At 37.9% G+C, this 144179-nt stretch overlaps 1 protein-coding gene across 5 annotated transcripts; it reads left to right on the top strand.

Moving 5' to 3' along the window:
• The first annotated feature begins 44973 nt into the window (after window positions 1-44973).
• Window positions 44974-113506, top strand: KCNN2 (potassium calcium-activated channel subfamily N member 2). Of its 5 annotated transcripts, none has more exons than XM_085043202.1 (10): window positions 45022-46140; window positions 46322-46417; window positions 66468-66886; window positions 80723-80761; window positions 90874-91015; window positions 103837-103947; window positions 106369-106496; window positions 111005-111074; window positions 111295-111350; window positions 112899-113033. In XM_085043202.1, exons 1-9 carry the CDS (start codon window positions 45037-45039, stop codon window positions 111313-111315), a joined length of 2130 nt encoding a protein of 709 aa, XP_084899328.1. In that variant the 5' UTR covers window positions 45022-45036; the 3' UTR covers window positions 111316-111350; window positions 112899-113033. The 5 variants fall into 5 exon arrangements, with proteins under 5 accessions (XP_084899325.1, XP_084899328.1, XP_084899329.1 ...); XM_085043203.1 differs by having other exon boundaries at window positions 111295-111364; window positions 112899-112995; XM_085043200.1 differs by lacking the exon at window positions 111295-111350 and having other exon boundaries at window positions 112899-113506.
• Window positions 113507-144179: the final 30673 nt, after the last annotated feature.

Raw genomic sequence — 144179 nt, 5'->3', positions numbered from 1 at the left:
TGAGTGATCATCAATGTTCTGTTTATTTCTAGCTTGCCAACTTTCACATCTGTCAGCTGAATATCAAGCCTCTTACATGTACTTCTTTTCCTCTATCTCAATAAGCTATTAATTTTCCAAGTCTCCTTTTGACAAAAAATTCTTACATTGTAAGCATGATTTCCTCTAAGTTTCTATTTTGCTCAGCAATGACAAAGGTTTCCCATAGGCTCAGAGTGTTATTTTATCTAATGTGTTGGTTGAATTGTTGTGTCAGATTTGGCAGAAAATTTGAAATTTTTATTTAAAGTTGAGGTGTAGGTGAAGCACAGTTGGAAGGGGAACAATCTGAGTTGTGCAAAACAAAATGTAGGGGAAAGTAACAAACTTTACTGAGGCACTTGGCAGATCTTTTGACTTTAGGTCTTGGCATGTAGGGGGCACCACTGTCACAGATAAAAATCCTCAGCTCTTTATACTATCATCTTTGAATGAAACGCAGATAAAAATATGTATTATCACACTGATAGACATTGCATAAAACAATCATCACTGCGGCTGACAAATGCTTTTCAGAAAGGAGTATCAACAGCAATTTTCTGACTTCTCACTGCCTGTACATTGGGAGTATTTTAAGATCCATTTTTATACATTCCTCAGATCAATAGGCTACTGGTTTCAGTAAGTCTTCTGCAGCAACTTCCATAACTCCAGCACCCTATGCCTAGTATTTATCATAACACTTAAGCTTATTTCATAAAAGCCTCAGTTGCAGAAAAGGACAAAGGACAACATCTCTCCCTCTGTCCTTAAATTTGAAAAGTTTTCTTTGAGAAAACGCCATTGGAGATCTAACAATTAACTCTGAATGGTTAAACTAAAGGTGAGTCTGAAATTATTTTTATAGTCTCCTTAATAATGATGAATTTGAATATAAGTAGGAAGCTTTATCTGCTCCCTTGAACTCTGTTCCTCAAACACCTGATGTCAAAAATGAAATAAAGTGTTTATCTATACACTTTTTTGTTATTGTGGGTACTGAGGGGTTTTCTCTGGATGGAAAAAGGATCGCCTCTGTGGCAACTCTCAACAGTGTGAGCCTCTCAAAATAGAATCTGTGGGCACCCTGAAACCAAAGTCACTCAATATTCCTCTGGATTTGCACTGACAGATAAGATAAAATTTCCATTGATTTTTGTTTTGCAGCTTGTCTTCCCAGTTTATTTCCAGGTGTAAATGATGAACATGGTCCCAGGCCATAAGCTGGCTTCAATTAAATGGATGGAGTCATTACCAGAATTCAGTGTTGAATTTGCTAAAGTCTGGAGCCATTTTTTCTCCCTTCTCAGCCATTTCTCATTTTCTTTCCATTTGCAGTGACTGTGTATGTTTGTCAGTTAAATAGTTTGTGTTAAAGTGCCTAGTATCTGAATAGGAAGTCTGATAGGCATTTATACAAATTAGGTTTACTTCTCATCACATTCATGTCGTGCTAACAGATTGATTTTTGGGTTTGTTTTTAAGAACATTTGCCTTTTTGAACCAAAAAAAAAACAAAAAGGAAGAGAGAGATGTCTTAGAGAAAATTGAAAAACCAGAAACTTGTACTTGTTCAGGATGAATCCAAGTACACATAATTTTCATCATTAGAGCTTACAGAACAAAGATGACAGAATGTACAAGACAATTTAAATGTGTTCTTTTCCCAGTGATGATAAATGTGCAACCTTTTGATTTTTGTTTACTTAAGGATAGTCCACCTGCACCACTTGTCCTGCTTGACATCACCCAGAACTATTTCCTGTGCAGCACTAGCCAAGCTGAATGCCTGACACTGCCAAAGAAAAACCCCTGATAAAGGGTTGGTGGTAAGTAATAAGAGATGAGCTATGAGGGAATCACCTGCAGGGAAGGAAAAACTGTGTGGAAATGTGTAGAAAGTTGTGCTACTTGTGGATGGCAGTGAGGTTTCTTACTTCATCAGTTTTGTGACTTCGGCCAGGACAGTGTTGGGCTGTGCTGTACCCCAGGGAAACCACACTCCCATCTCCAGAATTAGCACACTAATAATTCTGCAGTAAGGGTGAGGGAGCATGACCCTCTCTCACTTGTCTTTGTATTTCAAACAAGGAAGTGGCATAGGCTATCCTTTTTGTGAAACACTTACCAGCCCTTTGAGTAGAGTGGGAAATTGTGAATTTCAACCAGCTACATCTATCTTCACAAGCCTTGACTACCAGCAGGTAAATACATTTCTGGCTGCATGCACAGTATTTCTTGCCACATTCACTAGAAGTGTTTTTACGTAAAAACTAGTATCTTATTATGTTAGGATGGATAACTATGTAATCTTATATATATATATGCTGCAAAAATAACATGATTTTGTTTGCCAATCTTTTATAAAAACTAGATAAGCATCTACTGCTGTGTTGGCAGGTAGTGAAAAGAGCTACATGACAAAGAGTGGGGACTTTTCGGTTTGCTTGACTGTCTCATCCTTCCCTTCCAGGCCTCAAGGGAGTCTTTGATGAGAAGGAACTGTGCTGATCCTCACCTACTAAGGTATTGATACCACAGGATCTAGGTGGGAGCAAATCTTCATCCTTCATGATATTCACACTAACCTGTAGTACACATTTTTGGGTAGCTTAGGAGAAAATAAGAGTTAAAGAGATTGACTGGGACACATAGTCCAATTTGCTGCATTTACAGACAGTCATTTCTGTAATGCTTTTAAATATATAATCATGCTCCACCTTTGAACTGGCTAGAAACTGTGATAACTGCAACCTCTGGGATGCTTTCAAATTCTGACTCCTTTTTGAATTACATATCTTTTTCTTATTTGCAATCTAAATGTATTCACAGTCAATTTATCCTGCTTTTCTCCCCTCTCCCTCTGTGGTTTAGGCAAAACAGTGCTCTGAGTTGTTCAGTGATAGTTTCCTGTAATCTTTCAATCTTTCACTGTTTTTGCTAACTGCGTAGTTGCAAGGAGAACTGTTCTTTCTGTTAGGAAGCTCTGTTCATGAGTTGATTTTTAAAATTTATTCGTGCTTCTCAGAGGAACAGAAAAGCTGCTTAAGGTCAAGGAAAACCTTCTCAGTGCAGTAGTTATGCCGTCAGAATTGCAGTTGTTTGCGGTCGTGTTACAGTTCAGCTCAGTCTGTGCTCGTAAGCAGCATGACTTAGGAGCTAACAAGGTTGTTGCCATGGTGCTGGTGTTGGCACACTGACATTTTTTGGAGGCAGTGGTGAAGTTGTTTCAAAGACGCACTAGTCTCATCCTCTGACCTGAGTGTTGGTTGGAGAGCACTAGGTAAGTCTGTGGAAAGCATTTAACTTCCCAGTGTCATCCAGAAGGAATATAGCTGTTCTGGCCTGAGCCTGCTTTATGGCATGAACCAAAGTATGTGAAGCCAATCGATAAATCCTCTTCAAAAACACACTCCCCATCTGGCCTATAATGCTAGCGTGTCAGTGTTCTCGTTCCTCCTCACTGCGGAAGACTGACAGGGACTCAGTGCAGAAGACTAGAACTCCTGTGCTGCAGGTTTGAGGTGATGGCACTGTATTTCTGCAAGTGAAACCCCCAGGCATGCAAGGTTTAAATCTAATAAGTCTAGGGACATATTAGTATTTCTTTCAGCATAAAATAAAACTAAAACTGTGCCTGGTGGTTCTTCCCTCAGCCTTGAGTTTGTACTTGATATTTTAATTGGGACTATTGATAAACTTGGTTCTCTGTGGATTTTTCCTTATTCATTTTGGTTTGGTTGTTTTGTCAGATGGGTTTTTTGTTGGTTTTTTTTGGGGGGTGGGGGGGGGCTCCCCTCAGGCTGTGTTGTGACCTACTGAGTTTATAATTAGAGGCAAACTGAAATAGCAGCACCAGAGAGTGCAGCAATGATCTCATTAAAAAGTCAACATTTGCTAATAGAGAAAAGCTGATGTTGAAAATGCCTTTAGGTAGAAGTTCTTAACAGGTTGGCTCACTATAATGAAGACTTACATACCTATTAAGGCTGTATTTCTTTGTGAGAATTCACCAGTTTTTTGTAGAAGCTCTGGATAAAGATGCAATTTCTTTTCCTCTGTGTTGTTTAGAAGTTGGCTAAGATGCCATTATCTGCCCATGGAAGCAGAAAACAAAAGGTGTGTCAGTTCTGAGCTCTTTTTGAAATGATTAGTACTGCTACAGTTTAACCATTAACTAAGATGCCATGACTTCCTACTGAAAAAGAATAATGAAGGGCTTGTAAGTTCTGAACTTTTCCTCATACCACAGCTAAAATTCCTGTAGATTAACTGTCTAATACCCACTTTATGTTGGTTATTGGGAATCCTGTTTTAAATAAATGAAAAAAAACCCACACCTCACACACCTCCCCCCAAAAAAAAACAACAACAAAAAAAAAACAGGGAAAAATAACCACAGGGCAAGTGAGAAGACTCACTGTATTTTGAGTATTTATGATAAAAGGGAAAAGAGTTTTTCTTGTCTTCATGCTGGGCTGCAGATTTCAAGGCACCTAAAATCCTTTAGGTGAGGATGACAAGCTGTAATGCCCAGCCTCCTCGGGTAGCTGGTTCAAGGGGTTGTTCTTAGCTGCAAGTCTGCATGAGCAGAATGATTGATGAACTTTGGAACCAACTCAGAGTTTCCGATTAGGTTTATTAAAAGTGAAGAAACTCCTCTGAGTTGTTTGTGGTTTCCATGAAATATGGGTATAAGTCTCCATGGGACTGACTCTGGCTGCCCAACCCAGCAAGGCATTTCACTTTGAGCATTTGAGCAGTATATATATTCCTATAGGCTGAACTGCACTGTGCTGATTATGCCCCAAGCTGGACATCTGAGTTGAGCATTTCGTGGGACAGAGCTTTAATGGATCAGGGGAGAAGCATTGCAGTGGTCAAGGTAACCAGGAAAAGGCAATGAATTAAGGCTGGAATGAAAGACCAATAAAAGGACAGGATTGCAGAAAAGAAACAACATTTGGCACAGCCTTAGAATAAAAGGTCTTTTGAAGCATCACAAAATAACTGGAAGCACCAGGGGAGAGGAGGTATGGTTGCAGAGCAAAAGAATGTGGAATGAGATACACAAACCTGGCTCTTACCCCTTTGATTCCTCTTGCAGAGTGGTCTGTGTAAAAAATCAATATCCTGTTGTAAGAATTATATCTATCAGTAAGAACTTATAGAATCACAGGACAATTTAGCTTGGTAGGGACCTTTAAAGGGTATCTTATCCAAACTTTCTGCCATGGGCAGGCACACATTCCACTAGATGAGGTAGGTCCAAGCCCTGTCCAACCTGGCCTTGAACACATCCAGGAATGGGACATCCGCAGCTTCTCTGTGCATCCTGTTCCAGTGCCTCACCACCCTCATCATAAAAATGTACCAAAATAAAAAAAAATATATCCACTCTAAATCTACCCTCTTTCAGCTGAAAATCACTGCTCCTTGTCCTGTATCTACAGGATTTGTAAAAGGTTTATTTTCACCTTTCCTTTAAGAACTCTTTATACATTGATAGGCAGCAACACAAGGTGATCCCAGAGCCTTGTCTTTTCCAGGACAATTCCAACACTCTCAGCCTAGAAAGGGTGTTCCAGCCCTCTGATCATTTTCATGACCCCCTCCAGACCTAACCCAACAGGTCCATGTCTTTCCTGTCTCTCCTAAATGGAGGCCTTCTAGGTATCAAGGGTGAGGAAAGATTTTCCTTGTAGGAAGAGATGACCAAAACCTTTAGTTACAATAACATTGGGCCTGAGTGAGTGGAAAAAAGCAAGGTGAAATTTTAGAAAATAAAAACAAATTTCTGCAATAGAAATTCTGTGAAAGTATGTGCCATATTACAGTAGAAGAAAGCAAGTAAAAATATCAGGTAAAATTTGTTTATCCAAAATAGGTTTATTCATTCTTTGTGTCAAAGAATAGCCTCTATAATTCATTAAGTAGCAATAATAGAAATTCTAGACTTTTCTTTCTAATTAAGAATATGTTTTCTGTATAGTGCATAAATGACTCAAATAGACAGGAAAACAGTCTTAAGAACATGAAGAAAGAGTTTTGGATGACTGAAGAAGTGAAATAGTGACATGCAGATATGAAACACATTCCCTTTCTTTGATTAATGTACACTAAACTCTCCATCTTGAATTTTTCACAGACTGACAAGTTCAGTGTGGATGCAAGCCAATAATCAGTCATTTTTTTCTGAATATACAATCGACATTTAGTCACAAGTTGTTTAGAAGTGTTTTTTGTTTTGTTTTAAAGCTATTGTAGCACTTTTATCAGTTATTTAAGATGTATGAGTTATTTGACTTTTTTGAAGTATCAGGTACATGTAGTACCTATTCAAAAAGTCTGAATTTTGGTAGGGTTTTTTTCATTGTGGGTTAATTTTTGTTGGTGGCTTTTTAAAAAAAATTTTTTCATTGTTTCTTTCTTTCATTGTTTCTTTCTTTCTTTCTTTGTCTTTCTTTCTTTCTTTCTTTCTTTCTTTCTTTCTTTCTTTCTTTCTTTCTTTCTTTCTTTTTTAATACTTTTTTGCTTACTCTGGGTGATGTGGGGGGTTGGGGAGTTTCTGCACTACTTCCATCTTGCTTTCTGTAACCACTGACTAGCAGTAGCACCTTCCTCTAGGCAGGAGACAGCAGAGGACCCTCTGACATGTTAAGCAGTTGGTTACATATTCCATTTGACCAAATTGACCTTGAGGCACAGACAGGACGCATACCAGAACTCCCTCACTTTAGGATGAAAATGAATCTGTTTCATCTGATTTGTACCAATTCAAACTGGGGAGTTCAGCACCAGAAATACACAATTCAGAAGTTTGGGTAAGAAAATAAGGATTTTTTAGGAGGGTACTGCTGTAAAGTTTCACTGTGTCCCTTATATCACTTGTGCTTCTGGACCACAGAAGATTTCATTGAGAAATTTCCAAGTTGTAGAATTTTGCCATAATATGGTTTTAGGGTGATTGTTTTAGCAGATCAATATAAATTGCTGAAAAGGTTATTTCTGTGCAATTTTCAGTCTCTAAGAACCATTTTGAGACACTTTAACAATAAATCCAGGTCACACTAGTATCATTTTGTAAGAAAAGTGATAATATTACAAAGTCTGACAGTGATCTGAAAAAGAAACAGTTTTTTACAAGCCATTTCTTCCTTCTTTTCTCCAACTAATCCACCTTAATTTATAGGTGTCTGAAATCCTGAAATGCTAGCATAATCTGGAATCTCCAAAAATTTACAGGAACTTTAGCAAACTTGTTTTACTGCTTAGAATTTTGAGAAATCAAAATCCAAAGAACAATAAAGGTAGGGTTTTTTTACTGTTTACTGCAGAAGCAATACCTCTGTATCACCTACATATTCTTTCAAAGTCATTAATTTTTCATACTGAATAAATTGCCAACCTTAGCCTGCACTGACATACTTGAAAAGGGAAATAGGGGAAGACAAAATCTGTTGGACATGCTATAGAAATAAAAATCTATTTTAGATGCTTGTGTGCATCAGCATTTCAAAAACGATTTCCATGATGCACCATCACATTCTGTGAATCAACTGTTATCACTGATAATCTTTTATTAGGCAATTTACATTTCAAAGAGTTGGTGATAATTTTTAATCTTCCTCTTATCCCAACCTTATATCCTTCACAGAAAAAAATTAAAAGACATTTATTTTGAAACAAAAAATGAAGTGACTCAGTTCTACTTTGGATACTTTGACCATGTACAAGTAGTCAGATGGATAAAAACTTACTCTAGAAATCCATAAAGAACATTGTTTCATCTTTCAAAAAGAAGGACTCTGTTTTCATAATGTTTAGAGTCTTGGAAACAACTGAATGTTTTCTGCAACGTGTTACATAATGTGTCAAAGAACATTCAATCTCCACGGGAATTTCTGGTTGTGGGGCAGATTTTGGTCTCATTTATTTTTACACTAGAGCAGTCTGCTCTTTTTTGTGGAGTTTTCTCTGACTTAAATTTTGTAACACACACCAGAAGTAAACACTAAAACTTTCAAAAAACCTGATGACGTCCTATAGTGATGATTTTTTTTTTTTTTTTTTTACAAGGAGGTCTGTGTTTAAAAAAGGATTTATGTGCATTGCTTTCTCTAGAAGTGTTGAAGCCCAAAATTAGATATTCAGAAGATCTCTGCTCAGTTTTGTCTTAGTCCACAGGCTCTGAAACCATTATCATTCTTCAGCCACTGAACTTCTGTGCAGACAGCATTCAGCAGTGTGTATCTCTCCTTTGCTTAAACACTTTTGGGCACTTCTTCCATCGGTCTCTTCGAAAATAATGGAAGTTGGTGGCCTTCTCTCATCAACTACTCAGTGTGAATAGTCTTTCACCTACTCACAAAGTAATTTGACCCCACACCTCATACCATGTTGATTTGCTTCCTAAGTTACAAAGCACTCTCTGGCAGAACTGCTGTGGTTCACTACTCTGAAGCTGCTCCCTTTAGTCCCCAGCCTACAGCAGATGCTCCATTTGCTATAGAGCGTCTTGGAGGAACTCTTGTGACAGCAGTTTTGTGCATGTGACTGCACAAACACAGACTCCTTGGGCTTGGACAGGTCTCTGAGATCCTTCTAAAGGGTGTGGTCAAATTCCAACTAATTGCTGGTATTCCTGCTTGTACTCTAGTTGTTATTCCTTCTGTTTTGATCACAGTTATTTCAGCCTTCCCTGCCTGAAGCTTCATTAGTAACTTATTCTATACAATTTTTGCTAGTTTTCACTTAGCAGGGTTACTTAGCAATAAGTTCTTTGTCACTCTTCTTGTTGCTGTTAGACATATCTGCAAGAAACTGAAGGTGAGGCTTTGTTATGCTAGCTCTGGACAATAAACAACCAAAATACCCAAATGCCCCAAAAAGTGGGGAAAGAGCTCTCAAGCAGAGTTTGTGTGTTGACTGCTGACAGCTTGGGTAGCTTTTGCAGTGTTTTCTCCTGGCTGGATTTGCCATCTGCCATGTCCCTCCATTTTCCATCCTCTGAGTGCTTGTGCACTTGTGTCAGGTGGCAACTTCTAATCTCGTCTCTGACTGGGTGGGAGAGCAGTGCTGACATGTGCTCTGCCTTACAACAGCAGCCCTTTACTTTGCTCCTCATGGGGTAGCTGTTGCTGCTCTGGTGGCTTCTATCATTTGTCACCCACCAGACTGTTGGGCTGCCACTCCAAAACAGGATGGATATTTCTCTTTGACTTGTTCCTTGTAAAGGGGCAATGTGAGAACACACTGCCAGGTCAGATATGTGGATGTGACAATCTCCAGGCTGCAGTGTCAGGGAACTGAGGCATTTTGTAGTCCATTCATGGAGTAGTAATGCCACAGCAAGGACCTCAGCAGACACAGGGTAAGTCCACCTACAAATTCAGCTCATTTCATCCAGCAATTTCCAAAATATTTACATTTTAAATAACACCTCAGAAGTGTTCCTTTTCTTTATTTAGAATGTACAAGTGGAATAGCTGATCCCTAGGGCAGCAATTCATCATGATAGTGTGATGTAGCTGATACACAGATCATACAGCAGAAAATGAGGACCTACAGACTGAGTCTAGTGGGAGAGTGTAGTGCAAATGTTGATCAAAGCTGATCTGTTGGGGGAGTTGTTTACTTGTTTGTTTGTTTATGAGTAAATAAGTTAAGACTAATCAAAAGGAAGCATCTGTTCTGTGTCTGTATACCAATTCTTAAATGGTGTTGGAAAGTAATGGGAAAACAGAGCTGAATAATAAAAAAGGGACATTTAAAAAATTATGGTTTGGTTTCCCAGGAATAATTTGCTTAGGAAAAACTATTTAAACCAGAAATTATATACTTGTTCCTACAATTTGGAAGCTGAACTGTGGTGTTATTACCTAGTACTCTTCCCTTATTTTCTGTGAATGGGCCAATTCAAATCAAAACAATTTCTGTACTCAAAGGCTTCAATTGGCCCTGCATAGGTAACTGGAATGAGTTTCTCTGTTCATTTGAACATATTTTCACAGCAAGCCACAGCATTTTCATTACCACAACAGAGATGAGGTTTAGAGGACTCATATCATCTCTTGGTTTACAGAGAATCAAACACTGAAGCACATGCATGGGGCTCCTTGGTACCACTTCTTACTGCTTGCACCATTGAGAGGACTGTCAAGAGTTTCCCTTGCTTTGCCCATGTCCTTTCACCTTTTTCTTTCTATGTGGACTACCTTTCAGTCTGTTCCTGCTGCTCCTTAGGCACCTTGTCCTGAAATTCACCAAGGGAAATGCACTCTTCTGTCTATTGGGTCTCATAACTGGGAAGAATTTACAGTGGTTAAAAACTTGAATCTACACCTCAAGTGACTGAAAACAGCCCATGGCACCAAAACAATGTTTAGTTTCTAACTTCTCCCTGCACTAGGGGGGCAGCCACCCTGTGCTGGGCACCATCCACACCTAATACAGAAATTTTCCCTGCCCTGGAAAATTACTACAGAATAACCTCAGGAAATGAGCAGATGCAACAAGCAGGGGAAAGGATATAAATCAACAGTGAAATAAAATTGGCTGGTAAAATAAGCAATGGTCAAAGCACACCATCTGCTTTTTTGCAGAGCCTACAAATCACTGAACAATGGCTGGAGTGAGTTTAAAAGCATTTCAGGGAAAAAATTACTCTGGCTGCGGTTTGTGACCACATGTGAAAGAATGGATTCCAATTGTATCTGCACCTTTTCCAATAACTCACAAGGTATTATAATTCAAAATTATCTTATTCAAAAGTATTTATATTTCTTAACCAAATTTCTGATGGCCAAAGCAGCAGCTATGTTTACAATTCAGAGGCAGAGCTTTGCTGTCAAAGCTCCAGGAAAGGCATCTGTATTTGAAAACTTTCTATGAGACAACAGCAATTTCTTTCTTTTCTGAAGAAGCATAACTCAAAACTGCTGTGAGTTGTGATTTTGCTGTGCTTTCTCAAAACACATGGAAAAATTGCTACTTTCAAAAAGGTGGCCATATGTTAAATCAAAATGTTCGCTGAGAGCCACATCTCCAGAAATTTGTCCCCACGAGAGTAATGTGCCTCTGCTTCTTCTGGCAGCTTCACTGAAAGTGGACTTTGGACGGGATAAAGAATCAGTACTGCCCCTCACTAAAGAAATAATGCCTTTTTTTTTTTCTATAACAAGAGATTTGATAAAATGAGAGGTGCTATGAAGCACATCCCAAATACGCTAATGACCCAGGACTTGGATGCAAAATACAGCTCTCTACATCCATGTCACATACTTCAATGAAATTTTCACTCTCTTTATTGAGATCTGCCACATTATCAAAAGGATGCCAAAATCTACAGCATAACATTTCCATTTCATGTAATCAGTTTTTTCTGAACTGTGAGGCTAGTGGCACATACAATTCCTTCTCCCAACACCCACTTTTCATTGAAGTTTTTTACCATGAACAGTAGAAAATTGTAGTCCTGCCAATTTGTTATCATGACTAGGGGCAAAACAATAGTACTGGTCCTATAGTTTTTAAATCGCACTGGTTTTGATCACCAGTAAAGTGCTTTTCTTTCTTCATGTATTACTCCAAGCTGCAAACAGTAGAAACTAGAATTCAAAATAACAGTATGATTTCCTGCTGCTTCCCTCTGACGCTTCAGGTACCTCTGAGATTAAGAGATTCTGTTCTTAATCTCCACCACTTCTCTCATACAATCTTTTAGGTGCCTTTCATCAGTTATGTGAGGAAAAAAACCCATTAGCATATTTCCTAGGTTTTTCTAAATGTAAAATTGACATAGTCAAAATACTTGGAAGCTACTAAATATCCCATGGACAGAATTATAACAGAGGAAAGCAGAAGTATGCAGAAATGCAAATAATTTAGGGCTTTCAGCCCGGAAGGTCAAGTTTTGTTATCTAAGCTCTGTCAAGCCCTAAATCTTCAAACCAGAATATACTTGGTATTGCAGCTGATAATCATCAAGAGACCAGTTTAAATTCTGCCCCACATGCTTTAGCAGTGTATGAACAAATATTTCGGCATTCAGTAATCTTTTGTGGGTTTTCTTGTTGTTTGGTAAGTTTTACTGTTGACTTAGATCTCAAGGGATTATCTGCTTATCAGTTTCCATGAAGCAAGCAGGTGTAGTGTGTGGATGAGTTGCTATTATGCTATGAAGAACCCTGTATTTTGTTGTTTCTGGTGTAGTCTACTGAACACAAGAGTCTTACTTTTCTGTTACAACTGTTCATCATTCATCAGAGAGCATGTAACTCAAACAAATGCATATTATGTATTTCTTACTTGCATACCTCACGAGGGCCACATTCTCATGCTTAACCAGCATGTTTTATTGCAGTGTACCTCAGATGATAGTTTGAGAATTGCAGAGAGAGTAAAAAAAGGTCATTTATATGGGGGATGTGGCAGATATTATAACAATTTTGGAGGAATAAAAGCTGAATAAAAATTCCAGTGATTGCTTTCCTCTATGATTTCTAAGATCTATGACATAAGTGAGATTTAAACATAGTAGTGTTCTGATTTTATATAGAATAGAATATAAATATATATAATATCATATTATATCATGTAATGCAATACAATACAATATAATATAATGTACTGTAATGTAATATAATATATAGACATATATATTTAACATTTATTTATTTTTGTGAATTTTATGAAAGAGGAGAAACCTTTTGTAAGGGAGAATGGGTTCTTCAAAATTATTAAACAGTTGCAATCTTTTTCTTAGTAAATTGGAAAAATCAAGAAAAAAAATGCCCGAGTGGTGGCTCATTTTCTTCCTTCTGGAAATAAATGGGACAATTCACCCTCTGAGCTCTTTGGAGAAAACAATTATTTAATACATAGAAGTGGGCTTGGACTGGGAAGAAATGAAAGCCTTTTTGCCACACCGCCCTGCTTCCACCACAGTTGTCTGGCATAGCTCAGCAGGGTAGGTAATGTGAGAGAAAGAAACTCATAATAATGAAATTTGACCCTGGTTGAAGTGCAGTCTCTATGAACTACCACTGAGTCCTGGACAGTTTCCACTGCCTACAAATGGAAGTTAAGATGAATGCATATGTGATCTGACATAAAATTAATCCTGGATCTACAGGAGTTTTCATTGTTGTCTGCTGCAATTTGTGTGGGGATTTTAATTTAACTTACTTTGGAAAGGAAACTTCGAGTTCTTGGTTAGTAAGAAGAGAGAAACTTTGTTCTTTCTATAGGAATTAATTACCATCAGAAATTTTCCACCTGTGAAGGCTCGTTAGGCAGCACTCTAAGCACTACAATTTCTTGCAGGGGCTGACACAATTTGCTGACTTAATTGCTCTGTTACTGTTTAAAGCTGCTGGAATTACAAGTGCATTCAGCTTTCTTCAGAAAATACTGAAGCCTGATTTAATGTGGCTTAGACAGGGAAGGGAAGGGAAGGGAAGGGAAGGGAAGGGAAGGGAAGGGAAGGGAAGGGAAGGGAAGGGAAGGGAAGGGAAGGGAAGGGAAGGGAAGGGAAGGGAGTATGATGAGCAATAGGAGGGCTTCTTAGCTAGCAATGTGCACAAGGTTATGAGCATTTATCTTAACTAGGGTTTTTTCCCCTCTCTGTCAAGTCATAACTCCCTGTGCTCTTAGACTGTCTTTCAGCTCCCACTGTGGCAGCAAGGAATTTACTTGTAAATTTTGACTCTTTTCCTCTCATCTGTTTGGCTACTTAAATGGTGACTTCTAAAAGACAAACAAAAATCTGGAGATTTGTCTCACAATTGTTTTGGAAAAAGGCTTATTTCTACAGTGTGCCTTCAAGCACCTTTCTGTTCACCTTTGGTTGCTGCCTGACAAGCTGTGGCAGCCCTTGGGCTGTACCACAGCTTTACCATCTGGGAAATAAAACTAGGTAGCAAAAACAACCTCTACAAATGAACAGACAGGAAACCTACCAGGATTTTTGCATAGGCTACACATGAGTGTTATTTGTTGCCTGATGTCATATCATTTTGGATTCTGACCTGTTTAAAGGAAAAAATCAAAGACAATTCAGCAGACTTTTGCTAGCTATTGAATACACATATTGCTATTATTTTTAGTCATCTAGTGATTATTAGAGGGGTTTTTTTTAATCACTTAACTCTCACAGTAAAAGAAGTTTATGTTTTAGTATCCTCTGGGAATGAAAACTGTAACAAAAAAAATTGAATTGACAAAAATAACGCATGTTTAGTTACTACATGAGAATAGATATATATTGAAAATTGCTCAACAGCCATGCAGCTTGCCTCTAATATTTGATCGTTTTCTTCTTCTTAGGGATTTAAAAAGAAGAGGCAAGATTCTTTCTAAGGACAGCATAACTTGGAATTTTTGGCTTTGATTAGCTAGTTGATTTTTTTACCAGTATTTTTGCAAGAACTTCATATGGACATTCCTGAGGGGTTTTTTTTGTATGTGCATTTATTTCCAATGACCTGACTGCTAATAAAACACAAACGAAACTTGAGGATTTAGTTTTACTTTCTCACTTGTGTGCCTGGTCAAGTTTTTACCTCTAGCATAACATATTTCTCTCATCATTAAGAATCACCTGTATTTTTCCATGACGTTTATGCAATGAAACACTAGCATTTCTCCATTTCCAAAGACACAGTTTTTGAATAAACCTGGCATTCAGTGGCCACCATTTAAACTAGCCTTGCTTTAGAATTGTGATGTGGCAATGTGACAACAGTCAGGTTTCACCACTTCCAGCTGGATACTCAGCAGTAAGATATGCCCAAAAGATTTTCAGCAGGTGGTCACAGCTCTAGAAGGACATTGGGAAACACCTCATCTGCAGGGTCGTGTACAGCCAGACACTAGTGCTGTGCTATGTGTCCATTTGTTGTCCTGTCTTGTTGGGATTTTTTATCCATGACCAGTTCAATTATGTCTGATACTTAGCAGTAATTATATATAAATATAGCTTAGCATTGGTGACAAATTAGGATTTAAGATTTGGTTTCCTTGTATGCAGTGTGTTCTCTATAAACATTTCACACTCTACAAAGTGTTCCTTGGGGCACTATAGGAATTGGATGTTTGTACCCTGTTCTGCTGTATTACCTAAACACTATAAGTAAAGAGGACAAAACCTTCTTGTTCCCATTCTCTGGTACGCTGCTGGAGAGCAGCATCTGAGAGGTGGGTTTGGCTCCCTGGTTCTCCATTTTTGTAATGTAAAGTAGCATGGGGCTACGGGTACTAGCTTAGAATAAAATAAGTCATGGGATACAAGCCATGAAGCTCATTGCCATGTAATGCTAGAAAATTTGAAACGTCCTCTTTCCCTTCAGGAGCAGGAGTGCAACAATCACAGAAGGTGGCTGGGTAGTTTATCAGCTTCAGGCTGCCATGGACTGCTGCTGCTTGTTCAATTAATCTCCAAGACCAGATTTTTGGCTATCTCAAACCCACTCTTTCATGTTCCCTAAAGAAAGGAGTTTGTATGCTGCAAAGTTTGGTCCAGTACATCTCATTTTTTGTTAGTGCAACATCTTTCACCATTTGTGCTAAGTTAAGCTTAGGATGGGTTGGCAAAGATAAAAGGGACCCACAACACTGTGTGTATCCACATGGCTTCACAGCAGACTGTGGGATAAAAGGAAAAGCAAAAGGTTTAGTCGGCAATGTTTCACTAGTATCGTGTTGAAAGTTCGTCTGTGTTTTTGTGTTTTCATTATTAAGGTGGTAGAATTAAAAGAGTTAAAAATTTATCAAGTCTCACTTAGATGTTCACTTCAGAAATGCAGGGGATTAAAAGGCTATTTTCCTTGGATTGTTTGCTACAATCTCCTTGCCAGAATTTAAAACAAAGGGATGGAGAGGATCTTGTCAGTGCTCATTATTACCCTCAGGACAATGAGAACCATATTGACATTACCAAGTTGCCAAGGTCACTCTGACAAGGAGGCTGAGCGTGATGCCCAGTTGTTCTGGATTAGGAACTGCCCTCTCACTTTGTGCAATAAGATTTTAACCATTGCAGCAATGGACTTAGTAAGCATCTCTCTGTCTATCATCTTGCTTTGACAGCAAGACGAGAAAACGCTGAAAGATTTTTCCAACTTGTTTTTCAGATATGGTTTTTCATAAACTGGTAAATGATTTTGAGGTCTACAAGCTTTATTTTCTCTCTGAATGCAATAATAGCAAACATATAAATAAAAAAGTAAGTTTATTTTGCTTGGACTTGGACTGTGCTAGCAGTCTTTAATTCGCATGTTTTGAGTATTTCCCCTCTGAAATTTTAGAGGGCACTTCCCTCTCTGAGGGAAACATCAACATTTTGTGGTCTGATTTATAAAAGACATTAATTTGAAAATGTCAGTAATATGGAGTGATTTCGTCCTATTTCTGCTGATCACACAGTCATCATGAAATTATGGAATGATTGGGTAAAACCCCCATTCATCCTGGCCTAGAATATGTCCAGGGAAAAGGCATCTACAACTCTGGACAACCAGAGCCAGTGCCTCACCACCCTCACAGTAAAGAAATTCTTCCTAATAACTAAACTTTTCCCTGATATTTTGTTCTCCATTCTTTAAGCGTCTTTGAATTAGATGAAGTTGCAGATGCAGGCCAGATTTAGAACAAAAATATTTGTGATATGAAAGTAGATTCTTGCCCATAAGATTTAGAAATTGCTATTTGGGTTTGATGTAATAAGAAAATTTTCATGTTTTAAAACTGTCAAAAGGAAAAAACAAAATAGAGAGTCCCTAAGTAAATCCTTTTCCTATAGCTCCTAGAAATAAATACCTGTCCTTTGACTTTATTCCTCCTCTCATTTAATTTTCTATGTGCATCCCTTTTTTATTGCTGTTATTGTCTTCACTTTGCACTGGCTCTCTTTTAAGTACCTGCAGTACACCATGCTCAGACTGCATGTGACCATGACATTGCTTGAGATTCATGTTTTATATTAAATTGCAAAGTGATGGGGAAGTATCTTGTGACTGTTGGCAATAATGAAGAGATATAACTTTGTAGACAATTGGACGGAAGGCTAATCTGGTGCAAACTCTAACATGGATCTGCTCAAATATTCTCCTTACAGTGAACTCCCAGTGGAAGACCAAAACATTTTTATAACCTAAAAATCCCGTTTTTCATTGAAAACACTAGAAATGTCATTCTTTTGAAATAAAGAAAGCACAAACCAATAAATTAGGGCAGGGCAGAAATAAAAAGGGTTTGCACAAGATTTGCAGTCCACCTCTGTCAGCCAAATGATGCTGTTGCTGGCACAGCTTCCCCCTGAGATGACACATGAGTTTGAGAAAGTCCAGGTAGAAGAACAAAGCCCTCTCTTTTTTCTACCTCCAGGGATCTCTGTCTGCCTTTGTCTTCTTAAAAGAATATGTAGATCTAAGGCAAGAGCACAGGAGATATGCTCTGTGATGTGCAAAAAGATCACAGTTTTCTTGGGCACTGCCTCTAATTTTTGGTGTGGAGAGGGTCTGTGGATGAATGTGTTTTTTCCACAACAGTAGTAACAGATCAAGCACTTAGCTTTCATACAGAAAAGCTGCAAATGCTATTTGTTCCAGTGCCTCACCACGCTCGTAATGAAGAATTTCTTCCTAATAGCTAACCTAAATTACTCTTGGTTTGAAATCATTCCCCTTTTTCCTGCCACTACATGCTCTTGTAGAAAGTCTCTCTCCATCTTTCTTGTAGGCTCCCTTCAGGCTTTGGTAAAAAATTAAGAAAAAAATGGAAGAGAGGAATTATGATCTAAAATAATCAGTGCCCCCTGCTCATTACAAAAAGGAATTATTTCCAAGGCAGCTAACATGTCACTCAGGGGTGTAGAAAATTTATGTAGAAAAGTTTTGGCAGAAAGATTTCAATTTTTGCTTTAAACTGCTCAAATAAGACATCAGTATACAGAAACCCCAACTGTGAACAAATTAATGCTTTGCCACTATGCAAGTTTTTAACATGCATAGGAGGATAGTAATATGATAGAGTAGTTACTCTGCATTGTAATATTGCCAGTAACTGTTGGATCAAAGACAATGAAAAAATGTGATGATGTGTATCACACTGTGATAAACATCTATTAATTAGCACACACTTTTGCATGCCAACGTATTCAAAGAGTATGCAGCTCACAAGAGAGTAACAATGGGTCTGGAACAATGGAATATGTTCAGGATTTGGTTTTGAATTACTGAATAAATGGTAGCCCAGAGTGTTAATCTGCATTAGAAACTTTCAAAACAATTCTCACCTAGGCAATACCCTAGCAAAGTGGATTTGCAGGTCAAGTAGGTCTGGTGGATTGCAAGAAAGTTTAATGTTTTCTTCCATGCTTGTACAGAGCAACCTACCTGAGAGACAGTGCATAGCACATGTCTTTATTTTCCCCTTATGTGGTTATGGTCAGAAGACCTTCTACAGGGAAAATTCTGCAATGTGGCAAGAATGAACTGACATATTCTAGAAATGTAACCTATGAAGGCCTCAAAGAGAAGTACTTTTCTCTCTGCTTCTCACTTGCTTCACCTGTGGGCTTTGCTTCGCTCCAGAAGAATGTGGTGGTCTTGTTTACCAAAAATCAGTGAAGTAAAACTCTTTAACACCAAGGTAATATTAAGAAGAAGGCATTATTTATTCAGCCAGATAAACAAGGGGATATTTGCTCCTAAATTCTGTGCATGCTGAGTACAGAAAAGGCTCCTGTTCATATATTATATTTCACATGCATTTTCATTTGTTTTCCTGGAATGAACATACATATGATAATAATTTCCTCAAAATTATTAATGTATGCTCACTCCCCTTTGTGCACATGTTTTTCTGTCCTGGGGATCGCCTCCGTGGTCCCTGGTGGTTGGTGACCCCAAAGCCATACCTGACAGCATGATGAGCTACTACTTTCAAAGTTAGGAGAGAAGCTGGCACAGCTATGCTGGTTACTCTTCCATTCTTCTTCTTGGCTAATGTTTAACCTGATCCTACAGAATAAGCATTGTGTGGTTCCATGGGTCAATGGTTTTTGAAGAATAAGCATTGTGTTAACCCACCAGGTGTGCAAACCATTCATCATCTGGTAACAGTCTTAGAGGACCCCTGGAGATGGATGTGCCTCTGGAGCGTGAAAACCTGCAGTGAAAACAATCTAGAGCCTCACAAGGACAAATTGAAACAAGTTTTTACATGCCACATGATAACTAAACTACTTCTACATTTTTACTAACTCACAGATGTGTGCGCTTTTCGCATACAAGATTTACCACAGTCCTGGTTGAAGAAGATACTTAGCAAGATTGCTGCAGCCAGTTTGTCCTCTTTGGGCAGTTGCAGTTTTTAGGGAGTTGGAGATATAAAAGGGAAGCTGTCTTGATTTAGTGGTCTGTTAAGTTTCATTCATTTTTAGAAATTAAGACAATTTGAGGTGTGTGTAAGATCAGGGTCTGTTAAGTTTTTTTAATATAATCTATCCTCTGATACATATTATTTCAGACTTGCCTGGCCCCTTCATGCTGAAGGCTGATTTCTGGTATCTCAGTTTAGGTTCTTTTAATTTTTTAATGCTTTTCTGAAGATGTAAGGTGTTAGATTAAGCAGTAACTGAAGAAACTTCTGTTACTGAGTATTGCAATGAAAGTCAGAGAGAATGACAAGCCTGAAATTGAAAGAAGTAATGAGCAGTGTCATTCCTTCAGCCAAACTATGGATCATTCCTGTATATCTTATTGTTCCCAGCAATGTTATGCATTTTCCAATGGAGGAGGGGGAAAAATGTATGAAGATAATTTTGTAATGATAGCTGGGAAAGAGGAGAATTTTAGTGGGTTTTAATGAGATAGATTACCTATGCCATATTTAAAATATTTTCAACTTAAAGCTTTTCTATGGGAATAGCAGAGAAGAAAGGGTGAACACACAGCTTTGTTTTCTGTGGGTATCAGTCCAACTCTATTACCAGACCTCACTATAGTTGAAATAAATAAAAACCATTTGTTACTCTAAATTAGAAACATCAAAAAGAAAGAAATCTATTGTTCTGAGACACTGATGAATTTGGCTCAAGGGGTCATTGCCATCAGCAGACAAAAGCTGACACATGTTGCATTGTGCTGCACTGCACGTTGTGCTCCAATAGGCACGCAAACACAATGTTGTTCACTTTGCATCATATGCCATTGGCAAAACACCATAATCCTGAAACACTGAGTACGAAGAACTATCTGTCCTCGTGTGCCTGTAAATAGAACTCAAAATTGTGTCACATGTGCCATTAAATAGACCTTTCAATTATGTCACTCCCACAGAGCAGCTGATAAAAAAGACAAAGGCAGGAACACTATTTGATTTTTTTTTTTTAAGGAATCTTAATTAAAAGTGAAACCACTATGAGTTTGGAAACGGAGTTTTCCCTCCAGTAATGTGCCAGGGAGAAAAACACAAGGTAGCCCAGGAAACATAGATTTTTCTATAAAATCTATGTTGTGCCAGAGAGGCAAGTGAGAGACAGCAGTACTGACTATAATAAGAATGACATGAATTGTGTAGATTAGGTCCACAGCAGAAAATTAATGACCTAAACCAGAGAGCCATTATATATATTGGTTAAGAATATGTCATGAATTTTCTAAAACTAGTTCAGCACAGGAGATGCATATCCTGCTCTCCTAGACCAAACAAGGAAGAATACAGCTAGAAGGGACCTCTTAAGATTATCTAGATCATTCCCAATCTCAGGAAATCTTTCAGAAATTTTCCTGTCAAAATGTTTTTTTTCTAGAAGATACTACATTTTTTCTTACATTATACACTCTCACTGTTAACCATGCACACCATCATAGAGATCATATCTATATGCAATTCAGGATTATTGCTCTTGTCATACATCCAGGAGACACAGGGAAATATTTATTAATTTTCTCATTGAAATGTAGTGTCTTGACTAAATAAAGATCCTTATCATTTCTGATTTCCCCAACACCCCGAACTTTTTGTTACCAGCTCTTCTTACTCTCCTCTGAAGTCTTTCCCCTAATACAGTAGTTTCTAAACTGTGGTGCCTAGAGAAGAGTATTCCCATTAGTAAGGTTTTTACTCATGTGGGTCCTTGGTCAGTTTGACTGCTGATAGTCCTGTTCATAACTCAGATGATGCCATATTGGAAAAATATGAGTTGTTAAAGCCTCTTTGATCTATGAGTTATTCTATCCCCTGCTCCTTTCCTGCAGACCTGCTGCATGGATACTTTTCCAGTTGAACTTCTGCAATTTATTATTCCCACAGAAACATTGTGCACAGATTATTTCTTTGACTGGTCAAGGCAATTTTACATGCTTTCTTTCTGCCAAAGTGGGTGCAATCTTTTCCACTTCATACACACACAAACAAACATATTAAGTTCACGGTCTACTTAAGGGTTCAGAATCATTAATGTAAAGACCCATTTGATATATTTTTACAGTTTGACGGTGAAGCATTAAGGACTACTCTGACTATGATTTTTTAATCAATTCTATATTTTGTTCATGGTACCTCCCACCTGAACTGTATTTCTGCAGTACGTTTATGGAAAGGTCATGAGAGACAGCTAAAACCCTCCCTTAAGAAAGAGATATTGCATCTACTCTCTTTTGCCTATTTACAAAGCTTTCAAAGACTTTTTTTGCCCTTGAGGAGATTGTCTTAGAGGGCAATGTATTTTCCCTCTACTTGTAGCTTTTAGGTTAGAGAAACTGGTGTCAGGAATGCCAGAAGGGAATTGCCTAGGAGAATTGAGTGTATGATATCTTGAGGTCTATTTCATCCCAATTTTCTGTGATAGAAAGACTCTGCTGGCTAGATTGTTCTTTGTCACTCTGCTAGCTTTATATAAGCCTGATGAATACAGCCTCCAGAGACTTATCACATAAAACTCAATTATATGGGCTCCAAGAAAGTGCTGGAACAAAGATATACTGGCTTGTTAGGGAAAAATATATTTTGGGAAATGGAGAGATATTATTCAGGTATACATCTCATTTTTAATTAAGGATTGAGCCTACAGTAAAATCTTAGTGGAGTTTCTGCTTGCATGTCTTCTTGGTAGTTGTATATTTTGTGCTTCACCAATATTAATAACCTGTCAGTTTGTACTGGACTCCTCTCTGCTCTGCTGTGATTTCCTACTTGCAAAGCCACCAACAAGATTCAAGCACTTAGACACTGAGGTTTTGAAACCTGTGCAGTTTAAAGCAGAGTCCAGGGAGTTGGAGGAGCCATTGGCATATCCTTGCCTCAGGACCAAGCTTGTGTCCACCTGTCTCTTTGCAGAGCAGTGCTGTGACATAACTCTGCACCCCTGTTTCAGAAGAAACCATGGACGGAAAGGAGACTTGTGAACCATGCTTTAAACAGAAATGCCTCAAGACACATTGAAAAGCAATATAAGAAATGCTTTTCTTTGTGACTGTCAGGGTAAGGAGTACAAAGGGGATAAACAGATTTTGTTTTCTATTTTAACTTCATATGATTACTTTTTCTTTATGTCAGAGTTATTTCCAGCTTCAGTAATGGTTTGTAGCCACCTAGCCTTGTTGTTATTACCCTGTCAGTGCAAGGGCTTAATACTATTTAATGCACACAGTTTAGAAGCTGGACTTTTGTCTTTACCAAAATTCATTTTTCATCGGGCAGTAGTTATATAACAATGCATTTTTTTTTTTTTGTTTTAATCCAGCTCTGGCATAATACAGGTAGTGAAGTTTGACACTTTATTTCCTTGTTTTCCACTACACAAACACATCAGACCAGTGCATATAAAAACTACATGAAAATTATCTTAATACTCCCAGGAGCTGTAGATGGAAAGACTGGATTGCACAGAAAATAGGCAGAGGAAGAAACTGTAGTTCTGGGTCTTCAGCCACTTCTGAAAGCTGAGTATTCTCTAAGCCATGTACTTGTCAAACCTGGTTTCTTCTTTTAGTGAGAAACATATTTTGTCTCTTCTGGGCACAAAATGGCAATTCTTATGTCTCAGTAAATGTGAATTGTAGAATATGTTATTTCCTGATGTTATTAACAAATTACATAGTGAGCCATTTTGTTTTGACTTAGTGGGTATTCTGGCACTGTCTTAAGAAGCTATTTTTTTCTTGGTTTTGGTAATATCTCTATAGTCCAAACAGTCTGTTAAGTTTGTCTAACTACCTCAGTGAATGGTCTTAAGAGAAAGGCTGTCTCTTGTTCTAAAACAGGTAAAGATTTAATTTGTAAAACAATTTGTAAGCTCTCATCCCTGAACATGTACATGTTTGCATCTCTGCAAACACATGTACAGAAAACATTTGGGCTACAGATGTGAGCATTTGAATACTCCTGATTAACAACAAGTACTGACAAATAAGTGAACTCATTGTGGATAACCTTACATTGATTTTTTTATAATAGGTTGCATATTTCTGCCCTGTTCTCCTTGTTTTCTTTTGCTCACTCTTCCCAAATATAGAAATATGTCAAGTTCTTTTTGTAACTAAATGAAAATGTTTCTTTTATGAGCTAAAGGATAACATGATCTTATTATTAACTTTTCAATAAATATATTAGGCTTTTCACCACTCACGCAGACAGGTCTGCTCGATTGCTGGGAAGATATAAGACAGTTTACTCCAAAAGTGAGTGATGCCTTTCTTGCTACTATTGACAGATATAGTGTGCTATAAATCTACCTTGACATGTGACCACAAGGAATGTAACTTTCAAGAGCAACATAAGATATTGTACCAATAAAAATATTCAGGGTTAGACCTCGGCTTGATTCTATTCCTACTTATGGCTTTAATTAAATCTTAATATAATATGATATTCTTATATCCAGCTGACTGTAACTCTTATTCACTGAAATATTTCCAAAGTGTTCTGTACTTAAGCTAGAGATACAGACTTTATTCCAGCCTTTTTCTCATTTTAATTAATATATTGCATCCCTAAGAAGGGCATTAGAGAATGCCACATACCTTTTGTTCACTGAGCACAAAGTCATTGTGAAGGCTAGGAACTGCTATGAGTTATCACCTCTGGATAGATTGCACTATCTGACTATAACTACACCTGTAACTATAGGCAAAATATCCCAGGGCTTTACTTGGTTTCTAAAATATTTGGGAGCCACTGGGAAATTCTTAAAACTGAATAACCATCTTCAGGAATCTTGTATGAAATGAGAACCCTTTTCTGTTATCAAACTTGTATTAAATTAGGTAATTTCAGAGAAGATGCAGAAATATTAGTGAGTAAATGTATTGTATTAGACTCTATAGCTTACAGTTTTGTGAATACCAAATCAATCCAGGACTACATCACATCCATTCTAGTAAATAATGTAAGCCTAAGGATATCAGAAAAAGCTTTAGGTGTGAAATCCCTCTCAAGCCCAGTGCCAACCAGAATTATCTTCTTTAAAAGGAGCGGGAGAGTAAGGGGGGGGCGTGTGTGTACACAAAAATATTCAGTCTGGACCAATACTAAATGCAAACTCCAATCCACTTTTGTAATCATATGGTGAGACATGTGACCATTCCTCCAGAATACAGTGGGCTGTCCTGTCTGGATGAGGAGCTCTAGTATGATGCACTATGACAAGCTTGACTTTGATGTAAAACAGCTGTGTTTTGGGGGAATTTGTTTTACTTTTTATTTTATTTTTTTGTTTGGGTTTTTTTTAAGAAAAAGAAACAGATGTATTACCTTCTACACTTTTTAAAGTGTACCTACTTGAAAAAATTCTCAAAATATCATTAAAGGGAAGTGCATGTATAATGATTTTAATTCTCCTGCTAGGATGGCTACCATGCAATCATATAATAAGGCTGTTGATTATGTTTACAGTTCCACCCCAGGATAAATATTTATTTCCGTTGTTTGTCAACAGGTAATAAAAAGACTTTCCTAGCTTCCTTCACGTGCATTTGCATGCAATCCATTAGATGGCTGAATAGAAGGCAAATGATTGTAGAGCAATAAATAATGAAATCTGAGATCCATGCAATAGAAATGCAGTAGCAACACATATCTGAAAAAACAGAATGCTATGGCTGAAAAGGTGAAGTCTTTAATTGTAAAAAATGCACCCAGCAGCTCAGGGATGTTATGAAATCTTGGTATGTGTCTATCTGCTTGCAGAAGGGATCTTGCTATCTGAGGAAGTTCTGATTTTTGCTTCTCATCAGGAACACTCTGATTATGTTGGAACGATGGTGGTTGAGCCCTGTGTTTATCTGTTTATAGAGATATTTATTCTTTTCACAATATTGTCAAATTAAATTCCAACATGTTTTATTTTACTTCTTAGAAGGATTAACTGAGGGGCAAAATTATTTCTTTTTTATCACATCACAATGGTTTAGGGTAATGGCAGAACACAATTACAATTCATACCTTTAAATATTTGTCTATCTTGGGCTCTGCAGCTTGGATGTTGCTTATTTTAATCTGTTTGCATTTGATTTTATTTTTATGAGCAAATATCTAGGGCCAAATACCGGCTTTATTCATGAAAAGTACTGAACGCTATCATTTAAATCAATGAATACTGTAAACACTGATTTTAACAAGATGTAATTAATCATACTGTCAAGTTCTCAACCCGTCTCAGGGTTTAGCTCATGTTGTGATTAATCACATTGGCTTGACAAGCAGGATTTGAACCATAGCATTCTTGTTAACATATGCCCTAATGGTGGTTAAAATAAAACCAGAATCTTTTCAGGCTGAAAAGTGTCTTCCTGACCCCCAACAACTTTGTTCTTGTAGTAATCTTACTGTAGATGAAGAAGACTGTTCACATACCGGTGTAGCCAAGCTCTGCTTTGTGATGTGCTAAGGCTGTATGTTGCACAAGGGACAAGCCAGCCAAATCCTGACAAACCATGTAACTGCACTGCTTTTGTACCTTACAGCCTGCAAACTATAAATAGTGTCACCAGAAGGTGGGCTAGGACTGCCTCACAGACAGAAAAATGTCTGGCTGTGCTAATGCAGCTAAAGAAAAATGGAAATTACAACTTCCTTACAGCATGATGTAAAAACACTTCAATTTTTATGAATTGAGGGGCAACATGGCTGAGAATAAAGTGGAATCTCTGTGTGAAATACCAGTTGAGGGTCCATGGTTAGAGCACACCTAGAGCACATCTCGTGTTCTGGGTGTGTGCTGAGGCCAGAGTTTCTCTATGAGATTTTTCACAGAGAGGAGTGCTGAGATATCACAGGATAAAGACGCATAATTTCACCTCATCAGTGTCTGTCCCAAAGTCTACCACATTTTTCTAGCTGAATCACTTCAATGATGTGCAAGTCTTTGCTGTAACAACCATTTCCATGCATTGTGTCTACATTTCTAGCCTCTGTTATGCATTTCTATTAACCTGTACAGCAACTTGTTTCTTCCAAAGCACCACACAAACAAAATATTCAGATGATACTACAATTTTTTACGTACTTCTCTCTGTTCATAAAGCTTCATTAAGTAAATGATTTCTTTGGCTTTCACATATTTATAGTTGTTCCTATCTGTCTGTACTAGTGGCACACCTGTGACTAAACATCAGAAGACACCAAACCTCTTCAGAAGAGAATACAGGAAACATACTTTATCAATTTGGTGATGATAATAAGGTTCAATTATTTTACCAAAATGAAAAAAGTAATTTCTACAGCTGATAATATAATGTATATGTATAGTCAATTTCAATAACTGCTAATATATGTATTCAAGCTGGTATTATTTATCTATTGAAAATTTTAAATACATTTGCTGTAATTGCCTATTAAAAAAAAAGAAAAATAACCCAACACTCCCCTTCTCCCCCTTGCCTCTCCCTAAATTCTCAACTTATTGTGGGTCCAGTGAATTTAGTTTTCTTTAGAAATTGTGGCCTAACTATTGTGGCTGGAAGACAATGCTTGACTGAGACAGAAGCCTTGGAGAGCAGCGAGACTCTGGACATTTTAGCACTAGTGGGGTCAGACAGCTTTGGGATTGTTTTTTTCTGCCACGCACCTTGAGACTGTAAGTACAGGAAATAAGACTATGGGACATTCCTGAACAGACTAGACAAAAAATTTGTACTTCCTGGGTTATATTAATGTGCTCTCAACGATTACACTTATTTCATTTGTATCTATCACATTAACAAATTCTCAACTATTGTGAGAAAAACAAAAAAGGCAGTTAGAAGGATGAATAAAGCCCAACACATATAAATAATTAAAATTCAACCCAGAGAATATTATATTAACAAAGACAGAATCATTTCTGCTGTTAGCCATCTTCCCTGAGTCCAGTAAACACATTTTTACAAAATTCTAAAGCTTTTGTTAATGAATTACACATAAGAGACCTCAAATGAACCATGGATGTTTTGTGTTTTCTTTCTTATGAGGGACCAATCACAAGGGAAATGTAGGCAGACTCTGAATCACTGGAACAACGTGGGCATGCCAAAGAATGGCAACACAAGGGAGCTCAAGATTGCAGCTGTGCTTCGCTGCTGTGTTGATATGCAGGATACACAGACACACAAGAGGAGAGAGATTTTTATATCCTCTCTTCTCCTTGTCCACCTGAAAGCAATCAGGAAAATATAAGTATTCGGAAACATTTGCTTTCATCTGGGAGGCATTCCAGGGTCTGTTCAATGCTATTCTACAGGACCTAATCCACAATTACTTTAGCTTCTTCCTCTAAAGGTTTCCTGCACCAGGAAACACTCTCTTATCTTCCTTGTACAGTTAACACATAATCTCACTTCAACACAGAAATTAGATGTTACCATATCAACCTCTTTGTGGCAGTGGTCTGGTAGGCTTTGTGCAGCACATGTTGTGCAAAGTCCAGAGAACTGCAGTTTTCATTAAATTTAATAACCACAGATATTGCTGTCTTCCAAGCACAGCTGGAAGAGGAGATGGAAGTGATGCTCTGGACTGGTACAGGAGAAATATCAGAGTCTTGGACAGCAGGAATCCCTGTCCTATTGAATATTGAATAGGCTGTACAGTCATGCTCTTTGCCCGATTTTTACTTAAAGACTTTATTCAATGTTTTGGCAGGAGAGAGAGAGTAAAATGTTATTCTGGGAGGGTTTCTGAAAGGCAGGAGATAAATTTGTAATTCCAGGACTACAATGCAGGAGGTAAGATGCTTTTTCAGTTTCTGGCTGTCTTCTATGCTGACATGTTCAGGAGAGTTTTCACGTTCTGAACTGAAGAGAGATGTTTACTCTGCTTAGTAACCTGGGAAACAGGACATATATATTGGCTTTTTTTTAAACTTTTGTTTACCTATTGGCTAGCCCTTGTGGATCCTGTTTGGGAAACAGTATGTTCCCAGGAAACCTAGGTGTTTAAGGCTGATTCCCTACATGAAAGCAAGGTTTTTGCAATAGTTAGAACTGTGACACCAGAGTCACTCCATGATGTCACATGCTAAACGTGACAGAGAGAGTGGAGCAGCTGATATCACTTTACATAGAGGTTTGATTCAGCATCTGTTGAAATTAATATCCTTTTACTTACTCTTATGGCAACTTGATCCTACTGAATATTTGCTTTTCAAGTGAGGAATTTGTTTTACATGCTTCAGAATATAGAAAATTAAAAAGTAGGCTCCAACACAACTCTGATAGTGATTTTATGCAGGGATTGGTACTTCTAGAATCAGCAGCAGTAACACGGAACAGGTAAAAGTCCAAGACTATCACAGGCCTGCAGTGACTTTGGAACCACTGGTTTTGGTGATTTTGTGTATTTTCAAGTTTTGATACTTGAGACTGGATTTTCAGCAACTTCTGAAGATAAACTCCTATTTAAAGTGGCATGTCTATCTGTCAAGAATTAATAGAACCATATTTTACACTCATTTCTGGAAAAAAATTAATTGCTTCAGGAGATATAGAAAAATCAGGTTCTTTAGAAAAGCGCTTATAAGGAAGCATACTGATGCATTAAGCAAATGAACATAAGGTATGCATATACATATTATGGGATTAAACCCCCCCACCATACTGTAATATGCAGGTCCCACTTTAATTTATGAAGGAGAGCTGTAAGAATTATTAAATTCTCTGGTGCTTCAGTATTTTTCAATCCCTTTCCCCCAAGTTAAAATCAAAGCCCTTGTAGCTCATCTGCAAAGTACAAATATTGTGGGAAGCAGTTTTGAAGTAGAAAGACACCTTTTTCACAATACTGCATGATGCAAAAACAGTATAGTAAGTATAAAATAGATATTTTTCTTTTCTTTTTTTTTTTCTTTGGCTTAGCCATGTGAGGAAGTACAATAAAACAAAGAGAGTACAAAACAATGTCCTATGTATTTATAGACTGGCTATATATAGTCCAGCTGCAAATGTTGAAGTTCAGTTTCTACAGTTCTCCTTTACTTTTCTTACATTTTTTAGGCTATGAGATAAGCAAAACTATTTTTATGTAGATTGCTAATGCTACTCCTGTTAGATGAAAGACAGAGAATTCAAAGGAGAAATTAATATACAAAAAGGATTTGACTTCTTTCATTCACTGAATATCTTTTCTAAAAAGGTGCTTCTCTTTTTGTAAGATCAGCATTTCTCAACACTGTTCTTTCTCTTTCAATAATCTGTCTATATCTTTCCCCTTCATATAACTGAAATCAATATTGTCAGGTAAAACTGCTTCCTAAATTCATTTCAATGAAGAAGAGAGATAGAGTGCAATGGAAGAGTATTTAAATCCTTAAATTTGAAACTTTTTTTTCTCCCCATGACAAACAAATATTAAGCACAGGATTCCTTTTGAAATGGTGAAGAAAAATGTTGCATGAAAATTAATTGACCAGCTGTCAGTTAAAAAGGGATTCAAGGACCCTATTTCCTCCCACTGCCATCACCTTGGATTTTTTAAATTAAATCACTCTGCAACTACATATAGTTAGGTGTAAAACTCAGTCTACTATTATAGGCATGCAGGACTGCAGGAAAAGGAAGTAAAAATACAGTGCACTAAAGAGGAGGAGAAACCCTTGTGTATCATCCTTGATGAAACTTTCACTTTTCATAAAAAGCTATTTTTGTTTCACTTTAAAATCAAATTGCTCCATTATCCAGCTAACTCAGTCATGTGAAAATTCTTCCTCTAAAATCCAAGAAACAAAAAGCTTTTTCCATAATTAGTTGCATGGGTGTTTTGCTGGAGCAATCTTCCTCTTTGCCCACTGACTATTCACCTAGCCATCTTAGCAGGGGATAATCCTGCCACATGACTCACACCCTAACAGGCAAAATAAAAACATGCTGAATTTTGCTGCAAATTTTTTCACATTCAGCCACCATTTTCCTTCCTTTTATTATTTACAGTAAAGTCTTGATGGAACAGCAGTAAGATTGTCTGGGGTGCTATGCATTCTCTTAGTACTTACAGAGAAGATTTGAAAGTGTACATACAGAGGTGAAAAAAACCCTGAATTGTTAAAATCAGTGGGTTTGAAATGCTTTGATGAAATGACTTGTTATTTGGCTTCACTAAATGGTTTAGTGTTGTGCTCTTGCTAAACAAAAGTCCATTTTAATATTAAATAATAATTTTATGATTGGGTAATAATTGTAATGATTATTTACTGGAGACATAATTTTATTTCAGGGTCCTCTACAATGCCTTTCGAAAATCCAAGTGTATTAAATGGTTCTCCCTTGTTAACACCATTGTTGACTTCATCAAGGAAATCCACTGAATTTTTACATAGAACCTCTGCTGAAGGTGAAGAAAAAAAGATTTTATTCTTTCCCAAACTCATATCAATCCAAGTATGTATTACTGATGTCTTTTAATATTGTTCTTACTAATTTTTGCACTCCTGACATCAGATTTACTGGTCTGCAACATGACTTATCTTCCCAGGAACCTTCACACTGTATTAGCCATTTGCCATCTTGTCTGGTATCAATGCAGTCTTTAGCATGAAATTATGTATTCTGCAGGTAGCAATTCAGCTACTTCATCTTGAAATGCATTTATAAATACTGGCAGATATTTCTGCTTTTATTTGTTTTTACCATATTCTCTTATACTGCAAAAACAATATAGGATAGGTATTCAAAATGTCCATCTTTTTCTCTTCTTTATGGGGTACTTGGTGAAAGATGGGACATCAGGACTCAAGACTTAGAGGTCTTCATCACATCTGATTATATAGGTGCTTTCCTTTCTATCAGACAAAGTCTCATGTCATTTGATTTTGGGAATCCCAGGACTAAAATCTTAAATGTAATGAACAGCTAAGCATCCAGGTCATGCCTATATATGCCCAGAACTGATTTTAAGTATTTTTTTCTACCTCTGTCTCACCATCACATCCAGCTTTGCTGGCCATTTTTGCAACTTGCTATAAAACTTCACTGCTTCCCTTACTGCTCTTTTTAAAACAGAGGTGTTGCTACCTGTTCCCACATACTCACTTATTTAATAATCTTAGGAGCTAGAAGTGTCCCCTAGCATGTGAGAGACATGCTGTAGATCTCTTCTGTGTGATAAAACTTTAAATCCTTCTGAGCAGGATCTCTAATTGCCAGAATATAGGGTAAGGTTTTTTCAATTACTCTAACTGTTGAATAGAATAATTAAATTGCCATTGCAAAGCTCTTCAGACTAATGGCTGAGGAAGTCATTTGGGACATGGAAACCTGGATTCCAGTCCCTGTACTAATGAGTGTTTAAAGTTCATTCTATTAAGAGTTTTATTTCAGAAAACCCTTTAGGTTAGTGGCTAAAGCACAGCTCTAGGAGATGTATATTAAAACTCATCAAGCAGAAGAAGATATTGACCCTATTTGTTCTGCAACTTGTGCATGTGCTGAGCAGGTGAAACATTGCATAGGCAGTGCTCCATCCTGTTCTTCCTTTTTCCATCTCCTCTCCATTTTTGCAGGGAGTGAAAATTCTGTGCCCCAGGAAACAGTCTGGATGTGGGAGCTATCTTGGGTACTGCATCTTACTTCCCTGAAGTGTTATCATCCCTCACATGGCACTTGCCTGCTGGCTATATCAGGTTCAGGTGTTGCTTCTCTATTTTACAGTTAGATGATTAACTCTTCCAGTGTATTAGGTAAAATTTCAATCTGTAATCAGCAGGCAAAGATTCTCTATTATATAAGTAGCTAGATACTCCAGAACAAATACAAAAGGATTTTTTATTAAGTTATAAAAATGCTGATAAAGAAATCCTGCCAAAGAAGAATAATTTTACTTAGATTATTGCAAAACATGAATCTTTACATCCATGATTGACTGGAAAAAGTATTGCAATAAATATTATTCCTACATGAAGGAGCCATGAAGAAAAAAATGCAAGCAGGTAATTAAGGTTTATGCATTATTAGTAACTACTTATTTAGAGTTAAATGTCTGTTGTTTTTCATCTTAAAAAATTAATCAGTGATTTAATCTCATTCCTTCATATTCTTTCAGTTAGTCAAAAAAAGCAGGATTCTCTTTAGTGAAATAGATGTAAAGGGGTGACTTTAGCTTAGGAAGTTTCTAGAATTATACAAAATTGTTACCATGTAATTCTATACCCAGAGATTCCTAGAAGGCTATATTGTGTCAGCCAGCTATACAAACCTCAACTAAGGATTTGCTTTCTGTATGAAGCAGACACAGTCTTATGCTTTGAATCTCCTTGCCTGTTTCATTTGTGAACATGTTCATGCAATAAATATATTTATTCAATCTCTTTACACAGAAATACAAGAGTACTGCAGCAGCTGAACAAACTCAGTAATATTGTGCACAGTTCTTCAAATTTCTCCTTGAAAGTTCTTCTCATCTAGCATGTCTTATTTGTGTGCACAGTTATATTGTTACTGAGAAAGGGCTCTCCAGTTTTCCAGGGCATCTGATTTCATTATTAAATGTCCGTTTTCATATATTTTCTTTCTTTCTGAATTAGTATCATTCCAGTAATCTATTTTTAATGTATTTTATTGACAGTATTTTAGAAAAAGTTTTTACACCCAGGTGAATCCCCTGAACTTGCACTGGCACTGTGATACTATTTTCTTTAGGCCTGGAATAATTTTCTTCTGCCTTGTATTGAAAAATAAAATCTTGTACTAGAAATAGGAAAGGGCAACAAATCTGCTAGCACAATAATAATTGGCTAAGTTTTCAGAATTCCTAAGCCTCTGATATAATTGTCAGTTTGGCAAAATATATCAGTCAAGAAGTTCCAAAGGATCTGTCACACCACCTCCAAGAGTTCAACAAAATTTGCAGAGTGCCTGAATCATATTCTTCACAGATACAACAGAATCAAATCTATCCTCCGGATTGCACTGCTCTGTGACAAGCACATTTAAAAAAACTTGAACATTCATAAGCCTCCTGAAAACTAAACTGGGTTAATCTTTGCTCATGCCTTAACAGGATATAGGATGTTAAGAGTGAGCTCATAATTACTAATTCTGTGTTTGCTTGGACTTTGGAGATAAGCTTGGTTTCAAACAAATTACATAAACCCAGGGAACTTAGGAAACTACTACTTTAGTGTTGCAGTAAATGAGGGATCTTAAATGTTCTTTTACAAAGTCACCTGAAGTAGGAATATTACATATCACTGCAGGTAGCTCAGTGAACAGCTTTAGTATGCTGTCACAGATAAAGATGCATGTAAAAGTAATAGGATGAAGAGTAACAAAAAATGCTTAATAACTTTGAAGACACTGCAGTAGTCTTCTGCTCTGAAATGCTGTGTTAGCTATTCCTTTTCAAGAAGGATGCTTCAGTTCTAAAGGCAGCTAAGAAATGGCTAATTTCCATTGGCCCGACAGAGAAAACAATTGTGAAAGAAAAAACTATACGGATTCTCACTTAACTTTTTTGAGTGGCCTTCTCCTGTAAAACACAATAAGAATAGCTTTTTTAAAACAAAAGGGCCTAAAAATAAAATGCAACAGGAACAAAAAGAAGAAGACCTTTGTCTTCTTTCTCTTATCAAAAAAGTTAGAGCAAGTAAATGAAATATTAGAAAGAGGATTATTCAAAATTCATAATGGGATTTTTGTCCCCCTAAAATATGGACCTTTATAAATTACTGTCTCTGTAAGTCTTATCTCTAAACACAAAGAGATTAGAAGGTGGATGAGGTATCAACTTAGATTTATAACTAGTGTTTCAAATAAGAAACCTTGGAAGAGGAATCCAACTTATCATCTCATAGCCATCACTGCCAAAACTGCTACAGGGCACAGCTGAGATCAGACAGGTCTGCACACCCTGTCAGCCTGCTGCATACTGGAGATACACAGGAAAAGACTCCTATGAGCAGCAGAGCTGCTTTCCTGCTCCACATGGACTGATCCAGCCACTCCAGTCACCAGGCTTCTGCCATCCACAGCATTTAAAGTCAGGGTGAACACATCCCCTAGCAAAGGGAATAGATTGTCCCCGTGTCTACTGCCAAATCCTGAGCACTGTCCATATACCAAATCTCTGATTAACTCTCACCAGGGACAGGATGCTCTCCTAAACTTGGGGTCTGGGCACTGCCTTCTCCTCACTGGTTACAAAAAAGAGGGGAAGTCCTGGTGCTCAGAGGCCTTATCTGCTTTCCGCAGCTGAGAGGAAGGACCTGCCAGCCATCTCCAGCATATGCTGAGGACCCACACCAAACTTGTAAAAATGACAAGATCTTTTCATTAGTAGGACTATTCTTAAAAGACCAAGTACTTTACACCAGTAAGACACTTTCCACTGCTCAGGAGTTAGGCTAAATGGTATTTGTATTCTACATAGATAAAATCTGTTCCCAGAACTTATCACTGGCATTTAATTATTGATATTCTTGCATTTTAAGAAATTCAGTGATGGTGACACTCTCATTGAGACAATTTTTTTTGTACACATATTGTATTTTTGGCCAAAACACCACCTTTCCTTCTTTAAACTACATTTTTCAATCCCTTGCCTCAGATTTATATTTTTTAAACATCTGCAGTCACATCGATTTGGGAATTGCAGCTTTTTTATCCCTCAATACCATTTTTTCCACCTTACATAGTTAATCTCTGTAGTTCTAGTATTACTTCACAGCAACTGCTGTCTTGTTTTCATTTCTAGCTCTGCTGCCATGAGTTACTTTCATATTACTGATCAGAAATCAGTAAGCAATACTGATCCACTCAAATGGCTTTCAGTTGCTTACAAAGAAATTTTTACTAGCATACTAGGGGGCATTTTCATGCAAGTTCACACTTTCCATGATAATAAACAGAAATGACATTCTTACCTCCAGTGTGAGACTGTGCAAACACTTCCAGTGCTTTAGCACCCAGCTTCCCAGCCTGCTTGCAGCCCTGATACTACATGAGCACCCAGGCAGATATAGATACATTGGCAGAATTTGTGCCTACCATACAGCAGACACCCTTCTGCAAATGTAAATCGCTACATTTCATTAGAAAATGACACCTATCATTGTATGTCTTTTCATTAATGTCTTCTGTATTTCACTTGCTGCAGATTCACCATTCTTGCTTACAATCTGCAATTACCTCTGCCACTGTCTTCTAGGACAGTTTTCAAAAGCAAGCCTATGGACTATGTCTACAAAATGTATGTTTACATATGCAAAGAGATACTTTTTTAGAAAGACATGAGCAAACATTAGCTGGCATATACATTTGATCTGTGCAAACACTTGCCTATAGAAATTAAAGCATTATACTTGACCCATTTGAACAGGACTAGAAGGAGTAAAACTGTGAGTAGTTTACTTCTCACAGAGTAATTATGGAATTTAGGTTCACATCAAATTAGGCTCAGGAATTCTTTTTTATCCCTGATGAAATTAGAAACTGAAAATGGTTTTGTGGTTGCCAATAGAAGGAAAATAGATAAACAAATAATTTCATAGCAGGTGCCATTATTATTCTCTTCTTTATTCCGTAATCCTACTGCTAGACTAAGCCACCCAGTACATTGAAAACTTTCAATCTTTTTCTGCATTTGTTGGGGAGATCCAGCCCCACAGGACAGCACAAAGTGGTCTGAGCAGAGACATTCTTGTGTCACCCTTTCGGTATTTTTCTGCATTGGGTAGATAGTTATTCATCAGCACAAAAGCAGAAAGGACAGTGTTCACCTTCAAGTCTTAGCTGCCAGACCTCAAAGGCATGAATGCACTCTGTGATTTTTCTTGTTTAACATTAAATTTACAGCCTCATAAGGACATATGCAAAACCTTCTGTTCTAATTCCTTCATGCACAGAAGGGAACATGAAAAGGGCATGAAATGAAAGCACTGATTAACAGCTGCTTGCTTGAGAAAGCAGAGATGGGTTTATAGATTTATTTGTGTGAATAAATATAGAGAAATCTTTTATAATATGGTTTTTTTTCATTAATGTCATATTTCACATTGTAAATAGAATTGTGGATATTTGTGTCAAATATAAAGAACTCTTTTCTTTTTCTGTTATGCAAACATGCCCATAAAGCACAAATCATAAAAATCATGGTGCAGCTGAAAAAGAAATTGCCAAAGCTGAAGTGGCTCGTCAGAGTTAGTAAAGAGTACATACAGAAACTTAAAATAATTTTAAACTAGCAGCCACATAGCAGCTTCACTTCTTGGAATAACAGTCCTGTCAATCCTGTAGCATGTGATGGGAAGGGCAGCTGGGCAAAACCTCATCAAAACCAACAAATGTATATTAGCTGAATGACAAATTAATATGATGGCATTGGCCTGTAGTGAATCCTGCTTCTCCTACATACCTAACAGGAGCCATGAAATGCTGAATTTAACGTGCAAGAATAACAGTGACTGCAGGTTGGCACGTTTTAAAATATGAGCAATCTTTGAATGCCAGATTAAATGCCCAGAGATTGCCAGAAATTTCTAGTAAATACCATCAAGCCTCAACACTTCAGGGCAATTCTGAAACTAGCTTTAGGATCTGGGGTTCAAAGTGCTGTGTGCTTCCCTGAGCATTCAAATTCTGCTGCTGCACTGAAGCAGACATAGAAGCCTGATCATGAGAAAGTCTGGAGATGGCCAGCTGGCTCCTGTGTCTCCTCTAATGGGGAAAGCAGTAGAATTTGCTGGCTTTGGTGAGTGTATGTATGCTGCTCTTGGAGAGGTGTCTGTTAAGAGCTTCTCTGCCCCCCTTAGGGGGCAATATTCCTGTTCCTATTCTGATGAGAGTGACTGATTTTTGGCTGGACCCATGTGTCTTGTGTACTTGCATGCTGAGTGACCCAATGTATCATCTCAAACTTCATGAGTAGACAATTGTAAGGGGAGGAAATTTGCTGTTTCTTCCCTCAGCTACAATACAGCTCAATTTTTAAGACCTGTTCTCTGAGATGGAGTTCACTTTTTCTTCCCCACTTTGTTTATGTGAAGAACACCCATATATATATACCTTACATTTAAGAACCAAACACAATGGCTGATGGTATTTAAAAGAAAATATTTATGCTCTTATCCCATCTGGAGAGAGTTCTGAATAGAACCTTTGGTTAAGTGTTGTGATTGTGTCCCTGTCCTCTGTTCACACTTCTCACTAGCTGAAGCTCCACACACTGGGCTGCTAAACCCTGTAATCCATGTCCTTGAATTCCAGAGTGGGAATCAAGCGTCTAGAAATGAGGTACATGGAGGTCCAGGTAGAAGCTGCCTCTCCACCCTTCAGAGAACGTGGCTTGCTGAATACTGGAATTCTGTCCTTGAAAAGAATTTTCATTGCCAAATAGCGTGTAACAATCTGACGATTTGTTGCTCTCAACACTGTCACTTGCACTGCTGTTTCCTGAGACAGTGCAGGAAGATCTCTTACCTAAGTGCCTTGATCATTCTGCAGTAATGATCACAAAGGGGAAAATGGATTCCTACCAGGAGGGGCTTTCTTCTCCAGAGGATAGGCTTCTGTGAGATGGAAGAGCTAGTTTTATTTAGACCAGCTTCAACATTAGTAAAATTATTCTGAGAAAGAACACTCAGGTCATACTTTGTAACTGTAACAGCAGAGATTTCATAATTAAAGCAAGAAGATATTTTCCATTTTAAACTTGGTTTTGATCTTCTGAAAAGATAAAGAATCTAAAATACTGGCCAAGGTGAAGAAACCACACGGTCCATATATTTCCCATGTTTGCATCAGACTTCACTAATGTAGAATATATTCTGAATGTGCAAAGATACAGAGAATAATAATTTTTTACAAGTAGTTTTTCTGTTGAGAAATGGTCTGGTTATCCAAACTTTTTAAAGGAGTCTACAGAGTGATACATACTTTTAAATGTCACTTTGCTAATACAAGAGCTACTAATCTCATATATGTGGTTGCAGAGATATCTTTTACCCGTCTGGAAGGAAAGAAGTTTGAGTCTATAGAAAGGTTTTCTGAGTAGGGCAAGATTTTATGCGAAAAGTTGTTGTTTAGCCCCAGCCAAGCACCAAGCCCCAGGCAACTGCTCGCTCACTCCCCCACCAGAGAAACTGGGAAGTGCAAGGGAAGGGTAAAAGCCAGAAAACTCATTGGTTGAGATACAGGCAGTTTAATAGGGGAAAAAAGCGCTATGCACTCAAGCAAAGCAATACAAGGAATTGATTCCCTGCTTCCCATGGCAGGCAGGTGTTCAGCCATCCCCAGGAGAGCAGGGCCCATCATGTGTAACACTTACTTTGGAAGACAAACACCATCACTCCATAATTTTTTCCCTCCCTCTTTCTTCCCTCCATCTTAGTACATCCTGAGCACAATGTCATATGTTCTGGAATATGCCTTTGGTCAGATGGGGTCACCTGTCCCATCTGTGCCTCCTCTCAACCTCCCATGCACTCCCAGCTTCCTCACCAGCAGAAGTACAAGTACAAACAGCCGAAAAGGCCTTGGCTCTGTGTAAGCCCTGCTCAGCAATAACAAAAACATCTCTATATTATCAACCCTGTATTCAGCACAAATCCAAAACACAGCCACTGTGAAGGAAATTAACTCTACCCCTGCTGAAACCAGCACAGAAGTCTTAAGCCATTTCACTTTAAAATTAGTTTTGATAATTAAAATGATCTAGCCTTTTTCTAAAAAACATAGCAAATTTTGGGTTGAATAATATGAAAATAAGGGATAAAATAGAGCAGTGAGAAGAATTATATTTCTGGGAATGAACATTTTATAAAACTTCCCTTCAGGTTCTGGAATATCACTTCAAATAGTTGTTTAGTTACACAGCTTACCCAGCCAGAGCCAGCTTGAAGCAGAGGTGATTTGAATAACTCCCTACTTTGATAAATGCTTCCCTGTCTTCTTACAGGGAAGCACCTGACCCAGAGGTGCTCTCAAGTAATGTAAGTATCCTGTTTCCTCTGCAGCAGAGAAGTGTAAGAAGAAGGGGTAATGTGAAAAGTAGAGGAGGGCAGAAAATAAGGTGCTGCAGACATATGTAGCTAGGAAGAAGGGAGATGCTCCTCTCAACAACTGCCCTGCTCCTCTTCCTAAATTCACTTCTGAAACTAGCCATCTCAGAAATTAGAAATACCACACAAATACAACTAAGCATAAATTAAGTAGGAAGTGTGACTGCAGGTAACATAAAACTGAATATTTGGTTTTGTCTTTTCTCTGCTCTCATTAGTTCTGCAAGTGCATAAACTTGAAAAGAGATGATCTCTGTGAGCAGGACCACAACATACATTGACATTTGTGTCCACTTTGAGCACATCCAAAAAGCTTTAGGTGTGATGATGACAGCAACAAACAAACAAACTTCTGTGACAAGAGACTCGAATGTGCTGTGGAAATTGCAGAGTCTTTCAGGGCATCAAAATTGCAGAAACATAAAAAATCTCCCAGTAAACACAACCAAAGAAGTAACCTTACATTTCATGTATGTTTTTTGAATTTGGAGGGCTACTGACTGGAAGAATCTACCATTAAAGATTTGAAAGAACTCGTACACATCTGATAAAAGCAACATCCATCTTTCACATTTTACAGCCTAATAAGGGAACCTTTTACTAAGTAACCTTGAAGGAATTTTCCAAATACAACAAAGCTAGTGCAAATCTATAGCAACTCTGATCTCACAATGAAACAGAAGCACTGATGATAAAGTACCTATGAAGAAAAACCCCTTATTTTTAAAACAGGGACAAACTTAATTTAATTATTTAGAATCAATTGCTATATGAATCACATATGACATATTTTATTGAGAAAAAAAACACTAACATCCACCTCTGCAAGGTATAATCTTATATTTAGATATAAATGCTGTCTCACTAGATTTGACAGATCAATATACTTCAAAAACTGCATTCTGCACAGTTAAAAGTACATTCTCACATTTGATAATCTCATACACACTAAAAATCACTCTGTGCTCTTGCATAGACCAATATATAAAAAACTGTGTAAAGTTAGCATTTTAGAAATTGTACTGAGTTATCTGAGTTCTGTTACAACATTGCACCAATTTGTGAAAATAACAAAAAGCAGCCTGATTAAGCATAATGTAAGAGTCACCTGCTGAGCACCTGCATCAGCTGGATAAAACAGTATTAATGTTCATGCAATTAGCTAGCTCAGAAATTCTTTGAAGGTGGCCGTATTGCTTGATAATGACAAAAAGTAGAGGCAAGAAAGGAAGTCATTAGATTTGTGTGTCCTTCAAGCACTATAAAAATATCCAGAAAAGATGGGAAAGTGAAGAAATATTTTTACCAGGTATTTTTGGACCACATCCAATATTTTCAATATGTATGGTAAAAAGTGTTTTTAGCAAGAAAAAACCAAAACTCTCATCCCTTAACATCTCTTGACTGGAGGAAAGGCATGCAGCAATTCTAGATATTTCTTAAACTACATCCCTACGAATGAAGACACCCCCACTTTTGAAAACTTTCATTACTATTTTAGAGCTGTTGTCAATCCAATGTCCCTATGTGTCATATCCTACATATTCTAGATTACAAATGAAGGTTTTGAACTGGAGTGAACCTGCATTTTCATTGGTGATGTTGGTGGAGAAGCAGAAGAAAATGCAGATTAGTCAAATTGTATAAAATCAAAAGTAGAAACAGTAAATCATGCATCCTCCTAATACATAATTGCATTATCTGTATGGAGTAATGGTATTTCCTTTCTCACCCCCTTACTGTGGAACATTATCAAAAGGTCTTTGAAATAAGCATAGGTCCAGCAGAAGTGGGATTCCAGTTAAGGAATATAATTACATGACACCAGAAGTTTTTGGGGTGAATGTTAGATGTGTCTGGTGGGTAAAAGCCCAGCCAGATGGTATGGAAAAGGTAATTTACACATGTGATTCATATGGTTAGTTTCCATGCCCATCATCTCAGCAGCTATACTGCAGTCATTTGGTGTGGTCTCACAAAGCATTTTTATTGCTGTATAGATACCCTTGAATGATTTTATGTTACCCTATTGCTGCTGGTGTTACCTGTGTTTTGATTAATGTGACTCTGCTTTCACTGAATGCCATCTTTCAATGCACATACTGAGCTCTGCAATGCTTGCCTTTTTTTTGGAACTGGATAAAGCTTTTTCCTTTAGGGCCTTCCAAAAACCCCTAGATCTTGAGCAGAATATGCTTTGAGAATGGAATGTCTTAGGCTTGCTTTCCCCTCTATTTTGTTTCCTTTTTATTACCATGTTTCTATATTTTTGACCTTTTTATGAGGGCAGAATTCGCAGTTATTTTAACAGTTTGTAGTTTTGCATTAGTAGGGGCAATAGGGTAACAACCCAAGAATCTTTCTAATATCTGTTATTGTAGTCTGTAGGCATTGTATCTCTGTTGCATGTTGCTATGTGAGCTATGCGAGCTTTTCAAATGATCAGCCAATATATGTCACTTCAAATATTTCATAGTGGTTTTTCTCCTCTCAAGAATCTAATTTTTCTTGTGTCTGTTGTGTTTCCTGTCCTGTTGTTAATACAGTTTTGCTCAATACTGTGTGGCACTATTTATCTTGTTCTTGCAATTAGAGAGGTTAGGGGAAAAAAAATCTGTTTTTTGAATATCTCCATTAATCATAATTATCAAGTGGGATCTGCAGTAAGTGCTTCTCTCTCACGTTACACCAAGGTGTGTGTGCACATGTATGTAGATGCACACACTCGTGTAAAATCAGCCTTTTTGGCACAGCAGAATCAAGACCTATGACAATCAGTAAGAGCAGTTCCATCCAGTATACAATGAAAAGGTAGGAGAAAAACCAAAGCTTTATTCCAAACAGATAATGTTTCTTTCATAGGGGTTCACTGTTATCATGTTAGCATGATTTAACAGTTCTGAGCTGCCACACTAATTGGTAGTGCAAAAGAATGTAACAATTCAGTTTGCATGAAGAATAGATTTTATTTCTGAAAACAAATACACTCATTTTTAAAAGTGAACTTCAAAATTTTTTAGCAAGGGAAGACAGAGTAAATAGCATCTTTCTGTTCTTTCTCATTAATCAGTGCACAGAGGGGAAGATTCCCCTGTTTAGCTCTGAAAATGCAAACTCTCCACAATTCTTAGCTTATACCTTGAAAATGTGATGAGATATCCCAGACCGCACAATGAAACTAAAATGAAACCATAGCTGATCAGTTTTCTAACAAGCTGTGTGATGAGTATGACCTCTTGTGTTAGACATAGGAATATTCATTTTTTTATTCACACAATGAAACAGCCAAGCAAGTAGACTAAATATCTAAAAGCTAGTAACAGCACCGGCCTTGCATTTCTACAAATAAACAGGATAGCAGGAGTAGATGTATAAAAATTGAGACTTGTGAATTCTATATATTAATTAGAAAAATAAATGCAATGATTTCCCCACACAGAGCAAAGATATCAGATATTTTAGAATAAAAAGGCTTTAAAAAGACTTTTTTTTTCCTTCTTCACAATTCTAATATAAGCTTCCATGTTCAGAGTAGATGAAGTTACAGGACAGAGTCTTGGTGATTTCTAAATAAAACATGGACTTACAAATTTCTTAAAAGGCTTTTCAAGGTAAACTAGGTCATGAGGACTTTATCTTGTGGTAAAATGAAAGCTTGAAAGTAAGTACCTTCAAGCAAAATTAAGGACACATCATGCACAGAAAAGGAAAGATGAAACCTTGCCTATCTAATCTTTAACTAGTTCACAAAACACACATTTTGAAAGCATGCTTCAGCATGACTTTTATTTATAGAATAATAAATGCCCAGGTTCCCTGGGATTTTAATTTTCAAAGATCCCTGAGATTCATGTGCATTTGAAAACAGAGGTAAAATAGGATCAATGAGAGAATTATAGCACTGTGTTTTTTTCAAACAAAATGGAATATCTGAAGGGGTGTAAAACAGCCTATTCATTCTTTAAAAAAAAATTCTTAAAAATAAAAGTGCCTTTTTTCTTGGCCACTGGTGTTTTGGGAAGCTGAGTGCAATATTGGGTATCCAGATACACTTTGCTGTAATTTAAAAACTAAAGTGTTTCATCATTCATGCAATGAAGTGTGTGTGGATTTTTATTAAAAAATTTGTCAAGACAAATTTTGATTTATCACAAGGCATTATGATGTTGTGTATCATATATATGCCTATTTATGAGTGCTTTTTCAAAACAACATGCTATGTAAACATAATTAAATTTTGGTCTGTCTGTAAATTATATTGTAATACACGGTATTTGCTACATTAGTAAGGGTTGTTTCATTGTGAGGGTGATACGTGTGCTTGTTTTTAAAGGTACACCTTGATTAGGCATTAAGTATTTCAAGTTTTATAACACAACATATTTTAAAACTTTATTGATGACATTAAGCCTCACTCATCTTTCTAAACTACAACCCACCTAAGGGTTTTCAAAGGGAATTGAATGTCACGGGGGACACAGAAATTGCAAGGACACAGGCTTTTATCCTAGGAAGGCTTGGTCGATTTTGTCTTTAACATTGCTGAGAAATTAAAGATGTAAGGAAACCTTTGACGCTATCAAATACTGACTAGGGGGGAAAAAAAGACGAAACCCCCCTTATAGTCTTGCCTAGTTGACAGGAACGACACAGCTTTAACAAGGTAAATGACTTTTCATTTTCACCATTCCTCCCTTAAAGAATCGTCCCTTAAATAAAGGCAGAAAGGAGACTTTACCTGGCGCAGACATTGCTCTGCCTAATGGAGCTGCCAGAGCGCATTACTCAGTGGGGGCTTGGGAGGTAAAGAAAGAAAGGAAAGGGAAAAGGCAAAATGGTAGCAGACACCCAGCTTCAGGACTGTGCCGGCAGTGCACGCCAGGGAACGGGAGCCGGAGCGGAACGACTCGGTGTCACCGGTCCCGTTTCACAGCTCCTGCCGATCCGCCGGAGCAGGTCCCCAGCCCCCGAACCACCCCCGCTGCCGCCGGCCGCAGCCCCGGCCGCGCCTCTCCCTCCTCCGGCAGCAGCCGCGCGTCCCCGCGCTCCGTGACGGGCCCGGCATGTGCGGGGACGGCTCCACGCTGCCCGCCGCGGCCCCGGCGCCTTCCAGCCGCCCGCGGCCCGGGGCGGCGGCAGGGCAGCGAGCCCGACGCTGTGTTTTGCAGGGCGGCGGCGGCGGCGGCGGCGCTGCTGGACAGCTCCGGAGCGCGACGCGGCGCCCATGTTCCGGAGACGGCGCAGATGTGAGTGGGGAGCCGGGGAGAGCCCCGGGGAGAGCCCCGGCGGAGCCCCTCCGCCGGCAGGCGGGGGCGATCCCGGCAGCGAGGGCGCTCCCCGCCCTCGGGAAGCCCCGGGTTTCCGCGGCGCGGGCGGGGCGGGCGGGGGGCGAGGGCAGCCCCGAGCGGCGGGGGGCGGGAGGCGGGATCCCCGCGCGGAGCCCCGACCCCCCCGTGACGGCCGGCCGCTCCGCCCCGCCAGGTGACGTGATGCCCGTTGTTTTGGTGCGCCCGACCAATCGCACGCGGCGGCTGGATTCTACGGGAGCCGGGATGGGTCCGTCGTGGCGGCAGCAGGACGCTCCCCTGCCGACCGTCACGCATTGCGCAGGGTGCACCACCGCCCGGTCCTCCTGCGGCTTTAACGGCCCCGGCATGGACCCGCCGCGCCACTTCCCGGCGGGCTTCGGCCCCGAGCAGCAGCAGCAGCAGCAGCAGCAACAGCAACAGCAGCGCCCGCCGGCGCCGCCGCACTGCCAGCAGCACGGACAAGACAAGCAGAGCCTCCTACAGCAACAGCAGCAGCAACAGCAGCAGCAGAGCCCGTGCCTCCAGTGCAACAACTGCGCCTACTACGGGGCTGCTGCGGCAGCCGCGGGGGATAACCTGCCCCTGCTGCTCCGCGCCTCCTCGCCGCTTTCGGGCGCCTTTCGGACGCACTCCTCGCCGCTGTCTTCCGCCGCCTCCTCCCGGCACGGCAGCCAGCTGAACGTCAGCGAGTTCACCCCGTCCAGCCATGCTGGTGCGTCCAGACAGCCTCACCAATATTCCCAGTACCACCAGTGCCATAGCCTGCAGCAGCAGCAGGCAGCCAGCCCCAGCAGCAGTGTCAGCAGCAGCAGCACTCACCATCACCACCACCATCACCATCACCACCACCATCACCAGCAGCAGCAGCGCCGGGAGAGCAACCCCTTCACCGAAATAGCCATGAGCAGCTGCAGGTACAACGGCGGCGTCATGCGGCCGCTCAGCAACCTGAGCTCGTCCCGCAGGAACCTGCACGACCTGGACTCCGAGTCCCAGCCGCTCCAGGCGCCGCTCGCCAGCCCCGCCGCCGCCGCCGCCACCGGCTCTGCCCCCGCCGCCGGCAGCCCCGCCGCCCCGGAGATCGTGGTCTCCAAGCCCGAACACAACAACTCCAACAACCTGGCTCTCTACAGCTCCGCCGGCCCCGGCCCCGGCACGGGCAGCACCAACAATGGTGGGGGCAAGTCCAGCAAGAAGAAGAACCAGAACATCGGCTACAAGCTGGGACACCGCCGGGCTCTCTTCGAGAAGCGCAAACGCCTCAGCGACTACGCGCTCATCTTCGGCATGTTCGGCATCGTCGTCATGGTCATCGAGACCGAACTCTCCTGGGGCGCCTACACCAAGGTACCAGCTCGGGCGGCAGCCGGTCCCTCCGCCCGCGGCCCCTTCCCCGTCCCCGTCCCGCGGTGTCCCCAGTGTCCGGTGGCGCGGTGCCGCTGGCCCCGTCCTCGGGCCGGGGTGGCGGTGGGGCGGAGCGGCCCCCGCGCAGGGGTCTCTGAGGAACGGCGGTGTCTTTCTCTTGCAGGAGTCTCTGTATTCTCTCGCTCTGAAATGCCTTATTAGCCTCTCCACAATCATCCTGCTCGGGCTCATCATCGTGTACCACGCAAGAGAAATCCAGGTAACATTTCTTTGTGCGGGTCAGGGAGCATTGCTGGCTTGAGTGGGGGTGCGAGGCGGTTTGTCCCGGGGAGCAGTGGTGGTAAGCACTGGGCACGTCCCAATGGTTCAGAAAGCGAACGTGGTGTCTGCAAGCCTGCCGAAGCTGGTGAATGGACCTCAGCCCTGGAGACGGGCACCATGCAGGGGGCAGAGAGGAGCCAGGAAACTCTGCCTGCTGGGGAGTTCTGCCGGCTAGGGACTGTCGCCTGCAGTTATGCTATAGGATTGCATAGCCCTGAGGTTATAATATGCTTTCTAGGTGATGTGCCTGTCATCTACTGTAGCAGATGCGTAGCAATACTCTTTTATTTCCCAATGACAAAATTTGATGCTGTTCATTTTCTCTTGACGGCAAGGTTAATGGTCTTCACTATGCAAGGTATGTAATCTTCACTGCGCTGTCTCAGTTAGGAGTATACTCTAGGAGAGTGTTTAAGAGGAGTGGGAAGATTTATGTTTGGCTTGTTTTATTTTAATGCTTCACAGTGTCTAGGAATGTGACCAGAGAAAAGAGTCAGGAAGGGTAGGGCTAAAGGTACAAAGGATGTAATGGTCAAAGCTATACAAGAAATCTCACAAATGCTGTCACAGGTTCTGTCCAAGTGACTTAGTTGTAATTTTTTTGACTAAGTAATTAAAATGTGGCATTTCAGCTCAACTGAACTGTACAACAGCCAGAATTCAAAGTTTTGAAGGGAAAAATACTTTACTCATAGATATAGTGCTTTTATTTTTTCAGATTAAAGACTTCTTGAGCTGAAGACTGAAATATCAGATTTCAAGGGCAAAGAAGACTTTTCCACTGGTACCAGTCATAAAAAAAAATTAAGAATTGTGTAGTACCCTGATTCTGTGTAAATGAATGCTGTAGTTTCAACATGAAATGGTTCACAGACTCCCACTTAGGGTAATGTTAGAGAAGATTTATTTCACTGAAGATTTTTTGCCAAATTGAATCCTGTTGTACTGTCCTTGGACATTCAAAACTTCTCTAGCTGGCTCAGAACCCAGTTTCTTTGCGTTAATGTCAAATATATTGAAAGCTGTTTAATGATATTGTACTAAATAAGTGTTCTGGAGAGAGAGCAAATTTATAAACTATAGGAGTACTGATGAACAGGCTTCTTTATCTGTATAAAAATAAGTAGCACTCCTGCAGTGTGGAAGCCTTCTCTGGTGTATGTTGCTTCAGGCGTGAAGAGCAAAGCTGAAAACAAGCCCTCTCTAAATGTTTAAAATACTCTTATATATTTTCCAGAAACTTTAAATGGAAAATCCTGTGGAAGATAATGAAATAATTGTAGGTCCGTGTAGGTCCCCCAGCTTATACTAAGTAGCTCCTCGAAGATTCGATTGTTTGTTGGGTTTTTGCAGGTAAAGAGTTAGAAATTTTCATTGACTTAGGAATCAGATCCCTCACATATCAGAAAAAAATATTTTAAAAAAATTGTCATTCCCTTTTGGTTGTTTTTTTTTAACTGATTGTTTTAAAGAACTTCCTCATATATGCAACTACATGGAAGGAGTTACACAATCATATGACTTAATCATGGTTAATGTAGTTTTCAGTGCTGCCTGACAGTACAGAACACAAGTATACCTGTCCTTAAAACAGCAATTCTCTGTGTTTTAGAATGAGAGACACCAGAAACTGCTGTAGTCATGGCAGGGCCTGGAGCGAGCTGTAGCTTCAAGGGGTTCTGTCATTCACATCAAAAATTAAAGGAAGTTTTCTGTTTCAAGTGGTTTGTTAGAAAGAAAGGGCATAGCATCCTCCATAGCTGCTAGATATCTGCTCACTTTTGAATTTAAGCGTAGTATGTTTTTCTTCACACAGTTGACTTGTGAAAAATAAGATCATGAGAGTGCAGGGCAAGTGCTATGTTAATTCTATGCTCATAAAATTTATGTTGCACTAGACACCTGAAAAGTACCTTTAAAATCCCTTGGTTTAGTGATGTACATAATCTTCTCCACACAAGAGAAAATGCTGTGTAACCCTGACAATGTAATGTTTTGCAAATAGCCTTTAAAGCTATTTTCTGAAGGCAGATGTGTCTTTCATTCAAGCAGATGTCCTGATCTATGCAGAGGAATGAGTAAGGTCTGTAGAGCAGAGCCCACAGATGGTTGGTTGTATCCTGGAGGACTTGCATCAGCTATTTCCCAATCCTGTTCCCATCAGAACATTCCTTTCTGATTATTGTCTGAAACATGCTTAAATATTTGTTATTGTGTAAATAAGCAGGAATTCATTGAGAGAGGAAAATTTGTTCCGTAGAGCAGAAGAAGCTCCTTTCAGCTTGGGGCTGTCATGTCTTTCACACTCTGGTGAGAGCAAATCAACCTAAGCATAAGTAGATTTTTCTACAAAGCATGAGGCAAACAAAAAATGTTGCAAAATAGGGAGCTGACAGTTTTGTAATTATTAGTGATTGCAGGATGAATACTGAGAAACTCCCAGTGACCTAAAATGCTGGCAAGTGGAAATCAGCTTTTTCATTATTTTCAGTAGTCTTCGACCTTGATTTATTGGTAGGAAGATCAAACAACCATGCTGCAAGCATGTCCGTGGGACAGTGCCTAGGAGCATAGCAGGTGGCTTTAGTCTTCTTATTGAAATGACATTGTTCATCTGTTTTTTTTTTAAAAAAGCCAGTTAAACCAGTCTCTGGAGTTTGCCTGTCCCAGACCTGCTGCACTTTTTAAGGGAGTTGGAAGGGAAGTTTATAAAGGTTTGCCAAGATTCCTCCCAAGCCGAAAAGCGATAGAGCAACGTAGGACAATCGAGTTTTCTTTTGGTCTTTCCCCGCGGTCAGAGCGCGGTGGGTGTGCGGTGGGGAGGCGGAGAACCTCGGGTGAGGCTGGCGCGGTGTCGCGGCCACCTGTTCAGCACCGCAGACAGCTCCGCGCGGAGCGCCCGGCCCGGGCGGTGCATCCCGCCGGGCATCGCATCCCGCCGGGCATCCATCCCGCCGGGCATCCATCCCGCCGGGCGGTGCATCCCGCCGGGCGGTGCATCCCGCCGGGCGGTGCATCCCGCCGGGCATCGCATCCCGCCGGGCATCCATCCCGCCGGGCATCCATCCCGCCGGGCATCGCATCCCGCCGGGCGTCGCATCCCGCCGGGCATCCATCCCGCCGGGCATCCATCCCGCCGGGCATCCGTCCCGCCGGGCATCCATCCCGCCGGGCATCCATCCCGCCGGGCATCCGTCCCGCCGGGCATCCATCCCGCCGGGCATCCATCCTGCCGGGCATCCCGCTCTCTCAGCCTCGCCATCGAAACCTGCCACCTGCACGGCTTTGTCCAGAGCTTTGCAGTAACTTGCACAGAGCTCTGCATCTGGCAGACCAAAGTCTACACAAAGGTGTAACTGCAGTATTTAGACAGGGCTAGCTGTAGGGATGCTGCATAGTTTTGTGAGATAGTGGAAATGCTAAAATATTTCCATCAAATGGGTTTTCAGTGATGGCTCTGTATTAGTTATTCTGTATAACTCTAAAAATAAAAATGTGAGCTGTTATGAATTTTAATAAATGTGAGTTAGCGTTAAGAATGCAACGAAAGTCAGTTGAAAACAGTTGGGTTCGAATGTTAATTCATAGCTTACATTATTATTTCCAGAAAAGAAGATAAAAATTATGAGGAAGTTTGCTTCACATCCTTCCCCCTTCTAGAAAAAATAATTCTAATGAACAACAGTAACAGAGTTGGAGTTGAGGATAGTGACAGCCTCAAAATATGTGTTCACTTTTGGTTCCATTTTTGTCCCATTTTTATCATTCCTATAATGCTGCTGAAAACATTACACTTGGGAGATAATGAAATATGCACTGCTCTCTCTCCAGGCCTGTGTGGTCGTTGATTCAGTTCTTCAGAACAAGTGCTATGTCTTTGAAAGATCAATGGGAAAAATGTTATTATCCCAGCCTAGAACAGGTATTTCTTTGACTGTTACTCCAGCTGAGAGTTTGAAGAGGTGAAGGAGGGAAGAGCTAAAAAGACAGCATGATCCAATTATCATAATAATTTTTGATGTGTTAATTATCCACTTCATGCATAAACAGTTTGTTACTTAATACTATTTTACATAATTAAAGCAGAGGCAGCATGTAACATAATTAAAATTGTATTCCTTAGAAATAGGTGTTCCATTCCACATCTCTCTAGTGGAATTCAACCCATAAATAAAATGGAATTTAAGAAAGTTTTGGGTGGCATTTCACATGGTAAAGCCGCACTTTTTCTAATTTTATTAAAAACTGGACCTCTCTGCCTATTTCTACTACTGTTGGAGATAGAAATGCTTTTTAACTATGCACCCCTGAAGTTCTACTGGCACTGTCTTGTATTACTCAGAGCAAAGGATTAGAATAAAAATTCTGTGAGGCTGCCAATAGGAGATCTTTAATATCTTTTGGTGGGCATTCCACCATAGCCTAGTATTTCTTGAGAGATGGTGGTCAGTGGAATAATATATCCACTGGAACTCTTTTTTAATGCTGGACTGCTTAGTGTATCCCTTCTGTAAATAAACATACTGCCTGTCCTGAATAATTGTAACCTGAGTATTGCTTACCTGTGCTGTCCTAGACAGCACCTGAGCTGTCTTCCTTCTTTCCTTTTTTCCTTTCTTTTTCCTTCCTTCCTTTTCCTTCTCCCTGATGCAGATGCTGTCACTCATGCAGAAACATGAAAGTTGTTGGTATTTTTTAAAGCAAATAGAAAGCTTTTGTGTGTGTGTGTATCAGTTGAGGTTTCTAACTACTTCTGAAATGTGTTGCTAGTTCATATTTCGTAGAACACCCATGGAAAGGCTTGCAAACTCCAAGGTTAAGGTTAAGCTCTTGCTTTTAGAGCAGAGCCTCCCAGGGCTACAGGGAAAAAGTGCCATCAGTCCCTAAATGCTTCTGAAGTGGTGGGAAAATAACATGCTACTGATAGATTTGGAGTGAAACATTTTCAGTCTTCATTAACTTTCTGTAAAGTTACCACAGCTGAAAGCCCAAAGGTCTTGCTGAAGAATCAAGAATCTCCTTTTCCCTATGCCTGAAAACTTGAAAAAATGGAACAAGCAGTATCAGGTAACAGAAAAGAATGGTAGTAAATACATAATGCTTGTTTTTTGTGCAAATACATCCCATAATACATAACACAGTTTATGGGAGTTTCATTATCTTACTGGCATTAGTGGAAAATTTTACAGTAAAAATTTTGCACTTTTGATTTGTTAAGCTCCTTTACAGTTTGTTGTCATAAGAAGTAATTCTTATTCTACAGACTAAATGATTTATTTCTTATTTATCTGTTAATAATTTGTTTCTATCTGTGTTACTGTTTTGCCTTCACTGGGGTGGTACATGTGCATTTGATCATCTTGCTGGCAATCTTTTGACTTTGTGTGGAGTTCAGCTTGCCTTTGCTTAGGTGTATTGAAGTGTAAGGGATTGCTCACACAGACTGTAAATCTTTGCTAAAGAAATGAATGAGTTAGGCTAAGAGCACAGAGAAGAAGTCTGGTGAAAAACTGATGCAAATCAAGAAATATACTTAGAGTGATACTTATCCTGATCTGAAATCTCTTAAGAATTAGTGATTTTTATTTCTAATTATTTTAATAGCTCTTGTGTAAGGCAATAATAAAAATCATTGTGTAGCAGTTGATCGAGGATACAGTAACTTCATGTGCAAATTCCAAAATTCCTTTCTACCAATTAAGTTTAAAACATATTTCACATCTGTAACGAACAGCAGAAAATTACATAGGAATCCAAGGACCCTGTATTTGACAAATTAACAGCATATCTGCCAAATTAACACTTAAGATTTTTTTGTGGAAATACTTAGTTTCAGTTCTGTTCAGTACATTTTTGATAGTTTGTATGTGCAGATCCTGTTGATGTAGGAAACACTGCCGGGGCCAATCATCTCTGAAATGCAGTACTGCAATGCATATGGCATGGAAGGCAGGCTCAAAAATCCTTTAATGTTGATCAGCCTTGGAAGGGGCAATAAAGTTAAATATATATTATGCCTCTATTTCCAGCAGGCTTCATTAGATCATAGGAATAGGTTGTATCTGGTGGTCGGTACACTGAGTGATTGGACTGGCCAAGACAAACATAGGATTGTCTATTCATATCTGGTGGTGTTGCTGTGTCATTTTTTGATAAGGCTGTTAGAAGTTTATCAAGTGCATTATGAGGTATGGGGAGGTATGTCGTTGCCCCTGTTGGAGGAGAGAGAACATAGAGAACATTTGTAACCAGAGATCAGATTCTGGATTTGTATAAATTGTGTAGCTTAGCCAAAATTAACAGATGCTCTTGTCTGCAGTATTAGAGGCATTCTGTATGCCCATCTTAATGTGAAAGTGTTGTGCATGTCAGATCTTTCAACTCTGGGACCTTCAGATGAGAAAATTCTATCAGGTACTTGACTGCAGCTCTGTTTTGCCTGACTTTAAGGTGAAAATGTGCCACAACTGACAAGTGTACATTAGTACTTTTTTGATTTTGGTTCTGGTTTGTAAGTGATCTACTACATGTAGTATCTTGGGCTTTGAGTTTGATTTGAGACATATTTGACATCTGTTTTGAGCAAAGATCAGAACAGAAATGGCTGCTGTGTAGGACTTTGGAGAATTAAAAGGTTCTCTGGAAGCTTCTATGCCCTTTCAATCAGCTGTTTTGTCCTTGATGATGAAAGCTGTCACATTCCCGTACTAGAGGATAAAATATTGCTCTGAGCCTATGAAGCTTCTTTTAAGATGTAAATTACCACTAAGAGAAGAGGCTGTAATTGATCTTGTAATTACGCTTCAAGTAAGCTGAAAATATTGGTCACCATGAAAAATTGCTCTTATTAAATGAAAATAAACTATAAATTATTTGGGAATTTTATGAGGAAGTTTTCACAGCTCTTTTCTGTGGAAAAAAGTAATGTATCACAATAACGCACATGTACACAAATGGATTTTTTTCCATGCTTTTTTAAAATTTAATACCATAAATTATATTACATTGAAAAACTTGGATGGAAAATCTTCTGTTTAGTAAATGTGATATGAGAAATACACAGTGAAATACTTGAAGATCAAATCCTTAACACATAATGAGTGCTCTATATTGAAATGCTCTGAAGATCCCATTAATTTAGGTACCCACAAATATAGATCCCTTAGTGTGATTATTCTTTATAGAGAAATATCATGATGTATTCTTGATTCAGTTGTGTAAAGTGACCTTGTCCCATTATTTTAATGAAAGCCACATTAAGAAATTTCTCCATGTATCTGTTAAAAGATCAGAAGAGACTGTCATAAGAACATGCTTTACAACTTAGAAATAATTCTTTTGTAAAGACAGCAGTGAAACATGAGCATTTTATACTTTAAACTGCTGTGTCTGAACCCCGGCTTTTGCAAACAAAAGTGTTCAGTTAATATAATACATAAATATTTTCATAGTTGCAGAGTGTCACACATTTGTAACTTACTGTTTCATTCACTTTTTCCCTCTTGAACAGTTCCTGTAATTGTGTCTTTCATCTATGTGAAACATAGTATTATGTTGACATTTAATAAAAGGGTGTGAATATTATATATTCTGTGAAGGAATGAGAGAAATGAGTTCTAAAGGGCAATGTTTGCATCTTCTAAGGTGATGCAAGGTGATGAGATAAGGAAGTTATCTCTTTAATTTTGTTGGAGACTGACAGATATTTTGGAATTAAATTCCTTTTGAGGAAATCCTAAACCTTTTCAGGACAGATGGAAACACTCCTGTGAGTTCCATATAAAGTGAAGTGAGAGGGTAAGTCTCAAATAACTTTATATTTTAAAGTCCTGCTCTTAATCTTTTTAAGAGTAATGTGCTCCGGGTTGTTTGGTTTTTGTTGTTTTTTTTTTTTTTTCTGTACAGAAACTTATTAAAACAAAAACTTTTGTCAAAGTGGCAGCTTCAAAACTTTTATTCATACTAATACTATACAGTTATCTAGATGTATAGGGCAGAGCTGGTTTCTGTGTTTTATGAATGACCAACAGAACTGTTAATGGAATTCTAATTGAATACAATCAAAAAGTTACTGAAGGCTGCAGGAGCCACAAGGATCACAGAGAGTTAAGAGGCTGTACAAGTGTAACTCTGAGTCTAATTCATCTTGCAAAACCTGTAAAAGGGCATATTTGAAATAAAAAATAATTGGGAAGTAAATATATGTGGGCTCATATCCATAGTTTTTGTTTTCACCTGAGTATAAAGTGCTTCCTGAGCTTTCTTACCTGTGTTCTGCAAAAAATAGTGTTCCTTGTAGTATTTCAGAGTGTAGCTGTGTGTCTTCCATAAACAGTTATACATCAGTTCTGTAGTTTGATGAGTAGGTGTGAGATAGCCTGAAAAGAAGGAAAAGCTCTGTAGCAGGTAATTATATTGTAACAGTTTTTCATTGCAAAAGGCAATTACCTGGACAAGTCCTCACATTTTTTCTGTCATGTAAAAGTGTTTTTACAAAAGGAAACAACGAGACCAAGAGTTCAAGTGCTGTGGGAGTGATGTGGGGATGGCTTTGTAACTAGACTTGAAGCTCAGGCTTGCCTATCTTGTACTCTTATGCTCAGATCAGTCCTTTGTCATTTAAAGAAGACACTGTAATTGCCATCCATCTATACGCCTATAACTTTCAAGAATTAGATGCCTACTTTAGCAGATGTCCCAGAAACTGAAATGTAAAATCAATGCAGTGCTCCACAATGTATTCTAATGAGAAACTATTCTTTATGATGAAGCATTTTATTCCTATTAAAATCGTTTATTCTATCTTTCATAGTTCTGCAAGTTCTGCAGCTTTACTACAGGTATGTGCAGTCATCTGCACCTGCCCTGTAATGACCTCCTATGGTGGTGTCTTTCACTAGGCTAATGCATCAGGGAGCAATGCTTCATCCCCCATCACTTAACTAAACAAAGATTCATTCTAGTTCGTGAATGGTATTTCTTGTTATATGACAGTTGTTATACTTTTAAGAATATGATCTGTTGCAGCCAGAGAATAAGGCAGTTCATTAATTAAAAATAAAAATGGCATAGTAACTTTGATTCTGTCTGCACCATTGCATCCATAAAATCCACACACATAAGGAATCTGAATTCAGTCTGGGAACCTGGAGAAAGACTGAATGTCCAGGTGTGGCTTGACAGCACAAAATAAATTATCTCCTACTTAAACAAATAATAAAAATGACTAGAGGTAATGATCCTGAGCATTCACTGATAGCATCTAAGTTTAATGATGTTTCCATCAAAATTTATTCTCACTGCATTTCTGATACAGTATTAGTTATCTTCTTTACACCAGTCATGCACAATGGAGTAGTGTTTTCTCTTCAGAAGAGGATCTGTATTTGTGAGTATCTAAATTAGTGGCATCTTTTGATCATTTCAGTTTAGAGAATCTTTTTATGTGTTAACAAGTTGATCCTCAACACCTTTGTTATCATTAAGATATTTTTTAGGAGGACTTAAAAGCTCTTGAACGGACATCGATTTATGAATAAGCTCTAGGGTTCTCTTAACCCTCTTCCCCTAGGTCATTGACCTACTCTCTGCAGTAGGAATGAAATTTTGACCTGCAGCTGCTATAGCCAGATTGTAGTGGATTCCTTTTTTGTAAATTCCTTTGTAGTATACTACCATGAATTTTTCCTGGGCTCTACGTAAGATGCTGGCCGATATAGCAGAAATTCTCATCCATCCAAATTCAAGCAAAACTGAAAAGGTACCCCATGGCAGCTGCTACAGAGCATGATCCTTATCTGACTAGTGTCATGGGTAAAGTGGCTTCCCACTAAGCTTATCCTGTTCTGTTGCCCTCATTCAGGATTAGGCTTCATGGTAAAAGCCAATAATTTGCATTCTGTTGTAATTTTTCTGGTATGATAGTTTAGAGTAACTAAAACTTTATGTGGTAGGATAGACCAGTGCTAGACCTGATGTATTGCCATTCAGCTTTGGTATTGTTTGAAGACAGTTTAATGGTAAAATGTTTAAAAAAGATATTGATAGAAGATCACCCATGGCCAGTCTGATTTTCAGATTTGGTTATCAGATAGGAAGATATTTGGTTTTCTGTGTTTATGTGCAACGGTATTTGAACAGACACTTGTCTACCTCCCAGCACCAGAATACGATACAGCACAGTCAGATGAGAAATTTAACAGTGTAGCTGTCAGCTGGCAGGCCACTCTTCTCCCCTGCTATTTGTCACTTGGAAGGAAAACACAAAAGATGGACAAGGTTTTTTTTGGTTTTTTTATATCCAGCCTGTGATGAGAGGTGTCAGCTCATCCAAAATTAATAATTCTTGCATTTCACCTGTGACTTTTTTATGTATGTTGTCACTGGGAACGTCCTGTGTTAACTGCTGGACATTAGAATTTTTGCTGCTGTGATATGTCCTGTTGAGCATAATGGCTGTGAAAATAAAGCTTTCTGAAACATTTTGAACAGCAATTTTCTGCTTAAATTGTGGATGATAAGAAGGTTGTCCACAATTAGGACAAATGTGTTTCATGTATTTGGTTTCCAGCAATCTTAAAAAAACCTTTTGCTGTGAGGACAGAGCATCTTTTACCTGAGAACTGCTGTAAACCAGACAGATGAGATGCAGCTGTAGCATTCAAACAATTATTGGGCAGCAAAAAGAGCTTTGTGTACTAAGACATAGGCTAAGGCCATTTTTTCTTTCATAAGGAAGCAGCTGCACTCATAATTAGTAGTGATCAAGTAAAACAATATTTTACCTATTAAGAAATACAGGTAAATACGTGTAATGAAATTCGTGCCAATTATTATTTAACCTGATGTTGAAAACCGCCCTACTTAAAGATATTTTAAGTTAATCTTTGAAGCAGTTTGAAGACATTATGTGTTTTATCGTTCAGCCAGAAGCCCACTTTAGGCCTGCATGAGTAAAAGGTATTAAGTACATACCTGCTTGACTGCTGCCCCCATCAAAATTTTCGTTGCCAGGATGAATTGCAGAAATATTTGAATAAGACCAAATGCCTCTAAACACTTGGAGTTAATGCGTGAGTATGTTTTATTAGGACTTCTAAATATACAAGTACTTCTAGCTCCATTCTGCTTTTCCTTCTGTACAGTATACTTCCCCTTATTTTAGTAAGTCATATTTTTGGACAACAAATACTTGGATTTTATATTTCTGTATTTGGAGTTGTTTTTAACATATACTTGAATGAAGTTGTGGGTTAAACTGTGTTTCCAAGACAGTAAAAACACTTACAGGGACTTAGTGATTCCTGTGGTGCAGAGGCACACTCATCCATTGTTATTTAAATAAAAAATTAATCAATTTAAAAGAAATACAACATTCAAACTTTCTCAAATGCCTGAAGTATTTATGTCATAAGTAAACACTAGAGGAGGAACTGAGAAGACATATTCTTGTGTGTATGATGTCTTGGTACCCATAATTTCTTCAAAACAAGTTCCTATGTTTAGAGTCACTGTTGTATTCCTTTGGCAGAATGAATGAGTTAGCTCATCTTATTTAGCCTCAGATTCAGCGTTTCTTCCTTTAACTTCTGTCTCCCTTGCAAAAATATTGCCAATTTCTTCAGAAAACACATCCTTTTTTAAATTGGTTCCAGTTTTCCTAGGAGTAATGAAGCTGATCAGCCCTGAAGAGAGTGAGGCTTCTCTCTCAGTGGCAGATGGCAGTCGTTTTGGGAGATGGTGTTTTCTTCATGCGGTGATCTGTAGAACAAATTATTTTTAGTAGTGAATGAAGAAAAACAAATCCTAAATGAAGAATTGTAAAATAATTATTTAAAATTAATAACACAAATATACTGAAATGTAGATTTCTTCCCAACTACTTTTGCATCTGCAAGAAGAATGTAGAATTAGAATTACTTTGTTTCTGAGGTACTCAAAATGGAGAAAAACATAGCACAAACAGCTGTGTTTTTTAATAATACGTTCTATAAGTCAGTTCTGCAAAATAACATCTTCCTTCAGTTATTTTGAAGGAAGATGTGCTGTGTTCTTCATATACAAAGTTTTGGAACTGCCACTTCAATGCAAAGCTAAAATTGTCCCTTACTTTGATTTCAGTGTTTCCATCCTTTTACTACCAAGTTCAGTGTAGTAGAGTAAGCAGATGTAAAAGAGCAGAAGAAATTTTTGAAGAGATTTTTTTGTTGTTGTTGTTAGAGATTTTTTTATTAGCATGGTTGTTTTTTCAGTGCGGTCATTTTTTTGTATTTGTTAAAGTAGACCTAAGCAATCCATTTACTTTGCAACTTTCCCCTTTTAGATGTAATAAAGCTGGCACAGTTGATGTTGTGGTGCACTCTTTTAGCGGGGAGAGTGCTCCAGAGCAGGCCAGCAAAAGCTCAGGGCAGTGCAGATTGACAGCTGGTGGAAGCTGAGCTCAAAACAAGATGTGGTGTGGCTAGATTAGGTTGCATGCTGATAGGTTTCTGAAGGGCTGGCTACATCCAAATAACCTTGCTCTGTCCTCAGAGATGCTCCAGACCCCTCATCATTTTGTGGCCTCCTGGGAGGACCTTCTCCAGTAGCTGCTTGTCTCTCTTTTACTGAGGAGACCAGAATTTAACACAGCACTCCAGATGTGGCCTCCTCAGGCCTGAGCAGAAGGGCAGGATCACCTTCCCTGACATGCTGGCAGTGCTCTTCCTAATGCAGCCCAGAATCCCATTGGCCATCCTGGCCACATGGCACTGCTGGCTCATGGAGGACATGTCATCCACCAAGACTCCCAGGTCCTTCTCCACAGAGCTGCTCTCCAGTAGGTCAGTGCTTGAGGTTTTTCCTCCCAAGGTGCAACACCCTACATTTGCCCACTGTGTTTCTCTGGCCAACTCTCCAGTCTGTCAAGATCCTGCTGAATGGCAGCACAAGCTTGAGGTGTATCAGCCACTGCCCCAGTTTTGTTCCATCTCCGTTATTCTTCTTGCACTTAACTGATATCCAGAGCTTTCTTAAATCATGCTACTTCTGCATTCACCTGGAGAACATTATTGATTTTCAAACCTGAGCACAAGAGTTTTTGGAAACTTCTGATGCTGGATGGAAGCCTTCTACATATGGTAACTTAAGGAGCTTATTCTGACTGTGTTTGAAGCAGCAGAGTGGGTAGGATCTGAAACTTTGGTATAATGAAATAGCTGTTAAATAAGAGTATTGTTAAAATGAAGAAATACCTTTCATAGACAGTGACTAGTACAAACTCCTGTTTCAGTCAATTCAATTGAGTCACTTAATGGTTATCCTGCTGGATATCCCAAATTAGTACAGTAACCCTGAGTGGTGGACTTTTGTTTATGGAGCTCTGATTTGTTCAAAGTTTCATAAAAATTCATGTAAATAAATACCTCTCTGTTGATTACAGATCTGAGGATCTGTAACAATCAACTGTGATTGTTCGAGCAAGGCTCCAAACACAATTATACTACGAGATTGTCTCACAAAATATATTTTTAATAATGAAAGTGAAAAAAATAGGTTTTATATTAATTTTGTTTACAATCTATTAGTAATAGTAATCTAATTAGCTAATTACTTTGATTTTTTAATATATTTATAAGCTTTAGATGATTTATTACTTCAGTCCATAAGTATGCTTCTCTCAGGGGGTTTCTCTCTGTAGCATTGGGAAAGAAATCCTGGTATTTTGGAATGTCTTTTCTATTTTTCTTTTCCTTTGTAATCCTTGTATTTAAATTCTTAGTATTATTACCTGCATAGAAAGTAATGGCATTTTCAGGAGTATCTCACCTTCTTTGTGTGCCTGGAGCACATACATATATATGGAGAGACCTTACAAAGTGAAATTATGTACATCCCAGCAATTTCTGAGTGCTATAATGGTCTTTTTGCACTGTAGGCTGGTGGGGGGGAGGAGGGGGTGTTAAACTATTTCATAGTTTGGGATGAAGAGTACAGCTGAAAATCTGTCCCGTACCATTTAAGAATATTGAGGAATGCTTCTGAATATCTTTAGAGAGAGAAAGCTAAAAAGAATACTGTCAGTGTGTGGATTAAACCAGAAGGGAAATGTGGGTAGGTGGAATTTAACTTTGTCTGCTCATGCAGAATTTAACCCTATGTTACTTCAGTTGATTATAAATTCCATTCTTTATAACAAATGTCCATCTTTTTATAATAATATGAGGGATAGGTATTAAAAAGAGTCACAGACAAATCTGGTAAGAGCATTGTTTAACACACATCTGTTTTTTGAAATAGTTGTGGTGACATCTGACCTGTCAAAGTAACCAACATGTACTGTTCAGATGTATTTTAATGTGAAAGTTTTGGTACTGCACTTCTGAAAATATAATTCACTAAGGCTATAAATGCTCTGAGCCTCTTTGACACATCCCTTCCTGAAATGACAACATTTATATGCAGTATTTGAGAGAAGTATTTTGGGCCTGTTTAGCCACTAGGACACATTAACATGAAGTTTGTTTTACATATGTGATTTGTTTACAGCAAAATATTAATCATTATAAAAAACTAATTTTGCACAGAGGTGTCAAATTTATATGAGCTATGCAAATAATAATTTTTTTGCTGAAACTAAGTACCAGACTTTTAACATGTTCTGTTTTAATTGGGATGTTTGTATTCGGGAGAGGAATATGCATGTGTACATGTATAAATAATAGAGCAGTCTGACTTCCTCATTTTAATGAACTAAGCATGTTTCATTTGGCAGATAGCTATACCCACAACACCTTGTGGATCAATTTCTCATGACCTACTAAAAAGTTTGGTTTTAATTCTGAATGTGGGAAGCATTCTGGCAAATACAGGATAGCCAATCCCTCATGTCATTTTGGAAAAAAGGATATTATTTGATCACCAAGGTCAACAGGCCTTTAGGTAGTTTACACACCATTTGATTACATGACTCCTGATGATGTAAGAAAGTAATTTCCATCTCCTAGTTAAAGACAAGTGTGCTAAAGGCTTAAGATAACAATATCCCGTCATGACTTGAAAATGGTTTTAAATTATTTTTACTTAATGAGGTGCTGTGGGACAATAACTTGGCTGTTTGCAGTCGTGAGGCAAAAGCAGTATCTTCTTCCTCTACCATAATGTTTTTCTTTTTTTGATTGTGTAAATGATATTTTGGATATTACAAACTACAGAAAAATACAGAGTCAAAAATTTTGGTAAGTCATGAATTCCAGAAGCTGTATTTTGCTACTCTAAAGCCTAGTCCTGTCAGTACTTTTATAAGGTTTAAGTGACTCCAGTATTTAACCATTTTTAATTTGGATTCTTAAATTAAACAATTGCAACAATTTGCCTGTAAGTAAAGTTGATTTCCTTTCTCCAAGGAATGCTTCCAGGACTACAGCTGATGCCACTTTATACTCTTTATTGCTTTCTTTTTACTCCTGTATTAATGTATCTCCAGAGTATTACAGTAGGGTAGAGATACAGTTCTCAGGTTTGTTCTTTTGCCAGTAAAGATATTTTAAGAACACAACTAGTTTCCGTGTTCTTTTCATTCACTAACATTTAGAAAATTAGCTTCTCTCCTTTTGTTTCTCTTTTGTTTCTCCTTCAGGGAGTCTCTGATCCAATTTGTTATTGTGTGCAATGTGTCTATTTAGAATGTCTTTCTCTTTTTTTTTTATCTTTCTCTTTTTTCATATAACCTAGTATTACATGAAGGTAGCACTGTAACACACAAGTGTTAGGTGAGTGTAAGCATACCTATATAAATATCCATAGCATTTATTTTTATGTCTCTAATGTGTGTATTACAAATACCAATTTTATTTGAAGCTAAGGATTGATTGCATGTCTTACATTCACATGTGACATGCTAGAAATACACTACATAATTCCAGGTGAAAATAACTTCAGAATTTTTCACACTAAGTGGAGATATAGTAAAGGTATATGAGAGTTCTGTGTTTGAAGATCTTTTTGGTACACTGATGAAGCACTTGCATTAGATTTTAACACTGAATAATTACAAGAAATTTGAAAATGATGAATGGGCCTAACATCTGTGACCTTGACTGAAGTTTGTCCTTCTCTGTGAGGTGCAGGACTCAAATCTGTCGGAAAGTTTGATCATTCTTTTATTACATTCTCTTTTTATTGCTAGCATCATTCCCCATTCAGATGGGAGTAGTATCTTGAAATTAATGCATGGTCATAATAGCCAGATTGACTGAAATCAGCTAAGACTGTGCATACATACCCTTTGAATAGTGCTGTTCATCTGTCCTTTCTCTTTTCCCTTCATTTATGGCCCTCACTTCTGAAGTGGAAATGTACATAGCAAAGCACACAGGCACACACAAATACCTCTGTATCTTCCAAATCAGAAGTGAAGCTTGCACTTCTTATGTTGCATAAATGCAACTATATAAAATGTAGATGAAATCCTGTACTAATTTCTATGTCATTTTTTTATATCTGAACTTAATTGTTGTTCACAGTATGTGTTAGAGACCCTTCATGTTCTGGAGTATTTGATATCCACCATGGTTTGAACCTAGACAAAGAGGTGTAACAAAATCATCCTCATAAATGTGATTCTGAAATGTTAATATTGTTATGAAATAGAAATGTTTGTACTGGATCTGTGGTCTTTTGTGACTTCTCTTGTTTTCTGCCTTTCATGTTTTTACCTCCAAAGTCTCATTATAGGACAGCTTAAGATATTATCACTTTAAAATATTAGTTCCCTTAGAAGAAATTGTCACAGCTAAGGTCAATGGAGGTTGACAAGGATCTTCAGTGTCTGTAAGCATAACACGCTCCACTGAGAACTGTAGAGAAATTTCTTTCTATGTAGCATGTTAGGATTTCTTCTGCTGACATGTGACTATATTATCAAGTATATATTCCATAATTATGTCTCAATGTTTTTAAAAAATTCAGTCATAAAATAATATTATCTTCTGTGAAAATTGTAAGATCAAATTTTAGTGCCAGTGTTTAACTCAACATTCTTCTGTTCTCATCTTTTAAATTGAAACAGTACTGAAGGTATAATTTTTCTTGAATTGCTTTTCTGCATGTAGAATTTTTTTTAAAATTTTTGAAGAGGGTATGCAAAAAGACAGAAGGAAAAGACCACTCCTTTTTCAGCAGTTTTTGAAACTTTGTAGCATTGCCACTTTGACATGTATTTGGTTTGTATCATACAATTGAAATATTTAAATCTGTTGTAAATTTATTCTTTTCTTTGTAAACCCACACAACATTTGAGAAATATGATCTTATCTATATTTTTTTCAGTCACACTGGTTACTATTAATCTGTATTCTGGGTGTTTTAAAGACCTAGATCTCTTCATAACGGGTGTAACATTTCTGTGATCTGACTGACATCATTTGCAGGCTAATCACAAGAATCAAATGCACTGGAGCTTTACAGTACTTTGAAAGTTTGGCCCTTCATACCAAATACTGCATTTGCTAAGTGCAAACCTGCACTGTTTTGGTAAGATAGACAGACAGACATAAATTTGCCTTCCAGTATCAATTTGCATATCTAATATCTGGAGTTTGCAGAGTGACCCCAGCTAAAGGAAACTGTATGTGCTCATGGTGCATACATTGAATTCTCTTAGTGTTTATGTAGCTTTACACAGCCCTGTATGTCTTTGTCTTCAATAATGCTGCAGTGGAGATAAGAACTGTATGTCAATGTGGTGGCTTGACTTTGGCCAGCTGTCAGACCCCCACCCAGCCACTCTTTTGCTCTCCTTCCTCAACAAGACAAGGAGAGAAAAGAAGATAAAAATGTTTGTGGGTTGAAATAAAGATGGGGTGATCCCTTAAGAATTACTGGCACTGGCAAAACAGGCACAGCTTGAGTAAAATTAATTTAATTTATTGACATTTAAAAGTACAATAGGATGGCAAGAAATATGCTGCCCCACCACCCTGTCCCCAGGCTAGACATCTTCATTCCCAACTCCTCTGTCTTCTCCTCCATGAGTGGTGCAGGGGGCATGGGGAATGGCAGTCTGTCCATGATGTTTCCTCCCTGCCACTCCTTTCTCCTCACACTTTTCCTATCCTCCTTGGTGGGTCCTCTCCATGGTCTGAAGCTCTTCAGGGTAAATTTGCTCCAACATGGGACTTCTTTGCTCCAACATTAGTTCTTCTAAATAGAATCTGCTGCAGTCTGAGCTCTCTGTGAGTGAGAGTTTCCTCAGGAAATATCCAGCTTGCTCTGGAGTAGTCATCTCCATAGACTTCAGGGAATTGCCTCCTTGATCATGCTCCTTCCTCTCCATGGGTTCCTCTCTGTTCCAGTGCCTGGAGCAGCTTCTCCTTCTTCTCTGACCTTAGAACTTCTAGTGACGTTTCTCACATTTTTTTTTCTTTCACTCCTCACTGCCTGTGCCACGTTTTTGCCGTTTCTTAACTATGCTTTCACAGAAGCACCACCTGCTTCACTGGGGAACTCAGCTGTGTCCTGCAGTGGGTACATTGTAGAGCAGCCCTGACTGCTTCCTGCTGACACCATCCTTGCAGCCACCCCCAAAGCCAAAACCTTGTCACTGACACCCAGTGTAGTAAGAGGGAGAACGTAAGGGGTAAAAGCCAGATCCACAAAGACAGAAATTTATTTGCATTTGTTGTGTTCCTGAATATTGTTCGCTTATTTCTTTTAGTATCAGTTTAACTGCAGTGAAGTTAATTTGTGGTTATCACTTCTCTAAACAGTTGCAAGTGGGCAATTTTCTGAAAAACAAACTGAATGTATTGTGAGGAGGATGTAGAGTGTCTTTTTGATTGCTAAAAGCACATACAGGGAAATCAAGCTTGTATTTTTAAACTCTTAAAAGTAGGAAGGGGGTTGAGAGCAGTGCAGATGAGTCGGTTTTTGGCTGTGTATATAGTGTTTAATATGCCAAAAATACCTTTCTTACATTAGGGAACACATTGTGTACTTTGCCTCCTCACCCATTATTTTTGAATAACCTAATTTTTAAAATTCTGCAAATTTCTTTTTTTTCCTTTTACCTGTTTATTGAACAGCCTTCTTTAGATTCAAACTATAGTTGACGTGATCTGAAGGTCTTCTGTCACTGACATTGTATCTTCTTTGTACATATGGGTTATGTTCCTCTCCAAAAAATGTTGTCTATTTGCAAATTATTGCATACCTCTACTCTCAAATAGTGACAAGTACTGATGAACTATTTATTTAGTAAATAATCAGACACATAATTTGCTAAACAGTATGAAATGTTACAGTACCTTTGTTCCAGTGGGCAAGTTGAAGGCCTTGATTGTGCAACAACCAAAATGTGCATTTAATTTTCAGCTACTGGTGGACATCATCTGCCTGCCTGGGCTACTCTGATATTTGCTGGTTATTACTTTTCATATTTTCACCATGAGATATCTTTTTGAGTCTTTGTGCACCTTCTCATGTGGTTTTGCATCTTACATTGATCAGTATTGGTGCCTCGAAGAAAGCTCTACAGAAGCTAAAATAACGCCTTGGCTGAAGCATGGACATGCTGTTGTGCAGCCTTGACACTGCATCTTAGGAAATATTTTTAATTTGTAGTTTAGATATCCATTCAGGAAACACTTAAATACTTCACGATTTTATGAACTTAGAGTAAACAATTGATTTTGAACAGACAAGACTTAATGGGTCCGGACTTCTTTTTAACCAAAGATTACAATTTTTAAAAAATGAGGAATTCATAGTAAATAATGGGTGAAAATTCAGTTTCATGTGCAGTTTTAAATATAGTGAATTAAAAAATTCTTTTTGTCTTAACCAGAGTTATGTTTCCTTTCACAGTGATGTAATGTCATTTTCTGAGATGGCATATTTTTTCTTTCTTTAGTGGTCTTTGGCAGCATAGAAAACTATGATAATTTAAATTGGAATTATAACAAGTTTTGTTAATGATGTACTAAAGTTAACCTTATATTTTATTATTTCAGTTGTTCATGGTGGACAATGGAGCAGATGACTGGAGAATAGCCATGACTTATGAGCGTATTTTCTTTATCTGCTTGGAAATACTGGTGTGTGCTATACATCCCATACCTGGGAATTACACATTCACATGGACAGCCCGGCTCGCCTTTTCTTACGCTCCATCCACAACAACAGCTGATGTGGATATTATTTTATCTATACCAATGTTCTTAAGACTATATCTTATTGCCAGAGTTATGCTTTTGCATAGCAAACTTTTCACTGATGCCTCATCTAGAAGCATTGGAGCATTAAATAAGATAAACTTCAATACCCGTTTTGTTATGAAGACTCTAATGACAATATGTCCGGGAACTGTACTGTTGGTTTTTAGTATCTCATTATGGATAATTGCTGCATGGACTGTCCGAGCTTGTGAAAGGTAAGGTTGGTTTTTTTGTTCAGTTCTTTCTGTTTGTCTTACTATTTTTCACTCTTGTTTTGCTCTTAAGGTTTGAATTCAGGGGACCTAAACATTATTAGAGTGGAGCTCCCTAGTCCTTGGTAACTTGAGTGTTGGTTGTGTTGTATTCTGTGACAGAGATTGTCAGGAGTGGTTTGCCTTTTAACTTGAAGGACTTCAGCAAAGAGATCTGTGCCCTATGGTTTACAGTAGCATTACAATTTGATTTCAGTATGGTGATATACTTTACACAGTGGACAGATACTTCAAAATGCTTTTAAGAGTAGTTGTTGATATATGCATTGATTCCAATTTTCATTTATTTTGTTTGTAATATAAATGTAGTGAGGGTAAGGTGGAAAAAAGAGCTAGTGAAAATGCTTGGAGGGGATATGTAATTTGAGTTTTATTGTGCTGGAAAGAAAAAAACCCTGAAAGAGTGCAAAATACTGTTGAGGAGTTGGCAAGATCAGTAAGGGAAATAGGCAGAGCACTTACAGTAATATAACTCTTTCTTACTTTCTTGCCCTGGAAATCAGCAATGCATTTGAGAGTCAGACTTTCAATTTCAGTTGGTTTTCCAACCTCCCTTTCCCACAGACCTCAGAGTAGGTGCAGAATAAATAGCTATCAGTGCTGACAACTTGAAATTTTATTTCTCAAACATAGCTTCAAGAAAAAAAGAGCTTTAGGAATATGAGATAAGTTAACTCTAAGAAGACAATTAGAATGATTCTTTATGAAAGATTTAATGCTCACACAGCTCTTAGATCCTGGAATGGATTTCTCCTTCCTTAAGCTGGAAAATCATCAACTTATTTAAGGCGTTTCTGCTGCTGCTTGTTGATAATTTTGTTTATCCTAATCCTTTCCCTGTCTGTCCATTTTAGAATCAGTTTAGGGGAGTTACGTGTGACAGCTAGATGATTGAAATCAGGAGTTAAACACTGTTATACTTTTTAAGTTACTCTTTGCGTTACTTCTCCACTTGTTTCAAGGAAAAATGTCTGATATCTGACATAAAAATATCAATGTTGTTTCCTCATATTACAGCTACACTCATACTTTGAGAATATTCTGAAAATGTCATGTTAAGAACAACATATTGTAGTTTCAGAATATTCCCATAGTGGCAGCAGATGAGTGCCCTAGATTTTGACTCAATCTACAATAGTTGTATTTTCATAAAGTATAAAGACGTCAGGACAAGAATGTGTAGTATATAAGTAATACTAAGAATAAAAGAAACAAAGACCACCTCACCCATTTTCCAGTCAGGGGTACTGAAGACAACACTCTCATAAAGTTTTGATTTTCTGAGTTTCTTTATTTATATTTAGAAAGTGACACACTTCTGCATCAGTGTTGTCCAGGGAAGATTATTTGTTTGGTCAGGTGCACTGAAGTCAGGGTTGTAAAAATCTGAGTTTTCTTCAAGTCTCTGCTGAATTAGTAATGGATTTTCCACATCTCAAGTTGCAGTTGCTGTCCTTGAATTGACTGTAATAGTTTGGACAGTAGGCTGAATAGCCACAGACTCCTCTAAAGCTGAAACAAAACATAGCACTGTAAGCAAGTTAAATATAGAAGTGAGTACTAGGTTAATATATCTCTACCATAATTACCATCTGTCACTGCAGCCCAGTTCAAGATTCATATTTGGAAAAAAATGTTAATTTTATGTTTCAGAAACACTAAAAGGGATATATTTTGGCATTCAGAATTAGATACCTATTCATGCTATTTGCACAGTCAGATTTGAATGCTTTGCCTCCAGTTTTCCCTTCATGGAATATATAACTAATTTGCCAAACGAATTATACTGGCCTTGAATTCCAGTTACTGGTTAGCCCATCAAAACCATTTAGATCCATAGGCCATGCAGAAGTACATGATAAGAAAAATGTCTCAGAAGAAATCCTCAAAACCCCAAACATCCCTTTTTTACATAGTAGGAGACAGATGCAATAGGCATTTATCATGAGAAAGGACAAATATGGCCACTGAATCATTTCTGTTCTGTGTAGAAGTCATAGTCTTCAGAAGATGTCTCCCAAGATCTTTAAGGCTTTGAATAGCTTAGTAGTTAAAAGTTTAGTTTACACCAATAAAGTACACTCTTTTCTAATTGCTCTTGATTTTTTTCTTAGTTTTAACTCAAGGGATTTTTTTTTTAATAGACTGTTTTATGTACACAAAATGATCCTGAAAATCAGTTTAGGCTGTCATTAGGAGTGTTGGTATTGCACTTTCGCTAGATATGAAAACATAATGAATTTTGATACATTTTACAGAAATCAGGAATTAGGCAGCAGCCTGGTAGCTTTGGTTTGATAAGGAGTGACTTATACTAATAAAATTTGATTGTGTTAACTATTTGTTTGCATCACTCTAGCACCATGCTCCAATTTCTGTTATATAGTAGCATTACATAAGATTTTGCATTAGAGGTATTGCTTTGGTGTATTAAAGCATTTGGCTGACCATCCAAATTGGAATAAGATGATGGTGATAATATGTAATAGATTAAAATAGTAAAAGTTTGGAATGGAAAAAGTCTCATTCTGTCCCATGTTCTCAGTGAGGAGGAAGGTCACAGAAGAAAGTGTTATTTACTGTGGAGTTGTGTGTGCCCAGCAGAAGCTGTTGCTGCTGAATGACAGCCTGATATTCAGACTGTTCTATTCAAAGTGAGGTTTTTATTATTGCAGGGAGTCCTGGGAATAGGAAGGGTGATTTGGAAGCCCCAGATTTCATAGTGAGGAAGGTAACATGAAAGAGCATCATTATCTGTCTCTCTTAAGATAACCTGTGGAGACAGGTCGTGGGTTGAGCCAGGCAAGTTGACTGTCTGAATAAAGATTTCACTGCTTTAATGGTCATCTGACTGATCACTTGATATACACTGAACTAAGAGAGGACATGTGTCTTTCTGAGTGCCTTAATGGCTGTATAGTTAGCTCCCAGAATGCTAATTATAGCAAGTGACACTTTGGGTTGGTGAGCAAGGTATTTTCCAGGATTGCAGTTTAAGGTCATGTATGAAGGCAGAATGTGGTACAGATAATGGTGGTGGACAGCCTGCTGAGTATAAATGCATTGCTAGGGCTGCAGAGTAATCTAGATGAGGAAATTTGGAAGGTAAAGATGGGGAAAGCATCAAATGTTGCTGTATACATAATGTCTGTTTTGAGGGGAAGACTGCATTGCACAAGTTTCAACATCTACCTTCTCACTACCAGACCTGTATATTGCTGTCTGTCATATGTAGGCTTCATAATGAAAATCTAAATTTTTTTTAGGTTTAACTCAATAGATGTTTGTGTTTATAACATCTCTGAGGCACACGATCTAGAGCACTTATGAATGTGTTACTTTCAAATTTGAATTATGAACCCTACAGGCAGACTACTTTTTGCAGTTTGCCATACATATCTTGTTACTGAAAATAGATTTGTGCATGAAGGTCAGTTGTTTTATGTCAGTTACAACAGAAAAGTTTGGTTTCTCAAGGAAAAGAAAGTTAGTGTGTTTCACATTAAGTCATTGAAAAATCTGACAAGTTTGCTTCACTGTTCTGTAGAATGTCTCTTCTGTGAGAATGTCTCTAGGTAGTGTGGAAGGCAGCCACTCTTATTGATCTGTTATTTTTTTGTGCAATGGGAGAAATGTTGTCTTCTGAATACACACATGGGTATAATGTGCCTGTGTACCAGGCAGTATGAACCACATATGCCCACATTACACTGTTGTATGTCCAGAACAGATCATATCACGTGCCTGGCATTTCTGTGGATTTGCAGAGGAGAACTGAGAACAGAACTGGATTTTCTTCTTCCGCAGAGAGCGCATTTTTGGCACCATTTTTGGTTCTATTTGTACTGCCCTTTAACTTCTGGCAATGAAGTCAGTTCAGTTTGAGCAGTTTGTTTTAGTCAGCATTTCTTCCTCTTGTCAGTTTCTGCTCTGTATTCTCTCCTTGTTTTAACGAAAACAAACTCGAGCGCAAAACACACACACACACAAAACCCGATTTGTGTGTGAAGGTGAAATCCTTTTCTGCTTTCTGCTTGTTCTTGTTTTCTGCAAATAAATGTCTGTCTTATTTCTTAGAAATATGATGCCATTACAAAGTTTCCAGTAAGCAGCTCCCGCATGACAACTGGGAGGCAAATGTTAAGGATTCATTTGAGACAAGCAAGTGGATACACTGACGCTTTCAGTTGTAATTCATGAAGGAAAAAATGTTTCTTAGCTATCTAATTTCCTCTCAGTATGTATTTCAATTCTTTGCTTGTCTTCAGGACCTTATCTGACATTGTACATCGCATGGATATTCACAAGGCCACCTTCCAATGGAAATGGCTTTTAGCATTCTCCTCAGTGCCATGTGAAGAGTCTTGTTTTTAGTTAAAAAGAAAAAAGGAACCAAAAAACCCACAAAACCCCTAACTAACAAGTAATCAAAGCCCAAGAACAACAAATGAAGCCTGGATATTTAATTTTAAGCCTATTTTTACGCTCAGAAGGTCAGAAGCAATGACATATCATTTTTATTTTTTTCAGTCTCATGGCTGTCAACAGATCAAAAAGTGTTTGTGTATGGGCAGTGCTGGCTGTTTTTCATGGTTCTTTACCTTCCCTTGGTTCACAGCTCACTGAAACTAAACTGTGCTACTGGCAGCCAGGTTTCTCCACTGGTGGCAAAAGTTAAAAGTTAAATACTCAAAACAACAATAAGCAATGATGACCTGTAATCATCCTGACTTGCACCTGTGCTGTGAATGAATGGTTTTGCACACTGAGTGTAGATTAACTGTAAATGTTGGGTTACTGTTTTATAATACTTACATCTCAAAGCAATTAATAACTAAAAGCACATGTAACTCATTGCATTTTTGTTGCACAAGTTGTCAATAGACCATCAGATCCATTATTTTATTATACAATGGAGGAAACAAGGGAGTCTATCACAGAAGTACATTGGTGAATATCTGACATGCATAACCCAAATCTGAAAAAGAGCAGTTGATCTAAATAAAAGATTCCTTTTCTGGATGTATCCAGAAGGATTAATAGCTAAAGCATGTGTTCTTTTACTACTTGAAGGCAAAACAGTTGTGTACATTTAAGGGGGGAAGCAGATGCACCTATTCTAGTGCATGTAGAGTTTGATTGCTGTTCTTTTAAATTAATATTTTCCTTCCCTTTGAAAATGCTGTTTGTGTATTCTCAGCAAAAGAACTTTGGTAATATAAGTGAAAATCTACTCTTCAGTATGTTTAGGTTACTAGAATTATCCTTATAAATAGGGAAAGTAGCAATAACTGATGCAATGTCCGTGGATATAGTCATTCCTTCACAAAATATATCAAGCCAGAGTAGGATCAGTATTTCTGTAGTCCAAAAATAGCAGACCCAACTTTGAGGAAGGGAGTGCAAAAGACAGTAAGTTAAAAAACAAGAAAAAAAATCTACTTGCGTAATGAAAGCCAAAAAACCCACTGTCTTTTAGATTAGTCTCACTAGACCAAGAAAACCTTTTTTTTTTTTTTAGGTTAAATTCCCTTTTATTTATGAAGGACTTACATGCATAACAGTTGTAGAATAGAATGAAGTGGAAAAGTGCATGTATAGTTCAAGAACGGTGAACAAAGTGAAACCTATTTCTATAAACAAAAAAATGTGAAGAGAATGAAAATTCTTACAGAGGAGTATTTACCTGCTTTTAAGGACAAAAGATTTTTTTGTTTTCATTATTCTTGAATCTATAAAACACAGTTAAGAGAACAAGCTTTGTTCTGGTCAGTAAGAATGGTTGTACGCACTCCAAATTGTTTCAGATAAGAAAGCAATTTAGGGATTTTTTTATCATTATGTTGAAACTGGATCCAACATTACATCTTCTGTTCCTCATATTTTTAAATGTGATAGTTGCATTTTTCCTCCCCATTTTAGCCAACATTTTAGACTATTTAAAATATTTTGCTTCAAAATTAGTCAAAACTACTTCCCATAGTACACCAAAAGCAATCCTTATAAAATAGGGTCATAATGAATAAAAAAATCAATGTCTTTTACTTCAAAATATAATTTGTTGCTCAAATAATTTAATGTCTTTGAAATATGCACCCTGAAATGTGGATTTAAGCTTTTCTACTGGTTTTCATTTGCCTCTTGGGCAAAGTGAGTTGTATAAACCATGGTTGTCACTTCACTGCTAATAAACGGCCAATATGCTGTCTGAACTCTAGCCTTAGATATTGAAGAATAGCTTCTATTGGGAATTTACAATTCAGTCTTAAAAATCCAAATTTATAAGGTCAATAAGAGAATATAGATGGTTTTGTGGAATTGCACATGTCAAGGTAGTTAGTGGTTTTATGGAGGAAAACATGAAGAGGTGCTTTTTCAATATTTTACATATTGAAAAATATGTACTTAACTTTCCTTTTCTGTGATTCCCCCCTTTTCATTTGTCATCGTAATGAGGAGATTTTTCTTGCTTGGGTGGTTATATTTCTTGAAAAGTTCAAAATCATCTATGCTTTTTACTACAGTGTTCTTGAGATAGTAAGTGATCTGCAACATCACTTCAAAGTAGGAGGAATTGGTGTGTGTCATCATGTACACTTGTGTTCCCCAGAAGAGTGGTATTATACTAGTGCAGAGCTTAGGCTGATAAGTCAAGAACATTTCTGATGAAGAAAATAGAAAATGAATCTGTTTGCAGTTGTTTTTTCTCTAAACCAGATTGATAGCCAATATTTCTTTTTACGTGTTGTTTTGTGATAAATTAAATCCACTGGCAAAGTTCCCATGGCTTTCCACAAGAGTGGTTCATGAAATTGAAGTATGTTAATGGAGAATTGAAGGTATCAGAGCAATGTGAATTGGACAAGTATCTTGGATTATTTAGGTTACAAGCTTCTGGGTCAGGGGTTGTCTTTGAACTGTGCCTGCACAGTGGTGTCCAAGAATAACACTTACATATGTGATACTGAAGTACTAATAAATGTAGTAATTTCTAGTGGGGAAAAAAGGGAGCTAAACACTTCTGAGGACTTGTGGTGTTGAGATGAAGATGATGCCTTCATGTGTTGATAGAGCAGTTTAAGCCGAACTGTTCAGTTTTGATGGACGCTGGCTGTGCTGACAGCTTGCGCTGAGAACACTGCCCAGGCAGGAATTACTCCCTGCTAGCTGGCTCATTCTCCCTGCCTACTCCATGCCTCAAATGGAGAAGCCTGAGGCAAGAGCCTCTGTGGTCTCACTTGCAGAGGGCAGTATATGTTCCTGCCAGTTTGGTGGTGGGACCTCAAAGTCCCTTGTGTGGGAGGGTCAGTGAAGTTGTGCTCCTGCCAGATGTGTGCACAGCACTGCGCTGCAATCCCACCTCAGGCGCAGCTGGAACCAGCCTAGCACCAAACACAAATCTCTGCACTGTACTTTGTATGCAGTGCTTGTGACACAGGGCTTAAGTGTATCTTCTGTTGCCAAGCTTGACAGCAGAAGAGATGAGTCCCTAATCACTGGGAAGGTGCAATGAAGGTAAAAAGTTCCAAATGTTCCAGAGTGGTGGATACCTGAATAGGATAAGAACACACAGAAATAGAGGGTGTCAGTGCCGTGGGGCTGCAGCCTGGTTTGAAACCTGGGGCAGAGTCTGTGGAAGCCAGTGGGCTTGCATTAGCTTAAAATCCTTCGATGATGGGGCTAAAATGATTGCATCCTGCCTGTGTAATCATGCAAATCATGCCAAGTTGTTGGTGTGAGCCTTGGGTACAAGCTTAGTATCAGGAATTGTATACAAGCCTGAAAATATGTTTTCCAATGCTTTTTTTTTTGGGGGGTGGGGGTGGGGAGGGAGCTGGGGTGGGATGTTTTTACAAGTTTTATTTATTCCGTTAATTAACTAAATATTTACCAATGACTTTGACTTGCAAAGGACTATTTAAAGGGTGAAAATAGCAGTAAAAATCAGTGTATGCTCTCTTTGAAGCAATAAAACATATTGTCATACATAAACAAGAATTATTAAATCTGTAACTGTAGAACAGAAGATTTTTATTAGTGTTAATAGAGTCTTCTATGATTAACATGGTCAGCTGGAAGTGTAACAAAGTAATCACTTAATATATAGTGGGTGGGCATACTCCTCAGGAGTGCAATGATACATTGCTCATCAGTGCTTATTTTGTTATGATGACATGATAAAGAAGGCCATTGGTGCTTTTAAAGAATATTCATAATTCTAAACTTAAGTAAATACACATGTAGTTCCATAGCATTTGTTTTGTCTCATTAGACTAGCTGCATTAAAAATATCTTGAGTTGTCAGCAACTTTGGAGTACAAGGCACAAAGACTTTAAAAATCCTGGGCTTGAAAGTTGTGTGTAAGATTGAGTAAATGAACTTAATTTTTCCAAGAACAGGATTTTCTATAAGACTGGAATACTAAAACCTGGCTTTTCCACAAGCAGCTCTGCAGTCTAAGAGCTTTCACTTACGACGCCTATGCTTCAGCTTCCTTGTCTGCAATGCTGTGTTCCCTCTTTTGCAGAGGATTTTTCATGCACCTTCAGCAGGTGCAAAGATAATCTAGCAAGGTATATGCAGCTTGAAAGTGCAAACCAATTTTTACTTACTAGTAAGTAAAACACCCAAAATCTGAGCTGGAATTTAGTGGACTACTAAACTAAACATTAGGACACTCACTAGCCCAGTACGACACCAAAAGAAACTTTGCTGGCCATGCAGGAATGAGCTAGGCAGTGAAGGTCTGTTCTCCACAGCTCCTTTTGTGCTGCTGCACTCTCACCTCTTGCCATGCTGCTGTGGTATTTTCTCCAGATAGATTTTCTCCAGATATGGAGGGATGATCCTCCCAGCCTCCAGTAAGGGTGACAAGCTTGACTGGCCCTCTGTTTTGTTTTTTTGTTTCTTTTTCCTTAGGACCTTACCTTTCCACATTGGGAATAACCTTGAATCCTGGAGCTACAGACCATACCTCTCAAGAAGAGTGGATATGGTTCCTTTCAGTTAAAGCAAGGATTAGTGGTTATTACCCAAGGCATTGCTAACTCATTTATATCCATTTTGGAATATGATAAAACACGTGCATCTTGCTGCCTGAGCACAGTAGCTGAACTTTGATTTTATTTCATCCTGTATCATTGGGTGTTTCTTTCGTAGGATAAACAGGAGACTAGGACAAAGTTTCAAAGAACACAAAGTAATGAACGTCTGGTCATTGCACAGTAGAGCAAACAGTTTAGCAGAGATGTGACTAAAAATCTTTAAAAGTTTGGAACTCAGCTGTCAAAAACCCATATGGCTCAATCTGCATCCTCATGATCTCATAAGTTGTTAGCTTCTGCCATCAAAATCTATGTTCAGGAAGGGATGCTGATTGAATTACTCTTGCTGGATTATTTAGGAGTTAGCAGTTCTGTGATACAGAAGTGTCATATTTTTATAAGACTAACCAGTGCCTAATTATTATCTGTAATATCTATTATCTTTTTAATAAACACAAGAGACACTTAGCAGGAGTACCTTGTCTTAGTCTGCAGAAAGAACCGTGAGCCAGTCTGTGTTTTCCTGTCCTGTATGGTCTGGATATTCTTCTAATGAAACAAAACGTGAAAGGGTCAAAATATATTGTCTCCTCAGCTGCTGCATAAAATTTAAACAGAAGAATTGCATGTAGAAGGAAGAAACAATATTTTAGTCCCCTAGTGCCTTAGTGCTGATTGAGGGGAGGATTTTGGCTGAGCATGTTTTTCTTCTCTGGCTGTCACATCTCAAATACATATAGGGTGGATGTAGGACATGAGTTCTAAGGGGGAGAAGCTGATCCCTTGGTCAGCTCTGGCAGAAAGAGCAGCAGAGCATGGAAGGTATTTTGGTTGTGATCACTTGTGTCAGCAGGGTCAGTTGCTTTGTTTTGAATTCAGTAGTTGTCTGCAGTACATCTGAGGGACAAGCTCGGCCGTGGGTTTGTAATGCATGCCACACCAACTGCTGGGATTGCAGGGAGGTAGGAGGATGTGGAGTTTGCTCTGGTGCAGGTGCTGTTTGGAAGTGCAGCCATCAAGCTTCAGGCTTGCTATTGGCAGCTACAGAAGGATGACATTATCCTTTATTCCATGTCCTTCAGTCACTGCATTCTTTGTTGCTATTGAATAACCTGAATTTACCAGTTTGAAAATCAAGTTTAATTGACTTGACCTGAGAATTGTCCAGAGTATTTTCCTTTCTGACCTTAGTGTCAGTTCAGAAGCTGGACTACGTATTTTTGGGCAGGCAGTAGTACACGTGGAAAACAACATTGCAAAATATTTACATTAAGTAATAGTCTTCTAATAAAAACAATATATTTGTTCACTGCAGTTTCAGAAAGAAGATACTTGGTGTTCTAATTCCCTGAGTTAAAGGTCACCTCTTATTATTTTATACTAAAAGGAATGAAGTAGATGTAATTTGCAAAGCTTTTCACAATCTGAAATCAGAGATACAACATACCCTGAAGTTGAACAGAGATTTCAGATCAAGTATTCATGCCCAAATGTCTTTTCTTTTTAACTCTGTTTTTAATCATTCATCTTTTCAGAAAATCATGATACACCTTCAGACTAATGAGCTTCTAAAATTGTAACCCTGACTGTTTAAACTTTGATGTTAAATTGCAGTCTTTCGCAGTAGATCCTTTCCAAGGTGTTCAAAGGCAAATTATATGTTACATTTAGTTAATTGAACACCAAAGATGCTTGTCAGCTCTCAGTAATACTTGCTGCATTAATTTTCTTCCTTTTCCAAGCCTACAAGGATTTAACAAAAAATGTGCATGATAATTCTTGATAATACTGCTTTTAGAGTGGTATTTGCTCCTTATGAGCAGATCACATCAGTTGCCTTCCTTGCTCCTTGTGTGCTGGGAGGCAGAAGAGCTGCTGACGCAGTCAGTGCGCCACAGCAGGACACCGTTGTCCTTCAGTGATTGTATTTCTGATGTTGTGGAGCATGATTCCTCTTGATTTTTAGAAAATGAGACCTAGCACAGATAATAGACCAAGAAGCAGATGCTGTGTCCTGATCTAGTGTCTGCAGGAAACAAAACAATCTGTACCAGGAACTACACATTCTATTGGTTTATTTTCATTTTTCAAAAGAAAATAAAAATTTAGAGTAGAATAATGTTAGCATGGTTTTAGTAGGATGAGTCCTAGCACTCTTCTGTTATTGAGGTAAGTGGCACTAGGATTTTTGATAGTATAGAGCACTGGAATGAAGGTTTTACCTTCAAAAAAGGTACCATACCAACGAAAGTGTGCTAAATATATACAAATAATTTTTAAAGTCACAAAAGCAATAAACAGTGCAATTTTTTTTTTTAGTGGCAAACTGCATTATTTAATGACATAGAAGGTGTTGTGTTTGTTGAAAATAGAGAGCATGAGCTAGAGAATCCAACCTACAATTCTGTTGTGACCTTGACCGAAGTCATTTAAGCTCTTTGTGCCTATGTCATGCAGAGAATTTTGTTTACTGCTATTGTTTGGTGCGATGTCCTTATTCTGAATAACAAAATTCATTTGAACTTAGTGACCAAAGGGTTTTACTGAAGTGTGATTGCAGTGCTGATCTTTTATATTGTTTCAAATTATTGTACAGGTAGAGATGCAATCTAGATATCCTCATTCTGAGAAACAAGGTATGAAAACAGAGGAAATGCTGTTTATTTTGCATGCTTAAATTTTTCTTTCTCATGCTTTTGGGAGAGATATTCAGAATACATAAGCCATTCCCTGCTGAAGTCATTCTGGCTGTACTGCAGCTCCACACCTACTTCTACAGTCAGGACTCCAGAATCTGGAGGACAAATTGAGTGAATCTCTACATCATGGAAAAGAAAGACTATAGAGCTCATGTATTTTCCAGGGACCTTTAATCCTCTCCCCCTTTAGGGGAGTCACAACTGAATATCTGGAACTCAAAGGCTGCAAACTAGAGAAAATCAAGGGGATTTTCTTTTAAACATGAAAGATAATTTTTCTATTAGTTGCATCATCTTTTGAGTTCTCTAAAAGGTAACACTCAAATGTAGTTGAACTCTTAAAGGAAAATTTTTCTGTGTATGCATCTATTTGTCTATCTGTCTGTCTATCTATCTACAACATTTGCTTGTTTATAGATTTTTACAATGAAAGTTTTGTAGCTAGAGAGCTACAGCTTAGGTATAAAGTGGCCCATACTCTACCCAAATGACACAAACATCTACAGTTGGTGTCTAGTTTTACTCTTTCTTTTCCAAACCGAACATGCTGAGATCTCTGACTTATTTATTCTTTAATGTCATGGACTTTTGCCAATGGAATAAAGTGTCTTTGACCTGCAAGAAAGTTTTCATTACTCATTTGAAATGAGGGGGAAAAAACCCAGGAAGAGACTATTGTCTCTTTGAGTTAATTTTTGTGATGCTTTCAAGTTATAATTTCAGATACTGTTTATGAAGCAGACCGGTGAAACAGTTAAAATACCAGAAAAGTTGCAGCTCTCCAGTCACATTTGGAATTCTTAAAAATGCCTATGATTTTTTTCAACTGGATTAGATTTCTCTTGTATTTGTAAAGTCTTGCAAGTCAAACAAGTGAAAGGAGGAGTCTCAATGACTCCCTAAGGGCACCATTCTTGCTAGAACTAGACCTGCTTATGCATATTACACTTCCCTGTGTTTGTCTCATCAGTGAACTCATCTCATTTCTATGGCTAAGAGAGCACTGTATATTATATTTCAAGTTTGTTTAACATTTCATCCTCCAGCTTGTGGTTGCAATTTAATACTAATTATGTTGACAGCCTTTATGAAGCATTCAACACTTTGAGAAAGGAGTAATTAGTAATAGTTAAAATTAAATCTAGTTTTCGTAGGAAGCCATTATATTACAGACAGCAGTCCCAAAGTCAAATATTCCCGTTGTATACATCCTTAGTTAAGCATGACCCTGACTATGTGTTTGCCTGTCTAAATTGTGACTGAAGAACTTAGTTGAAGCATGAAAGTCACATAGATAACTTACATAGGTACTGTTTAATTCACATAGCATTTGCCAGTAGTGTAAACCACAGGCATTAGATAACTTCTGGTTTATTAAAGGATTTTTCCAACATGTTCTACATTTAGACTCTAAGACACATGCTTTAAATGTAGATAGTGCAAAAGGTAAGTTCTGTTGCCACAGCATCCAGAGTACTCCCCTCCATTAAAAACAGAGTGAAAATATGTAACTGGGCTTTATTCTGAAAATGTCATCTGCTCAAGTTCCTTTAGAGCACAGAACTTAATTCTTTTTTCAGTGCTTCATTGAAAGCAGTCAAAATGCAGTCAGAAAATCTTGAATGAAGGCCAAGATGTCAGGCATCAAAGTTGTTTTGGTAAAAAAGAATTTATCAGTAGAAAGTATTCTGTCATGTTCATGGCCTTTAGAGAAAATAGTACAAGATCCTTTGTTTTTGGTAAATGTTTGTCATTAGACAGAAGTTATTCTGTCCTGAAAGCAAAAGGCAAACAAACTGAAAATGCAAAATTATCATAAGCAAAAAGCTTTATTTTACTCTTTTTAATGACAAAAGTGGGGAAAAAAGTACAAGGTTCAAACTTCATATAGTCTCACCCTCACAGTATTACGGAATTTGGTGACAACATGCCAAGTCCTAAAATAGGGCAAAGAAAGAAAACCATAGTTGCATCTAGCATATTTAACATATTATGGTGAAGGTCTCTTAAGCCTTTTCTTTTTGGTTGCATTTAGGTGGGCAACACATCTGTCTTCAAATGTGACACTGCAGAGGTCTGTATAAGCAATGAGGATGCTGTTCCTTTATTACCATCGCCAGAGTAAAGTACTCCATGTAGTTGTATTACATTTCTTATAGCCTCTCTGAAATTATGGTATTCTCTCTACTTCCATTTTCCTTGAGAACCTTGTGGTAGAAGTCCAACCTGTAGCTGGTCTGTGTAAGCTCACTCTGCTGTCAGATGTGAGGTTACTGAGTCACTAGAATGTCTTCTGCATAGATAACCTTTCTCAACCCCTGAAAATTAACATCTCCACATTAATCACAGAAGTTTACTCCAAAGTATTTTCATAGCCTTTGATTGGTTTGATGAAGAGAACAAAATTAAAAAGGAAAAACTCTGTTTTTTTCTTAAGTATTGACAATCTCATGCTGAAGTTTCGTACATAAAAAGTAAGTGGAAAATATTTGTGGTACATGTGCTTTCTTTGTTTCATTTGCCATATAGCAATATACAGTTACATTTTTGTACTTTATGTTTTCTAACATTAAATGTAGTAACTGTCCCCACCACTTCATTAAGCAGTGAGATCTGATATAACTGTCAGCTCACTCTCAAAAGCGCACAGACTTTAGGTTTGGAAATTTTTAGATTTTTACTGCATATTTTAGATTTTAAAATATTCAGTAAAATCTGTTTAATTTCAAGCAGTCTGATTTCTAGAAGCTAAACTATAAATGCAGTCTTTTTATAAAAGAAATTAAAATATATTCAAGAAGTAAGCTCAATTTAGCTGTTTAAAGTTAAGCATATAGCTCCAGTAGTGTTCCCAATACAGGGTGTTAGACTGGTCCCCAATTCTGAGGCACTCAATGAAACTTGCACTGACTGCAGGCTTCTGCTCTCATCCAAACTTACTAAATTCTGTCTAGATTTTTTTTAAATGCTTACTTTTAAGGTGCTGTCCTATCTAAACGAGTTTTATTCTCCAGTTTATCCAGAACATACATTTTGATGAATCTTGTATTTTGTTTTTCAGTCCCAAAGGAAAGGGAATTGGTATGAGCATTTTATTTTATGTTATTTTATGTTATTTTATGTTATTTTATGTTACTTTATGTTTTTATGTTTTATTATTAACATTTTTATGTTTTTTATGTTACTTTATGGTTTTTTATGTTTTATTATTCTGTTTTATTATATTTTGTTCCCAATGTCAATTACCTTACAAATCTTGCATATGTTGGTAAAATTGTTGGTATCCTAATGAAATTCGGATAAAAACTGCCAAAACAGCAGGCTCTATGGCCATGAACTTCTACTTCATTCCTTTTATAGAAGGCAATATATTAGCTACAGAACTAGTAATTCCTGTGATGATAAATGAAATTAGTTCCATAAGAGAAAAACATCTTTAGAGTTCTCAGTTTTTCAGAAAGTCTTCTTGAAGAGTTCAGCATAATCTTTGTTGTATCATTTCACCTCCTCCTGTTTTCTTCCCCTTGTCAAAGGCTAACTTTTACTTAGTTCTATGTCAGGAAAAAAGGTAGGTTTCATTTAAAGTCTGTAATGATTAATTCTATTTCTTCTTTCTAAAACATGTATTTCTTAAGTTTTTCTTCAGCAAACTACTTCAGAATCTTTGGAGATCAGTTGATTCTGGTAATCTCAATTAAGAAAAAAAAAATCTTTCCTCCTTCTGAGGGGGTCTTATGTAAAAAATAGTAACAGGGTATCTCCAGAGGAAGTGCAAAATGCAAGATAAGAGAAAATTTCAGAAGGGTTAGAATTAGTTGCCAGTGAATATAATGAATGATTCACAGTAGAGCTCATTAAGAAACTCTTTGATTTTGAATGAATCATATTTCTACCATAACACAGCTTTAACCTGTGCTGTTGCAGACCTCGAAAAATTAAAGCAAACTTTAAAAATAAAAATACTTCATATTGTATTGGTATATTTTAAAGATTACACTGTGTAAAAAATATGGCTGCAGAAAGGAAATATGCATGCATATCTTTTAAATGAAGATTAAAAAGTACTGTAAAATAGGAGTTTTCCCTCAAGATTGCTTATATTGCTTCAGTTTCCTTCTTTTGTTTTCATGTATTTTAATATCATGTTAACTGAATATTTATAGTAGCTTCTTTTACAGAACAGCTTTTGATAAAGGTAGTATACAGAACAACAGAAGAAGCAACTCTGGGATATTTCAGATTTTATTTCTAATAGTCAGTGTGTTTGCAATCACTGTCCTTTCTGGATTACATGTTGAATTTTGCTTTCAAAGCAGAGTTAATGTTTACGCCATGGTATTTCACAGATTTTAGCAGCCATATTTCTTTTTTCAGCTCCTGTTCAAAGCCTTTCAGACAGTATGTCTCTCCACTGGAGTGAGTAATTTTTAATTTAATTTAAAATTACTAAATTTTAATTTAAAATTATTTAAGTGACTCATTAAAGAGTCATTTGTAATTTAATTTAAAGTTAAAATATCTTCAAAACCATAATCTGAGATATTTTGATGACCTGTATCCTAACAGGTAGAACAGTGAGATGAAGATGCTGGTGTGAATCAGCTTTGTGCTTGAGAAGAGCCTGACAGCAATAGTCAGTGCTCTCCTCACTAACCTGCTAAAGTAAAAAAAAATTATCAGCTGCTCATTTTTTCTCTGCTTTGTGGAAAGCCGGATGGAAAGTTTGTTCACTGGGATTTTTTTCCATGTTGCTTCATGTGTGGTAACTGATGCCTTTAAGAGGCAATTTTGCTTCTTCAGGACATGCCACTTCTTTTGGCAAAATGAAATACTTTGGTGTTAAGCAATTTTTGGGTGTCTAATTTAAGAGAATTGCTTTGAAACATGCATGTCATTTATAGAGGACTTCGAGTTCATTGGGTTTTAGCCAGAGCTTTGAGAACACAGGCTAATCAAACTGTGAAGTAGGGAGCTGAGAGCTTGGAAGGTGAGCACCACCAAAATAATCATTGGCTGTAACAAAATCTTAACTTCATCCAAAGAGTCTGACAGAGAGCTATGAAAAATTAAAATATGATATTTCATTTCCAAAAAATTAAGGCAAAAAATGGTATGCCCGTAAGGTGTTTTGTTCTGCGAGCAGTTGTACTTTGCATTGGAAAATGTACTAGTCTGTTTTTTTGTGAAGACCAGAAAGTGACATATGATCATGGAATTGAGGAGCACATTGTAATACACATGCCAAAGTCCATAAATAAGGATTGCTCCATACCATACTCTTTTCTGGCTGATTGCTACTCCTGATCCAGCAACTAATACCAACCATTAGAGCCTGAGTTTACCTCTTAACACTTTAGCTATATGAAGCATGTTTAGTTTTTCTGCAGAGTCTGGGTGCGTATACAGAGATTGGGAAAGGCCTGAGAGTTTTTTAAATATCTAAAGGCATTCCTTTGAAACATGCAAACTCCTTTTATTGGTGACATAGTATTATCAAATGTAAAGAAATAGAGCTCAGAAAAGCTGAATTCCTGAGCTTGCTGTACAGCATGAAGAAGACACATCTTTCTGAAAGAAGATGGTCTGAATGTAATCAAATATGTTAGTGCAAATACTTTAAATTAAGCAAAATTTTGCACAAAAAATAACTAATATAAGTTTTTTGAAATTAGAATCAGTAATGGAGCGTTTGTGACAGCTCCTACTGTTAGTCTCAGCTTTCAACTCTGAGTTGCAAAGGTATTCCTGCTTGCCTTACTTTCTGTTCTGTTGTGCACATCTTATTAAAATAAGTCACGTTTAGGCACAGTGAACATGATTGCTTTTCAAAACAGATTATATGTTTAAAAAGCATGGCTGTAGGCAAAGCTCTTGCACGTCTCTAGGAGTTAAGAGTTTGTTTAGGACTTTTTGTACAGCTTTCCAAGAGCTTTAGTAATATTCATTATTGTGCTGAGTCACAACAAGTCACAACTACAGTTATGCCACTGTGGGAACAAAATAGCTTGAAATTGCTGAGAACACAGTGGGAGTAAGAATACGCCTGTACTGAGGGATAAGTAGCAAAACTGGGGCTTGAGGAGAGGTGGGTGTGTTTCTTAATTGAGGCAAGAAAAAATTCTCCTTAAACTCTCTAAAAACTTTGATAAGACACATTAGTGTTTTCATAAGGGTCTAGGACCTTCTGAAGTAGTATTACCACTTTTTTGCAGGATTACTTTTTGATACATTGATACTGAGCTCTCCTATCTTCTGTTCTTTTTAGTGGATTGCTGTCTGTCACAAATTTAAAGCTTTCCCAATACTTACAGAATTGATTCAACGGTTTCTCCTTAACACTCTTACACTATTATTGAAAGCATGTTTAAAAAAAAAAATCAGGTATTTTTAAGTAGCTTCAGCAACATTTTTGCTTGTAGCTGAAAGGCTTCTCTTGGAAAAATGGAAAATTTTCCCATCTACTTCAGCTACAGGCAGGTATATTGATTTACCACAGCATCAGCTCTCTACAGCACCAGGAAGAAAAGGCCTCCACCAGTGGAGAACAAACAAAAGCTTGGCACTCTTAGAAAATGATGGCAATTAGTTCTTATTTCTCTACTGGTAGGTTATCTGTTGCTCAGGCACTGACAGGTGAGTATTTTTCAGCATCTAGGGGTTTTTGTAATTTTATGTCTTCACCAATATGTTTAAAGTGTAATTTATATGCAAAAATAATGATAAAATTTCTTAATATGTACTATCTCACCCCTCTGATTTTGTGTTGATTTCTCTCTGCTCTGTCCTTCTGTTTTCTTTTAGATTATGTTTTCCATCCATCTTAGCTAACATAACAGTTTATGCTAATTACATAGTAATACTTCACATTTCTTGGTTTTATTAGCTTTCTGTAAATAGCCTGAAAATGCTCTTAGCAGAAAAATCATGAGCATTTTTGGCCATGGTAGAAGCAATCCAGTCAACCGACGCTTACCCATTACTTTTGACTGGGTTCATAACTGCTACTGTTGTGAGCCAGGCATTTGTTGTGGCGTTTTGTAATTTCATTATGCAGTTATTGTGACAAGAACATTTTTGCTGCTCTTCATAAATATTTGGGGGACATCAACAGATGTGCTAGAAAAAAGGAGTGACATGCATTTTTCCAAGCTGCCCTTCTGATCCTAAGCCCATCAAGGCAGGCAAAATTTTTCAATGGACTTCATCATATTTGGAGTCAGCCCCACTGTTCCTTCTAAGTGCCATTATGTATTTCTTTTTTCCTTTCTTTTAAACAGGAGGAAGTGAGAAGGAATAAAAAGGCATGTCTGTTATCATCACCGCAGATAAAAAGCTGCCAGTACTAACCATCTAACTAAGACTAAAAAGGCAGTAACAGAATGGTCTGATGCTGTGGGGGAGCTCTAATAGCTGGTTAGATCAATCAGTGTCTCAACAGAGTCATGACAAGTTTCTGATTTAGTGGGCTGAACCTCTTTCCAGCTGTTAATAGTCTAAAAGATTTTAAGGTTTGACAGGACAAAACTCAGTCTGAATTGCCATTGCCAGAAGTTTCTTCATGATTATGATAAGAGCAGGCCATTTTTTCTCCTCAGAAAGGGTCATCTTTTCAATCATTTTTAGTTCTTTCCTTGACTTGTTCAAGAAGGCAAAACCAAAGATAGCAAAGTTATCAGAGGCTGTTAATGCAGGCAAGAGAAACTGAGATGAAGCTGCTAAGTGTAAATTAATGCACTGGTGATCAGGCTTAATGTGGTACTTGATTGCTTCTTATTAATCTCTTTTTAAAATGAATGTGTCTCAGATGCCCAGATGTGACTGTGTGATAATTATGTGCTGCTAAAAAGCAGATGTTCTACCAGTTAAATGAAACTTGATCACATACAAACATGCTTCTGAAAGGAAGCAGTATTGGAAATCATGATAGCAGTAGTGAAAGCAGAAGAAAAACACTGCTGTTTGATAAAAAATTGAAATATTTATTTGACAAACAAAGCCACAGCAGGATTGTCACCTCAGGAATATATTTATGTTTTTCTGAGATGAGTTGTAAAACTCCCACTCAGTTTGGCTTGAGAAGGAATTGAGCCATGCTATTTTTTCATGAATATAATCATTCAGCTATTTTTGGTTTAAATTCGAGTGGTGTCAAGACTTATATATGCTGATTGGTGAGAACTGGATCGTTTCACAGGATGCTGTGAGTAGTGCCTGGTGAGTAGTGTGTTCCAGCTGCAGCACTGCCTGCCTGCTGACATATTCCCTATTAGAAAAGAAGTGTGATAAATAATTCTCTACGCCTTTGTGACTTCAGCCAATGATTATTGTACATCTCAGGAATACATAGCTTTTCTAAATGGCCCTTTATTCTGCTGCCATGTGAGACTGGGTATAATCAAGAAATCAAACTTTATATAGATGCAGTTTTAATACAGCTAAATACTAGTTCTTCAAGTGACTCACTATGGAACTTTCTAATGCAAATTTTATTGACTAAGAATAGCAGACTTTAAATATTTACATTAATATATCTATATTTATTTTAATTTTAAAAATATTTACAAAGATAAAACAACATAAAAATTAATGACAACAAAGCTACTTTCTTTGGAATTTGGTTGGTACTGACAAAATTCTGCTTTGTGAAAAACTTGTCACTGAAAGGGAGTCTTTGTTTCCTTTGCTTTCTGAGCTTTCAGGTTTCTGAACTGTTCACAGTACAGTGTTTTCCTGACAGGTTTCAGAAGTCTCAGATATAGAGCAAGTGGATAGTTTAGGAAAATTGCAGTTGGAAACTGGAATGTGTTACAAACAAGCTGTCTTTACAGCTGTGAAATGTGGAGGATGAGGAATGAGGAGATGTTTGTAGTGGTTTGTGCTGACTGATGGTGAACAAGACAGCTCTGCTCCAGTGCTGGCGTTGTTGGCTCTTCTCCTCTCTATAATGTCCATTGGAATTGGCTCTACTGGGGATAATCTCAATAGTGAAGTGAAAGACAGAGTGGTAGGAATGGTTTTTATTAGGTCTTCTGATGACTTCTGGTGCCACACATTAGAGCTGCACTTATAGAAAAACATGGGAGTTTAACTTCTGCTATGTCCATTTTGCTATTCCCTGCATAAATGGAGAAGCTCAGTCCTTAGTGCTGGGATAGCTTTGAAAGCAAGTCAAAGGGTAGTGGGTTGATTTCTCTCCCCCTCCTCAAAACAAAGCAATTTAAATACCTGTAGTGTTAATTTTTAGCCATTTCCATGACTGTAGAAATAAAATGCTGCAATTACTACTTTCTTAAGATACAGCTTTTCCTGCTTTGATACAGATGTAATAATTTGCTACGTGATTGTGAACACAGGATAAAGACACAAGACATCAGAAGACTCCCCTGGCTTTGCTGGTTTGGGCTTGAATCCCAAGTGATAGTGGTGGACTTAGTAGAGTACTTGGAAGTCTATGCTGGCATGATTGTAATCTTATGAAAATCAGAAGGGTGTAAACACTTCTGTACCAGAACTACTAACCACAGAGATTCAAAAATCTCAAGTGATGTTGTAAAAAATATGAGGCAAGTGCAAACCATGTTCCTAAAAATCTGGCAAAGACATGATAGGATTATCATGAGAGTGACACCCTTTTATATTGTACTGATTTTACTTACAGATTTTTAACGTGCAAAGTCAGGCCCTCAACTTTCCATGCAGAGTTTCACGAGCAAAAGGTTTTTAGGTTTTGTTGGAAGATTAACTTAGGCAAATTAGGTAATTTGCATGCTTTATTGTGCTTGAGCAGTTGCAGCAATACGAAGGGCACAAAATATTGTTTCTTAGTCACAGTAAAGTCATTCATAAGTACTGGTGATGATTTTTAAGTTAAGCATGCAACATTTGATTGCTGAACTACAACCTTAAAACCATAACCAGGTGAAACAGTCAGAGTAGGAAATCCAACAGGCCTGAACTAACAAGATGAAAACATTTGAACACATCCTTGAATTTTGCTAACAAATATGGATGCATATGGCTTTGCTGAAAAGTTCTTCTAGGAAACCTTGATTGTCTCCATATTTCCAATGAAACTTGAAAAACTTCTGATGTTTAAAACTTAACTCTATGTCACCTTTTTTAAAGAATCTGTGTGTAGGTTGGCTTGTGTGTTTTCTGACATGGGAAAAGAAGGATAAGTGCATAGTCTCTCATTAACTCTTCCCCACGTTTTTCAAGGCTTAAGAAAGAAGTTGTGGTATTCCTTATGTGTTATTTGTTTCTGGAACTTGGTGAGTCGTCTTTGAATGTTCTGTCTTCAGTCATATGAAGCATGGAAATGGCCAGGTTCAAAATCCAGAGAGGCATTGAAGAAATGTATTATACATATTTATGTAAGCATTTTTTAGTGTTTAGCTGAGTTGCTAGCCTTAGAATCGTGGCTTTAGTGCACTTCTGTGAAGCTCATCTAGACCCTATGGATCATACTTCTTATTTGGTAATTTCTAGAGATTAGCATAATAGGTATGCAGGCTTTCTTCTTGCCTCCTGGATGGGATGACTGTGTTTCTCTCTCTGCTTCCATATATTTCACAGCTCTTACTTGCTAAGTTTGTAAGTGGAGACTAAAATCTGTAACATTTAGTGCAGTCTGGAGAAAAAGCAATGTCAGATTGCATTTTGCTGTGCAAAGTTGTGTGGTTATGAGTTGAATTGAGTCTGCGGTTCTTTTTTTTTTTAACTCTTTTTGCTGTTGTGATTATCATTACTTGTGTCCTTAGGAGCTCCAAATGTGGTCTTTTACTACATTGTTCTAGATTTTGTTCTAGGCGAAACAAAACAACTTCAAAGGCTTGTATAAAATATGAGAGACAACACTGGCTCCAGGAGAGAGGAAAATACAGGCAAAGTGTGGAATAGATTGGATTGATTGCAATGGTCTCTGGCAGTCAAAGAGCTTTTACATTGTATTCTCAGAGCATAGGTGGGACTTCGAAGACAGCATTTTGCAGACATTTATAGTGAATATCCTACAAGTGAGAGAACAAGAAAATCCCTGAGAGTTGCCTGCGTGCTTGCTCTGCATTCTTGCTCTGTCATGGAGACTGTGGTCCGGAAAGGAAGGAAACAGAAGCAGTTATTTCAGTTGTGGGAAGCAGGTTGTTTACGGATTTGTGAACTAATTTGTAAATGGCCCTCTGTGACCCCCTGTGAGACACAGATTTAGGGACTGGCTAAAATAATACCCCTGGGGAATCTAACAGCATATAGTTAACTGGAGGCTTCACAGCAGCTGCAGGGGTGATTGCAACCTTGAGTATGCAGTGGCTGCTGCAGATAGTCTCTGTGGCAGAGCTGCTCTGCCTAGGGAGAAAAATTCCTCCTACTTTAGCCCATTAGGCATTTTTTTCCCCACCACAGAGTGAGTGGTGACAACAGGTTTTTACACCTAAAATGTAGCTTCGCATTCTATTAGGTATTTATGTCATGTGAAGACAAGATTATTAATCTGAGCTTGGAGTTTTATTGTATAGTGAACATATTCCACTACAATATTGAAACTAAGTCAACAAATGGCATATCATGAAGTTTCATTTAAAAACTGACTTAACGCTAAAGGGAGTTTTTTCTGTATTTAAGGTAAACATCTGTTGGTGATAAGGAATACAGTGGCATACTTTTCTCTTTCCCTTGAACTTGGAGAGGGAAGACCACAGGTTATCTAAGTCAGCCTTTTCGTGATAGTTCATGCTTGGATTTCTGATCATAGACTTGCATTTAGGCCAAGGAGATGAAGATGTGCTCTGCTGTCTGGTGCACACGACCTTTTGTGACTTTCATATTTGCCTCATATTTGCAACTGTAGTAGACTTGTGTCTTATGCTACTGCAGTGTGTAACCAAGACTTGTACGCCTGGTGAAGAGGTTCAGCTAAAAACAAAGATATTTCTGCTGTTTTACTGATACTAACCAAATACTGAATAATAAACCATTACGAGTATGTCTACTCATGCTATTTTTTATACCTTCTGATTCTTTACTGCTGATGTAATTGTATTTGAATTATATTTAATTGCTTACAGCTGCTCTTAAAATGAGACTGTATACAAGAATGGTTGTCTGACCAGTTAATGCATTTTTTTTTTCTGAGAGCACAATAGTTTAGCAAATGTTTTCATGATAAAGAAATTGTTTTCTTCTTTTCAGATACCATGACCAACAGGATGTTACTAGCAACTTCCTCGGGGCAATGTGGTTGATTTCAATAACTTTTCTATCCATTGGATATGGGGATATGGTACCAAATACATACTGTGGAAAAGGAGTCTGTTTACTTACTGGAATCATGGTAAGTGAATTTTTTAATTGGATATGAGATATATTTGCTGCAATTAATCCCAAAACTTGTGCTAGACATAAAGAAATATTCTGGCTTGTAGAGTGTATACTTGATCAGACCATTCCCCCAGTCTTTCATTCCTGGTAATGAAATGGAGTTTTCTTCTTCTTTAGGTAATTATTTAGCAGCAGTGTAATGAAATACAGAGAAATAAATTGCACCTTGACATAAGTCATAGCTTCAGAAATCTTAGTAAAGTCTTTAATTAAACGTTAAGTTATCATATCATGTTGATCATCTTTGGGCATGTGTAATTGGACCAATACTAATAATGAATCTTCAGTTCTAACTTTGGTTGCTTAAAATTAAGTTATTCACAAAGAGACATGATGGTGGCTAAACTCCTAAGGTCTTTTGTTTGGGCATAGCTTTCTACTCTATTTCTTACAAGTCTGATGGCATATTATTCATAGCGTTCCTTTGCTTTAAGTGGAGTTATGCTGTGCAATTTGCACAGTGAGAGCTTTGGCCACCATTGATACCATACAGCAATTGTTAGGTCATGCATACTCAATATGTATTTATTAAGTGTATTTCAGATGTGGTTTTAATTTTTTTGTACTGCACCATTTAGTCAAAGTTGGGCAGGGAGTGAAGCCAGGGGTATTGTAATGATAGGGAAATTAACTCATATCTACAGTAAATTGGATGTAAAAAAGTTCTGGACTCTGCCACTCTTAATTGCATCAACTTCTGTGTAAATGTCCCTGTGAATGAGAAAGGATGAATGATTGTCATATATGCACTGTATATAACAATAACATACATACTTGCTTCTGAATTTTTGCCATTGATTATAAGTAATGCATTTCCAATATCTACCTCTGTTAAAACAGCTATATTGGGATTATGGCTGAAAGCAAATTATTTCAGATCATTGCTCCTTTTGAGCAGATATGTTGGTAGAGTCTTTGTTTATAATAAGTGTATATGTCCACAAAGTAAAATAGGCGTTTTTTGGTAATGTTAAAGGATTTTTTCACAAAAGGTTAAAAAAAAAAAACTTAAACAAAAATTGATAGATTTCAGGTCTTTGACCTTTATTGATAAAGTCTTACATCAGATTTTGCCAAAGGTGGCAAATGGATATCTCCTTAAATAAAGAGATTGCAGTGGAGTTGAAAGGTACAGGCTGAAAGCAGAGAAATTACTCGGAAGGCTTTTTTAAAGGCTGGTGGCTGAGCTCAAATCTGCCATCTTCTGGGGTATTTGCCTTTGCTCCACTTTCTGTGTTGGAATAAAATGTGAGTGAGAATTAAAAGTGGTCATAAATTCACAAGGAAAACAGATGGAGAAGCAGTGTTTATTGCCACCTGACAGTGCAGGGATTGCAGAATGAGGACAGATAATATAAAGTTACTTCCATTGCTTGCATGAAAAACTAAAGTATGGATTTATCCATATCATTTTCACACATTGACATCTCTTTTTCACAACTGGTAAACTTGTAAAATGTACAGATAATACCTTCATGTCTCTGATTGGGTTTTTAGTGATTATAAATTCTGCAGCTGCTTTGGAAGAACAAAGGCTACAATGAGAATCTCATGGTAATGAGTTTTGAATAAACATCTCCAGAGACACAAAGCATTCTTAACAAAAAGTAGCTGCCGCATGATGATAGGTAAAACAATAATGAAAACGTCACCACTAATTTCATTAATGTCATCTTTGAGTAAAAAATTATGGAGCAAGGGGAAAAAGTCAGATGCTGAAATTACTCTGGGGTTTTTGGGATTTGCTTTTTGTTTTGTTTGTTTTGTTTTTATAAAGGATCTGAGTGATATGAAGTATGACACAGTAAATATAATAATGAACTCTCTTCTAGCCTAACCTGCGATACCAAAAAATTTACAGGTCTTCAATATCATTCTTTAAATCCAATTACTAGTCTGGAGCTTGTACAGTAGCTAACTAATGTTTGTTGTGGAAAATATAAGATCCTAAAAGAACAGACCTAGTGATTTTTATTTCAATAGGAGCAATTGACTGTCTAATTAAAAGATACACAAGGTTAATTGTTGAATGGATGTAAAAAAATAAAAGTGTATATTTGATTTTAAGAGGGAAAGTGTAATTCCCTAACATCTGAAGCAGCAAATACGTTGCTGGATTAGTGTGATCAAAACCAAATACCACTGAGTGTTTGCTTTTGGATAAGGTCCCTATTAAAAAGAATGGAAGGGGGAATAAATAGAAATACTTGTACAATAAATAGAAATACAAGAGTAGTTACCCAGACCACTGAAGAGTTAATACTGGCTTTGTGGAACTGGTGGCCCATGGAAGCCTCTTTTGGTGTCTTGATTCCTATGAAGGAAGAGCCCAGGTATCCTGTCCTCCCACTTTCCCTCAGGAATTGCTTTCTGTGCAATGGAAATGGGAGTGCTCAGGCTGAACTCTGCCTTGTCCTTCAGCCTGGGAAGTGGACCTTGTGCAGTCTGCTAGTGGCACCAACTTGTGCTGACAATTAAAATTGTAGTTATTACTGTCTTTAGTCACTGGTGTCAAGTGACTTCTTTTAAATTCTACAAATGCACACTGCTGGAAAACAGGAGAATCTTTACACATATTCAGATTATACCAAAAGGACAAATGCCTTGAGAATTATTGAGAATAATACAGCAAAGAAGTCTGATTAATGTATTAGAGAAATTGGGGGAAAAAAACAAAACCAAAAAACAAAAAAACACCCTGGGAACAAAGAAGGCAAATAGTGGAAAAAATATGAACCATTTACATTTTGATCTTGCAAAGTACTTAAATATGTGAAACCTTCATGAAAATACTGACACAGCATGGTCCAAAGATGGGTCAATGCAGATATGCTTTACAGACAAGCATGTGAAACTGAACTGGATACCTCATCTCAGTTACCAATCAGTGCTTTTCCAATGAGACTTCCCTAGGCAGCAGTAGCAGACTATGGGCCAGGTGGAGTATAAATGCACAGCAAATGTATCCTCTGCCCTCTGTATACATTGGGCAGGTCTGCAAGCGTGCGATGGACGGATACAAATACGGCTGCAGTCTCTGTTCTCAGAACAGGATAGAGAGGAAATGGGGAGACAGACCTGTGGCATCCTGACCATGCCGTGCAGCTCGTCTGAGTGCTGCATTTGCATGTGTTTTGTGCTTACTGAAGATGCCCTGCCTGGTTGTCAGTGCACACCCAAGCAGATCTCTCAGATTCTCAGCAGCAAGGTGATCTCAGCCGCAGGTGGAACACTTTCCTTATACAGTTTCTAAGTGGAACTTCTTGTGTAGGCTGCACTTCCACCTTCTTGATGGCTTTTTGCAGCTAGGGCCTTGTAGTGGTTTGCAAAATTTTCCCTGCTTTATAAGGATAATAATCAAGTTGGCAAAAATTTGAAGAAGGTCAGTAGTAATTGGTAAGGAGGAGCGTGAGAAGATATGGGAAGATGCATAATTATGGACTGTGAGGTGGATAACTTTTCCAGACCTTTGTAAGCTTTTGCAGTTACACAAGATGAAACAATGGCAATCAGTTCTTCTGACTGCAAATACCAGGAGCTCTTGCAAATTTTTAGAAGGATGTTTTTCCTTTTAGATCCAGCATTATGTGTTGAGGTAGTGCATTTGTTGTATGATGCAAAGTTTATGATGCAGAATCTTCCTGCAAAGCCACCCACCAAAAATTAGAAGCAGACATGTAGGTCAAACCCATGTAGCTGCAAATAGAATGGATTATTTGCAATTGTTCTGTCCTGGGATGCACAAGTTCGTTATGTATAGCTTGATGAAGTTTGTTTTAAATGAAGCAGGTGTTATTTCAAAGTGTCTGCTTTGCTAATGTGGAAACTAGAGTTTAATTGCCTCTGTTCTGGAAATGAACTTCAAAGAGATTTTTAGGCCTGTGAAAGAATCAAATAAGTAAGAAAAATTTCTTAAATTTATACAATACATGTGGACACGATTAGAGTTTTTATTGAAAAAAATTTAAGTGGCATCTTTCAGCTATTTGAATAGCACTCATGTAGGTGAAATGCTCTTACTACAGTAGTTGCAATGCAGTCATTATGTAAAATCTGGCCTTAGGGACAATAGTTTTTATTAGTTCCAAACAGTGAATCAAAAATTAATAAGGTCTCATTTTAAATCTTCTCATAATGAGGGTTTTAATGTCCTTTGGAAGTCTGCATTTAGTTCTAAACAATCACAGTTTCTTTCCTATGAATCATGAAAAAATGATGAGGGTGAGATGTTTCTCCTGTGAGAATAGAGGACTCTTAATCTAAGGCTGAATTGTGATGTTTGTACAAATGGTAATTGCAGACTCAGCCTGGTCTTACCAACAAATACAGAGAACTATCTAAAAGAGGATCATGCCATTTAGAGTAGCAGTTTCTAACCGTATTATTTTTTTGCTAGCAAAATCTGAAGTGTATTACCTTTGAAATTTAATAGTTGCCAGATTGTAAGAAAAAGAGGAGAAAAATAAGTTGATTCTAACTGCATAGCTTACATTGTCTGCATGTCTTCAGGGATGAGTTCTAAAAAAGAGAAAAATAAGGTGAACATAGATTCGAGCAATCAAATACAAAAATTATTGCACAGAACCTTATGGATAATATACAAAAAAGTCATAAATTGTTGAGCATAATAATGTCTAAAACATTGTGTGATTTTATGAAAACATTTGTTCACACTGTTTAATTGTGTAGTGCATTGGGGAAAAATAATGGCTTGTAAAACACAGAAATGTAGTTTAAATTACACTCTAAAAGCTGAAAAGGTATGATCAATTCTAATTAGAGCAGTGTGGTGAATAGTTCTGTGGATAAGGGGATATTTAAAAAATCTAGAACACTGTTCAGTTTTTATTTTGCTGAGAGTACAGAAAATATGAAAAGCTTTTCATACAAATTGATAGCATATTGGGTCCATGTCTCAGATATATGCTATAGTTTAATTATTTGGTTCTGATAATTCAGTAATAAATGTAAGTGACGCCAGGATTTAGAACAGTTTGTGTTTATTCCTTGTAGCATAGTACAACCTAAATAGACAGTGTATTGAACAGAAAATTTGTATGGAGCAGACAGTTAATGATGCCTGAATTCTTAGGGATAAAGCTATTAAAAGTTGGGCTGCTGAGAAACTCATCAGCTCCTCTACTGCTGTTGTTCCAGCGAAACAAATTGCAGAAACAGAAACTTTTGTAGGGATCAAACAGTTCCATACAGTTTGGGATTGTTTTATGTCTATGACTTGTGGGAATGAAATTTCTAACTGAAGTAAAGAAAAATAAACTATCAAAATTGAGTTGAGAAGCTCCAAAATGTGATCCATGAAGTAGGGGTTGAGAGGGCAGTAATCTGAAATGTGAGAGAATTGCTGAGGCTCTACTCCATAAACAGCATCTCTTGAAAGGTTTCACTGTCTTTCAAAGTCAGAAAAATTGAGGGAAAAAAGTTTCTTCAAAAGATCTTTAGTTTGTACCAGTAGAGCCTGGAGCATTTCTGAAGTGTCAGAGGACATTCTGGGAAGTGGGAACTGGTTCCCACTTAGGTCTAGTTATGGGTCCATTTCAGCAAATTCAAAGGCAATTAGTTCCTGGCAGCAGTTGTCTCATGCTATCTTTGTTTATGTAGATATGACTGGAGCTGATGACTGTTGAAGCAAAACTCCTTTGTTCTGAGAAAATGTAATTTCATCTGCAATAACCTCAGATTTAATACAGCAGTTTTCATATACTTATACACATATTCTTATGAAGCTTTTGTATTTATAACACAGGTATTGAACGAGAACATCACTGGTAGCCATCATCCTGAATTATTAAAGTGATATTTCCTATCAGCCTTATAGGCTGTTAAGTGTGCTCATTTAATGAAATCACACTTCAACCTTTGTTCAGCAAAAAGTTTTTTATGTGTGTCAAAATAAACTGTCCAGGGGTTTTTTACCTGTTATGACCACTGAAGGTGTACAAGAAGCCCAATTGTCAAGCCATATTTAATTGTCAGGCTTCTCTGAGTTAACTCTACAACCATTTATAGGTTTCCCTGTAGAATAGATATTGTCTTCATGTTATAAATCATTATGTCCTGTGCTGTCCCAGATGTCTCTCCAAGTACCCAGCTTCCATTACTCAAGAAGTTTACTTCACCCTCATTTATGACTACCCATTATTGTGTGTGACAGTATTTAATCAATTTCACATTTATATGTAACATCTAATGGTCTTCATAATTTTCATTTTTGCAACGTTGCTAAAAACCTTATGGACTAACTAGAAGTAAACACATCTGCTCATCTACTCTTGTATAGATCAGAAGTTTAAATGTTGCAATAAAATCCTAGGTGAGATACAGACAAACTCCGCTGAAGGCAACAGTAGCCAGGCAAATACTGAATACATGAAAGTATAAATAATGCAGAGGTATTTTAGATCACCCTTTTGGCTGAGATGGCATAGTTGTTGTCATATTACTCATCTTATTTTGTTTCGGTCTTGCAAGGTTACACATCTCTCCCAGTAAACAGTGAGAAATGCAAAACCACATTTACACAGCACCATTTCCCTAGCCTCTGTCTGTCTTGTTTTGGAGAGGTTTTTTTCTACTTCAAGCAACATTTTTAAAATTTTTTTTCCCCTTCCCGGGTGGTCCTATATGTCCACCTTTGAGAGAGCCAAATGAACAAAATACCTGTTTCAATTCTTACAGGATTTTCATTTTATGCAGAGCAGCAGGAGGAATGTTGTGCCTTTTCTGGTGCAGAGCTAAATTTCCCACCAGAACCATATGTCTGCAAAGCGCACCTTCTCTCTCCCTCAGTGGATCCCAAGGGAAGTGAGCAAGAAATGTGGCAACTGCCTTCTTTCAGCTACAGGCAAGTATAGCAGGACATTTTTGTGGCACCTACACCACTAAAGAGTGCACTTCACCTCCAGCCCAGTAAACCAAAGATGCCAGGAGACATTCAGCTGAGACACTGATACACAGTGCTGCTTCCCTTCTCACCAACAGCACCCTCCAGGCATGTATATAACCTTCAGGTGGTTGCAGGAGTGATTCAATTCACTGCTGTCTTGTAAAGGTATTTTGAAACCTTACCAAAAAGAGAACCAAGTAACCATGCCAGAGGCATTTACTTGGCAGAGTACAGGGTTTCTCTACTGACCAAATGCTGCTTTCAGTACCAATTGAAAATGCAGCTGGTGCTAAGCTTTATTTGCCTTAGATAAACCCTTGGCTGAAGAGTAGAAAGCACCTCTCTGGCTATCACTAAACTGGGTCTTGACCAGAATGTTAGATGTACATGCTAGACTTCACTTGAAGTCTCGACCCTGCAGTTTTGCAATCACTGTATTGCAGCAGTGTGAGCCCTTAGTATTAGCACTGTGAGTGGTAGTAAAGGCATGGTCTTGATCCAGATTCCATAGCCACATTTTCACTGTGCACTTTGGGAAACACCAGCTTTTTCCCTCCAGCTGCCATGGAGATGTCTGCTGTGGTTTACCATAATGTAAAATTCCATGTAGTAACTTTTAGTTAGTCAGCTTTGGTATGGTGATTCTGTTACCAACAGAGAATTCAGGGTGGATTGCATGAGTGATGAGGACAGAAGATTGTGATTGGACTGCAAAAGGCATTTCAGCTGGTGTGTAATAAATATATTGATTAATAACTTTGACAAGGAGGAAAAAGGCAAAGTCAGTGTGATGTGCACACTATACCTGGATAATACAGACCTACCACCTTTATTAATTCTTATTTATGTTCCTGTAGCACTTCAGGACTCTTAACACCTGATCCTATTGATACCAGTACTGTATAAAGACAGTAAAAATACATAGTTCAAATTACTGAACAGTTTGCCATTCCCATTGAACTAACAGAATGGGTAACAAGGAGGAATTATGTAGGATCAGAACAAATTATCTTGGCATACCAGAATCTGATGTACCTTCACGGGTTTTGCTAGGATTCATAGTAAGTAAAATCCTACACAGAGAAGGGGAAGATTTTAAAAGAAAACTATATATTCAATTTCTGTGTGTTTCTAGGGAGCTTTTGCTAAGTAAATAGGTGATGCAAAGCATCTCCATCAGGAGTCATAAAACAATGCAGCTGAGGGCAAATGTTCTGGATATAATACCGTAGAGAAGGGACTACATCAACAAGAGCAGAGTAACATTGTAAGAATGACAGGCAAGGAAAATCACCATTACAGCAATTTCTGATGTGTCTAAGCAGTCGAAAGGAGGCTTGCATTAATTCAAAACTAAGTGCCAAGAGGAGAGACTATGCAGCAGATAGGGAAAGTTGCAGTTTATGATGCCTGAGGGTAAAGTGAAAGATAACACGAAGTAATAGCCATGTTATTAGAATTCTGAGGATCATGTTTAAGCATTTTGTTGCTAAATTTAAAGTATAACTTAAAATACAATGAATTTTGCCTTTCTTTTTTTTTCCTTTTCCAATAGCATGGGCTTGATATCAAGAAGCCAATGCCTGAAGACATTATTTTTTCCTCCTCAATTTAGCCTGTCCTTCCATTATTTTTTTTAAGGGGGATCAGTCATCATTTAGGCTTATATAACTGAGAAAATTATTATCCTACTAATGTTTAACAAGTGCCTAAGTATATATGAGTAGAATGCCAACATACACTTCTTACATTTCTATCAGGAAAACTCTCTTTGGATTCTAGGCATCAAAGAGAGTAGTGGAGAATGGCTTTCACAGACTGTTGCTTGCCTGCATGAGCATTTGAACTGCAGGTGTCATTCTTTGTCCCTAACAGGAGCAGCATATTTAGAATTAAAGATACAAAGAGTGTTCTCAAGTTGTTTACAGTCACATCAAAGTGTTTCCATAAGGGGCAACAGCTAAATAGATTGACAATCAGCTGTCCTGTGTAAATGGTTGTGAACCTAATGCTAAAGGTTGCACTGCTCACAAATGCAAGTTCTACATGACCATCAGAGATCTGATGCCACTGTGAAGTCCAGAGTTTGTTGAGTTGCTCAGAGGGAAGGCTGAGAATATCTTTGATTTCAGATTTCTTGCTTTTACTGTAGACTAATATGCTACATTTCTCATCAAGCAAGAAGTGCTGTGCATTTAGGATGAGATTCATGTGCTTCATGTTCTGGTCCTTGCAAACAGGAAATAAGCATTGTTCAGCTCATCAGCAGAGTCCTGATCTTGTTGTTTTAGAGAAGCCTGTTCTTAAATCTGTGGTCTTTAAGGGTTTCTCATGCTTTAGTAGATAATTTCATTTAGCTTGTTCATGCTTTCTGGAAAATAGAAAATTTCAGGTACAACAGCTTTTAAAGCTGGTGGTTGCTGGGAAACACTTGATCATGGAGTACTTGAACACCAAATTAATGAATGGTTAATTCTGTTTATTACCTGTTTCCATTAAGTGGAGCAAATGAACAATGTAGTTAAACCTTAACTTTGGCTTGATCAATTTGCTTACACTGCATGTGTTGTAATAATTTCTGTCCTAAGTGCCCTTAAAATCAGGCTGCTTACCAAGCCAAAATACACTGCAATAACTCTGTAATGCAGGAGATGGTCAAGCAGCTGACTTACGAGTGAGAATTCCAAATAGAATTGATTATTGCTTGGATACTTGAAAATATACACATTCCTGCCTTTTTCATTTTTTTCATCTTATATATAATTCTCTTGAACAACCGCTTGAAGCAGTGATTTACTTTATTACTTACTTCAAAACAGGATAAAAATAATGATGTTGAAAATTATAAAATGTAGTATCCAAATATAAGACTTTGTAGAATTTTATTCTCTAGAAAATCCCTCCTGCATTTGAAATATTTATTAGTGCTTTTACTTAGATTGAGTAATTTTAATAAATAAGTAGCTACTGCATTACAAAGTATTGATATAAGAAAAAAACTGAGAATAGAAGCTGACCTACTGATTTCCCTGTGAATCAGCATATTCAAAAGCCATGGCAAGTGTCATGCATAAAAACACTACAATTTTTTAAAGTAACTATTGCCTCTATTTAATTTCTGCAGTTTTTAGTCATTCTCACTTTTAGTAGTATTTTTAAGTATGTTGAGCTCTTTAGGGGAGGCATATAATACTGCAGATCACTGTAACATAAGATATTAATCAGTGTCCTGTATTTTAAGTGGAATTTTAGTCATTGTTGTAAGCTGTTCTGAGTGATTTTCTTTTCCTTCAAAGTACTGTGAAATATAAACATGCAGGTAGTATAATACTTCCTACTTCTGGAGAAATACTAAAAGAGCTCATTTGCATATCCTGAGATCCTGTCATATACCACAAAACCAAGAGGTTTAAACTGAGTCTAGAATACCTTGCCATCACAATAAGCTGTTCTAGAAATGAGGAAGATAGCAGTGAATATACACCATAGAGGTCATTGTCATAGCTTGCCAGTGACAGTATTGTGGTGCTGCAGGTAGTATATTTTGTGTGAGACATAAAACTGTTGGTTTTAACATCATTTGGCCCTTACAACTGCTGTGTGACTTTGAAAAAGCATGAGAATTAATCACAAAGGCTGGATTAATTAATTCTCATGCTTGAAAAAGCATGAGAATTAATCACAAAGGCACAAAGGCCTCAAACCAAACTTTTTGCCTGTCGCTGTTCCTTTAGCCATTTTGAGGGGGATTGGGAAAGAACAGTCTAGTATTTCTGTCCTCCAGTAAAATGGCTTAAACAAGTGTTTTGTGCCAGTGGGGTCTGTATTAATAAACTCCTTTCCATTCTAGCATTCTTACTGTGAGCAGGCAGAACTCCAGTTATGTCATTAAATCAACATCTGGCCCTGGTTTTCCTGGCATACTGAACCAAAAGATGGTTATCTTCATTTCCTTGTTATTATATAGGTGAATTTATTAATTTATTGGCCCACAGAGGTCTTCTGCATATTAGTGTTTCCCTTGACAGGAAGAAGGCCTGAAAGGCACTGTCTGTTTTTTGGGGAGGTGGGACATGTTAGAGCACCTCCTGCCTAGTCTCCTTCTCAGAAGGCTCAGTGTACTTCTGACGTGCTTAGCCTTAGGTTGTGTGGGCTGTCTTCTTCCTTTTTAACTGTTCATGGGGTCTGGAGAAGCTAAATGGAGATAAATGGAGCTAAAAGCAACTTTTAGCTCCGTTTTGACTCACGGAGAGACTAAAACTTCAATTTCCCATGTTCTTCAATTGCCACAAGATTGGAAAACAGAGAGATAGAGAACAGCAAAGGCTTAGTATTAAGGACAGGAGAGAAGCAGGAAATGCAGCAAAATTTTGAGGGACTTATTTGAAGGAATGCTGAGACGAGTTGAGGATGGAAGCTTTGGTAGGTGAGAACTAATAGCAGAAAATTCGGTGCTTGAGAAAGATCAGATCGATTTCTTGGAACAATCCACCAGGAAAATGGAGAAATAATTAATTGAAGTCTTTCACAAAATTCATTGTGTGCTTCAGTAAGTCCACAGAGAGACAAGATTCATTTTTTTGAGGGTACTAGGTGAAAAAGGGTTTCCAATGAGTTAATTTATTTTGCAGTCTCTCTGTGTTTGTTAATGGACTTTGTATTTTGCAAGCTAAATTCTGAGACTTCTTCTGGGGTTTCTGGAGAGAGTAAGGCACTTATAGCAGTGGGGGGTAGAGAGAGAGAAGGATTTTTATGGGAGAAATGCAGAATGAGTAGAAGAAAGCTCTGTGAATGAAAATGTGGTAAGCTTCAATGGAATTGCTTTGTATTGGGGAGTAACTGGCACAAGTACAATAAGAATAAGATTGGAATGAACCTGCAAGTTAAACACAGCCTCCTATATCTAATGAGATATTTTTACTTTTTTGAAAAAAATTTGTTTATAAAAACAAAATACTAAGGCAGCAGAATTCATAAATAATGTAAAGTAAATGATACCTCTAGATGTGTATAATAGACATTGCTTCTTATTACCTGGCTCATTTTAGCCTCCTTTCTGCTTTACCCTCCCCATAAAAAAGCATTTAAATTTGTGATGTTGATAAAGGCTCTGTCATTTCAAAGAGACAGGCAGCTTCTGGCAATAGCCTGTTGTGAGCATGCATGTCAGTGTATATACATGCATGTGCATACATATACGTAGCACAGATTAGAAAATTGTTATATTCTCTGTTCAAGTTTTGAAGAAATGGTCTTGTGTGTGTGCTCTATTTTATATGGTAATAAGATAAGCAGAAATAATATAGGAAAAGGTCCCTGAAGGACTCAGGACAGCAGGAAAATATACTAAAGTGAATAAACACTAATTTTGCTATTATTTTTAGGCCCTTCAGAAAACCCTGAGAAACTTTTCTTCTTTGTGTGTGTGTGCTAAATACTAATCTAATCTTACTTCCTCTTTAGCAGTTGCTATAACCTTGAGAAAATTTTTAAGAACAGGGTACTCTGTTGCTAATATTCTGGGTTTAAAAAATTTGGTTTTATCACTCCCTTTGTTTATGCACTAGAAATTGGATATGTTCAAATTTTTAGCCCCTGCAGGAAAAGAAAAAAAAAAAAAAAGAAAAGAAAAAAGGGAAGTTTTAAATGATGCTGCTCACTAATTGTTTTCGTGCCTTGACAGTTTACCAGCCTGTAAGTACTGACTTTTCATATTACTCTGAAATGAAATAGCTGTAGCATGTTCACTGTATTTACCTGAGATGAGTCACCTGATGCCTGCCATACTTCTACTGCAAAGGAGAAACTTCCTCTACAAACTCTGCAAAATGCAGTAGTAACATCTTGGGGGTTTGTTTTATTGTTTTCAGGGTGCTGGGTGCACTGCACTGGTGGTAGCTGTGGTGGCAAGGAAGTTAGAACTTACCAAAGCTGAAAAACATGTGCATAATTTCATGATGGACACCCAGCTAACTAAAAGAGTAAGTCACACTTTATATTCACAACTGAAAAGGAATACTGTGTATTAATTTGTTTCTGTATTTGTTTTTAAGTAGTCTTCTGCTCGGTACCCCTGCTGAACTTCATCATGGGTGTGATTTTGAAAGTCTAGAAATTGAATGCCTTGAGTTTTTCTGTAAATTGAGGGCAGCTGCAAGTTGTCAGCAAATTTTGATGATTTGAATTTGTATAGAGTGTCCTTGTAGCTGGAAGGTAATTGGTGTAACCAGCAGTTAAGTGCTGTGAAACTATACTATTGTATTTAAACCAAAAGCTTTTACGTGGCATATAATAATATAATTTTTTGTAACCAAAATAGGTGAATGACAGGTAAAAACAAGATTTTAAATTGTGAGGGATGTTCTTAAGAAAACAACATATTCAGGGTTTGTGAGTGAGGCAGTCCTTCCAACTGCTTTTTGTACACAACACATGGTTTATTTAGCAGCACACAGTACTGAAGGGCCCTGAAAGATGTTTGTATATATTATTTTTAGAAGAGACTATTTTTTAAAAAATAGAAATCATTAGTATTTATAGAAATATTTTAAACAACAGAAAATGCAGCAAACAAGGCAATAGAAACCTATTGCTGAAATAAAACAGGTCAGTGTTGGGGGAACAAGAAAATGAGTAGTAGCTGTACAGTCCACTCAACTTGTTTTGTCTTAATTATTGGGAAGAGCCAGTGTGGAGACAAAGGTCCTTATAATCACCACAGGAGTTCAGCAGTTTGTCATCACTGGTGGGTGCAGAGGGATGTCAAAGCCTGAGATGGAGATAGCAATGCTGCTCCAGGCTAGGAGCAGGGTGGCTGCCCTGGCACAGCTCCATGCAGCTCTGTGCTGCCACAGGTGCTCTGCTGCAGAGAGCCCTGTCCTGTCCCTACATGCTGTGCTCCTCAGAACACTGCTCTGGCTGTGCTGGCTCTCTCATATCTGTGCTGCCCACCACTAACAGCCTGTATCTCCTCTAAGCAGTCACAGCGGGGAGAGACTAAGGGTGAGTGGGAAGACAGTTCTTATATAGGTATAAAGGGTGTCTGACATGACACGAGGTGTCTTTCTGAGCTTGTTGGTTTACACTCCTAGTGCAGACAGGTAAGGTCTTGTTAACACTAGACCACAGAAAACAATTTATCCCTTCCTAACACAGTTACTTTTCTAGTGTTATCGGACAACTTAGCCCAAAACATCTCTCAGAGATTAGCCAGATTTCGAGTCTGATGTTTATTTATTTATGCCTATTAAAGTTTATTTTGTTAGTCTATTCTTCATATAAATCTCAGTGTCAGTCTAATACTTTATCCAAGTGGTGCTTTCATAGTTTTAAGCTCATGAAGCTCAAAGCATGTGAAAAGTGAACCAAGCAAACAAATCCAAGATGCACATCAGGTCACAAATTGTTCTGCACCTGGTGGGCAGCTTTCCTCACAGCCTGAAGGTAGCCATACATTGTGGAAATGCAGGGGCTAGTTAGAGGTTATGAGGAGGTCTCTAGAATGTGATTGTGCTTTCACTGAAGACAGGGCAAGGTTCTCCAACACTTACAGGTGCAAACAGGGGGACCTGTTGCTGGGACAAGCTATTGCATGACATTCCTGCCATGTCTTAGCCATCAACTTAGTTCTGACACTGCAGTTAATGGCATGATGTAAAGCTGAAGGGAGAAAAAATAAAGAAGAGTAATTAGGACAGTTTTTCTTTACAAGTATTCTAGTCATTCTGCCATTAAGGAGCATTGCATTCAAATTATATGTATGCTTTTAAGCATTCTTGACAATTTTGAAGGGCCTGAAAAGAGAACTGTAGGTACTCTTTCCTTTAACATTTCATAGAAAGCCTCATTTAAAAAAAAAAAGTCAAAGCACTTTTTAAATAGTACTCTGCCCACGTTAATTGACAACATATTTTTTCATCTTCTTGGAGAAGGTTAAAAAAGAAACAAATATAAAAATGTTAACACCACCCAAAAAAAAAAAAAAGGGGAAAATATTTAAATTGCTAAGAAAATTAAGAAATGCTAATCATAGAACAAGAGAGAAATGTTATGGTCCTGTTAAATACACTTAATTAACATACAGATAATGCATTAGTATTTCCTCACTGTAATTTATATTGCCATAAACACCAAACAGCTCCAACTCTTGAAGAGGGAAAGTTATTCCTGGGTGCAAAAAGATTTGATCCCAACATCACATCTGTATAAAAAGCCAGTTGATCAGCAGTCCCCTTAATCCAGTGTTGCTTTCTCCCTGCAGTGGTGCAGCTTCTTCAGGTACACACTTCCCACAGTTAAAACAGCATTTTAAAATCTTTAGGAAGAGTTAATACCAGAAAAGTGAATAACAGAATAACATAATACTACTTTTGTCAGCCTGGTGTTTTTCTTTTATTAAACAGGTGAAAAATGCAGCCGCCAATGTACTCAGGGAAACATGGTTAATTTATAAAAACACAAAGCTGGTTAAAAAAATAGACCATGCAAAAGTAAGGAAACATCAACGCAAATTCTTGCAAGCTATTCATCAGTAAGTACTATTTTGCTTTGGTTTTCCTCTTAAGGTGTTTTCTTTGTTAGTTTCCTTCTCCCTCAGTCACTCTTAGTCCCATCCTGCCCCCTCTGTTCTTTCCCCCCACCATTCCCTTCCCTTCATGGAAGATTGTTCTTGAGGCTGATTTTCTTTCAGAGTAAGGCAAAGATAAGGTTCCTCTGTATTATCTGCCTACAATAAGATAAAAGGTATGCTGGCAGTTCATCATGTCCATATAAACTGGTTAATGCTTTTTAGAAGTTTCCTATGTTTCTTGAATTATCTAGGACTTTTTTTGTTCTTTGCCACTGAGACTATCCTTTGTTTTTATGCATTTTCTTCCAGGTAGTAAGATGCAAGCTACAACAAACAGAAGAAATTTATTTTTAAAACCACATTTTCTTTGTAGTAGATGTTTTAATATTTTAATATCAGAATGGTGTGATAGAAGAGAGTATGTATGTAGTGTTTAATGAAAAGAATATTCCTCAAGTATCATTGCATGGCCCACCAGCATTTAGTTGCCTCTCTCCACTATATATTCTCAGTGCATAAGATCAAATGTTGGTATGTCAGCTATGACCCCTGACATCTGTTCTAGAAAATATGAATGTGTGCTAATAGTTGAGACCTTTGAGCACCTCTGGCTTTATTCAAATGAGTTTTTCCCCTCTACTTGAGGATCAGAAGACGAGCCTTAGAACCAGTGTTAGGATTAAGCTGTACCATGGTATGATATCATAAAGCACATCACAATGAGCAGAATTGCACGATGGTTCAGTTACCATTCCTTGAACTACATCGATGGAAAGGCCCATGTTTTGTCCTCAGTAACCAGAATTCTTTTGAGGAATGGTCAGGACCTGTTTGTCTGTTTTATTGGTTATCCCAATCCAGCCTGAGGCAGCCATTTGTACAGCCTATGAAAATAGTTCCCACGAGTTACAGGGAAGAAGTAGATAAATTAAGTAAGTTTAATTTCAGACTGATGGTTTGATAACTTTTCAGTGTAGGTCTGTGTCTGAGCCAACCAGTGAAGAGATGTGAGGGAAGCATCCTTGATGAAAAGAGCATCTATGTAGCTTATTGCAGAAAAGACAGGACAGAAAGGCCAGGTTAACTAATTTCCTACAGTAAATTTAGACTAAAAATCATTCTTTCTCTCTTTCATAGCAATGTTTTAAAGCAGTGGGTATCAAAGCTTAAACTATGAAGTGTTCTGTAAACCTTGATTACTGAACTATATTTAGCAGACTTGCAGGATTAAATGCTATTAATTAATGTGTCATTGTAGAAATACTTCGAGGAATAAAAAGACAACAGAAGTTGAGGCATTTTTATGTGAATATAAAAAGTATATTTTTATATACCAGTTTGGTACCTGTTCATCTTAAAGGATTGGGAGGTGGAGGGGAGTGGCAGGGGTTCTGGGAGAGAGGATGGCTTGTCGTGTGCATCCTTGCTGGACTTGAATCCTTGATTGCAAAGGTTATTCCTTAACATTTTAACTTTGCTATTTATTGTGTGTATGTGTATGTGTGTGTGTGTCTGTGTCTGTGTGTCTGTGTGTGTATGAGCACATATATTCAGAAAAGAATCTAAAATGCACAGCAGGCTCGATCTCCAGCTTTATATATCATTCAAGCCCAGAAGAACTTTGCAGGATGTAAACTGTACTCTGCACCTCCCTTAAAAATCAATTAATTGGGTGGGGTGAAGAAGGTGGCAGAAGTAATCTTTTCCTAGCTGTGACAGCTACACTGCACATCTGTGTTAATAATTTCTCTCTATCCTTTACCACTTTGCACTGCAAAAATGTTTGTATGTAAGAAAACAAAGGATAATTTTCATAATATGCTGAAGAATGCACCATGGATGAAAACATTGCTCTAGCAGTTTGCTTTCTTCCTGCTGTAGTTGAGTAGATGGATGCAAATTAATTTTTCATCCCCTTGGATCTTTGAACTTTTCTCAAGTGACTTCTGATTTTCCACCTTTCTGGATTCTTTAGTTGGGTCCCCCTCCTTCACCTTCCAACCATTTCAGTGGAGACAAAAATAAAAGGAGTGACATTTCAGGGCCAATTTCATAAAAGAAACCAGACTAAATCATGATAGCAGTCATGGTCACAGCTCTAAAATGCCTTCAGCTGGTCTGGGTGTGTTGCTTCTCATGCACACTAGATAAGATGAAGGTGAAATCATTACAAGGCATGTTATGTGTTGTATGAATATGAAAATCTACTGATGATAGTTAATAGGAAGGCTTGAAGATATCGCAGTTTCCTTCATGATCAATGCGAGGGAGTTAGACTCGTCCTCAGGCACTGATTGAAAGAAGTAGCAACTCCCTAGGACTTTCCACCTGCTGAATCGAGCCCACTGTGCTCATTTGGTTGTTTTAGTATATTTTACACTTTGTTTTCTTTTGTTTTGTCTTTTTTTCAACAAAATGAAAATAGAGCTCGGAAGTAAGTTGTATAAGCTGTTCCTTTCTAAACTTGCAGAATTTACCACTGTCTGCATGCAAAAAATAGAGTTTATTTGTGAACTTCAGTGGTCTGATTGCTGCCATGGAAATGCGATCCAGAATCATGATCTTTTTCTGTGATAAGTGAAGTTCATAAAATCAAAATTTTATCTTAATGAATTAAACAGTGACAGTCTGTTAGTTTTCTTTAAATCCGGCTGCTGCAGCTAAAGACTTGCCATTACCTATACATTCTTACAGCCTGTGGTAGGTGCTGGGTTGGTTACCATGAAGAATTATCATGTTGGTGTCAGCTGGTGTTTGTATTACTACAATAACAATCGACTTCCTGGAATTTTAAAATTAAAATACTGACTGTCAAACAGATGAGTCAATGAATCTTAAGGAAAGCAGAAAACACTTATTCTGCAAATTATTTGAGAGAATGGTCACCAAAACACTGGGGCTGTCATTCTCCAGTGAAGTCATTACATTTGAATAATTATTCTGTCCTGAGACACTAATGACATAATTCTGTACCTTGGATACTGCTTCGTATGTTTTGCGTTTGAAAAACTCCAGTTTGTAGCCTCTGAAAACACCATTCCTACAGTCTGCATTTATGTTGTGCTCTGAAAGAAGCTTCCGGGGAAGAGCATATGATATTGCACTAACAAGCTGCTGGAGTGCCAGTTTTATGTGTTTAATTCATTTCTACCTTAACAGAGTTATTTCCATTTATATTTTAAAGATATTTTAAAATTATATTTCACTTTCTCAACTTATTTTCTCATGGTGGAAATTTTCTCATGAAAGGAAATGCATGCAAACTAAAAACAAAAAGGAAGAAACTTTCTGATTTTGGAATACCTTCAAGAAGGCTTTTTTTAAACTAGCTTTCTAAGTAATAGCATCACTGAAAAATGGGCAGAGAATGCTTTTGCAACTCACCAGCCACAAAATGCCACCAAACTTAATTCATTTGATCAAATTGTTACCTTGGTTGGCCTTTGACATTCTGGTAGACTGAAGTGTCTTATCACACATTGTTTATAAATTGATACGTTGTTTTTGCAAAACCTGATTTCTTTCTCTAGAGCGGGCAGAAAAGTCACTGGAAGTCCCAAGTATGTGTTTATTATGAGATGTTGAACAAATGACTCAGACTTAAGGGAGAAATTGCCTATTTGTGAAAATCAAATTTCCAAACCACACCTCCAGTAGTTGATCTGGAAAGCATGAGCTTTGTATCAGGAAATGTATAAGAAAGGTCAAGTATATATCTTTCAAAGAATGGGCAAAACTAATAATAATGCAGATAGGTATGCATCAAAAAAATATGTACCCTTGCTGCTTCTTTCATAGTTTTTCAATGCTGTAGTTTAAATAGTGCCTTGAAAAGGAATGTCTGATGTAAATTTAAAATGTAATCGTATTTAGATTCACAAATTATCTAAGAATACTAAATGTATTGGCAAGCACGTTGGTTATTTAGCTGCTGGTCAGATGGAAGTTCTGTTTAAAGTAAGGAGAAACTCACTTATCACTGTATGTTCATCAGGTTCCAACACCTGCTAACCCAATCCATTTCCGACAGAACAGGGCTAATACCTGTATCTAGTCATGTAGGCATGGGAAGATTCTTGATTATTACAACAAAAATGACAAAAAAACTGTTGTTCTATGTTTCTTCCTATATCTACTTGTCACGATACTGAGGCTTTGAGGAATGTTTTGGCTTTCTTTCATGTAGTCTGGATAAATTGTTATCTCCCTTTTTGAATTCAACTTTGGTCATGGCAAATGGTACTCTCAAGGACATCACATTTCCTTGCTCTTTCCTTTTTTGCGGTGTTGAGGAAGCATGCTTCTCATTGTAGAAGGCACATGACCGATTCTCTCTCTACACAAAGTAGTCAAGGCATTGTCTGTGCAGTTATTTGCTCTTGTAAGTTTTGTGCATGCTCTTTAGAAATCCTAGTGTGACCCCATACAAAAAAGAAAAAGAAAAACTGACTTAACATTCCACTTTTTAGATTAAGAAGTGTAAAAATGGAACAAAGGAAATTGAATGATCAAGCCAACACTTTGGTGGACCTGGCAAAGGTTAGTAGGCAGTTTCTGTTGTTTCAACATTCGTAGTTTCAAAATGAAGAGTTTTTAAGTGGAAATGTTATCTATTATATGTGCAGATATTGTTAACAAGGTTGTTATTTGTAGCAAATGAAAATATGTGTGTGTTTTGTGGTAGCACCTACTGAATGAAACATCCTGACGAACGTTTGAATTTGCCATATTTATTTATTTTTTTGTACATTTGAAAAAGACTTCACAATTGAGAGGCTGATCCTGAGAGCTCCTGAAGTGACTGCGGTGGTCATGGTAAATGCTGAACTGTGAGTGGGCTGTAGTGCTGTAGTGCTGTGTAGTAAGGAGATTTGCCATGTGGTGATAGTGACTGTGCCGTGAGGGACCACAGTACGTAGCCTCTAACTGGAATTAAAGGTTCTGGATTTCTGTTCCTGTTGTCTTATGCAGCGGTAACTTTGGACAAGTAAATTTAGATGTGCATTTATTTAAGTTTTTATTATGAATAATAGCTGCCTACTTTGCTGATATATCATAAGGCTTTTAAAATCTTTTTTAAACCATTTGAGTTGAGGTAAAAGGGGCTATTCAGTTGCAAACTGCTTGTTTATTGTTGCTAGGATTTTTAAAAAATATATAGTAACTAGAGAGCTAGAAGTCCAAGCTGATAGCATTTTGGATTTCTCATTAGATATTTATATTTAAGAGTTACTGTGATCTTAATTTGAAGCCACACTAGAAGCATTAATGGGCTCTTCCTAAGGGTTTCTTGTACACCTCTTCATTTACCTCAAAATCCTCCTCAATTTCAAGTGCATCAAAGCAAAGATTAAACTCTTCAGTGTTCATTCCTTCTTGCTTTTCAGAACCACCTGACAGCTTCAGGTGGAAATACAGTTCAGTCTATTCCTTCTGGCAACTAATAAGAACTTTTAAGATACGACTTCACGTAAACTACTTCACTTTCAAGGGTTGTGCTGAAACAGGAAGCAGAGAAATGGGCTATAACACTCACCTGATACTGAAGTGGTTTACACTTCAGGCAGTCATGGAATTAATTTTCCTTGGGATGGTTCATAAATTTCAACTGGTTTTTCTACTGAATGACATCCAGTTTTGGCTCTAGTTTAAATAATCTGAAGTCTCAGTCTATTATAAGCAGGCATTCCGCTATTATTTTTAACTAATTCAAAGTCTCCATGACATAACACATTTCAGATTACATTTTTATTGACCACTGTGTCATTTTAAAGTACACTCAATATATTTGTTGCATCCAAGCAGTGTTTTGTAGATTGGAGAGTACAGAAATAGAAAAGCATAAAATGGAGTTTTTACTCCTTGCACTACTTTTCAAAAACAATCTGCTCAACTCCTCTTACTGCCAATTCACGAAAACGTGCTCAATTTCAGGAGAAAGCCATTGAACAACACTGGTGCTCTGCTTACAAGAATGAAGGTATTCAAAACCAGAATCCAGAGCAGTTAAGGGTGGAGCACATCACTGGAGCCTTCAGTCTCCTGGTACCTTACACTGCTGACAGTTCAGAAAGCTTAGCCTGGTGCACTCCCAAGCACCTGCATTTCCAAAAAAAGTCTGGTCTTTAACTGATTCTGACTTTGACATCTAAAGTGCTACTAAATTGCATTACATTTACTGCTCAAGAAATCTAGCAGAAAGTTTAGTCTACTGTAATTTAATCTGCAGGGATAATTATTTTGCAAGACTAGATGCTGTTATAATACTCATATCCTCTTTTACAAACCCTGGTAGATTTGTGCTACTTGTTACAGTACTTGTAAGGTCTCTCTAAACCTTTACTTACATCCTTCTACTTTCAGACTCAAAACATCATGTATGACATGATTTCTGACTTAAATGAAAGAAGCGAAGATTTTGAGAAGAGAATTGTTACTCTGGAAACTAAACTGGAAACTTTAATTGGTAGCATTCAAGCTCTTCCTGGACTGATTAGCCAGACAATCAGCCAGCAACAGAGGGAATTCCTCGAGGCCCAGATACAAAATTACGATAAGCATGTTGCCTACAGTGCTGAGCGATCACGATCTTTGTCAAGAAGAAGGAGATCATCCTCCACAGCACCACCAACTTCATCAGAGAGTAGCTAGAAGAGAATAAGTTAACCGCAAAATAAAGACTTTTTGCCATCATATGGTCAATATTTTAGCTTTTATTGTAAAGCCCTATGGTTCTAGCCAGCGTTATCTGGGTTCTGATGTCAGAATCCTGGAAACCTGAACACATTTTAGGCCAAAATGAGTGAAACCTCTTCTTTTTCCCCCCTCCTCCTCTCAGATGCACAGTGAATGCACCTATTATTGCTATATTAGATTGTTCTTCCTGTGATTTCACTTTTTATTCATGCACTTCAAACAAGCTTTACTATTACAACACATAATCTAATGTAATAAAAAGGTTAATTTCTGCACATAGTTCCTTGATTACTTGGACCTAAAAAAACCAAAAAAAAGATCACGATCAGAAGACCTAATTATGAACTTTTAAGAAACTAAATTGAAGCTTAATAATTACTTCTCAATATGAAAGCTAACTGTCTAAACTTTGCTTACGGTGGAGGGGGAAAAAATCAATATTAATCTAACAGTGTGCTGTATATGTATAGTCATTTTAAAAGGTCACTGAGAGCTTCGATTTCTGAAGTAATTCATTAAAAATATAGTTTATCCTAGAAAATAAGTCTCGGAGTAAGCTATGGGTTTTTAAAATATTCTAAGGGCTTTTATTTAACATGCATTGGTACACACACACATAGATAATATATATATACATATGTATTTATGTATATAAAATTATTTATGCAATGCCCATGGCAATGATCTTTTAAACTGACTATTTGTAAAGCTACTGGCATGCAAATAGCACAGGCAAAGTCCTGTTTACTTATTCAGAGTCTCATAAGTATGCCAGGTAAGTTTGTCCAGATCAAAAGCACCACTTTCAAGACAGAAGTCTCCTAATAATGCTATTTGGGTTTTGAAAGTGTTAGGTTGCTATTTTCTCCACCCCCTTCTTTGTGTTTCTGCAGTAAATGACTGACACACAGACTTACAGTATACATGGTTGTGTGATGGCAGCACAGTGTTCTGTGTACATGATGTTTGGGTAATCCCCATGGATTTTGCTATGCAGTAAAGCTTAGCAAAACACTTCTAGCAATATTTCCAAAAACTCCTGTAAAAAGCCAGCTGTAGACTGGAGTTACAGCAGTAGGGTATCTATAGTACTTTATTTTCATGCATAAATAATGTCTCCTACTTTATTAAAAAAAGCAAAAAAAAAAAAAACCAAACAAAAAAAAAGACCCCACAAACAAATCACAAAGCATAGTCACCAGTAGGCACTGGTGAAAAGGTTTTGACTGACATTTCTCCTAGTTTGTGCTGCAGAGTAGCAAAACTAGGTAAATTTAAATGCACAGTACATGCGACTTGCATTCACAATTCCTAGTTATAAACAGGGAATTATTTGACTTTATGAGATATTTTTTAGTACTTGCTATTTACAAAATATGCCAGTCCAGCCTGCCTCTTCCCCAGTTTACAGATAAGAGTGGCATCTGTAGCTAAACAAGTAGACATGGCTAACTGTTCCTAAGGAATACCATGTCTGCCTAGAAGTAACCAACTTGCACGTTGAAGGAAATGTACATTGCTCCATGAGACACTGTGACTTCTGGTCAGCAAGGACAGGCAGGAAAGAGTAATGCAGGAAGTCAGGGCAGAGCCCTGCTGGGCAAGACAGGAGAGTTGCTCTTTCCAGCAACCAGGATTCTCAAAACCAAATACACAATCTGAAAAACAGCAGACACTTAAGGCTTATTTAAATTAAAGGATCTTCCTTTTCTGGTGTTACGAATGTATAACTGATGAATGTATAAGTGACATCCAGAGGAATTGCATGCTTATTAGAAGGTCAAGAATTTCTCCAACACTTTTTATGTCCTTGAGAAAGATGATGACTTTGCAGTACTTTTCCCCCTAGAGCAGGACAGTTGCATGCCTTTGGCGTGCCTTATTTAGAGACTATGGTATTTTGTGACTGGAAATAACAAGCAGTATGCATAGTATTTGCAGTTCTGCTTTTGTTTTTATGGAGTTCATTTCCAAAGGAAAAGACGGATATTATATAGTGCTAATACTTTTCTAGTGCAGTCCTTAACTAGATGAGATTGTGAGTAGTCACGAGGCCAGTAGTGATTAATAATATAGGAAATTAATCGTCATGTTTTAGGATTCTTTTTTCTCCTTTTTTGCATTTAGTTTAGAATACTTATCTTGACATTGAATGTGAAGTATACTTGCTGTAGCTTGAATACATTCCTTTTTCTCCTGTCAGCTTGAACTAGCTCTTTCATTGTTTACATCTTTTTAATATGTGTGAGACCCATTTTTTGTACAACTGGGTTTTTTAACAACTGTAGCTCCACTTTGAAAATTGTTGTCAATATGTCAATTTTAATTAAGACCTAGCTATAAGAATTTAACTGGCTAATTCTGTTGTGAAAGAGCAGCTGTCATCTTTGACCTTTCCATTTCTTTTACTCATTAGGACTCAGGAGCATGAACGTAATATTATTGCCACAGCTTTATGTGATGGTGAGATACATCAGGATTATATCAGTTAGTAGTATTCTGTAACAACTGCCAAATGATTTTGGATTCCTTTCTTTCTTTTTTAAGCAAAAACAAATGATGTCACCATGTAATACTCCAGTTCTACATCTTAATTTACCTTCAAGCTCACTACAAATATTTTATCTGCATTTTCAGCCTGTATGGTTTTTTTCTTGTAACACCTGATTTCAGAAAGCACTAAAGTGCTGCATGTGAATCCAGTACATGAAAGGACAGCTATAAACTTCTATTCAGGAGAGCAAAAAGCAGTCTTGGTTTGATTTTCATACTCCTGACACTAAACTCCTTTTAGTGTTCCCTTGTTTGACTTTTGTAGTACCATAAATTCCATTACTGACTTTTTATTTCCAAAATTTTTGCTCTGTCATTGTCAGCATATATGATCACCAAAAGGAGAACATATCATTATGACAGATCTTGGAAACTATATAGTTAAATGTAGACTTTTCTTTGAAAGATTGTTTACAATGGAGTCTTTCTCGAAGCATATGGCATATTTACCATGTTACAAGTGTAAAGCATCATGCACCTCTTGCCTTAGTTTCACCGGTAGGAAAATTCAGCTTTCAGTTGCTATTAAACTCTTCCTTTTCACTACATTCCAGACACTGATTCCATTTATCAGTTTCTTGGGAGCCTTGTTGCTAGTCTGCTTTTTAAAAGACATCAAGCAAAGATACCTTGCTCAAAAGGACTGAAATGTAAGATCACAAATAGACCTAATCACCATGCTTAAAATTAAATGCATTGATTTAAGTAGTACTTTTTACTTACATTTAGGTTTTTTTCAGGATCAGAATAATACACTCATATGTTTTATGCTTGCAAATGCTCAGCAGTTCTTGATTCTGTAAATCATTATATATTTTACGGCTGCAGATCTTTCCAGACTTGTGCAACTCAGCTTTTATTTACCTCCTGCTGCTCCATAAGGATGTATCTAATATGGAAAGAGATTTACTATCTAAAAGTTTGACACCCAGCTTAGGAGCTCCAAATGCCTTCTGGAGGTCCATAACTTGTGAGCTATTTCAAAACCATGGCTCCCCAGACTAGGTCTAAATCACTGTCATCATTAGAGCAAAGATAAGTGATAAGCATACTGTTTCACAAATTGTAAGACTCTTTCCATGTCAGATCATATGTAAACATTCAAATTGATATGCCACACATTAAAAGCGTATCTAAGCATAAAAGAATAAAAGGTGTTAAATGTGTCTAAAATTCAGAATAAAATCTGTAACCCTTACCAATACTAAAAATTAAAATTGTTTGAAAAATCTTTTCCCTAACTAAAAGTTATGAAAGATTATTAGTAAATTTTATCCACTAGAAGGTTTTCAGATTAGTTAAGTGTGTTCTCTGCATCTACCAAATTCTTTGTTCATATCTGTTCCTTCTTTTAAATCAAAGTCCTAAAGTCTTTTTGCCCTTTTAGTCCACGCTCAAAGTAATTATTAAATGGTGACAAGCAACAAAATTAAGAGGGGAAGGTAGGGAATAGCTAATGCTCCTGTGTGTCATTTTCAGAATTCCACCTCTGCATCAGCATATCTAAATGCTCAAGTAAAAATAGACACAAATTTTAGCCAGGACTCCTAGCTACCCTGGTATGAGCCAGCCATAGCCTGGGTAGAGCACTGCCATATCAGGACAGTCCTGAGGTGAAACTTACAAACACTCAAAGCCAATCATTTATGTGTGTGGAAATTTATGTACACAGAACTTTACGTGTGTATAATAAAATTAACATACATCTATCAATTAGGGCTTGTGAACATGGTCCTATATCTGTTAGAACAAATGCAGAGAAAACTAAGCTAGAATGTGTATTAGCTTTTTTATTCTAAACCTTTTAAGGGATATCTTTAAGATTCTTTCTCTATGATTGAGACAATAAAGAAAAAGAGATGTTTAGAAGATGCTTTGCAGTCAGGTGTGCATAGGTTTGGCTCTGACCTGCCTGAGTGCCTCACTGCACATTAGCTTTGGTCCAGAAACCACAGGGTTTTATTCAATCCAGAAAGAACAGGTTTCTCTCACTATAGAGGGAATTAGCACAACACTGGGCAAAGAAGTTCAATCTCTCAAGAGCAGCCTGGTGTGCAAGAGGATCATAATAAATAGGAGAGAAGGGTTGCGTTGATTTATGCAACTCTGCCCAAGACCTATGGCTTTATCACAGCATCAAGCCCAATGCAGACGCTTGATTCCCTGCCAAGAATTGCTTGCAGCTGGGCAGTAGAGCACATGGGTGGAGCAGGTGCAGCATAGTCTGGACTAAGGTATGTAGACATGCTAAAATGGAGGCAGTTACCAGAATTAGCATCACCATACTGACCAATATTAGACTTTATTATATTGATACAGCTGAAGCTCTATTAATCAATAATTTTTAGGCCTTTACATGAAGCAGATTCTCCTGCAGAGGATGGCAAAACCTTTCTGCATATTGGAGGATGTGCAACTCAGTGTCAGTGAAAAAGAAACATAAGCCACAATTTTGAACCTGTTGCGAACTAACGTGGCAAGTAACAAAATCAGATGGACAACTGAAGCTTTATGCTGACTTCCCTTTCACTCAGATTCACTTAAACCCATTAGTATCTTCAAATATTTAGGAGAATTTATACTGTTTTCAATTATACATGAAGCAAGCTACAAGCTTTTAGTTAGATTAAAGGGTTCTACTTTAAAACTATGCCTATTCTGACCTGCTGTTCCCTTTCTAACCTGAATTTCAAAGTACCTTGAGTCTAAAGAGATGCATATTCTCCTATTTGGATTACAACAAAGCAGGTCTCTGAACAAAAAAGCATCTCCACCCTAGATAAATGAAAAAACATCATATAGCATCAGGCATTATAATGGAGTTAAAACACTCAAGTAGACAAATTTACCAGCTGCAGGCTTCAGAGCTTAAAAAAGGTTTAAGTGAAGCCTCACTCCAGATGTGAAATTCATGAGAATCAATGAAAATTGAGCAACAGTGCAATTATATTTCCTGAAAATGAATTATAGGAACACACTCTATGTGTTTAATACTAGCTTATCACCTTATATAGAGTTCTCTAAATGTTAGAGTAACATGACGGATAATCATCACACAGAAATAAAGTAAGTTCTTTTTAACAAAGAACTCCAAACTCTAATAGAAATGTGGAGAAGACCTGAAAGAGGATGTGCTAGACTATTCTCTCAAAAGACGGGGCCCTAGCCTCCATAGGCTAATATAAATTGCAAGAAATGAGGTTTCAAGTCGTCTCAAGCAAAAACCAAACAAAAATATATCTCAGGAGCAGTTCAGAACTTGCAAAACATCATTTGTGCTCAGTACTGCAAATCTGCACAAAATGAAGTGTGGCAGATCAGTTTTCCTGATGGAGGAGTTAGAACTGTCTGGTGATAATCACATGAGCCCCACATGGATGTAGAGCAAGAAATCTATCTTGGAACCTCTCTTTAACTTAACCTGCCATTTCAAGTAGTATGGCACCCTATTAATAGTAACAATCAGAGCTCCAAATTTTCGTTTTTGCAAACACCACTTAGTACAAATGAGTGCACTTTGGATAAGAGGGCTCTCAATGGCACATGCCACTCCTTTTGTTCCAGCACACCCTCAACCCTGCTGAGGTTCCTCAAGCCTGAGGAAAATGAACAACCTGTGCATTTTCCTCCCACGGCTGCTGAGCATTGGCATCTGTGGTTGCCTGTGTCAGCATCCCTGATACACAGCTGCCAGGACTGCTCTGGAAGGAGGTGCCCTGGGGCACTTGGGAGGAACAGTGCCTGTTCCTGGAGAGAGCAGATAGTGAGACCCAGCCTGAGGGTGGCCATGGCCACTCAGTGGGACAGCAGTGTGTAACCTCTGTTCTTCCTCCCACACCAATGTATCACTATATTCATCCATTCCTTAAATGGTCTTATTTAAAGAAAATGCTTTTCTTATCACATCTGAAATGTGATGTCACCACTGTGAAGAAAGCACAAGGTCTGCTGCTCCACTGTGGGCAAGGATAACGCTGTGCCACTCAGCAGGACTCTTTCAGACAATGACCTGCTGTTGAGAAACTAACACTCCACCAGCACCCCTTATCAGGATTCAAGGGGAATAAAACTTGGGAAAGTGTTCTGGCTTGGCAATGAGATTTAGGAACTTGGCTTCTAGGTGGTTAAACATTAAATGTGCTTTAAAATAAAAAAAAAAAAAAAGAAAGAAAAGAGAGAGGGCAAAAATGGCACAAAAAGAGATGTCAATTCACCCAGTCTGGGTTGACTGAATTCAGAGTCTCACTTGAGCTGCATGATGGTGAGACAAAAGACTTGCAGATGGACTCCTAACCACACAGGTTGAGAAGACAGTCCCAAGGCTGAAATGTGCTAGCAAACCACCTAGTTTCACTGGCTTTCTTTGAAACAGAGCTTTCAGTCAGTGTGGCTAGTAATGGTGGATCAAACGCATCAGTTTCAGTGGTTTCAGCGTGTTTGAAAGCACTTCTTGCTGAAGGGGTCAGTGCATTGGCTTGAGGCTGCCCATCTGGCACTGCTGCCCAGCCTGTTCCACAGACATGACAGAAAACATCAACACCCACTGAATTCACCTGGTGAGCCCAACTGCAGTACCTTCCACTCAGTACATCACCCCCAGTCACGTCTGGAGAGAAGAAGCTTTCCCATTATTTTCCAAGCTACTTTGGAGGATAATGGAAGAATAGCTGGGAGAGTTTCTGTCCTTTCAGACTTTTTTACTTACAATCTACACTCAGAGGAAGCTGTTCAGTTATTGAAAGCACAAGGGTAGGAATTTAGGTCATTTTTCTTTCAGTTATCAGGTGCATAAAAATGAACACAAAAATTGAACATAAGAAATAGACTGCTTTTCCAGAACTTCTATATTCAGGGCTATATTTCCTGCCTTTCTACCCTTTTTTCCTTCAGCCTATAAAATGCATTTAGTAATTAAGCTATACTTACTTTCAATTTGAAGCAATTACTGTAATACAGCAGCATGAAATATGTGCATTTCCAGAACTGCAGATACTCTATTCATTTGAAGGGAAACAGGAGAGAGTTGGGCAAAAAGCAGGTAGGCTCTTCAAATAATTTTTGCAATGAATTTCAGAGAGGTAAAAATAGTGCAGAGAGAGTTTGATCCTCAGGCTGTCTGTTAGTGGTCTATGCATGCATCTGAGTTGTCCCCCGAGGCTATGGCCACATCTGCCATGGAGAGGAAATAGGCCATGTCAACAGAGAACAGTCTGGTGTCTGGTAGCAGCACGAGGCCATCTCTTTCTTGCCCACTTTACTCATGGGCATCTACTTCCTCATCAGCTTTCTGCTCAAAGTTCTGCATCGGTAGCACACAATATTCAAAGAGAACTAGACAAAAAAATTCACTGGTGGAGAAAATACCTCTTATGTGTGTATGAAGTGGCCAGACACTCACTGGTGGCATTTGGACACTCGCCGATGGCATTTGAATGCTCAGTTCAGGATATGAAATTCTACCTCCCATGACTCATGCTATTTGCCCTTCAAGGAGCTACAGAGCAGCACACCTCATACTTCTCAAGTTGTTCCACAGTTGTTAGAACAGTTCTGGCTCAGTTCAGCTGAGTGCATGACAGGCTGAGCAACAAGGCTAGGTACAAAGCAACTGCACAAAGAGCCCAAAAAGAGTGTGGTGATTTCCTCTTATGAATGAAGAAACATTTTCCCGTTACTCTGTCTAATTCACTTAAACAGAGACAGAAGCTTCCCTGAAGCTGCATGTTTATTATTGTTCCAAATATTTTCCAAGATGACTGTCAGAAAATCTTGATGGCAATAAATTATTTATGTTGTAAGCCCTGGCATTTCTGCTAGATAACTCTCATGTGGAAGGGAAATCTCTAAGAGCAATGAATTTATTTATCCAAAATAATTTATAGGGAATACCACTCTTTTTGCTGAGATTTGGAAAGTAATCCTTCAGGGATGGATGTACATCACCTACACCTCTAAAGGGACATTTCCCCTTTTTTTTCAGGCAGGTGAGGGGGGAGCAACATTTGAATTAATCCCAAAGCAGGGTAGCAATGACATTTGTAGGAAAAAGATATTTTTCATTTCTGCATGGTTTAGCTGCCTAATTTTCTCTGTGTCCTCAGATGATTGAAATAAGATACTCAGAGTAAGCACCAGCAAACAGATTTCTTCTGCTGCTCCTTTGTGAGTGCATGCTGTAATACCTACCCATTCATCAAATTCATTCTTTCAGTGGCAGGATGCTCTCCCTCAGAAAGCAGGAAAACTGGGCTCAATTCCCTGTAGAAAGTAGTATGTACATATTTTCCTGCAAGTTCTTTGTTGTCTTACTGTCTGGGAAGAACCCTGGACAGCTTGCTGCTTAGCTCCTTCCTCTGTGAGTCAGAAACAGTCTGAACTTCTGCAATCAGGCAACACTGTGCAAGTGTGACATGGAAAAAAAAATATGACCCTGTTTCTGGTGGGGTTTGAAAGCAAACCAGACAGAAAGCAGGTCAAGGATGCAAGTGCCAGAAATAGTTTGAGAACTAATGCCATTGTTAAATGCCTCATGTGAAGTTAGTCCTGGGCTTTTCCTGTCCCCAGTTTGGTTTTGTGGGAAAGAAAAAGAGCTTAAAATAAAAAGCCTATGGCATTTTTAAAAGAGGAAGCAAAAAGATAATTACTTTAAAAGTTCTTCTATAACAAAAAGAATGAGTGAAAAAAATATTTTTCCAGAAATAGTGGAATGATTTTGTGCTTTGGAGATGAATCCTGTAAGGAGCCAGCATTGAAGATGGGTGGTTTCACCAGTTGCCCTATCAAGTTTTGTGCTTTTGTTTTCTGATAGTTAAGTACAACTTACTTTTTTCCCTTAAGGTCTTTTTTTTAAACTTAATGTAAGGTATTTCTACAATATTAGTTATTTTCTCTCACTTCAGTAACAGAAGAGTACTTCTCTGGATTTTGTCTGAGGTGTACAAAGTAACATTTGTTTACACAGATCTGTTCATCTTTGCAGTTACCTTTCTCACTCTCCTTCAAACTATGTGACATCTGCCAGAGAACTAAACAGTAGCATAATAAAGCAATGGCTCCTGAGATCAATAGGTGTGAATATCAGATGCAATACACTCTTCTCTGTTTTCTTTATTACTAGTATTATGGATGATCTATATTGACAATAAGGCACAATAAGTTTACTCTGGTTAGAAAAGGTTGGGGTTGTCTTGCGTTTAGGCTGTCACTGAACACAGTGAGACATTTCCTGTCTCTCCCAAATGCATTTCAGTCTATTCAAATTTAAAAGCATGGGGAAAACCCATCCACCAAGTTTTCCACATAAAACTATCACAGAATTTCATGGTTTCAATCTAGACTGGACCCCTAAGCTCATAGGCCACCTGCTGCTCTATCAGTATTTCTACCAGCAATCTCTTGGCAACTCTCTGACAAGCTCATGGAATCTGCATATTGTATTTCAAAAAGACATAACCTTTCAGATACATTGCCTGCAAATCCTTGACACCTAACTTTGGCAGTCAGGGTCACACAGGATAAACAAGGAAGTACAAAACTCTCACATAAACAAAGCTTTTGTCATGACAGTTCCTTCCTTTCTTTTTTGTTTGGGTTTTTTTTTTGGAGGGATTGGGGTCCTGGCTGACCTGTGGCAATGGTGCACATGCCAGCCTTCAGAGGCACCTGGTGGGTGCAGGTGTAGGAGTAAAAAAAGGAAAATTTTTGCCTGTAGGTTTCTAATATATGCTTTGTGCATTAACCACGGGACTACTTAGAAAGAACTGTCAGTTCACTGGGAGCTGGAGTCCAAAGTATCTGGGATACTTCAGACCCTGACTACCTTATAACAGAGCCTTTCAGGCCAGAGTTACCTAGCCACATAAACAATAAAGCAAACTTACATTTGCTCATGTACATATAACAAAGCCTGCTTTCTGTTCTCAGCCCACATTTATGACTGATGTTTTGATTTCTTCTCCATATAATGTGATATTAGCTGTCAGTCCTGTTTTTCAGTGTGTGTATGTTCACTGTTAGGGTGGGACACCTCAACCCACCCTGCTTAGAGATCACAGAATCACAGAGGACATGAAGGCTAGGTAATGAAAGGAATATAAATTGTGCAGTTGTCTTTAGCCTGACAGTGACAAAGTCAAAGATCTTCATTTCTTCCTTCTTCATATCCACTCTACCAGATACCCCAAATTTGTGCTTTAGTAGTAGAAAGCTCACACCATAGTAGTGCCCTCCTAGGCACTTACATTCAATAAACATGTCTTCAGTAACTAGGTACTGAGATATTTCATTGCACACATAGAACCTAAAAAAACGTACAGGTATTACAACCAATTCTCAAGCTTTTGTGCACATTTTGTCAGTCATGTCCATGACTTACTATTTTGCAGAGCCGGTCCACAGTTCTGAAGACATCAATCTTGCTCCAATGCACAGGATGTATATTGCATTCATACAGGCACTAACTAAAACAGATCAAAATTCTACTCCAAAAAACAGTTAGCATTAGTTCTTCACTGGAAATAAAAAACTTGTAAATATTACTTTGGCACATCAGTTATCAAGTTTCCTCTAAAGACTTTCTTTCTGCATTTAGTAAAATGGCTTTTACTAAAGAGCCCAATTCATTTAACCTGAACATTTAATCTAGTTTTGCCATGGATTGAAAAAAAATTTGACTCAATCACGCTATGTGAAAAATAATTGTGGAGAAAACAGATGCCAATAAATAAACCAAATTCTTAGTGTATATAAAGTAGACCCTGACTAAACACAGTAAATAAAGTTCAAAGTTCTCATGCTTTTAGCAGGACTTAGTTTTAGCCTTTTTGCACAGTTACATGGTCACACATTTCTGAAAGTAAATTCGTGAATAACTATTGCCTTCTTTATGTTGGCCTTAAAAGACTCCACATATAGCTCCTAAATCCATATGCCAGTACATAAATAGCCAGCTTAATTTTAGAGCTTGGAGAATGCATTACCTTCTATCAAATTTCCTGATACTTCACGTATTGTAATATTTGTAAAGTACTTGGCATCCCTAAACAACAGTACACTTCCCTGAATTCCAAACCTACTGTCTGTTTAATTATTATATGCATTCTGTGAACAACTAAAACTGCTGCCTGTGGTATAAACAAAATACCTTTGTCTAATTTGATCAGCTTCAACTTCAACATAATTGACTACCCCCTACAAATAACTAAAATTGAACTGTATTTGAATAATCTGCTACTTTTTTGCTGATACTGAGTTCCCATTCTCTTATATATGTTACATTTTACTCGAGGCACTATATGCATCTCATTTCATGGAGATTTAGTAAAGAAAATAGGAAGGGGTAGGGTGGATGATAGTTTGTTTGTAATTTTTTCTCCAAAGCAAATCCAGGACATCTGGAACTGCAAGAGGTAGGGTTGATTAGTACTACAACACATAAAGAAGACCGACATCCTTTTGCATGATTTCTTGAAATGGGAGCTTTCTTTTGTCTGCTAACAAAATTAGAAATTAGTGCAAAAGGAGGAAAGATCAGCTGTTCTTCCAGTCCCTTCAATGAATTTTGGAGGTAAACACCTGAGTGAACAGTAACAGAAAACAAAAGGATAAAATCAAACCTTAGTGATAAGGTGAAGTTAGACATGAAAATAAATAGTTCTGTCTTAAATTACTGTATTCTGTCACAGTGAAATGAATTCTCTCTCAAATGTGATTGAATGCCATGATGGTATAATCAAATCCAGTTTTGTTTTGCAGAATTGAGTTTTTTTTAAATAAGTTAATGCTAAGAGGAAAACATGTAGTTCATCTTAAGTGCATACTAAGTAAGAATGTTAAGCATCCTATTGCAAAGCAAATTTAAGTATTGTACTGCAAAATAAATATTAACTGCAGTCTCCCTTGTAGAGAGCAGCCTTCTGCTTCTCATATGAAGCATTACTTTGACAGCTGGAGAGCTGCAAAGCTGCAAGGTGCAAGGCTGACTAGAACCAAGAATTAATGTGAAGATGCAGTGATGCCAGAAAAAACATGGAAAAATTTTTCTTGTTTGTCTTATGGGCTCCTATCTCCTGGTACATTGGTGTCAAAGGCAGCATTAGCCAGTATCACAAATATTTAAAGACACTCAGCTTATGCTCTTTGGCATCTGACACCACTATAGAATATGGTATCCCAGACATATTTCTTTCAAAATTGTACAAATTCAACCAAAAACTTATTTGAAATTTAAGGAAATCCCATTTACGATGAAAAGCAGTGTGTTTTTAGTTCCCAAACACTTTTCTTCAGAAGAGATGTGGACCAAATCTTTAAACACATCTTCCTTTTTCTCTCTGCTTCCTATATGACATAATGAAGAAAAAGGTAACTGAGTGCTTTTAGACATGAGACCTTGGTGAAGGAAGAGGCAGAGGAAATAAGGGGAGCAAAGTCAAAGGAGGTTCATCTTAACACTACTATTCTGAAATTGCATCTCAAAAAACATAGGTCACAAATATTGTATTTCTTACACAGGTGCAAAGATCGCAAATTTTAAAAGATATTACTGAATGCTATTCTATCTTCCTAAATTAATAAATACCCTAGTCTAAACTTTTTTTGAGCAATGATATTTCGGGCCATCATTACACTGGAATAAAAATTCATTTCTGGCTGCACTGGCAGTGGGATCCTTTGGGGACTTCTTCTGGCACAAACTAGCCTTTACCCCCTCCCCCAGTACCACTGAATAGTGGAGGATTCCTGTGAAGATTTAAGCCTCCCATAGCTTCACAGCAGGCAGCTAGAGTAGGACCAACTGGGTGTATTCTTTGTTAACACAAAGCAGAAATGTATTCTCAGCCCTATGCAATTCCATCTTCCTGCTCTACAGTCTTGATCACAGGCTGATGCAACTGAGGGCTTTGGTTAATTCTTGTTGCTGTTACAAAGATAATGTTCAGCAGTCTGCAGGAGTTCTGTGTGGTTCTTACAGACATGCCCAACAACAACTGGGTGTGTGGGAGGGACAAACGGAGTGCATAGCAGGATTTTGTTGTCTTGGATGAGAGCAATGTTTCTGGCATGAGCTGCATCTTCAGAGGAAGACACAGCAGTCCTGCACAGATGTGGGACTTCAGTGGATAACCCTGATGAGCAATATAGCTCTTCTGGTGCTGGAATTACTAGAGAACACAGCTTCCACACAGGGGAACAGCCTTGTACTGATGTAAGCTGTAGTCTTCACATCAATATCAAGGATACCAACTGAATAACAGACATCAGGAGTGAGTAATATATCTTGATCTTTTACCTCTGGTCATGGCTTGAAGCTTAGGCAAAACCTATAAGTTTTGTTTTGGCTACAGCTCTCAGCATCATTTCTCTCAAAAGCCACAGAAGTGCAATCAAGGACCATCTGGATGGACAGTTAGTGGAAATTTTCTAGAGTATCAAGATTTTTATGGCTACCATTAAACCATTGATAACAGCCATTTCACTCTCCTTTGTGAAAGTGGAAGCACTCAAGAAAATTGAATAAAACAGCATGACTGCTGCTTTCAGTCAGACAACTGAGGAGTTGAAAAGATTTATTTTTTTAATAAAATCCTGTCTTTTTGGACACAAAATACTGAACAATCTGGAATGCTTTTGTTTAACCACCTAAAAAGTTCCTTTTTAGTTTTGTGAAGAGTTTTTTAACATCTCCTGTTTTATTATTGAGATCATCAGATGTCAACAGGACTTATTTTTCTAAAACTGTGGTTGCAGCTGGATGGTTAAGGGTTGTTGAAAAGATAAGGGAGATGAAGAGACTCATAAACAAAATGCAGACGATGATACTGTGACCACCTTCTGAACTGTCTTCAGTCTATGACTGGAAATCCTGTTTACCAAGTATGGTTTTATCTTTGCTTTTACCTACAAGTTTTGTGTTGGGTACAATGAAAGCCCAGAGAATGCAAATATAGAAAACACCTATTCCAAGGAAGGCTAACTCTGTTTTTATAAAGTTTGGGCACTGGAGAGGTAGAGATGAGTAATGAGAGGATGTTCATAATCATAGGGAGCAAAAGCTTTCCCTGCTACTCACAGCACAGCCACAAGAAGCACCTAAAAATAACTCTTAACTTCACAAATCCGTAGTCCTGCAGCACATATTAATTTCTGCCAACAGACTGAAATTCCAGAGCGGTTGAACATGAGCAAACTTATTATTGAGAGCACAAGGTTGTCTTCCAGCAGCTGCCTGAAAACCACTTACAACAGTCTTCTAGACCAGAAAACTGAGCCTAGTGGGAGATCCAAGTACTTCTTTAAACTTAGTATTAACACCACATCCATTTGGGGAAGGGAAAACTTAAATTAGGTTGCTATAAATACTGTCAATCCCAGTGTCATAGGAGGAAATTCAATTAGCTTAGACTGGTCCCAAAATCATATTCTGAAAATTAAATGATGAAACAGATGAAACACCACTTCTTTCTCTTTTTCTTTTTGTCTTCTTTTTTTTTTTTTTAATTAGGCATTCTGTCAATACCTCTGAGGGAAAACTCAGCAGCATAAGGAAGCAGGAGTCTTCTGTTAAAATGCAGCAGCTGTTTGGAAGGGCTTGCTGAAATCACCATGAAACTTGAACTGTATTGGAGGGAAGACTGTGAAACAAAATAGCCTGTAATGAGCAGCTGTGTCTGAGGAGTTCAGCTTCAGTGTTTTTAAACTGCTAGCTCCTCGCAGTTTAAAAGCTCAGGAACAAATTCTCTCGTTGCAAGGGTCAGAGGAATTTTTAAAACTTTCTGGGTCAGAGAGCTCATTTATCTCTTTTGATTTTTAGCTAACCCACCAGACTTTCAAGCACTGATAGTGTCCCTCTCACTGGTAAGTGACTGAAGCAGCCAACTCAGTAACTATCATGGACACAACACTTGATCTATTTTTAAAAATCTAGGATTGCTTACAATGCAAGTTAAACCACCTTATATTCCATTCCCTCTGCTACAGAGGACAGAGTCGAGAAGTTCCCTAAATGTTTCCTTTCCCCAGTGATTTGAAAAACAGACAACCACAAACATTGCAAAAGGATTGCCAAATTCTGAGCTTTTTTCCCCCTGGTTGTTGCCACTACATATTTACACAGGATCAGATCACACATTACTTTTCAGAAGTTTTCACATGTGTGATTAATACAACTAGGACATTTTTTCACTCATAAGCCATAATATTGGCTTTGTAGCACTGGCAAGAAATTCACTTCTATAAAAAAATTGTTCAAAATTTAAACTGAAGGAACGAGGAAAGGAGGTCAGGAATCCTCAGTAAGACATCTGGAGAGACACAATGCACCCACATCTCAGGAAGAGGCACCCAAGCACAGCTGTTGCACTCGGAACAGCAGCTAGTTCATCTGGCACAGCTTCTCTCTTCTGTAACTTCTGGCACATATAGAGCAAGTGGAGATGCATAACCTATTTTTAAAAAACACCCAGAGAATATAAAGTCATCTAGAGCCCAAACAACAAGTTATTGCTCAGCAAAAAAATCTCACATGATCATAAAAAGGGTGCACAAATTTCTCAATGTTTGAAAAGTGGATTTATCTGTGTTTGGGTAGGGCAAACTGGCAGTTTTGGGCCCAAACCCCATTTGGTGTGTTCGAGAGGATAGCACTTAAAAGAAACATTAACAAGCTGCTATAGGTCTGCCCAGCCTCCATGAGTCTAGCATCAACCCTTCCTCTACCATTTTCCAGCCTGTTACTCATAACTGCAGCTCACAATTGGAATGGGAGCTCAGAAATGCTGTGAGGGTGCTTAGCTCTCTCCCTGCCTCTGCCATAAGCTCCCCAGGATTTTTGTCCCTCCAGCCAGAAGGAGGGCACCCAACTGGACCTGCAGCACTCCTCAGAGGAGAGGTTGGCCTGCTGTCTGCAGCCCTGCTGGCAGTCTCACAGCTGTCATTTGTCACAAGACATGAAAGGGCAAGGGCTGGCTCACCAACATGAGAGCTGCATCTGCTCCTGGGTGGATTTATGGGGAGATGTCACTTAGACAGGTCTGTCAGAACCCACACTTGTTTCACCACAACACCCAAAGCTAAAAAATCACAATCAAACAATAATAGCACATTTGCACAGGAAAAGAGAGAGGTTTTCTCTTGGCTATTTCCAGTCAAATTTGAGTTCATCCCTATAAACACAGAGCAGTCAGTGTAGTATGCTTCTAAACCCTGACTTTTCTACTTTCTTCATCATTTTAGTACAACACGAGGTCAAAACGGGAGGGGAGGAGAGAGAAAACTGAAAGATGGGAGTTCACCCTTGGGAACTGTCAAGATCATTTGAGTATAACTAAAGAGGTGTTTTCCCCATTTACAAGATGTCTCATCTGAACAATTCACAGCATTTCACACTCAGTTCTCACAACATTGCACTTATCTGCCAGTGTGGGCGTCTCAAACTCACATGGTACCAACTGAGTTAATATGATAGCACAGCATTAGGGCCAAGGGAAAGCATTGCCTCTTCCACATACCCACATAAAGCACCCATTCCACCCCCATAACTGCAGCTGCTCTCTTCCATCCCTTTCTGTTGTTTGGTTTGCTAGAAGAAGGAGTGCCAGAAGGAGGTATGAAAGGGAAGGTTTCAGAGGAAGACTGTGTGGCTGCCACTTTCATTTTTGGAACTGGAGAGCAGACTCAACAGGAATGGGGACAGGGAATCACAGATCTCCACTGGTAGCATGTTGTACTGGGATCAAGGCAGTCAGCCAGGACAAGGTTAAGAATTTTCCATTTCTAATGCTTTCTGCAGTTGTAATGATCTGTTGAGAATGTAATTTCATAACACGTGTTTATTCTGCTTACTTCTAACTCAGCATTTGAAAGAAATCAACTTTAATAGCCTGCCTGATACATTGCTATTTGCAGGATGTTTTCCTGGTCCATAATCTAAAGTCAGTTTTGTGGAAAGTTGATTCTGAAAGAGAACCCATGAAATATCACATTATGAGTTCCATGAACCTGGAGCTATTTAAATTTAAAAATTAAGTTGGAGAAAGGTATTTTTAAAATGCTGTAGGATGTCAGGGCCTTGTGAGGAGGGGACACTGCAATATTCCATGCTGCTTCTCAGGGTTTAGCTGCCTGTGTTCATGGTTAGCTCTGCCATGGTGCAACCATGCAGCCTTGGGTGAAATTCCAGTGTAAACAGCTTTGTAGTGAGAAAGAGCTGTGTGATGGCTCTTGGAGCACTCCTTACCCCTTTGCTCAGGAGACACACTAAAGCTCAGGGTCTTGCTCCTTGGTCATGGCTTGAGCCATGGTGCAGACTCACACTTCCCTCTGCCTGACTCTCTGTTATCCTTGGCCCAGCACTGGTGGAGCGGCTGATCCCTGACAAAGATTGTCTAAAAAACAAAGCAACTTTTGAACCAGAGATGTATCAAGTATTAGCATCAGAAACTTATCTGGAGGATGATCTAAGCTACCCCTTCTGCAGCTGATTTTCTGCTTTCTTTCAGGGATACTCACCCCAGAACATCCTGAGCAGCTGCTGCCCTGCTCTCGCCTGCCCACTCTCTTTTGCAAGGCTAAACCAGTGTGCCAGGGGCAGAAGGCAGAAAAGCCTGGTGGATTCCTTCAGAATTTGTTCATGCTTAAGTTGGGGTGGCAGGTGGGGAAATCCATGAAGATCATCTATTTCTTCTCACCCACCCTGTAAAACTGCATGCCAATCATCCTGTGCAGTCTGTGTGGGATCCCAGGGGTACACAAAAACAGAAATCAGGACAGATTGGAGGATGTATAATTCACAAATTATATCTGCTTCAGCGAAGGGGTACTCCCTCTCACATATTTGTTCAGCTCTGCTGCACTTCAGCCCCTAGGCATCAAATTATTGTAATTTCAGTTCTGTTTTCAGAACATGTCAGAAATCTCTGAAAACACTTGCTGCAAAATGGTTGCAATCATTCCAGTGCATTAAGCCCCCATTTGGAGACTTTCATTTCTTCAACTTCTGAGGTTTGTCTAGGCAGGAGAGTTAGGTTAATCTGGAGCACTTTGAATTGGATCAGGCACTTGCTGCTTTGCTGTTCACTTTCATATAGCAGAAGAGAAAAATCATATGCTATCTGGGTCACAGATTCTTTGCCCTTTTGTTGTGATATGAAGAAATCATTTTGTGCTGAATGGGAAGAATAGGAAGCCCTCATTCCTCTTCTTTCACCCAACAGCTGTATTTAGATACCGGGAATTATTTCTTTAAAAAATCTCCACGAAATCTTTACATAAATACATAATATCATATGGCCAATTGTGTGGTAGTTTTAAGCAAGTTGCCATGTATCATTGTAGCATGTGAATTATGTAGCAAAAAACTTTCCATACCAAGCATTTAGTTTTTTTCTTATTAAAAATATGGCACAGTACTTTATAATACATAAATGCCTGCAAGTTGCTGGCATATAAATGCAGCTACTTTGAGCTATCTAATCATTCAAATGAAACTTTCTATTTTACTCTAATTTCCTTCAGGAACAGAAATTTTTACCATGCAACACTAAATTTTCAAACAATGCAGCTCTTTATATATAAACAGTGAGTTGTCCACACACCACTCACACTTGCATTCCAGAAGAAAACAGTTGGTAGGATTATACTAGTTTAATAGTACACGTTACAATCCTGTTCTGTCATACATATCAAATTTTTCACATGTTTTGGGCAAGATTCTGTTTTCAAAAACTGATGTATGTAGGCAGGAATCCAGCTGGCAGCAGCACTGGAGTCGGAGGCCTGTCACTGCTGCACCTTATCCAGAAGTCACTCAGTGTTATTAAATGCAGTCCTTAGTTTGATAGCTTCTCTATTCTTTCCCACACCATCATATCCATTTTCCTTTAACAAAATCATTTCACTCTCAGACCATACTCTGCCCCAACTGACCTGCATTCTCAGCAAATTGCTCTAGCACCCACCACACTGCAGGAAAAATTAACCTCACCACTGCCATCAATTCTTCCACATGCTGAATTGACCACAGACTGGCTACTAGTGATTATTTTTTCTTTGATAAGCAAGAATTATTCTGCAATGTTTTTAAATCATCACAATGATTACAGACCAAGTGACTTTGGCATTGCTCCTGGCCCAAACCTTTGTAGCTAAAAATTAGCTTATTGAATGTGTTTCCAAGTCGTCATGAGGATTTTGCAAGACTGCACATTTCAGCCTCATAGAAATTCAGAAACACAAGATCAGATCCATCAAAAAATCCACCAAAAGGCCGAGATAGCAACCAGAAAATTCTCACATTTGTTAATATTGCTGAGCACAGTTGTTACATAGTCTTCTCAAACTCATTCTGAGAATCTGTATTGCAATCTAAGGTTAATGAGTGGCTGAAGAACTAAATCAAATATTATCCCTCTATTACATTAAAGCATTGCCTTTCCTCAGTTTAATTAGCCCCAAAACTTTCATAGTAAGGCAAGATAAATTACATATAGGTAAAACTACTGTTAATGTTTATTCAACATGAATATATAGCAAAGTTTAATAAAGCACAAAAAGTCTGAAGGAAACAAGACATTAAGAAAGACTCTTCTCCTCCCTCCCTTGACCTATGCTTTAAAAAACAGGAGACAAATAAGAGCCAAGGATTTTTTTATTGTTGTTTTGATGTTGGTTTTGTTTGTGCATTTTTGTTTGGTTTTGGTTTTGTTTTTTCTTCAAGTGCTGCAAGTAGAATGTGGTTGCAGAGAACAAACTACTGGGGCAACGTTGGGCATTTTTTCTAGAACTTTATACAGATTTCCTGGATTATGCAGAACCTCAGAATCACAGAGAGTCTACTTTTCCCAGACATGGAATACATGTGGAAACACATACCAAAAGAAATCAGGCAGCTGTAAGCTTGAATGGAAGGGACTTCTACATGCAAATAAGGTAAACATGTATTTTGTTCTTTGAAGATATATCCTTTAACTTTGAAATTAGCCACAATCAAGTTTCTTTGTCAGTAGAAAAGAAAATATTTTAAAAAAACAAGAAAAAAAACAAACCAGAAAAAACAACCAAGGACAAAAAAGAAAAACAAAATCCAAATGCACTTTTTTCCACCCCTGTGTACATAGTGTCGGCTTGTTTTTTGGGGTACTCGCTGCTCTTCTCCTTTGTAATTATAATGTACTACTGTATTTTCTATCAGAAGCTACTACTGCCTTTTAAGAACAAAATTCCCTAGGAGACAGGGAATGAGAAAGAGGGAAGAACAATTATATGACACAGTGGCAAATGTTACCATTAAGAACAGAAGGCTGCTTTAGTTTTTCAGATGAAAAAACCTGCAACAGCAACTTACTTAGGCACTGTGTGTCTCCACTAGCTAATTCAAAACATTAGTAAATAAATTTTTTCCTGTCCTTACCATTTAATGTTGGAGAATTGAACACTTGATTATTAAAGTTGTTGGGTGAAATGAATAAAGATGGCATAATGCTGAGGTGCATCATTATGATTCCACATTAATTTTCTCATCTGGTTACACAACTAGTGTGTTTCATCTCCTGTCAGCATTACCAAAATGATAAGAGACGCTTGCCAAAAAGGGGGCTGGGAATGACTAGTGGATAAGGGAAGCAAAATAATTGTTAGCTGATGATGTTCTCTTGACATTTTTTGTGATTTGTATGTCTGCAGTCCTCCACCACAGTTACAAGCAAAGTATCCAGCTGAGTGCAAAGGTATGATGAAGCATGCAAAATTCTGGTATTGTTTGAGGAACTTTACATAAGAGATATTTTAGCCAAGGCAATTTCCTTCATAACTTCAACAATAAGGACCTTCTTATCTACTTCCTGTTCACTAGCACGTAACGATGGCCTCATTTCTATTTGTATTTACCTCCAATTACCTGGCTGTGCAACAGCAAATGTGCCTCTGTAGTTCTACAGCAGTAAATGGTAGAAGTAGCCTATGGACACTGAATGTTAAACAACAGCAAACCAGTGGTAGAAAGCCAGTGGAGGAGCACAAAATCCTAAGTCTGTGCATACACTTAGAGTTTCTTTCAGTTTTCTGCTTTCTGCAGAGATACTCAGGCTTAGACTTCAAGGAGGTTATTCATCATTAACATTTGGTAAAGGCAAGCCCCATGCTGAGTTTCATCAATTTAACAGGAAACAAGCCCAAGTCTTGGGTGCTTATCACACACCTCTATATAAACAGCTTCCTGGTCTGCACTGTCTGATACGGATTCACCCTTTGCAGAGATTAGCACTGATCTTTTCCCAGTTCAGTTTCTTGTCTGTGCTGAAAAATTGTTTAGAATTCCTTATAGTCCTCTCAAATGTTAAGATGTCAAAACTGAGGTGACTTGATATTCAAACATTTGTCTCTTCCTGTACTAGACTGAATATCTCCAGGGATAAGCTTAGAAGTACAAATGCCAACAGAGAAGAGCTCAGCACTTCAGGATATTTCCTGCTCACTACCTCCAGCTGTATGAAAATCAACAGGTCTTTTCTGGACCTGGACTTCTGCTGTTCTTGAAGGCTACTTCGATTATGAGCACAGCTTTCCACTCCACTCTGAAAGGTGTCTTTAATATTGCATGCTACATTGCTTGCAGCCTATATAAAATGTATAAGAATAGCTCAAATACAAGGTATTTTTCACACTGAGACACAGTCATCATTGAAAAGACCACACATGTTATGTTAGGTTCATGGATCACAGCAGGAAATCATCCTGGCATCATCCTTTTAGATTAAGGGTTCCAAACAGTTTTACAATCTTTCACAATTCAGAGGACATTCTAAAATGTAAAAAAAAAAAAAACCCAAGCATGTATTCTTCGAAAACAAATTCATGTTAGTGAACTAGAGGCAGCCCACTTTATAACTCCATGAAAACAGAATTCCACCTCTTTTCTAAATACACTTCCCATTTGCACAAGGATGAATACATTTCCTCACTTGAGGGTAAAATTCATGTATAAACATTAGGTTTGAGGGAAAGGATCTAGATGAGATTCGGGTGGCCTTGGCCACCCCTGATGACTCTGGCAAGCCCTGCACCACTCTGTTTGTTGGGATGTGGTGGGTCTGTCCGTGGGCTGATGTGGGCATAGTCCTGCCAACATTCTTAGCACCCTCACCTCTTGCTCCTGGCTCATAAAAGGGTTATCAGTGCTATCAGCAGCTTCCTGATGATATACTAGACTTGTCAATCTCCTCTTCTACCCCAGAGTTAGGCAGTGTTTCTTGTTTAATTTTAACTATTTTCAGCTTTTAGATTGTGTCCTTCTGTTGCTCTTTTTAATCTATGTTCCATGAGTCCCAGGGGAGATTGTCTCTTTTTATTAGAAGTTCTCAGTAAATTAGCATTTTGCACTACTTACAACAGTAGTAGTAGACAATGTAAAGTTAATTTTTTCTAGTTAGGTAGATGACAAAATTTTTTTGAAAATTTTTTCCTCTCTTATTGGAAACTGTCAGTCACCTAGGGACAAGAATAATTACATGTTTCCAGTTAATTGTTTTCATAGTGAACACTGAATTTCTGGGTTTTTCCTGCGGCATAATGAATGTTTTTAAAAGTTTTTAACCTCTTTGATGAGAATTTGGATGTTATGGCACTCAGCATACTGTAAATTCAGGTATCATGAAGGCAAATACTAATACCAAGTATCTGAAATGTCTCCCTTTTTTTAATGCTGTTGCCTGGCAATGAGCACCATTCAAATCCCACAGTGTAATTTAGCTTTAAGTAGGTCTCCTCAGTTATAAGTGTCCATTTAGTGCTTCTAGCAATTTTCTCACGATTCTTAAACTTTTTTTTTGCTGTTTTCTAATGCTTCATTATTATTTCTTGCAGGATTACTCTTCATTCCATTGCAACCAAGTCACCAATACCACTGATCTTATCTTGTAGAATGCTCAGTAGTCTCAAGCCTAGTCAGTGCTTGAAAAGCAAGCCAGGGGCTGCAGAAAGTGATACTAACCAGCTTTTCCAAAAGCATTCAGTACAGAATTGGTCACACCTCTATGACTTCTATTCTTTTTTTTATCACAGTAAGCAACTCAATTATGGAACAGTTTCGTCAGTTACTGTAATTAAATTACAGTTAATTTTTTTTTATTCAGTAAATTGTTACAGTTATTGTGCATTATTTTGAGAGAAATGGCTATGATACAGCTGCATCTTGATACTTCAATGAACATGAAATAAGAATTACCTTTCCTGTCTCTCTAGGTGGGTGATGCAGAACCCTCCAGGCCAAAAGCCATGCTTCCTTTTTCTTTTATTTTTCTTGTACCACACTATTATTTTATCCATATAGGAACTGAATTGCTTTTAAAGCTCACTGTAAGGCGCAGGTTAAAACAGCAGCACTGAAATTTAGGACTTAAGAGTTGAAATTGTAGAGTTCATCCACATAGCTCAACAGCCATACAGAGAGTGTAGGAAGATCTGGGAAATGTCATCTTGACATTTGCTATGAACAATAAAATGAACAGATGAGCAACATGCCAGCACCCAAAATGAAAATATATTCCTTTTTCCATTCACATCTTCAAAGGTGCATGCAAGTACAGAAGGAGCTAGATGGTCCCACGGATCATGCTGCTTATTTAAAAGGTATACTGATGCCTTCTCAACACTTAATCTTGTTACCTTTAGGGTCTTCAGCTTATTCAGAGCTTCACTTGGCCAAGCTGGCTCTCCATCCATGAGTTAAGGTCTTGAGAACTGTTCCTGTGTGCTCCTGAAGGGCCTTGGCCATCCCTTTGCTTTGGACACTTGCCTGGGAGGACTTGTATTGGCCATAAACTACAGCCAGCAGGGGATGAGAGTTCCTCAAGCTACAGCTGATTCCAAGTCACTTTGCTCAATTTCTTTTCTGCCCCATACACCAACAACATCCTATCCCTGAAATTGTCTTGCTGAGTAACAGGCTAATTTAACTTTTACTTCAGTTTAAATTTGCTGTTTCACAAGGCATGTGCAATGAAAAAAGCTTTTCCATGTCCTGCTGTGTCATCTGGTTTAACTGATTACTTTAAGGCCATACTTTTATTCATATGTGATTCGTCGCACCTTATCCATGACACCACTTTGTGTCATGAATTTCACAAATCTCAGAAAGAAGTTGTCTTGCTATTTGAAAGTGCTCACATAGAATCTAGCAGGATTTTTCCACAGCTCCTACAGCCCGTTTTTCTCATGTGTAAAGACTTAAACCCTCTCTTAGTGAGATGATTAGAAGCATAGCCCTGATGATCTAGTGAGCCAATATTTCCTTTGCTTATTACATCAGCCCACAAGCCATAACAAGATTTCATTACAAAACCCTGTAATGCTTACCTTGTCTACTAAGACAGCAGCTCATATACTGACCTTATTCATAATCATATCTCAGCTTTGCTATAAAAACATTGTGTTGCTTTGCTCCTACCTGGAATTCTGGATCTGGATTCATAAAGACTTCATGTCTTAAGCAATGTGTAGGAAAACTCTGTAGAGAACAAGATTCCTCATATAACAAAAAAAAACCATTGGTATTAATGTAGATTTTTTTAAGGCTTTGCTTAAATCCATAAACAGTAGGAAATGCTCATGAATACCCATGAAGATTTTCAGGATACTTTCCTTTGGCTACTTAAAAAGAAGATTAAACTCTGGGAGCATGTAAACATCTAAGAAAGGGAAATGCATGAAACTACTGAGGTAAGAATTCTTCACCATATAGAAACAATGATCACAAAGGAGGATGGGACATAAAGGCATTTGTTTACATTTTTAAAACAGTAGGGCATTAATTCTCACATAAAGACTACTGCAAGTTCTAGAGACAGATCAATAAAGAATATGTTCAGATGTTTGTCTGATTTTTTAAAAATATATTTAGTCAAATCACATATCTGTAAAAACTGGGAAGGCAGCAAATAGGAATTTCAAAATAGTAATTTTTTTTCTGGGTAGTTTTGGAAAACTTAACAGGTTGAAACCCAAGAAATAATGGAAGAAGAAGAAATTCTGTAAATTAAAGACTACAGGCATGAAATTGTTTTCCTTGCTACTCATAATAAGAGTACTTTTCTTGGTAAAGTGTGGGGAAATGATGTTGAAAAGTCAGGAGAACCTGAGCAGTTGAGAGGCTAAAAGATTTTTTTGTGCCAGCAATGGTAAATTGCAAATGTGTGCACGTGCAAGGCCATGGGTTATTATAAAAGGAGCAACACAGTTTCCATTTCTATACAGAGGAAAAGGAAGTCACAAATTCTGTCTAAGCAGCTTTACTGTAGCTGTATGCAAAACAGAGTATTTATTTCTAGGACATTCCCTTATAGGGAAATGGAGGCAAACTGGAGCAAATAAGAAAAAAAATAAAATCACGGGTTTAACAAGGACTTTTGATGATGTTGATCTAACAGTAAAATAAGAAAGAGTTGCTGATCCTGAAATATCTGTGTCTGATAATGCAGATATTGAGGCAGGGTGCAGGCTTCAGATCCAGCCACATTCCTAAAAAATGCACATTTCACTATCACTTTCCTTCCACTCTCTTTTCAAGAGTACTATTGTAACAAAATTGAGAAGTACCCAGGTTTCTATTCTGCACTGTCATTTCCTTGGCTGCTGCTACAGTGAAGAGTTCAGGACTTGGTGCTCAGACAGGCAGGCAGGAAGGAGGAAACACACAAGCCTTGTCTCTTTGTCCCAGAGATTAAGTCAGATGCTCAGGCCTGAGTCACCTCCTCTGCTCTATTCTCCTCCATATCCTCTCTCATTCATGTAAAGTTCTCCTTCTCATAAATTTAGCTGCTCTCAGCATCTTCTCCAGCATTTCAGCTTTCATTCTACTTCTCACATTGCAGACAGTCCTATGTATGAAGCACCCACACATGGTGCAGCTCCTTGCTCCATACACCTTGCAGTTCTTTCTTTTGCCCTCCTTGTTTACTAGAAATGCTCAAGCTGTCCACAGAGTACTTGCTTCTCTCTGTACCTTGATGACAGCTGTGGGCAGTGTGAGCACAGCCAACACACTGGGTTCCCACAGTGGGTCCAGCCAGGCTGAGCTCAGGTCTGGGATGAGGAGTGAGAAAATCATGCAGCTGCTTGGAGTAGGGAATATGCGGAAAGGTGGATGCAGAAACCTCAAGAGAGGTCTGAGAGCTGCAGAGAATGCAACATTCAGGATAGAGCAGAGTCCTGTGCTGCTCCAAGGCTCCAGCATCTCTGAAAGGATGGCCCAAACCATAGCCCACATCATTCAGTACTGTGCCTCTTCCTTAGGACATACCCTACCACTATTATTCATTTTGAGAAACTGAGAAGACTGTAGCTGACTTCTAACACAAGCTGATCTATGTAAAAACTAGAATGCTTCTGCTTATCATCAATATGCAGGAGTTTCCCTTCAAATAAAGGGAGTTTCCCTTATTTATTATTTTTCTTTTTATAATGAAGCACTGGACCATAGGAGTAACATCCAATGGTGTGCATATCCCAAATCATACAGCAGTAAAACAGGAATGTGTTGTCCTGTGCTTGGGATTTAAATTAGGTTGCACAGAGCAGTACTTAAACACCATAGGAAAAAAATTTGTGCTATCAGAGTTATAAACTAAATTACTTCTAAAATCTTTCTCCTGAATTTACTGATATCTTTTGATCTTTTTGTCAAGGACCTAGTCATTGGTGTGCTCAACAAGCTATACAACAAACTGGAAAAAATGGAATGGGCTTAGGAAACCTGTTGCTACATAACCAGTGTCCTGTTGCTGGTTTGATGCCACCAGGGAATTCAAAGAAATGCTTAATACAGGAGGAAGTCATTAGAGAAAAAAGCAACAGTCATTATATTTTGTATTCTAAGTTACATGACAAAATAACCAGAGGACCAACCTTTTTTTTAATGTAGCATCCTGAAGGAAATAAGTGAATTTGAAGCTTTAGCTTTGTATGATGGAAAGAGAATAAAGAGTGTATGACCAATTAAGTCCCAGTTAAAGCTCAGAGTAATGGCCACAACATTTTTAAAGAAAAGACTGAGAGGGAGATTGTTATCCTAGGATATAATGTGTAAGTGCACACCAGCCTCAGAAAGAGCCTCCTGGGTAGCCAACAAGACTTGTCATGCAAGACTGGCTCTAAAATGTATATTCCACATACATTTTCCACAGCAGACTAGCTGCCACTAAGAATCTTTCTGAGGTTGTTTCTACAGGGGAAATAATTATACCATTTCCATGCTGAAAACCTCTGTGATAGGAGCATTTTAGCAATCTGCCATTAAAACTTTTTTTTGTACTTGACAGAAATTCACAGCATAGATTCTTCATTTCCTCTTCCTTCAAGACTATGTCACACCTACAACTATTATTGTAAAAAAGACCCCAAAATCTTGTGAGTTTAGGACAGTTTTTGTTACACAGCCACAGCTACTTGTTACTTGAAGGCAAGCATGAGCTCCACTGCCTGCTGGCTGAGTTTGGTCTCCTGCTGGCTGAGTTTGGTCTCCTGCTGGCTGAGTTTGGTGACTTATCTGAGCAGACTGAGGGGCACAGGCTGGCACTGCACAGCAGGATGTCCACTTGGACCACAGGCTCCACGCCTGCAATCACAATCCCTCAAAATATTCAGATGACTGTCTGTGGAGACTGCTTACTCCTGATCCAGTATTCTCTGCATTCAAATGAGAAACCCACAGACCTCCAACTCATATCTCGTTTACACCTGATAGCTGTCCTCTTATAGGATGTTCAAGGACAAGCATGGGAGTCTTGAAAAACCTCAGTTATCAAACATCCTCTTTAAAGAACTTTTTATGCAGACAGACACTAATCCTCTCCTATCCTTACAACACATAATATTTTGATTATCCTATCTACCCTAGTAGGGTAAATAGCTAGGAAAGAGCAAAACATCTTTGTTTTATTCTGTATTAGGTCAAAGGAATACATTTTTCAAAAATATTAATTTACACATTTATTTATGAAACAAATAATAACCTCCTACTCAGACAACAGATTTAAAAATTAGGTATTTTTGTTCAATTAAATTTGAAATAACAGAAGTATGAAAAGCATCTTTTTCTTAACTACTTTGTTTTCAGCAGTTATGCCTGTAAATCAAGTTCCTATCTGTCAGAATTTTGCTGCTTAGGATGCAAACAATTATTCAATATATCAAGACAACAGCTTTGTAAAGCCATTGTAGTTTCAAAATAAAGTTCTTTTACCCACCTCAGAAAAAAATAAAAATAATTTCCTGAATGTTTCAGAAGGATCTCACTCCAACACTGAAAATCTGAGGGCTGTGGAAGTTAATAATATTTAACCAGGGGCTTATAGTATGGAGTAGATTCATTAACCCCAACTACTCAAAGTTAAGAATTATTTTAGATAGACATAACCAAAGTAAGTTTCTGAATCTCAAATTTGCATCATGCCCATAAGAGATGAAAAATATTTCTTTTTTTTTTCTTCTCCACAGTATCATAGTATAGGCCTAAAAGTAACACAACGAAGTGTATGAGGTCATTTCCTCATCCAGAACACTTTAGCATCATACAGCTGTACTGAACAATTCTATATCTCTAGATGTAAAAACATGCTTTATATTTACAGTGGTAAAATAAAGGACATTAATTATAATTTTTAGCCATTCATTCAAACAGAAGTGTGTTTTTACTTTGATAGGATTCTAGATATTCATGCATTGCTGAAAATTGCTGTCACAGACTAATCCTTGCATTTGCCCCTGATATTTCCTCATAGATGTCGGATAAGGAACAAAGCAAAGTCTAGTCTCTGTGATTAGTTAGAGCTTACTCAGCGTTGTTTTCACTCATGAGCAGCTGTATCCTGGCCCTTTCTGCCTCTTCTTGTTGCAAGCAATTACTTGAATACATAGGTGCTTGACTGTCATCCCTTCTACCCAGAAATACACTTGCCATTAAGACAGTGGTGAGAGGGATATATATATATATATATACATAGGGATAGATAAATAAATAAATAGATAAGTTTAGGTAAAATAAGATAAATTGGAGTGATTTTTTGACATCCTATTTATCAGAGTAGAGTTCAACAGGTGATACATTTCTGATAATATTATAGATATTCAAAGTGTACAAGTATTCATGCAGAAAATGATGAGAACTGATGGGAATTAACTGAAAAAACACTGGTCAGATACTGCAAACAAATTCCAAGAGTGTATTGTATAAGCAGAAATTGAAATCAAACTGCACATTTTGTACTCAGAATTAATTTCTAAAATAATTTTTAGAGCACTTTAATCATTAATTTACTGCAATTAGAAGAGAGGCCTTGGGATTAGTACTATTACTTTATGCTCAGGAAATTTAAGAAGCAATATTGTGGATGATAACAAATTCAATACTAAAGAAAGAACATGATTGTCTAAAAGCACTATCTTTGTAATAAAACTTCCTTTAAAAATCACCTGGAGATTAAAAGTATTTAGCGCAGAAAAAACCCTGCTGTCCTTCATTTCTCATTGAGAGCGGAGAAGAAATAAAGGATGAGCCAGATATTGACAAAGGCTTTCTTTTCAAAGACTTTTTTTACATCATAAAAATGGCTATTTCACCTAAGCTACGCACTTGATGAGAGGAAGTGCTTTAATGTATGTCTGTATCCTGCCAAGTCCTAGCTGGTATCAGAGCTGCCCCACTCTGCCGTGCCAGTGACACACTGCAGAGTGAGCAGGGAGAGCTCTCCTTGTCTGAATGGGAGTAAGAAAGAGCCTGCAGCCCGTGCTACACCATCCTTGACGGTGCTACTGAGTGGTTTCCACCAGACAGCCATTGTCTGATGGACATATTGCACTGCTTTTGCTCTAACTGCTCCCAAATGAGAAAGACTTCTAAGTATTTCATGGATTAATCCTATTCAAAAGGTTATACTTGTGTCATGGGGACATACCCTACTTTTCTTCTTAGAAGCACTGTGCATTTTGCTATAAAAAATTCAGTGAAGGAAGTTTAAAAGACAGAGCTTTCATCTGTGGACAGTTTCTTTGAGGGAGATAAGGTTGACAGTATTTCTCTTGTTCACTTGTTTTTCACCTCAAGGACAGTGAATTATTGTAGTTGCAGTAATGATGAGACATCTGACTTCCATCTTTTTCCATTTCTTTCTCTCCTTTTCTCATCTGAGGGACACTAATAATGCCTTTCTGTTAAAAAACAAATCCACGTTCCTCTCCTGAGGCCCTTCAGCTAAGCCTTTTTTTGTAGGGGACACTGAAACCCACTGCTGACATCAGTGGGATTCCCAGATTGCTGAGGGACACTGTGCTGCCAGCATGGGGCAGAACAGCAGTAGTTGCAGTAAGCCATACCTGAGCTGAAAAGGACATGTCACATATGTGCTTTGT

This window comes from Lichenostomus cassidix, chromosome Z (genome assembly GCF_008360975.1).
Source record: "Lichenostomus cassidix isolate B80296 chromosome Z, HeHo_3.0, whole genome shotgun sequence".
NCBI classification, from domain to species: Eukaryota; Metazoa; Chordata; class Aves; order Passeriformes; family Meliphagidae; genus Lichenostomus; species Lichenostomus cassidix.
The sequence above is the reverse complement of the archived record's forward strand: the minus strand, read 5'-3'. Positions and strand labels throughout refer to the sequence as shown.

What these genes read in the sequence shown, in the direction of transcription:
- KCNN2 (XM_085043199.1), top strand. Translation starts at nt 44,974, where the DNA reads ATGCCCGTTGTTTTGGTGCGCCCGACCAATCGCACGCGGCGGCTGGAT. An exon ending in ACTGTCCGAGCTTGTGAAAG is followed by an intron (nt 66,887 to 90,873) that starts GTAAGGTTGGTT and finishes TCTTCTTTTCAG; the next exon opens with ATACCATGACCAACAGGATG. An exon ending in GTTTACTTACTGGAATCATG is followed by an intron (nt 91,016 to 103,836) that starts GTAAGTGAATTT and finishes TATTGTTTTCAG; the next exon opens with GGTGCTGGGTGCACTGCACT.